The sequence below is a fragment of the Syzygium oleosum genome, unplaced genomic scaffold, assembly GCF_021117445.2.
Source record: "Syzygium oleosum isolate NSW1041296 unplaced genomic scaffold, Sole_v2.1 Sole_v2.33, whole genome shotgun sequence".
NCBI lineage: Eukaryota > Viridiplantae > Streptophyta > Magnoliopsida > Myrtales > Myrtaceae > Syzygium > Syzygium oleosum.
In genome coordinates this window covers 403,938-519,327 of record NW_026607517.1, presented here as the reverse complement: position 1 = coordinate 519,327, position 115,390 = coordinate 403,938, and the positions used below count along the sequence as shown (strand labels likewise).

The following is a 115,390-nucleotide window of genomic DNA, read 5'->3' as shown; positions in this document are numbered from 1 at the left end:
TTTACCCACTGCATCAAACCTTCTCTTGAAGTAACAATACGAATAATATGATGGAAGAACCCCAATTTGATAAAATGTTGGCGATGGCTGGGTATATGACAATTCGTGGAGGGCAAAGCAAGTCATACTCGTATTCCTTAAAATGCAACATTTTTTTTGTCAAAAGTTGGATCAGAGAAGAAATCGGTCACCCGAAAAACCAGGAAATAAAATAAAGTGAGGAGAGGATTTAAGGAGAAGAACATAAATAGTCTCCGAATTTTAGCCCAAAGTGTAATATGGTTCATGAACTTTAGCTCAATGTGCAATGTCGTCCATAAACTTTTAAATTGTTCAATGTGATCCCCAAACTTTTGGTACATATTCAATTTACTTCATTGACTGTTTGAAAATGTTCAATATTTTCCCTGAATTTGAAATAATTGAATGACAAAATTGAATATTTTCATATAGTTCATAGACTAAATTGAACATACACCAAAAGTATAGAGATCACATTGAACAAATTATAAGTCCATGGACCATATTACACGTTAGGGTGAAGTTCAGAGATTATATTGAATAAATTAAAAGTTCATGAATCATATTGAATATTTAATCAAAATTCATGAATCATTGATGTCATTTTCTCGAGAATTTAAGAATATGCACGCGCATGGAAGGCATATTCTCTCGTATGAGTGAGGCAGTAGGAAGAAAGGATCACCCAACAAAATTTTGCAGAGAAGGAAGGTCCACCAAATCTAGCCAGCTAGAGGTCACTAGATTACAAGATCTCTAAACAGATCTTATCTGTCCTAGAAATACATGTTCAGACACGTTCAGATCGAGCAAAGCTATGTGGCATTTATACTTCGTCCTTCATCTTGAAGAGTTGGGTTGATGTTTGCCAACGTTATATATCCTCTTCATCCAAGTCAACCTGTAATTTATCTATTTCTCCAAGGACTAATATATATGCATGTGCTTTGTCATCGCTCAAATTATATCAGGACGCATGTGAATGATTTTTGATAAAAAGCATTTTTTTTTCTCGCCAAATTATTTTTATGCATTAGTATAAATTTTTCTTTCCGGGGCAGTGCCCTCTCGTGCCTTGAGCTGCTAGACAAAATTCACTAATTAGAGAAAACTTCGTCATTTATGTTTTTATTTCTTTTTACATTCTTCCATTATGCACGAGAGATGAAGCAAATTGTTTCATTAAGTAACTTTTTAACATGAGTGTCAACGGTTTCGGTTCAGGTCAGGTGTCAAGGAAGTGTGTTTGTTACAACCCGAACCGCATGCAACTCGAATCAGAAGCACGATTCGAGTCGGTTTGTTAGAATTGGGTTTTCTGGTCTTCTGTCTTTTTTTGCTCCCAAAAACCACATATTGGATTCTCATCAAACCAAACAAAAAAAATAATAAAAATTCTCAAAGCAAGTAAAGTAATCGAAGAAGAATGGAGAGTGTTCTTAGGTAAAGAAAACCATTCTTGAATGGTCTCCGAGAATTTAAAATTTTACAGGCATGAGGCTGGAGTCACAAAGACTAGTAAAGCAAAAAGGCGTACAAAACCCTAGGTGCAGCCGCCACCGGCCACAAGGCATCATCACCGTCGATGACTTAGCCACCACCGTCTCGACCTCCACGCGGCTTGCCCTCACTCATATCGACCCCGAGTACCTCGCCTCCGTTCGGCACCACTGACCATGAGCTTGTGGCTCCTCCATGGCAGGCTCCAACACCATGGGGAAGGTGTCGAGCCTTTAGATCTAAAACTGTCTCGGATGACGAAATCGACCTTATTATCGATCGGAAGGAGAAAATCCTTTCAGAATGTTCGAGTTGGATTCCAACCCGTTCTGGAATCAGCCCCGACATACACTTATTTGGGACTACATGCTACCTCCCCGCGGGGGCAAATTCAAGATCTCCGTTTTGGAGGGAAAATTGAAACAATTATTGGGTGAGAATGCCATGCGAGACTATTTCCATATTGACGGACGATTTCACGGTCCTAGAGGTAACTAATTAGAGGTCTAGAGGCTCGACGCCTCTGCTGAAAGAGTTGGCAAGCTCAACAATTGGGCTGCTAGGAAGAGACGAAGAGAGTTAGAGAGAGAAAGAATGACAGAGCACGACTAGAAAAAGAAGAGCAAAAACCATCAAAAACCTTAAATTATGTCCACTGTAACACATTTATCCTAAATTTTTTTTGTGATACAAAAAATTCCCAAACTTGTACGTGTGTGACATATTTACCTTCGTCAAAATTTTGTTAATGAAATCGTTAAAAATTTACCTATATGGACACCAAAAAGCAAACAACATTGACATAGCGTTCACATGACTTAAATAAAATAATAATGACGTTGTTTTGGCCAAAAATTTATCTAACGAAATCTTGATGGAGGGTAAATGTGTCACATAAGTACAAATTTGTGATTTTTTACGTCACAAAAAAAAAGTTTAGAGCAAATATGTCGTGGTGGGCATAATTTGAGATTTTTTATGTTACAAAAAAAATTCATTGTAAATTTGACACAATGAACATAGCTTAGGGTTTTTTGTGACTTTTTTCCATAAAATGAAAAACTAGAGATCAAGGGACCGTGCAATCAAGGGCGACGGCAGGAGTGACGGTGTCCGAAGGTTGCAAGGCACCGTCCATGACGATGGGTTGTAGTGAACGACGGGCATCCCTTCATTTAGGGCTATAAAAACAACGGAGGTAGTGTTTGAACTATGTTTCAGTTCGGTTCGGTTTCATGACTCAAACCGAACCAAAATTATCAAATACCTAGATTTTAAAGCGTTTATCCGAACTAGAGGAGAACCGGCCCAACCCGAGAAGACCTGAAACTTTCGATTTGGATAGGTTCCAATTTTTTTTTACAGCCCTTCATTTTAATACATGTCATTTAGGCTGCGTATAGCAACCATTCTGTGCCCAAAAAAAGATTCTGGGCAGAAATTATTCTTTTTTATTCTGTGCCCGAAAATAATTTCTAAGCATTTGAAGGCGTTTGGTAACTGCCCAAAATTTCTGTTCTTAGAATAGAAAAAGAACAGAAATGAATTTGGTAACTACATAAAATTTCTTTTTATTAATAATATTTTGAATTTTTTAATATTTCTTTCTTTTTTTCTTTTTTTTTTTCCTTTCTTTCCCCTCCCTTCCTTGGCCATGGCCGGCCGCCGGTGCTGGCGACCGGCCACAGGCCAGGGCCGGCAAGGGTGTCGCGGCCCTCGTCACCTCCCTCGCCGTCGCAACCCAGATCCATTGCCTGGGTGGCAACGGCAAGGCCAGCCAAGGCGAGGTCAAGCACGTGCCTAGCCAAGGCGAGGCCATGCCGTCACTGCCGCGAGCTGCCCTCGCTGGCCACCGATGAGGGCCACGACGCCCTCGCCGGCCGCCGGCAAGGGTCTCGACGCCCTTGCTGGCCCCGGCCTGTGGCCGGTCGCCAGTGGCCAGCGGGTGGCGGGGCCAAAGAACAACAACAAACCAAAAAAAATGAAGAAAATCAAGAAGAGTCAGTTCCGGAAAAATTGTTCCAGAATCAAGAAACTACTTTTTTTTGCTTATTGATTCTGTTCCAAAACTGATTCTGGTCACAATTTTTTGCAAAATTGTGCCCGGGCACAAAAAATTTAACAAACGGATTTCTGTTCTCAAACTAATTCTGGGAATAAAATAATAAAATCAGTTACTATTTGGTAAGTTGCCAAATGCACCCTTAATGCATATTAGAGTATTGACCATTTGAATAAATCTTACTGTGTGATGAAGAATCGCTGTAGGGCCCACCAAGAGATACTGAATAAAGCAAAAGATTTATTTTCTTGATTGAATTAAAAAGCAATTTTCTTACTTGATTTGATATAACAGTCTCAGACTTTGGGGCCAATGGAATGGTAGGTTGTGGTCAATTTTTTCAATAATCAAGACTCGAAAAATAGCTATTCTTGAAAACATTGTCATGTCACGAGGCATGAATTATCATCTCAAGCACGTGCGCGAATGACATAAATAGATAAAACGTGTCGGCTCGAAAAGTGAACGTGACAATTCAAATCATCGTAAAAACGAGAAACCTGCGGCCCACGTGCAACATGTTTCTTGCCTGCCCTCGTTTCACTCCCAAACATGATTTCAGCTTCTGTTATCGTCTATCTGGAACGATAGAACATGTCATGCTATTTCCTCTAAACATGAGGTAAAACCGCTTTTTCCGAAGTTTCATGCGGATCTTGGCATCCCTCAAACGTAAAACGGCAATAGGTTATTGATTTCTTCTAAAGAAAACAAAAATACATGAGAAATTAAGGGAGTGTAGCTTGTGGACACTAGACATGACCACGGGCCGGTTTCGGCCCGGGTCAAACTCGGGACCGGCCCGTTGACCGGGCCTACGGTTCGGCGGTTCCGGGCCCGGTTCCCAAAAAAAAAACTACACATAAGTGGAGAAACTCTTTTTTTCCCCAAATTTGATTACAATGTACATTTTGATTACATTTTATATTGAATAATTCATTATTTCATAATTTGATAATTCATTATTTTTTTATTTCATAATTTATTTTTTTAATTTTTATCTGCGCGGAACCGTCAGTTCCGTTTCATACATGGCCATGAACCGGAACTGCCGGTTCCGACCCGTGGCCATGTCTAGTGGACACTATCACGTTAAAGTAAGGAACTCGGTCTTATAACCCGCCACATTTGTGGACAGGCACGAACAACCTATGTTGGTTGGAAACAACCCCTGGTTTGGTGAGTTTACCAGTGTAACCACCAATCAAGGATCCAAGTTAAGCCCCCTAATTACACTGTTACCTTGCCCTATTAAAAGCACTTAACGTAAAATGATATGATTATATTTTTAAAATAAAATTTTTGAAATAAATGTACCGGAAGTCTTAAAACTTGTTATAAAAGTGCAATTAAATTCTAAAACTTTCAAAAAGTGTAATCAAATTCTAAAACTTATCAAATTAGTGCAATCGAGTCCCTCCATCAACTCCATCCAACTTGACTGGCGGAAAATGCTGACATGGATTTTTTTTTTTCTCTATCCTATGTGGCGATGACGAGATAAGATGACGTCGTTTTAATCCAAATTTGATTTTCAACACAAATTTTATTCATAAAAATTAACAAATAAGCTAAATTAAAAAAAAAAAATAACGTGAGAACCAAATGTACCATCGTTGCCCCACCATCGGCAGGAAGGGCCAACGAGGCGGGGATGGTCGGAGGCCCTTGCCTATGGTCTGGTGGCCAGGGCTCGGTGACCCTCGCCGGCCGTTCCCCCAACGACGGCGAGGGCTGGTTCTCACCTCTTTATTTTTTTTTAATTTAGCTTATTTTTAATTTATTTTAAATAAAATTTGTATTAAAAATCAGATTTGAATCAAAACGACATCATTTTAGCCTTATGTTTCATGTTTTAGCCATGACGTCACCACATAGGAGAGAGAAAAATATTAAAAGAAAGCCGCATCAGTATTTCTGTTAGTCAAGTTTGACGGAATTAACGAAAGGACTCGATTGCACTAATTCGACAATTTTTAGGACTTGATTACGCTTTTCGTAATTGCACTTTCATGACAAGCTTTAAAATTTTCAACACACTTGTTCCTAGAATGTTTTGTTAAAAAGATTTTACGTTGTCTTAGGGGTGATAAACTAATGAAAAACATTCAATATAAAAATGATTAGTTCAATAGATTTCTTGTTGAGGTCATTTAGGATATTAACCAACCCAAAATGACCACCTCATGGAGTATTAGCCAAGAATCGATGGGGGCATGATTCCGAGCATATTCTCGAACCAAAAAGACTAATGATTTTGCTATCCGAAGTTACCGCATGCTTCATATATTCAAACGGGCGAAATTGAAGATGATTCAGACTATTACATCCTAAATTTATGGAGCGTTGAAAGGGACACTGTCTAGGTTCAAGATTTGAATCAACGACGACTTAAACACATGTAAGTCAATCATGTCATTATTATTATTTCTTTTCCTTCAGAAATTAAATGAATATTGGAATACAATTTAATCTTTGGTAGGGTTGTCCTCCTTGTGTGTGTGTATATATATATGAGTAAAAGGAAAGGAGATCTTGTAAAAAGATATTTTGGATCGACTGATTCTTGTAAACTCCTCTTCCACAATTAATGGGCAAATTTATTTGCACCCAGAACTTGCCTTGTTATAGATCTGAAGATGAGCTATACTTATGTCATGTAATTTTTTTTTATATACAATATAAAGGATGTAATAAGAGAGGTAGCAAAGTAGCAAAACGATCACGTCATATTAGAACATCTCCCTAAACGAAATCTATACTAACATATAAAATAAAGAAGACCTCTTTTTTTTAAGAGCTAGATTATTTATTCAAAGAATAAGAAATGCGTAAATAGGCAGCTCTATTTTATATCTTACGTACTTCGATTTTAAAATTTAAATGTTTTATATCTTGTATACAATTTTACAAAAAAAAGTCGAAAAAAGGGAGATTAAATGACATAGTTTAGTGGAATTCACTTGCTATAAGATTGGAGTGCTGAAGGGAGAACAGGTCAAGAGATCAGGAAATTTCCTCCAACGTAGGAAGTTTATGAATCATGAATAATTATTATAATGAATAAGAACTTTTCTCAAAACAAAACAGGCATGGATTAGATAGAAATTGGATAATCTTGTGGATATCATTAAACTAACTAGAAAGGGAGAAGGCATGTCCAGCAAAGGAACAATTAATAAAAGCACCAGAAAAGTAAGGACAAGATAGGAAATTGAGCTGCCTAATCTTATTTAAATATTTTTGGGCCGTCCCACTAATCTATGGATTGACCCCTGGTTTTATATTTTAAAACTTAAAAAAAAACACATGATTAATTGCTTCTTCTTTTTTATTTTTTTCCTCAAAAGAACCACAGTAAAAAATCGGACCTTTCTCTTCTGCAGAGTGAATATTCCCCCGCAACACAGTTCACACCGCTGTACGAGAAACGCCTCCTTTGCCTCTCTCTCTCTCGCTCTCTCTCTCTCTCTCTCTCTCTCTCTCTTTATATACGACGAGCTTCCATGCAAACTCTCTCTCTCTCTCTCTTTTCTGTGAGGCAGTTCTTGCACATCTTGATAGATTGGAGAGCTTATTGGTAGAGACTGAGGGAACCCAGTAAGAACTCGAGAAAGAACGATCTGGGTGGGCCTCATTTTCTTGTTATATACGCGGGAGTGATCCAAGAACTTGCGCGGAGGCCAAATCTTGGTCACCCATTTGCATTAAGGATTCGGCGGCGATATTTTGTACGACGGTGGGCATGAGGTTGAGTGGAGAGATTTCGAGCGAGGACGAGGAAGAGAAGGAGGAACGAGTGGATTCACACGTCTGCCCGAGTTCACTCGACGTCGATGACAAGGTGGTGGTGGGCTACGCTCTGACTTCCAAGAAGAAGAAGAGTTTTCTGCAGCCGAAACTCGAAGGACTTGCGCGGTGGGTATTCTCGCTGTAGGTACACGTGCGTGTATATCACGTGAAAAGTTTTTCGTTTTCGGGTTTCACGGGTGCTTAGATCGCAAGTTCTTGAAACGGGAAGGCCCGAAATCTGTGAAAAGTTGATGGTTCTGGTTACCTGACTTCATATGGGGTTTCCGAGATCGGGGGAAATGTTCCCTGTTTCTTGCTCGTCTCTTGGCATGTCCTGCTACAGTTGAGGGAACTTATTGGGTAGACATAGTTCGCTTTCGCGGATTGATCCAACTGGTTTTTGCTTGACTTATTATCACATCAACATCCTTTTGCTGGTATCTAGACTCTTGGGCTGTTTTTTTGCCAACTGTTTCCGAGGAATATCCTGAATTATATACCTTTGGATGAGTCCAACGCTAAGGGATTTAAAGTCAATATTTGGTTTCGACCAAAAAAGAAATATATTTGGTAAATCCTTCGGCATGCTTTTTCGTGGGAATCTTCCGACTCTGGTTTCGGGCCTCTCTGGGTGTTTATTTACCCATGTGTCCCTGGAGTAACTGTACTCAATCTATTGATTTTTTAGTCAAATCCCTGGCTTCATTGCTGGCTGACCGTCAGTTGCAGTTTCAGTGATCTCACATATGTCCAGTTTAAAGAAATGCCATGTTTGTTTATTAACGTGTCAGTGTCATGCAGTATGTAAAAGACGATTACAGATTATCAGAAGTCTACAGCATGTAATGACTCCCGGTTCCTTCCCGGCCTTGCATCCCATGCTTGGATAGATCAGTTAGTTTAGCTTTCATTGGAAGGACGAAAAAACAAAACATGAAAAAAAATTGAAAGTATCAGCAGTTTTTATAAGATTTGGCTTTGTCTACTGTATAGCATATACTTTTCAAAGTTGTGAAAGTGATTTTTGTTAAGCGCGTTTGAATTGGAAAATGGAAGATGTTATAAATCTAAGAGTCTTTAAAACTGACTGTTTCTATGATGAGAAATGTTCATCCGAAACTATCATGGTGGACCGTGAGATAACAATATGTTTGATGCAGAAACAAGGGGATACTGTTTGTTGCCATCGATATCAGCAGGCCCTTAGCAGACCAAGGTCCATTCGATGTTGTTTTGCACAAGGTTAGTCAATATTTCATGCACAGATCAACTTGCGGACTATCTGAAAAGCTCTGTGCATTTTGTACTGCTGTTAAGCATCTGATTAGCCTGCGTTCCTCCCAGATATCAGGAAAGGAATGGTTCAAGATCATTGAGGTCCGTCCTTCTCAGCACTGTACCATGTGTTTTATCTGCTTTTTATATAAATTGAACAAAATTGTAGAATTCGACCTCTGACAAGTGCCTCTCCAACTGTTCCACGAGATTACTCAAAATTTTATATTATTCCGTTGTAAATTTATGATGGGGTTTAGAACCTAGAAACTCAAACCTTTGAGACAATTTGTAGATTCCTTGCTCATCTCCTAATAACCATTATCAGATGGTTGAAATCTGTTCCTCGAGAACGCAATCTAGTGGGAATTTCTGAGGTCAATGGGCCTAAAAATTCACTTCCTAAGTTTTTGTAGTACTTTCTGTAGAAGCAGCAACTTTTGGTTGAAAAAAATTGTTATACTTGTATTATAAGCCGAAAGCAGAGGCCTGGGGACAAAAGTGCGACCTAAAGAACTTCTAAGTTTTATTATCCACTGACCTTAGCACATGAACTGCTTTCTTTGCTTTTTAGTGAGACCAAATCTCCATCTAGTTTATTTGCGTGTTAGGAAATATCGGGGCTTGCAGAAAGTTCAATGCTTCTTGGCCCCTTCAAAGTAATTTTTTGCATTTGACTTTATTGTCTACTCTCTCAGAATCTAAGGATAAGATCGCGAATGACAGAAGCCCACCTCAATAGAGTTTGAGGCTTTTGTTTCTGCTATACAAGTAGACTCATTTCCAGGAGTCTGTTTCACTGTTAGTTTTGAGAGTCATTTTTTTGGATAATGTGGCGTAATCTTCTGAGGGATGAGAATGGTTTGATCATCGAACAATCAGGGAAGCTCTGTGCTTATTTTAAATTCCATAGCTTAATTAACATCTGGTACAAAAAGGTTTGAACCAGTACAACAAATGGATGGACCTTTAATCTCTTTTCTGAGCTTCTTAGTGCAAGCAAGTTCCTTGATACTTTACTTAGCCTGCCAGAGTTGACATGGTTACCATCTATCCTTTTTGAAGGGCTACCAGAGAAAACATCCAGAAGTAGCTGTAGTTGATCCTCCTGATGCTATTGAACATTTATGTGATCGCCAATCCATGCTCCAGGATGTTGCAGATCTGAACATGCATGACTGCTATGGTAATAATTTATTTTTTAGTTCGTAGTTTGTGGGAAGTGCATTAGGTTAAATAGCAATCTCCAGTTTTGGAACTAGATGGCATAATGTAGAAGATAGTCGTTCAATGATGCTGACTGACTCTTTTTTCTAACTAAAAAAATTAAAAATTCTTGTAGGCACAGTGGGAGTTCCAAAGCAATTGGTCATAAGAGAAGATTCTCAATCCATCCCGTGTGAAGTTGCTGAAGCTGGACTAAGTTTGCCACTAGGTATGTCGTGGCATTATGTTCATTCTGACACCTGATGGGATAGAACTTGCATTTCCTCCAACACCTTATCTCCTCCAAAATTTGCATGACTTCCAGATTAGGGAATTTTGCGTTATAGCATTGACAATGTCTCAAAAGAACTCCCTCTAGATTCCTGGGGGCAATGACTCTAAGCACACAGAGAGTTGCATGTGAGCAAGTGTGGGGTGCAAAGGCGATTTTCATACTTCAATGCACTGTGCACTGTGAATTCGTCAGGATTAGACAATAATGACACTTGCTGAGAGTCAAGTGAGTTCTCTGTAACTGGGGCTTAATTACTAAGTTTTCTTGGTTGTTGCTGTTTCAGTTGCCAAACCACTAGTGGTGGATGGAAGCCCCAAGTCCCATGAATTGTTTCTTGCTTATGATCGGTACTCCCTCGCAGAGCTTGAGCCTCCCCTGGTTTTGCAAGAGTTTGTTAATCATGGTATTACTCTTCATTTTTGTTTTTGAAGTGTCTGCTGCTAGATATCATACACTCTGACAATCACATCACGTAAATTAACTGTGTCACAACTTGTGCTTTGTTTGTTGAAGGTGGTGTGCTCTTTAAGGTATATATTATTGGTGATTTTATAAAGGTTGTTAGGCGTTTCTCTCTACCAAATATCAGCAGGCGGAAGCTTTCTAAAGTTACTGGAGTGTTTCCATTCCCAAGGGTTTCCTCTGCTGCATCTTCAGCAGAAGATGCTGATCTCGACCCCGGTGTTACTGGTAAGAGATATTGAACTGCTTTGTTTTATGTATATCTTGTCGAGTGAAAATTTTCGAGTCAGTTTCTAGGTGATCTTTGGTCGGGGCAGAAAACCATGAGATTCAGAGGTTCAGTTGTCCTTCAATATCCTTTAGTATTTCATCCAGACTTATGCTGTTTATGTCATCTCCATCCACCAGTTCGGATTGGAGACTTCCTATTTAATAACGTCCTCTGAAGCCTTATTAGGTTAGTGAAAATTGGGGAAGGCACAATTTCCTATTAGAGGAAGAAACATGAGAGGCACGAGTGAAAAGTTCCTTTTTCTCGCTCCTGTTTCATTCACTATCATAACTTTGCAAATGTTGTCGACTTCATCTGGAAGCATCTGCAAACACAAGAAATGGCAGGATGAAACTTTTGGAGTTCTGTTTGTTGTGAAACTTCTTATGAAACATTTGTGGCTCATAATGATTCATTCAAAGTTCCTCAAACAATTTCTTACCCTGGTATCTCTCTACGTGGTTTGTCATCTTTCTCGATAAAACATATACTTATGATGAGTGGCATAGCAGTTAAAATAAAAGTTGACCACTAGATTTACTTCCTAAGACCTTTTCATAAGGTTGGCTTTCCGTGCAGAACTCCCTCCCAGACCCTTACTGGAGAAGCTTGCAAAAGAGCTCCGCCACCGGCTGGTAACGTCTTTTACACTTCTTCCTGTCTACTATGCCAACATGGCCATTGGCACCTCTTTTATACCTGGTGTAGCCTTCTTTTTAACTTTATCATTTGTATCTCGTTACAGGGTCTCCAACTGTTCAACATAGATATGATAAGGGAGCAGGTGAATAGAGACATGTATTTTGTCATTGACATCAACTACTTTCCAGGCAAGTATTAGATTGTAGTTTTTGGTGTACGAAAAGCCTGTGAAACTTAAAACATGCATGCTTCCCTCCACCGTCCTGGTTGGTTATGAAACAGCTTTTTAATGCCAATGCAGGATACGGTAAATTGCCCGACTACGAGCACATGTTTACCGATTTTTTACTGAGTGTGAGCAAAAAGCAAGGGGAGAACTGGAACTATGGGAAGCAAGTTTCAATTATACATGCAGTATTAGATGATCCTCGGAATCGGAACAATTAACAAATATCTCTGACTGGTATAGAATGCCGTTTGCCCAGCTGCTAACAAGTGCACAAAGTTAATACCCCTAAAACATCACAGTTCTGATTTTGTTGTTTCCAGGTAATTTTGACCTAATACCTGGTGCCTGCCAATCTACTTGAGATTGCATTCAGGAGGAGTTTAGCGCCTTCTAGCTCTGGAACGGAGCATCAGACTCACTCTGTTGCAGAGGATTGCCCTTCGATGAGATAAGTTTTAAAAGTCATGTACAATAAAATTTGTTAATATGCATAATCCAATCATTCGTAGTATAACGGTCGATGTAACATCTCGACAGTTCTCTTAATTCGTTGCAATAAAAACAAGATCTCTCTTCTTGACGTTTGACATAGTCATCACAATCCGACATTTCAATACTTTATGCAGTTTAAAGAGGGACGCAAAGGGAATACCTGAAAGATCCTCGCATTATAATTTACACCAAAATTTTAAGGCTGACTCATGCACAAGGAACGCGTGACTATCATGAGTGACCTTACCTGAAATTGTCGCGAGAAACTACGAGTAAAGGATAAGTCTACCATAACCTAGAAGCATCCCCCCAGATTCCGTCTTAGAATCTACCACCGTTGAGGTTGCCTTAGAAGTACCAATCACTACCAACATCGTCTAACCGAAGGCCATCAACAGCAACGGTCATTCAACCACATGCTTCGCTCATATTGAAAGGTCGCGAACATGGAGCCATAGAAGGTAGTTAAAAGATCATCTCTGTGCAAGTGCCAGACAGCACATGCTAGCTCGGCATCACTCTCTTGCATAAAACGTCAACAATGATGACACCAACACAGCAAAACTGAAACCCAAAAGTAAAACCCCAACATCCAATGGTCCATACTATTAAGAAAATGCTGACGCAACTAGACTCTGTACTCATCACCAAAGCTAAGCAAGGAAAATTTCCCCATCCGAACTTGTTCTCTGTTCCTCTTAATTGTGAATGATATAGTACGTTTAGATTCCATGTACATATCAACCTGGACTTTTACTGATGGCTTCATTCCATCCCAAATGGGAAAGCTTGGCATCTAGACAATTAGTCTATAATCTAGGATAGCCCGTGTCTATCGACAAATGCCCTCGTCAGCCCAGATAAGTTGTGGCCGTTGCCTTCGTGATCTCCATTGTCCGTTGTCATCACATCAACGCTTTACAAGTTGCTTCTTGACAATAAATATTGCTGGTCCTATGCACAACTACCCAGTCCTCTATTAATTCAGATTGCATCTTTACATCACAAGTTTCTGTACAAAGACTACAATAAACCATACAATACATTATGCTACCTCTGAGGTACCAAGACAAATCCCAGCTATGCACAAGATATATACAACATATGATTATCTTCAGCTCACCAGAAAGGACACCACCTGTAACGAGCAGATTTCAGAAAATTAGACTAAATAACAGCTGTAACAAAAAAAAAACGGAGGACTATTTCACAGCCAAAGATGGATCATATGGTCCCAAAGATGTTATGCCAACTCCTAAAACATACAACCAATCAAGCAGCCCCTCTAAGCCTCTGCTCTGCAATTGGAGTTCATTTTGGACTCTTTTATTGGTGCAAACCAAGAAAATATCAGGGTTCCTATAGATGAGCATTCCTTGAGACCACCCAATCATTGCTTAACAAGTACAGATATGGCAGAACTAAAACATGGGAATAGCCTTGCTCTTAGAACAGTTGAGAAACACAAGACATGGATTTTAGAATGAGATATAACACATGAATATGAAAATATTAAAATTCAGGCCAACAGGATAAGTGTATGATTTTTGTCATCCCTTGATAGAAATCGAGATTAAGATAAGAGGAGGTCATTTGAGATGGTTTGACCATGCTGAACAAAGACCTCCGAATTCCCAGTGAGGAGACTTGAGCAAGGGATGGACACATGGGTTTGAAGGGGAAGGAAAGGACCTAGAATATGTGGAAAAAGTCTTCAAAGAAAGACATGGAGTATTTAGAACTTCCAGCGGATCTAATGAAGCATCAAAGCTCAATGGAGTAATAGAATTCATTCAGCCTATCCCACTTAGTGGAACAAGGCTTGGTTTGTGGTCGACAGATCTAAACAATTCTAAATTCAAACCCCAGGAAAATGAATTTCCTAATTTGTATAACTTCCCAAAATCTTTTGCAGAAGCAATGACCTTGTAAACTCAAAAACAAATTTGAAAACGACAAAATATACAATGCCAAAATACAGTCAACCCAACCACCAAACCTACAATTGGACTAGCTACCCATTTCCCACAGATCATCTTCAATTTGCTGAGGTTTAAATCTATAACTGGAATGCAAGTATAGTTAGAAGATTAGCTTCGTGCAGTGCAGAAGAATCTAAATACACTAGGGAAAATTAGACCAACATCCTCATCCAAGCCAGCCATTTCGGCTCCTAATACTAATCAAGACAAGCCTCGAGACATTTGGAATCAAAAAGCACATGCATGTAAGACAGCTACAGAATCAGCACAAACCAACAAAGTGAAATTACAGCACCATACCCAACATAGTTCTGGCATAAATTTTCATGAGATGTAGCTTGAATAATCAACTTTTGAACTTGAAGTTTAACAGATAAACCATGATCTTCACGAGAATCCCCTGAAAATAAATTGCTGTGATCCATGGAAGGTTGGTTAGAGCTGCTTGATACTGGAGAGCTGGAAAAGTCACGGCCAGTAAGCTTATGACTCATCCGAGCCATGACCATCACAGCACGTTCATTCAGCACCTCATTAGCATCACCAAGTTGATTAACGGCCTATACAAAAACATATCAAAATGTAAGCATCACTTAGATCATGGTAGTTTTCAAGCTCTTCCACTTCTGAATTTGTCTACCTGAAGAAGCTCCCTTTCTCTGGCACCACGCTGTGGCTGAACAAGCTCTCTATTTTGAGAAGATTCTTCAGCATTCACAACCGGCGGGGCATGTGTATTAGCAAACATCGATACTTGGGGAAAAAGACGCCAATTAATAAGTGGATCATGTACAAAAGCCTGAAAACAGATGAAACAGGAATCAATTTCCTTCAATAGTCGTATCATCCATATGATCTTAGAAGAAGTTCTATCATCTATGCATGAGCACAATTAGCAGCACTTTACATCAGTGCAATTGCAAACTTCAAGGCACATGGCTATTTGTTAAAAAGAAAAAAGAAAGGAAGGGCCCAAAAATGCCTAGTACACAAATTATTAATCGTCTGTCCCTCCCACCATGCAAAATATTTAGATACATAGTTCACTACATACAAACAACTATGCCTTAAATGATGCGTTCCATCAATTCATGTCCAAAGTCAAGACGTAACAAAATAAAAGAACCATTCTAAAAGATATACCTCCATCATTGCCATTACACTGTCCCTATTCGTTCGAAGCACTTGCATCACATTTTCGCAAGTTGAACGGAAGTTCCCCTCAATGCCACTGACCTCCATTGCTTTCACAAGCATTCTAGTCAAGCGGAAAGGTACCTGGATCACTTAATATACTTTAATTAAGTGCCCAATTGACTTAATTCATGTGCAGAACCAACATCATCATGCTTTGTTTGTTAGCTTAGAGCGTGACACAAAGAGAACATTCTGGACGGTACCTTTTCTGGAAATTTTTCTCGGTGCATCGAAGCTTCAAAGCAGTCCCCAAAATCAATGTGTAAGATCTTTCCACTGCGACATAAGAGACATACATGATACTTTGAAACTAAAATCCAACCTTCTTCCTTGCTTCACATGATTTACCTGTAACGGTGCAACATAAGGTTGCTTGGATGGCGATCACCTAAGCCAAGAAGGTAGCCCACCTGAAATTAAATCCAAAAATTAGTAAATCTAACACAAAGTTCTGCAAATTCAAGTCCTATCAAGTAAAAAAATGTAACCGCAAATTGTTTTTCCACTGATGTGCTGAATCTGAAGGTTTCACATACGATGCCATTCAAAATCAGTTGTTTTTGGCCAGATATTCAAACCTGTTTATGTACGCCTACTTTTGAGAACCCAATGATTCTTGTCCATTTAATCACATGTTATTATCTTCTTGTTAGACACCAATCATATGATGAGGGCCAGACTATTTGAAATAAGGAAGTTAAATAGAAAAAACAAGGATAAATGGATCAAATATTAATATCACACTCTTTGCACAGTAAGCACATCTAATTTTATAGGGAAAATTGTCAAAAAAGTCCTAAACCTATTGCACTTTTGCCAATTCAGTCCTAAACCTTTTCACTTCTTGCCAATTCAGTCCATTTGGCTGGCCGGCACTGATGTGGCCGCCAGCCGGCACTAACGTGGCAATTTTTAAATATTTTTTCGAATTTTTTAATATTTTTTCTCTTTTTTTTTCTACCTTTTCCCTCTGGCTGGTTCGGCGACCGGCGACCAGCGACCGGCCAGAGGCGCCTCCCTCTGGCGAAGCTCGCCCCCGCCAGCCACCGGCAAGGGCGAGCCTCGCCCAGCCAAGGCGAGGCCGACCTCGCCGTCGCTGGGTATGGCGAGGCCGGCCTCGCCCAGCCATGGCGAGGCCGGCCTCGCAGCGGCAGGCGAGGCTCACCCTCGCCAGTGGCCGGCGGGGACGAGCTTTGCCAAAGGCCGACGAGGTCAACCTCACCAGCCCGCGCCTCTGGCCGGTCGCCGGACCGACCAGAAGAGAAAGGCAGAAAAAAAAAGAGAAAATAAATATTTAAAAATATTTAAAAATTCGAAAAAAAATATTTAAAAATTGCCACGTCAGCGCCGGCCAGCCAAATGGACTGAATTGGCGAGAAGTGAAAAGGTTTAGGACTGAATTGGCAAACTTAAAAGATTTAGGACTGAATTGGCAAAAGTACAATAGGTTTAGGACCTTTTTGACAATTTTCCCAATTTTATATCACAACACATGTCTAAGTGCTTAGTGTGGATATTCTAAAGATAATATTTATATTTTCTTTTGCAACTAATTACAGTTCTTGCAGAATCAGAAGAAAGAGAGGAGACATCTTCCTCTTTTCTTCAAATGAGATGCGAGAAAGCATATACCATGCTCATGACTGCCAAGCTCCGAGTGTAATTAGTCCGCCTCTCCAGCCAAACCTCAGAAGTGCGGCTCTTCAACCAGAGAACCTACCAAAATCCAAAGAGGACATTATAAGCTCATAATCATTGGTTATAGCTTTCAGACCAAATATTCAAACTCTCCCCCTATCCCTTCCTCTTCCCCTAAAAATGGTAACAACAGATTACCCTTGCGAGGTCATTTCCTTCTGTATTCTGCAGGGCGTACTCAAAAACTTCAACTTTGGCTATAAGGGGCAAATGATCATAATCTGGGGCAAAACTTAGCATATGCTTGTGCTCTTGATTGAGAGTGATCTGTTAACAAGAATAAAACATTTCTTGAATGAAGGCAGCTTCCCTTTGACCAAACAAAACTGCTAAATCACAGAAAGTGAATAATAAAAAGTGTTGATTTTACTGACAAGAAGATGATGTAGAAGAGAAGTCGACCGACCTTTCTAGCATCTCTATATTCTCGAATTAGTTGGTGTAAAGTGTCACAATTTGGGACCCATCCAATTAATCCACTATTTGGGGATAATGGAATCACATCATATCTTTGGATTGACCAATCCTTTTCAGCCGTTTTTCTATTATTTTCCAACAAAGTGTTCACCAGACCAAAGAGCTGAGAGGAAGAAACTCGTTAGGATGTATAGATATTCACTTGACAAAGAGAAAGTGGTAACACAAAAAAGTATGAGCAAAAACAATGGGCCTGTTGTGACTCAGCCACCAAATGCCTGATAACGACCACAAAGAGGATAATGTGAAGAAAATCAATATAAACCTGCATGACACGTTCATCCTGACGTAGATCTTCATGTCCCTTCAGCAGAAAAGTATATTCTTCGCCGTCACTCCCATGAATAGTTAACTTTCGAGGTCTTTGCTTGGAAGTTATGACATCCAGCTGAGGAGCAAATGATGCAATTGTCACCACTGGTGCATCTGGAAAACAAACACCCTGTTGGTATCGACTAAAGTAACTTATTTCCCCTTTAACAAGATATTATCAATTAGCTCTCTTCTTCACCTGCACGGTATGTCCCAGGCACTGCAAGCTCCAAGTCGCGACAAGCCAACAACTCAGGAGAGACAGACTGGTGATCCACCAAATAGGGGTCAGAGCATAATGGCAATGATATTGATTGAAAATGTTAACTATAAAGAATCTTCTTCTTGCCTGGAGGTCCAGGGTGGTAAGACTCTGAAGCTGCTTGTCTATTCGCCTGAATACATGATAGTAAAGATCCCATGCCTAGTCAAGATGTAGCACATGTTATTAGTATCATATGGAAATACTAATATTTATAAAACCTTAATTGACCGGAAGAACCCTGAGCGAAAGGAGGCTAGGGAAGTGGTTATATTCAATCAGTTGATCGAGCCCTGGTCTTGGCAAAGAATCCTACCTATCTGGAAGACTGCTTTAGGGGAGGGACATTATGTTCTGCGCAAGCAGGCGCCACACAAATTCACATGACCGCACAAATTTTTTATTACATCCCAAAGAGTTAATGTTACCCAAGTTTTCTTCCTAATAGACTAGTAAAGGCTATGCTCATCAATAACTGAAATGATCTGTTCAAAATTATGAACTGATGGTAAACAAAGCTGCATTCGGAATATCAATTGCCGGGAGACTAGGAGCATAGCTGCAATCTATAATCAGGCTAGTTTGTTGTTGTCATCGTCGTATAATTATGACTTGTTTATTTGCCTTTTACTCTTTTTATGTTATTTTAGGCTCAGTTTGTTTCGCGGAAAATGAATGATTTGAAAAAGATTTTCCTAAAAATGACCACTTGCATTGCTTACAAAAATGAATAAACGAAAAATATCTTCATCATCCACGAAAATGCTTAGACATAATTTGTTGTCGATAATGAAAAAATCTTCCATTGGCTAATTATTTCAAGCAACACGAGATAATTTTTAGGAAAATGTTTCCAAATCATTCACTTTCCGCGAAACAAACGGAGTCTTAGTCAATTTAAGCAACAAAAAGGGTAAAACAAATAAACCGAAGCCATGTGCAGACAGATAGGATAAAAAGAAGCAACATCATCCCTGCACACTTTGCTTTGATGCGTCAGATGACACAAGGCTATCAGCATGAAAGAGAATAGGCATTCAACTCCATAATGTGGAAAGGCAACATGTTTCATCCAAGAAATAAACTCTCCTTTGGTCCTTTTGGTAATCTTTTCATCAAGCAGAACTTTAAAACCGAAAACAACCCAGAGAACAATCAGGCAAGAACTGATGCAAGAAATAACAAGCAGAACTTCATTAGGACAAATTCTCAGGATGTTACATGAAAAGCAAATAATCAGCAATAGCTGTAATTACATACACCAACAAATCCAATGTTAATATTCCTCCAAATCATTGAGTTTATGTAATTAAAGAGATAGCATTATCTGACACAGGAGAATGACCATTTTATGGATGAGGACTCGTACCTGTGTAAGCTCTGCATCTTTTCCAGTTTTCTTATATTTCATGCAACATTCATATGCCTCCATCAACTCCGCATGGTAAGCCTGGATTGTAAAAGGAAGAAACATCTAATTAGACTGCGACAGTCCAAATTAACCGGTAATCCACAAAAGAGTTGAAATGAAGAATACTCAGGTCATCCAGACGCATAAAGATTAGGAGTTCCACATGCACATGCAATCATCATGACCAAATAAATAAAAAAAGGTCTAAACAATATGTATCCATCCGTAGACAACATTCAGATGGCAACCTCAATAAATGCCCTCTCTTTGATGGTTGTATTGCTTTTCCTAGCCCCTTCCTCGAGCAATTCGTGCAATGGCTCCAGTGCCTTTAGCATTGCTTCAATATTATGCTCCCCGAAATAGAGGCGACTAGCCTCTTCCAATGCTTCATGCCACATTTCATGCCAAAGAATTGCAACCCTGATGAGCTCCGTCGACACAAGTTGTGCCTGTCAAAAGGGTTTACCTCAAGATCAGCGCAAGCAACTTGCAAATCAATAATCTACAGGGTTCAAGCACTTTTCACCTGCTTTACAAGTGCACCACTGTGCTGCCGTACTCTCTCAACAACTTCCTGAGCAGCAGCTCTTCGTAAATTGCTTATCGATTTGCACGCCACTAGAAGAGGGCACATGAGGGCCTAGAGAGAAAACTAAAATACTTCAATGGAAAGAAGACCCCACATGGCAGAAAAGGACAACACATAAAGAGATTGAAACAAGTGAGTGTCCAAGCCAAAGTGCATTAAACTGCATACATCACCTCCGACATCATTCTTAGGGGGATATATATGTTTCTTAGGCTCCGTTCGTTTGGCGGAAAATATTCTCCCGGAAAATATTTTCCGGGTTTTCCGGTATTCGGGGGGCGGAAAACGTTTTCCGTGGGAAAATATTTTCCTTCCCCCCCTCACAAAATAGCCTAAGTCTACGGAAAATGACTTCCGCTTCTTCAAAAGCGGAAATCATTTTCCGGAGCTTCTTCTTCTTCTTCTTCTTCACTAAGGTCGCCGGCCGCCACCAGCGCGGCGGCCACCGCTGGCCGCCGCCGCCGTCGCCGCCGCCGTCGCCGCCCGCCGCCGCAGGTCGCAGGTCGCCGCCGCGCGCCGCCGCCGGCCACCGCCGCCAGCCGCCGCCGGTCGCCGCCACCGCCGCCCGGTCGCCGCCCGCCGCCGCCCGGTCGCGCCCCCCCCGCCGGCCGGACGTTGGCCGTCGGTCGCGCCGCCGCGCCGCCGCGCGCGCGCGAAAAATATTTTCCGAAACTTTTTCATATTGATCGCAGAACACCGGAAAATTATGTTCCAAAAAAACATTTTCCAGGAAAATGACTTCCGGGAAAATATTTTCCAAAAGGAGAATATTTTCCGCCAAACGAACGGAGCCTTAGTCATATTAAAAAGAGAAATACAAGGCAACTTAATCCAGCATGTAATAGAGGGATTGGAAAATGGAATTCTAGAAGGTCATTGATCCATTAAGCACAAGCAGAAAAGAGCTAGAGATAGAGTTTACAGCAGGCTTTGGAAGCCTCAATGCAAACCTGTGGATGACGTTGTCCAATACGAATTAAAAGTGTTTGGATAAGCTCCCTAACAGCACGGTTGTTTGAATGAATTCTGGCAATTATTTGTGGCAGCACGACCAGCCATGTGTTGATTTTTACAAGAGTGAGTCCTTTCTGCAGGGCCATTTGAACTTCTACAGTAGCTCCATGGTTGAACCACAGCGTAAGAAGACGAAGTATATCCTGAAGTAAAATGGAATTAGGCAACTGTGGGTAGTGGTATGATGAGAAAACAATTATGTTTTGGTAATCTCTGTGCCAAACAACAAGTATGATCTTCAAAGAGTAAAACCATTCATGAGGCGCTTACGATTGAACAACTTTCTTTTAACTCCATCATATTGAACACAGGAAGCCACACCAGAAGGTACCCAGATACTTTGTTTAGGTGGAGAATCTCACAGGATTGTAGAAGGCATCATCTTGTTACAAACCCCCGCATTACAGGACTCACTTAGACTAACAAATCAACAGTAGATATAATTCCTTCCGTATATTTATTTATTCACCTGCGCACACATGCTCACAAAAGAAAGCAAGGTACTTTGCAGAAAGGCAGCGTGTGTTTGGACATTCTTATAGTTGCTTTCAACAGGATGAGTGCAACCAACAAACATATACAGGAAGTAAAGGATATAACTAGGCAGCCACTTGAGAAATTATTAGCAGGGTTAAAGTCTACCAATTAACACTTCCGGTCATCATTTAATACTTGTCCATGCTGTAGGAAGACTTTTGACAACTGCTATTGCACAATAAAGTAAAGCTATCCCCTCCCCCTTCAAGACAAGAACACACCAATTAACACTTCCGGTCATAATTTTTTACTTGCCCATGCTGTAGGAAGACTTTTGACTACTGCTATTCCACAACAAAGTAAAGCTATCCCCTCCCCCTTCACCACAAGAACACCTCCCACCGTCCCTCCCTCGGAATATTTATCTTCATCCTGACCACAAATGTCACAAATACGGTTTCTCTTGAACAGAGGTAAAGCCATCTTGCATCACATCAGGGCATAAAGACTACTGAAGACAGCATTTGTAGAATACTTTACAAGTGAGATTGACTTTGTTACCTTCAAACTATCATCACCACCTTTTGCGTTAGCCCCACAGGCAATTGAATGAAAATATCCAGTTACTGCTTGTACGACGAATTGGGCGGCGACATTGGGATAACCTCTTAAAGTATAATGCGACATCACGGCAGTATTGAACAATGCCCATTTATGCCATGCTTTTGCCCACTTTGGTTCACATTGAGTGGCGTTTCCAAATGCATTGAGAATTTCTGCACGCAAAGGAGCTCATTACATAATGGCCCAAAAGATCTCGGCAGTATGGACCAACAAACAAGGACTACCTTTTATAGTTTCTTCATCTAAACCAGGAGAAAGCGCCCACTGCCAGGAACCAAGTGTGAGATATACACGTGCGAGCAGTCGAGCACTTGGACCTTTACTGCTTGTTAGACCTATTGGAGAAATCGCCTGAAGATTTGTTGCACTTGACAGCTCTTCAGCCAAATTCTGTAAAATTAAATTTTTGCCCCATTAAAAAACACAGCAAGGAAATCAAAAAGGGCACTTATGTGATACAGTTGCACATGATTCCATAAATAAAGTAAATCATTGGACCTGAAGCCTAAAAAACGCATCTTTCCGCTTAATATCCTCGCCAAGAGACCACTGGTACTTCAAGTATGCCAGCATTACTTGTGGAGGACCACGGTATCCCACATTCTCAGATGTTTCAGGGTCAAACTGCTTGTTTATACCAAACATGTCAGATCATTATAAACTACTTAATATCTGCATGCCTCTTTTCTTTCACTGCTGTTACGATACCCCACTCACCTGCAAGAGCTTAATTAAGGTAGATCTAGCCTGACTAATTCGATTACTTTTTCTACAAAGAGAAGAAAATTTGAGCCACGTTTCAATATCTTCTGTCGGTGGTAGAACAAGGGCTCTAACGGCCAACAGGCCTTGCCAGACCTGTCAATTAAGTATCAGGAAGAAGTGAGAGATGAAAGAATTCACCAGAACAGAAGTAAAATAGTTCATATGTTAAACTCTAAAATAAACAGATAGCCATTTAACTTCTAGCAACAAGAATATAAAGTTTGCTATAATTTGCAAGGTAAACGCAAATAAGTTTAAACAGGTCAATCCCAGAGAGATGGATAATAAGATTAAAATGTCACATTAAAAAAGTCAAATAAGTTAGAGCCTAAAGTCCATCCATTTGTCCAACCAAAAAAAAAAAAGCCCATCCATTCGGAGATATGATCCCATCAGATGTTAATATGAGAAAATACGGGAAACATTTAATCAGTTCAATTTTGACTCTTCTTAGTACCACAACTTTTTCATTTTACCCCCTATAAGGCAAGAGAACTGTTTAAATGGTTATAGATGCATGAGTGGATTATGATAGAATCATAAACCTAGTGACCTATCCCATAGTCTACCTCAACATTTCTTTTCACTCCTTTAATGCGCTCAGTCCACATATTCCGAATAAGGGCTCGCCGTCCTTCAGCGACATGGTTTCCCAAAGGAAGAGTAGAGTAATCAATGACCTGTCAAGATTATTGAATATGTAAGAAAAGCAGTAACTTCCTTGATCACATATACCAACATCAACTGTTGTAGATGATGAGATGAGGTTAAACCTCTTCCAGTTCCAGAAGCTGCTGAACACGGACCATGTTGCTGTAAGCACGATCGTAGCTCTCCAAGACCTAAGCAGGTATCAACAAATAAAAATTTGTTTCAAACTGAAACTACTTTTTTTTTTTTTTTTTTTTATGAACATACAACCAAAAAAAGCTCCTATGGTCTAAATTGAGGAAGATTTTACCAAAGTTAACAAAGAGACTACAGATAATTAGCAAGAAGCAAGATATAAGTTTCATCACCAATGTGTTCAAAAACTCTCTTCCTATTTACCATTTGCAACAGATACCGCTTCCTGGCATAAGGAGAGATTTAGACTCGTGATCACCCAAGGCCACAAAGGAGGTCAAGAAAGAATCCATCAACAAAGTTTACTTACATACTCGATGTTTCATTTATCATCTAACATAAGTGCCATGTGTCCTGACAACCTGAATTTTAAGGAGGTCTACCCAGTGCCATCAAAAAATTGTAAAATGCAAAATGCAGATCCAAATGCTATAGTCAGCAGTTACAACCAAGGAATTACAAATCAGTCCGTAAAGGCCGTTACGTAACAGGAAAGGTGGACCCTGCGACCGTTATAAACCACTGCTATGGTGCTAACAAATATCATACATCGTGCTGTCTTTTGTTATTTTTGTAAATTTCTTGGATGCATTCTTTCAAGGTGTAGGAAACCTTAATGCCTATTAGTGAAATGTTAGTTACTCATTTGATTTCCAGCATAGTCTTAATATCGATAAAAATCACAAAAGAGATTAGTTTTACTTCTATTAACCGGAGTATACAAGAGAAAAAGGGGTGGCCAGTATGATGGAACATAAGCATGAGAAAGAAGTGCAGCAGCAATTGTTTGTACAAACTTCGATTGAGGAGATTTCACTAAAAAAGATTGAGCTCTTAAGACAGGAAACTTACCAAAGCAGCAAGCTCAGTTGCCAAGCACTTTCTGGCCCTCTCAACATATTCACGTGCCTCATCATACTGCAAGGTACAAGAGGAGGTCAATGCTGAATACATCTAAACAATTGAGACATTAGTGCACAGCAAACTACCTTCCCTCTGCGCACAAGTAAAACAGCCCTAAAGAATGTGCCATTGCTACTGCCATCACCACCAGCAGCAGAGTTTCCTAAACCCCGAAACTTAGTTTCATCACCATCATCCAGTCTATTAACATACTCCGCCATCTGATCCCACTCTCCCATGTTCCAAGCAGCACTAGCAGCCTATGAGTAACAGAACAAATTAAAAATACGTAACAAGGAAGAAGAGAAGCAGTGATATAAAGAACATCCTAACCATCGGTGCCATTTCTAGACGGGCGGCTGGCTCGGCTGGGGTCCAATATTCCTTACATAAATTGTTGAGTTCTTCCCATCTAGCTAAAGCCGCAAGACATCGCATCCGGCCTGAAATATCATGTGGATAGAGCTAGGAACGAGGGGCAGGGGCAGAAAAGTTCTGACAAATACACGTTTTAAATATCTATACACATCTAGCAAACAAGAAAACCCAAATCAAGCACCTGCTAAATGGCAATACTCAATTTGTAAAAGATAGGACACATTCAATTCGATCCAAATTGTCAATCGACGAAGTATCATTCTACTCAAAAAAAGGTCACTGCAACATTATACATGTGGCAGTAACTAAAAACTACAGGCAACAGGGTAAACTCCAAGTGAGACTGGATAAAGAAAAGCAACTAATATGAGAAATGGTTAAAGTTATAAATCGACTCGACCAAGCACCAAGCATTTCAACATCTCTTATGAGTATAACATTTGCAAGTGCTACCCACTTTTGTTCCCACACTTCATCAGTGTAAAACCTTTCCTGCCACATCAGTTGTGTAGCCACACTTGTGCAGGGTCAATCATTCTGATTTCAAAGTAGTGAATAAACACAATCTAGACCATCCAAAGACTGGTGTACATCTACACGTCTCATGCAAGCTCTTGAAGTTCATCCCGAAAATATGACTCTATAGTGGGGAGATGGTTCATTTCCAGGACGACCTACGGTAAAATGGACTATGAAAAAATCTCTACAACATGAAAATCAGTCAATTTCATCACTAACCAATTCTTCCAAAGATTACAGGTATAATAAGTTAGACTTGCTACCACAACAACTAAATGTACACACACAATCACTAACCTAATGTAGCATCTAAAACCAGATGTGGACTAGACGCCTGAGATGCCTTGAGAGTATATGCCTTCAGAGCATCATCCCATCGCTGCAGTTTCTCATACCTGAAAAGACAGGCCTATATAAGCATTCACATCAATGGGTCGGGTAAGATCTACTTTTTGTCATATTGACATAGAAAGTATGTACAAAATAAATTGAGTTAGCATTATACATCATGTCATCAATCTATGTGGTGTAATAATACCAACTACAGCTAGCCATCCGAGTGTGTAGTGGGTCAATGTTCAAACTTCAAAATCACAAAGAAAGTGGAGGAAGTTGCAGAAGTCATTGCATATGGAAGGCACACTACGACTATTAATTATACACTGCATTATTTGATGACTTGGGCCTATGATGCTTGTACAATATTTTCTCAAACCTAGGGATTTTGGCATAGAAGCCAGAAGTCGGGTTACCTACTTACTAGCTTTTCACTTATGCGGTTTACTTAGAAAGCATACATAAGAAAATTTACATGGCTATAAATCAAATATTTGTATATATTTTTAATATTCGAGATGTTCAATATCATAATTATTTAAACAAAGCAATTATTAAATTTAAAATAGACGTTACATGCTACGCACCAAAAGCCATGGCTACAGTCAAAAGCTAAAACCATGATTAAAAGCTAGACACACACACACACACACTACAAATGTCAAATCCAATTGAATAGTCAAACTCAACATTACCATGACTCCTTCAGTTGCACCTCCAGATTTTGCTGGGCATAGGTTAGTATTCCAACTGCCGCCTAAGAGTAGGAATCATTTATCATTAGAACAATGATCATGTGATGAAAGTCTGAGAGCAGACATAATCAATTTCAAGAAGTGGTATGTAGATTGTCAACAAGCATAAATAATGAAAAGCGGACCTCATGTTGGTGTAGCTGATTATTTATATGTATTAGAGCTTCAACTACAGCAACCGGGTCAGCATCCATCTTCTTGGAGCGTGCACCTTCAAACTCCATTTCTTTGTAATGCAGTGCCTTTGCAAAAGCACGAAACTGCAACATTACATCGACAAAAAAACGAGTGATTCAATCAAGTAAAACCAGAATTGATGCTGCAACACTAACGGCAAGGTGTCAGAAGCAATCAGAAGATAGAGATTAGGATTTCCGAATCTGCCTACCCATGACATTTAAAAAGTTTCAATCCTCTTCATATAGTATATAGGCCTGTGGCTAATCCTATATACAAAATCCAAGATACCCTCTAAACATGGTCTCGGATATTGCTTAAGTTAACATGAAGAACACTTTCTCAACAGGAATGCATCAACAATACCTTCTCTGCAAGAGCACCAAGGAGTCGGATGTCAATAGGAAGGGGCTTCTCATCATGCTCCATGAACTCAGCCTGCAGATATTGCCTCAAATATTTCAAATTGAATTGAAATACACCAAAAAATAAATAAAAAGAAGAAACTCCACTATCAGCTTTCATTATCAATAAATGTATAAACATTGCTGGATGGAAAATGTAGACAAATTTTCTGAAAGAATACAAGTCAAAGTATAAACCAGATTAAAAGTCAGATTGACTCAAGCACGCAGCTCATAAATTACAGACATACCAAGTTAAGAAGTGTTGCAAGAATTTCAGGAGGAATATTTGGAGCAGAAAATGCCATCTCTAAATTCCGAACCAAGTGCTTCTGACTAGATTCAATCAGCTGTGTCCAACAGCTCACAAAACCAGCTGCGAATAACTCCCTTCCAACAAAGGGCTGAAGATCATTTGGTTAGATCCTCATGCCAAAACAAGAAAGTGTGAGATGAGAAATATTAACCCCACCTGCAACTGTGCCAATCTTGCACATGTTCGCAGAGCTGGAGATGGAGATTGTTTCAAGAGCTCAATGCTAAAGTGCCGCATCCACTCAGCCCAATCTTCTCTAGTACTGCGTTGAGAAGCCTCCCCAGCAGCAAGTAGACGACCAACATTGACCTTTAATAATGATTTTTAAGTTGTTTAAAAAAAACTCTTACCATGTCATTGAAAAATGATAGAAATTGTAAGCATTGTGTGAAGGTGAATTCAAGTTATGCATTCTCCAGAACCACACAAACAGAAGCTAGAATAAGCAAAAGGCAAAAGCGGAATGCAAAAATGAGAACAACGACCAAAAGGCTAAAATTGATTAAAGATGGATGCTCTTCTATCAAAATCTAAGTACCGAATATCAGCAAGCCTAGACAAGTAAACCATAAACATAGATAAAAACATATCATACAAAACAAGAACCAAACCCTGACAGTAGATAAAAGGTTAAACTGCTTCTAAGTTTCTTTAGATACCAAAAACTACATTTGGCAGAAATGATCAAAACCAAATTATAATCATTACTACTAATTGATGCCACAAATACCTGCCAAGGTAAGAGGTTTCTCTAACCAGAAAAGCTACAATACCAACCTATCCTGCGCAGCTTCTACACATCTAGAGTAGCTTAAAAGGATTGCACAGAGAATGCATACTGACATCAACAAGCACTACCCCGACTGATAATTATCCACTTTGAATCAGAACTTGAACAGAGAGACGGAGAAACTGCAATTCGGTATTTAATAAGTAACCTTTCAGAAATCATTATTTTTCTGGTTTTGAAAAAAAAATCAGTATTTCAATTGTGCAATTGCAAAACTTTCAGTCAAAAAAGAATTTCACGAGTATGGCTAGCAAAATTAAATGAAAGGTATACAGGCACGAGTCCATGCATGAGAAAGAGAATATACTATGTAAGGATACTTCTCTATGCATGAAGGAATACAGCTCTCAGCGCAGTTATGCTAAGAGCCTAGGAGTTTTGTATTCATTAAGCACCAAGCTAGTTTGCAACTATATATAGAAATTTAGGATAGGAGAAAGCTCCCGATTAGACAAAAAGGACGTGTCTTTAGGTTTCTTTTAATCTGTGAGTCTAATAAATACCTGATGTTCTAGAGAAATTTTCTTTAGTTAGAACTTATCAAGAAAATAGATGGGGTAGATTCAAACTACAAATCACAAATTTCTCACAAAACCTCACGTGATATTTTGCTATTCCATGACTCATTAACTTCTATAGTGGGTATCGCATGATTTGCCCACTAACAACATTTAATTACGAAAGAACAATTCCAGATGATTTCACAACTTGTAGTGTAACCATATAACAATGTACAATTCGTGGGTAAGAAGCACCTTACCCAATTTTATATTTCCATCTTCCTCAATCTAACACTCCATCTAAAATTACGTGTCCCTCAAACTTAAATAGTCCATGCGTCCCACACAAAAGACGCAAGAGTACTCTTAAAGAAACCATACTTACTTGGCCTGCTTCTTACTGTCGAGGTGAAGCCCCAAAAACACCTTTTAATTAATAGTGAGAGTAAAGAATACCTGACGAACTCTATGCTCTTTTTGCACATCAGACCCATCTTCATATGGATCATTCTCCGCATCATTCAATGGGTCACTGATTACTTCTACAGCAAGCCGTCGACTTAGTTTTTGAGCAGTCGTGCTTCCTGAGATCAGTGGTTCACGTCTATGGACACGACCTTCAATCTCCTCAAATTCCTTATGCTGAAAATAGATTGAGCCACTGTCATATAATAATCAACAAAAAGCAACATGATGAATCTGTAAGGAATTTATTAGTTAGAAAGAGGACCCTCAATCGATGTTTTAAAAGAAGTTTGTGTATCGATGGTATGAAGATGGTGAAATCCTCCCCGAGGGCATAAGCAAGACAACAAAGTGCATCTACAGCATCCTTCCTGAGCTCATCAATTTTTCTGCAAGTTAAACATAAACAGGTAAGAGCATTTTTAAAGAATCAACAAAGATAAAAAAACAAGCATACTTAATTTTCTGTTTTCTTTTTAAAATAAAAGACAGTCAACAGAAAATATTTAACTTTCAACTTGAACCCAAAGAAGTGAAAAATGATAGCCGGGAATACAATAGAAAGATATAATTAAAAGAAAATGTGCTGCATAAACAAATACAACATTCAGGCCATGCAAGAAGACATTGTTCTACTTCTTTTAGTTATAATTCCAAAACTTAGGAACAAACTAACCCATCCAAAACCAGCTTCAAGTGATGGACTAGCGAAGATATATGACCAGTAACCTGATAACAAGAAAGGGTGCATATAAGAGTCAAAACAGATTCACCCAAAACAATAGATTGGTGAAAAATAGAACAAAGAACTAACTATTAGCGAGAATAGAAAGAAAGATGAAGGTTATGTGTGCTCCCAAAACCTGATCATCTATATCTATTTCATAGATTTAAATGCATTAAATTAACAAACATAACAAGTGGCATCCACCAATCCTTCCCCCCTCTTCCAAAAATACTTTCCTTTTCCATTCTCCAACAATTATCTTCAACTCCACTTCCATATATTATAGTCGCCATCGAGTAAAAAGCAACAGAAGAATTTTGATTTTCATTTGCCAGAATGAAGTACACAACACGTGACACAACCACCTTTCCTGACACAGTAGCAATGTCACTATCACAACTTCAGACAGAGATTCAGAGATAGGATAAGAATGCTCTCCTTTTTGGTGTGAAGTGACATTATAAATTTTACCCATTCAACAGTTTGCCATGTCATTTTGGACCAATGAAGAGTTCAAAGTTAGTCAAGTCTGCCTCTAAGAAAAATGACCAGGATTGAAGACTGAAAATGTCACGACACTTACTATGTTTTTAGGTGGAAAGTTCGTATCCACCAGATTCGTTCATACAGTGGAAAATGGCGGCAACTCTCAAGGTCATAAATCTTTACCATATGCAAAGAAAATCCAAATCAAAGGAGCTGAAACCTATTATCTGATCTCTACCTCAAAGAGGATGTATTTTTCAGTCAATATGCTTGAGCGAGAGATTTATATATCACCAACAAAATAACTCTACACATGATTGATTCCCATCAAAATTAAAACCAACAATATACATAACAGATAGTTTCCATTGAAAGTTAATTCCACAATTTTTTTTTTTTTGGTATTGGTTAGTTCCACAATTTTAGTCCTTCAATAAGAGGCGCTCAGCTTTATTTTAAAGTCATATTGTCCTATCCTTGACAGGTGTTGTGGCATTAACAGGATCCCACATATTACCAGCTTAACTCATGAGAAATTGAACTGCCTACCTGAACTCGAGGGATTAATCTGGTTAAAGTTTTAATGGCAGCACGTCGTTTGTCTACTGGAGCATCTTCTTTAAACAATCGAATGAGTGCTGGAAGAAGAAGATGCATGTGCTCATCCAAGGTCCCTGCATTTGTTTAAGAGTAATGAGTTTGTCCCTCTATGGGTGATAATGCTTCCATACATCAAAATAGCGAAAGTATCTTCACTCAAAGATTCAAATAAGTGGATACTTGCCAGTACTAATAACTTAACGCAAGAACAGTCCCACTTCCCCAAAGTTCCAAATGAGAAAGGACTTCAATTTTCTAATCAGATCTATACATTAATACAAATTCCTGTACTATCTCATTAGTTCTACTACCACTGATCTCTTCAAGACCACTTACTCTTCATCATGCAAGTAATCCAATATTCCTCCATCCATCCATCCTTCTCTCAACTTCTTTCTTGAACATGCTTGTTCAATGACAACATGAATATACGAGATAGACTAACTCTATAGAAGATCGGGAAAATAGAACAGATAAAATGGGACAAAAGATTACAGTGCAAACTGCTTTAATCCGACGAGATTCTCATCTGATTCTCTTAATTTTACCCAAACTTAACATCGGAAGAGTATAATAGTACGAACCACCAAAGACTTCAAGGGTATGAAGGATATCGAGAACATATGTGTAGTCGTTGCACCGTTCTGCATCGCTAAGGACTTGAATACAACATGGAAGTATATCAGGAAGATATGTTCTGAATTCATCATTGAGAGCCAAGCACAGCTGTTCAACCAGATGCAGAACCTAAGAATATTTTGGCAGAAAATCAGTCCACACATACGACATGTTGCAAGATTATGTATAAATATGAATATACGTACGTACGTACATATATATACATATATACATAAATATACATATATATAGAGAGAGAGAGAGAGAAGCTCACTGGATGGCCAAGTGGAGGACGATTGGCAGTTGGCAAGCTCAGAGATGACCACAGTTCAGAGATTAACGAAAGCAATTCTTGCCGATATTTGCGAATGTGCTGCATGAGCCACATAATCTTCCCCATAAAAACCTTCATAAGAGCCCAATAAAATGATGCCATTAAAGTTTTCACATAAAAATCACCTGCCGGACGATGGATACGAGAGTTCCAAGCTTCCATGTTATGATGTCCTTCAGTGTATCATCACATATTCGAACTATGTGAAAGAGATCAGGTAAAACCTGCAGTTAAAAACGACACTCAACAAGAAGTGTGAAAAGTATAGCCAAATTCACCTTTCCCCCCTCATCTCCCCTCCCCCTTCTTCCTGATGACTTACCTTTGGCAAGTATGGAACACAACCAAGACCCATCGACTGATCTTGCAAGAAAAGGAGTCGATTAAGTTTCAGAGAGAGAGATTATATACACACAACAATTGGAGATTAACGAAAATTCCAAATAAATCACAAACCTTAAAAATGAACATAAGTGAACCAACCACTTTACGGTGGTGACTAGCGAGGGAGGGATCCCTAAGAATCCGCATCAGAGAATTTATCGCCACCTGGAGTCGTTTATAAAAAGAGATAAACATACATGAACTTTGCATCGTTAACAAAGATCAGTGAAATCTCTAATCCCCATATATAAAGAATTTGATATTTGGCACAACAGAGTGACTTTTCTAAGGTCAATATCCTACCGTAGAATAATAATCCTCTGATGTAGCAAAAGATGGCCAAAGATCCATGGGTACTTCATCCATGGTCTGAATGTGCTGGCCTGAATCAACAGCAGCACGAGCAACTTCTCCATGTGAACCAGGCAACATGAGCTGATTTCGTTTATGCATGTGGGGATCCAAAGCACCCATAATCCCAAGAACCTGATAAAAGCACAGGAGAAATTTCAATCGCATTGATACTTAAACATCCCAGTATACAAGTAGGCATCAATGTACAAGAAGTTTTAACTCATATACCTTAAGAACTTCACGCCTGGTAGACCATGCTAATTCGCCATTCAGCAATTTCAAGAGTAAGCCAAGTAGTGGAGGATACTCATTGTAAGGAGTTATCACATACCTGCAAAGATCAAATATCAAAACATTCTGAAGGTTTACATGCATTACAGTTAATCTCACAAAACACAAACTCATTTTCTTTGAAAGTAGCCATTAATCCCACATATGGAAAGGAATTGAACAAAGACGAGACATACACCATTAAAGTATGATCCCGGTTGACATAAGGAAGTGAACCAAGGACCCCATAGTGGCATGAAATTCTATCATAATAAATTACTCAACTATATCTTCCGTAATGTTCCCAAATGCAAATTGCAAAGTACTTATTGCCATGGTCACCATGGGACGGAACAATCTTTGGATAAATTGACATGGAGCAACTTTTTACAGCTCCATGAACCCACAAATTCAAATATATCAAACTAATCAAGGAGAGCACAACAATAATTTATTTCAATTTCTAGAAAACATTTTCTAGCGTAATCCCATGGGTTATTCAAAATACAGGATTCATAATTTGAATTATACAATTCAAATCAACAGAAATACAGAACGCTTTGACTTCAAGTGCGAAGCAAACTACTCACCAAAATTTAGTCACAATTCTTCAATTTGGTAAAACTTGTGGAAAAGTTCCAATCAAGTGTAACATTTAGACACTAGGATTCTCCCACAACCATGCTAACCATTGAAGATAGACTTGACCATCCTTCTCTTTCATCTTATTTTTCTCTGCTAGAGTTCTATAAAATGAAAATTTTGCAATTCGACAATATTGCATATATAGGATCTGGATTACAAGATCACCTTTATCATCACCCTATTTTATTTAAAGAAAATATGAACAAGTATTCCTATTTCACCAAAAAGTGTTGCTCAAGAAAAAAATAACAATACTTTTGAGATTTCAACTTTATCAGAGCTAAATGGAAATATTAAGATGGAGATTAGGCATATTTCCCCTAAACCAAACAAGAGCCATGGATGGTGTACTGATTCGGCATATGTCGTAATACCAAACATTACCGCATTATTTCACAGTTTCCTGAAAACAATGCTATATTGGGAGATAGGTTTCTCTACAAGCCATTTTAGAACTTTTGATGATTCAAATTCAAAAAATGGACCCATTTTCCCCATAAACAAAGAGAACTTAATTGATACGGCACCAAGGCAATGCTAACACAGACAAGAAATAAAGGCACTCATAATCAACAAACTTTTGCAAAATGTTCAATTAAATCCCTGAATTTATTTCTTTAATCGGGTCCCTAAACTACTAACCTTCATTGTTTTTGGTGGTCCTTCCAAGCAAAATATGAATAAAAATACTAACAAGGACTGCCACGTTAGCATTAACTGGACCAGTCAGCTTGAGTGGCATTTAAAGCCAGGAAAAAAAGGGAAAAAATGAATGTTAATTTACATTATAAAGTTTTTAACAGCCTGGAGTGTCAAAAGAAAACAAAATGCATCCATCATGTCTTTTTTATAAGAAAATGACAAAGAATTTTATGCCATAAGCTGCCAGTGTAGCTTTTTCTTTACACAAGCACTCTTGATATTATGATATGTGTACTCATACGTTAACATGGTAGTGGACACAGTCTTGATCTCAACAAAGCTTGTGTATCAAACAAAGTCACAATGGCAATGATTCTTAAGCAAATCCTTAAAGAAATTGTATAGCATAAGAAACATGCAACATACCCAGTGCTCTGTACAACCTGACCCAGAGTGGACACTGCCACTTCTCTTTTTGTGACTGCAGCTCCATCCAATAGAGCATCCACAATTAAAGGCATTAGATCTGGGATATATTGTCGCATTGCAAAACCACCCTGAACAAACACCATGACCAAGATTTTAATGTTTTGAAGAAAACAGAACATTTGCTAGTGGTGCCAGTGCTACACTACAAATAAAGTTAAAAAGCATAAAAGAGCATGAAAGGTCCCTCATGACACCATAAAATAAAGAACTTAGACAAGACAGGGCTCATAAAATAAGACATCCTTGAGGTTTTCAAATGATAGAGATGCGAATGCATAACCATCAGAGCTTCTTAAAGGTCTAGCAATGGAGATTTCCTACTTAATTGGATCTCCAAGCATATGGGTTCTAGTCCTGAAATTCAATTGTTTGTCCAACAAAAATTGTTGGGACACAACCAACTCTTTCAATACCTCATCCACCTATGAGCCATTCTATAAGGAACCTAATCTGCAAACCACGTAGTTAAAAAGGGATGTCAGCAGACTCAGTCGAAAATGAAAATAATCAAATTGAAAACCTAGGAAATATACCTCTATAATGTATCATTATATTTGCATCCATGAGAAAACAACAATCCTCGTTGTTGAAATCAACATAGACCATGGAAAAGAAATTTCTTTAAAAGAGGGAGAACCAGCGGACGAGACATTGTTGCTAACTAAACCAAAAAAGGAAACCTCAACAGCCTCTAAAAAAAGAATTCATGCACTCAGCACAACAATATTTCCATCTTCAGATCTTGTGAAATAAAAGGAACCCCAAGAACTGGCAGAGTAAAGAAGTGACTGTAGATGGAACCAAGCCAATGACAAGCTTGCATCCGGGCCCAAAACTATCTTAGTTGGTCATAAATGATCCTCGGTCTTACATTCCATTATGAAAAACCTAACAGATGGTCTGGACTTTAAGCAGAATCAAGTTCACCAGGACTTCTCAGGGATTCCAATCCTACTTGATAGCAACTTAAGATCAGTAAAATTTGTTTTATATCGGCCATATATGCCGAATAAATTTGTTTTCTGTTGAAATTGAGAATCATAAATATCAAATTAAGTTCTATATTTAGATGATAAATTAGTTTTGACATTGAAAGTTGATATTCATAGATATTCTTAACTTAAAATTCTATGCTTATCTTTTTAAGAGTATATTAGAATTTCCACACAGTATCAGAACAGTTAAAATAATATTTAACTCACCACTCTAGCAAGATCCCCCACAGTTACAAGAACTCCGCTTACAATGCCTATATTAGCATTGCCCATGGAGCTGTCCACAAGCCTTGCGACAAGTGCCTGGAATTTGGAATTCACTCAATAAATACAGGAAATAAACACTTGAATATGGCTACAATCATCATATTATCAGTAAAACCTTGTGAATTGGAGCCACATATGGGAGTATAAGTCGTTCGCAATTTCGTATTAAGCAACCGAGTAACTTCGCGCTTTCTTCTCTGCATTTGCTATCTGCACTGCTGACAGAGAAGGGGCATCTTAGCAAATAGCTTGGCTTAAAAGCACCCAAATTCTATTTCTAGCATCAGTGAAAGAAGACTTGTCAAGAAAAGTGTAGTTCAAACAACCAACAGATTAACAGTTATATTTATTTGTTAAACCACCCGCCAGTATTTAAAGACAAACTTAAAAGAACATTTCACACAACCTTTGCTCTAGATATGTCAGCAACTGTATGAGATGGCGACGAAGAGCTGGAAGGACATAGGCAGGGTTCTTCTCAGATAACCTCCCAGCTACTGAGATAGCATATTCCCGAACATCAAAATCCTTCCAAAAGGTGTGCAATACATCAGCAAAAGGTAATGAATACCCAACATTGGACAAAATATGCAAAAAAGGACTTAGTTACAAAATATAATCTAAGAGTAATGACACAGGAATCTGCAAAAAGAAAATGCAGATTTTTGCTATACAAGATTGAGACTGTGATAAGATCTACATCGTTAGTCTGTAGTTTCATTAACTGGCAAGAGCAGCATTAATTTGAGACATACAAACAGGCACCAGTAACTAACAGAGAGGAAACAAAAGAAGTCACCATACAGCCATATCTCGAAGACACCTGTCATTCCCACTCTGCATCAAGGTGCATTGATTTTACTTTTAATAAACTCAGATAACTTTGCCACTGCAAAGGTCATAGACAACTTCCACTAGGAAAAAAAAAACAATGTAACTGTACTATTTCCAGCTAATCTATGCTACAACATTCCGGGACATTGGCCTGTCAATATTATAGATAAAAGGGTTGGCATTATGGGAAAGATTATTTGATTATAGCGGACAAAACTATTGAATTCAATTAGGTAATAGGATCCGACCAAAAAAAATTACAAAAAAGGTGTAGACTTAATTAACATCATGATAAATGTAAGGCTTCTTCCAATTTTCATCCTCCCTCATGTAAATTTCTAATGATTTTGGAAAAGTGCAAAATTCTATGATGGTTCGCTTCTCAAAGAACTGCTTCTCAAAACTAAAACACCCAAACAGCTCCAGAAGGGGCAAATCACAAACAGCAAACAGTTCACTATACAGAAGTTCATGATCTCTTGAGGCTTATCTATTTTCTTCGTCCATATACCCTTAACAATTGGGACCTTGTCAAACAAATAAATCAGTCCATTTTCTCTATTGGTCCTTTACCAAATCTTTTCAGGTTCTCGAAATAAATATAGAGGCTTGAGGATAGGGCAGTAATCATGATCAAAGTTACTAACCTAGTTAGTTAACCACAAAAAGCATCTGGGCTTTGGAGGTGTTAGCACACGTGCACCTGTGTTTGCATGACTGTGAATGTCTGCTTGTGTGCATGCAGGCATACATTACTATTTTCAAATTCACAACATCCTTCGGAAAGAAGAAATAAATGAAGGAATTAGAGAGAGAGTACCTCATCATTTAAAGCAGCAAAAACTGCACTGAGACTATCTGCCTGTGCTAAATACTCATCAAATCCTCTATTCACATGCAAGGAGTAGAAGATGGACCGCCTAACAGTTACATCAGCATCCGCAACAGCAGCGATGAGGAGTTTCTCAACAAGCTGTAACAAGGATCAGTCATTGTAGTGGGTCAATGCAAAACAGATTCCATGATTAGCCACCTTAATACTTAGTTTCATGGAAGAGTCCCAAGATAAGAGGAAGGGAAAATTCGAGCAAAAGACCACAAATGATTCCGCTTACTACTTTTTGGTCAGTGTAAAGGTGGAGGAACAAGAGAGTTTTTGAGGGTCTGGAAGATGATTTTGCAAATATAAAGGACTCATGGCTCTTTTGCATCAACTTTGTTTGATTGACAGACTAGATTAGTAGAGGTTCATATGTTAGATATGTTGAACACCTTGACTTGTAATTGATTTCTGCAAAGGGTTTGACACTCCCTCAGTGCCACTCAACAAAATTTTGTTTTTTACAGAGGAAAAACGGGTAGAAGTATGATCTCCGGTGCAATACTAATCACATAATATCATAAATATCTAGGGTAATTTCTGGAAACCACAATTATAAAGCATGATGATGTGTGCACAAAAGATATGCTTTCCCCTGGTCCCAAAACAATGCAAATACCCTATTATACCCCATAGGCTACATTTGGGAACTAAATAGGATACTTTTTATCCTATCCATGCTTTTGGTTTTGTCATCGAACGGGTTATAAACTGGATACATCCTGTTAAAAAACTAAGCCGACCTAAAGGAGGAATAACCGAGTAGTATTACCCCTTTCTAGTAAAAAATATACTAAGCTTCGAAGAGAGAGGCGAGGAGAAAGAGCAGCGGCAGCCCGTAGCCATGGTGAAAGGCGACCATACTGCTGCAGTCATCCACACACTGATCCAAGATCAGCAATGATAACACAACACCACCTTAGAAAATGGACAACAACACCAAATGGGCTACCTCAAGAAGACTTAAAACACTGAATAGGTTCACATTGCTACAATGTATTTTTTTTTTTCACCCATAATGTACAGAAGCTACATGCACGTCATTTACACATAAACTGACAAAAGGAAATCGACCACAACACAATTACAAGAAATCACCTCCTCAATCAGTCGCCTTCGCTTTCCTCCAGTTCGATTTGATCTAGTCGAACCAAATTGTGTGGATGTCACATCAGAGAAAGAACTTGCAACCAATCTGCAACAGCATAGTGCTGCATCTTTTCGTGTTGCTCCATCTTCGTCGTCCAAGTACCCAACAACCGATTCTTTGACAAATTCAAGAAGCTCATGACCCTAAAGATAATAGTGTCAGCATCAAGCCATATTAGATGTAATATGTACGCTTCAAATGTGACAGTCACCGTTTAGCACCTTAAAATTGAAACGGGCAAGAGTCTGCAGAGCAAGTTGCACAAGAGCTGAACCACTGAACTCAGAGAGCTGCTGTGCAGTATTCATCATGTTCCCTCGAACCATGGGTACAGCCGGCCTTGCCTGAGGAGGATGGGACTTGGAAAGAACATTTGAAATGCAGCTGAGCAACCGAACTTGTATTGTAGGTAGCATAGAAGGAATACTGAAATCAAAAACAGAAAGTAAATTCTTCATGTTTAATCACCACAATAACCCGGGACAAGAGATATACCACCGTATTGTACCTAGATGTTATTTTCTCAAGAGCCTCTACAAGTGTTGGAGAAAGACCAGCTGAAAACATAACATCCAATAGTCCACGAACGTGAGATTCCATCTTCGGCCCCATGGCTTTGGCAATGTTTCCAACGCATGCCAGAGCCTCAAGTGAAGGCCTACCTCTTCGTGGAGCAATCTATGAATCAGAAAACACCAGACATTAAGATGTTTTCACCAACATTTATAGACCACTCCCTCACTATGGACAAGTTGGTCAGAACCAACAAAAATGGAATAACTATGCTAAAATATCTTTTTTAGCTGAAGAATAACTATGCTAACATAACAATCCTTCCACCAACATGGCAGTACATTGTTGCAGACATATTGGCTTTCAGCCTCCAACCAGTATTCATCCTTCCACTTTGCTAGACAGGAAGCACGTATCTCTTAATTATGCAGGTCTACCCTGCATGATCAAAGTCTCTTTTTTTTCTTGTGAAAGCAAAGAAGAAAGAAATTTTACAAAAGAAAAGCATATAAAAAATTACAGACAAACAGAGTCTACAGAGTCTAACAACCTACCCAAATTGGAAAGTGGTTTTTCATAATCCGAATACTTAAAAATATAACCACAATCAAGCTCTCTTTACTTCAAAAAAAGTTGCTGCAGCCAGAATGTCTGAATTATAAGCAACAATTGAAATTAAGAGGCAATACATACTGCTTCACGTATGTGAGACATAATTGTCGGCAAATAATCGATCAGCTCCCCATCTAGAGCACCTGCCATCTCGCCAAGGGCTATAAACCCACTGGCTCGTTCAGCCGGATTCTGTAAAACTGCAAGTATATGCTTCATGCATATCTGTAGGAAAAGTGATTTTGAAACCTTATAAGGAGCTAGCGAACAGCCCGCATAGACAAAACAAACAAGACGAGATGCTAGCAAACCGTTAAATAGTGTGTAACAAATCGATCGCGAAGGAAATGTGCAATCCGCGGTAACAATGATGTTATGCTGCGTCGAACAAGCCGATCCTTGTGCTCTAAATATCTAAGAACAATTTCAGCAACTTCTCTATACCTCGACATCATGAATTCACCTGTATTCCTGCATTAGGAAGGAACAAGTAACTTTTACCACAAGAAAAAAACTTTTTACACCGCAAGTGACATTTCCATGCATTATAAACTCGGTTGGGGCTTTTCCACTTGGCCACAAACTTCTTCCTTTGTTGATTGCACTATTTTCACAAACTAGCATACCCCATAGGGAGCAATGCTGTTCCTCTGAAATTATGTTCTATTTGTAAGAACACCAGATATGTATCACGTTCCCAGAATGGGCACGGATTTCTAAATTTTTAAACATCTAGAGTACGTGTCACAGAAGTGCTTTCAAGTTTTCTAAGAAAAGGCAATCCAGCCGTAAATCATCCCACTTGCAGTACATTTATAAGATATAAAACTTCAAACCAACCAAGTCAATTATAAAATCAATTTGCCTTAAAGATTACAACTAATTACAGCAGAGGGGACCATCATTACCAACCTCAACAGTTCCCCAACAGCAAGTAATGACCCATGTATGCTATGAACAGGAGCATTTCTACCCAAGCCATCTTGTGTGGCCTCAAACATGCGATAGTACCTGTCAAAGTATAAAAAGTCAGAAAGTTATATCAAAGTTCAACACTATGGAGGACAAAAAAAATTTAGCATAAAAATATAAGAGCACGCAGCATTTGATTTTTTCAAGCTAAGGATACCGATGATCCTCTAATATGGATCAATCACTATTATATGGACGGCATAAGAAAACAGTATCTCTATTGAATTGCCACAATGATTGTTTCATTAGCCAAGATGGAGCATCAGGCTTCTTTACATCTGAATTAGTGATTTGATGGGGTCAATACCCCATTAAAGTCTCAAATCTAGATGTTCAAAAATCATTGGGAGTTTACTCTGCTGGAACAGGGAACTCGTTGAATAGGTAGCCAGATGATAGGCAAGATAACTAAATTCAGTTAAAGTTCGCAGATCTTCCGTTAATCTGCCTCACAAAGCTAACTATGTTTAGAATGAGGTGCAATTTGATAGGAAAGAAAAGCAGCCACTGACCTTGACGGTATAAAATAGATTGAACCTATTCGTTATATTAAAGTGAACTATATACTAACAACAGTAATATCATAGATGTCTGATACAGTTAACTTCCTAAACATAGAGTAAAAAAACCCAAAAAGTATGGCAGATTTGCACACTTATGATGTGACAACAGCAATGCTCCCTTGATTTCAAAAACAAAACTCCTTAAGTACTCCATGATAACTGAAGTACCACATATAATGACAACAACAAATGCATTTGCCCACTCTATCATGAACAAAATGAAATTCATATGAATGAACTGACCATTGCACACGCCAACGTGTTTCTCTCTTCTCAATAACACGAAGGCAGGCACGTAATGCCTCCACAGCCTGTTCTCGTATTCTCTCATCTGGATCCCTCAATGCAACCCAGATAGCATCAACAAATTCAGGAACATGGACATTGAAAACAGTTGAAGCATTCTCAGCCATTTCCTACACCAGACCAGAGAGTATACATCCTTAAAATTTGAAAACAGTCAGATATCAAGCCCAGCAGTTGATATGGTCCAGAAGATGGGCAGAAAACCCATCAAACAAGTAGATGAAATTCGACAAATCTGGAAGATGTAACTGAGCAACCTCCACTTGAAAAACAACTAGTTAGCATGACCGTAAATAAAGAAGCACTTACCTTCAAGATCAGAACAGCTGCAAGAAGACGATGCTCCACTCTGTCTCCACGTAGCCAATCCAGAGCAATTTTTAACTACAAGAATAAAAGCTCCATGTTACATACAATGCCAAAAGGCATACAACTAACAGATAGAAAAGCGACGCACCTGGCGCTCCATCTCGTCAGCAATCATCGCTCCGCCGGCCCTCGCTAGATGGCCCAAAACACTACTAGCAAGGACCAAAATTCTCTTATCACGTTTTACTTCGAATACCATTCGCATGTAATTTGAGAATCTCGAAACCTTGGAAGCATTCTCACCAAGAGCAACATCTATAAGCTCATCAATGACTCTCAAAGCACCCAAGTTCTCATCAGGATCATTGCTTTCTAGAAGAGCTGATATACGCTCATACAACTGATCCATAAACCGGGCAAAAGCTTCCCCACTTAGCTCTCGAGCTTCTTCCTCCACATACTTTCTTAAAGCCGATGCTGCTCCCTCCTATTGCGGTTTTCAAGTAATCAAAGTGCGTTAAAGGAGGAGGGATAACATGGGAAGTGATTACAGGAGCAACATAGTATCAAGAAATTACATATGGATATTTCTAGATTATTCCCCATCAATCGGGACAAAAAGTAGCAATTGGCTTGCAACATATCAAATCTCTCGTAAGAATGATCTCAGCCCTTTTGGTACAAGATATGGAATAAGTTCATACTTTCCCCCACCTTGAGGTGACGAACAGCTGTTTAAGCTTTTGCTATACCTTTAAAAATGTTCATGATGGAATTCCATCCTTGCTTAAGAAATGCTGCCATCACAACCTACATCATTGCCACTACCTCCTTCATACATCTTCCCTCATGGCCACCGCCTCTGCCAACACCACATCACCACGGCCAACTGTTCCACCGCCGAATCCATCTCATTCGACATCACAACCACCACTTCCATTCAGGGAGAGGGTAACATTATTAACTATATATAATCTTTTTGTTATAGGAGAACTTCGAATGATCTTTCAATGATTCCAACTTCTTATATTTCAAATCCGGAATGTTCAAGTGGTATTGATTATTTCACTTTTTCTTAAGACTTTCTAACCATCGGTAAGTTATCTGCTCTTATTGTCAATTTAACGTAAATTTTAGTTGCTGATATTTTCTTAAGGTCTCGCAACAATTACTCTATCATTCCTCTCACATAACATATATTATGCAGCGACTTTTGGTTTCATTTTTCGAAGCAATCCATGGAGAACACTTTTCCAAGGGTAGGTCATTTCCAATCAAGGTAGATTTGGTGGCATCCTCGGATGAAACTGCTAAAAGGAAGTTGAAACAAAAAATGTATTCTGGTCAATCCAAGCTGAATTTCTATTTGATCATTTTAGTTTTGGGTCAAGACCAAGAAATTTTATTAAACTAGTTTGCTAACCCAACCATGTTAACGAGGAGCGTGTTTTACAGAGCAGAAGGGGCAGGGCTCAGCCCTACCACATGGTCCACATGTCCAAACCCACATATGACATCGGACCACCTTCATCGCTCGTTCTGTTACATATGATAGAGTACTTGTTTAGCTATCAACTACTGTGCACTCTTCAATGAGGACATTTTCGCTCACGAGTGTAAAGACGTGAATGAGATCAGGTCACACATCCCACTTCCACCAAAGAGGGGACTCGACGTATAAAGCTATATTCTGCCCTATTTCCTGTGGTTCTCCTAACAATAAACAGAACGGTGTCCTACCCTGTCCGGCGTTTCATCCATCCTCCACCCAGAATTCAGAAAGAAAGTAGAGAACACGCACTAAACTCAAAAACTCAGCTTCACCGTCTTCTCCAGAAGAATTGGAATTGGACCCACAACACAGAATGCTCCAAAATCCAATCTTACCCCCTCCCATCTCTCAAACTCCACCCGGGCAACACTCAAAACAGAAACCCGACTAATACTTTAAAGAGAGAGACGGAAAAAAAAAAAAAAAAAACCCGGTACGGTACCTTGGGGTTACCGGAGGTGCAGAGGTCGGCGACAATCCGATTGAAGGCGTCGAAGCTGCCGCCACCCGCAGCCGATCCGGGGACGAGGAAGCGGAGCGCCTGCGCCGCAGCTGCCATCGGCCCGATTCCCACCACCCCCAACAACAGCAACAGCGACCCAAACCCTAAACCCTAGCAATCTCCCGGGTCACCTCGCTCGAGACATGGACGAGAGGGGACATGGGTACGAGAAAAGAGAAGGGTTTGCAGAGATTTCGCCAATGGAAAAGCGCACGGGACACCGCCCCGCCCCGCCACGCCACGCCGACGCGAGTGCAGGCTTCTTTTTGGCTTTGGTTTTGATGATGCTCGCTTGCTGCTGCGTTTGAACTGTGAAGAGTTCGTTTTTCTCGCCTGTAGTTTTGGACATCATCATCATCGTCAGTGTCCGAGGCTTTCTTTCTTAATTAAATCGGCCACTCTCTTCATTTTTCGGGGCCCAACACGTTTGTGTGTTTTTTGGGGGGCTTTTTTGTTCTGAGGTCTCTCCGAACGGCTCCTAATTTTCAATTTTCCGGCTTCTTTATAAATCTCGCGATCCTCGTATTTTTCATCATTTGTGACGGGCAACACCCGAAACCTTTCGAAATATTCAAATATTGACATTTAAAAGAATTGACAGCTTTTTTTTTATAAGTTATTGGCGTTTATGTTGATATTTTTTTCATCGTTAAGTTTTAAAGAGAATGCAATAAATAGGCGTGGCAAGTAGTTTTGATGGGTAAGTCATGAGTGGATAGCAAATAATTTGATTTTTTTTTTCGGCTAATGAAAATTAAGATTCATTTTTTTTTTCCATTCCTAGTAGAAAGTAACATCGTCTAGTTAAAATTACGAACGATTGGTCATAGATATAAACACAACTCATTACTAATTTAGGTAAAAAGATCTAGGGTGATATCCATAATCACATATGTACCAATTAGAATACCGATCGGAGGATCTTCTTCTAAAATATGGCCCTGAACACATCGCCACTCTTTCTTTTGAATTTTTCTCAAGATCGTGTGAATTTTTTTATGGATAATAGCAATAGATCGGGAAGATACAATCTTTCCATCTACATAAAAGTAAGTCATTGGTTTATTGCCCAAGTCGGAAATAATATTACTCATTTTATCTTAATTTCATTATCGTTCAAGGATTTAGCTCTTAAATTGAAAGTACTGATTTTTTTTAATCAAAAACTCCTCTCAATACTTCCTCAAATTTGCAAATGCCAAGTATTTGAAATTTGGGTGGACAGGCTTGTCGTCAAACTCGTCACACCCTCCCTAGCATGTCGTTCAATGATAACATTCAAAGTGGGTACTTACAAATTTGGCGCCTTGATTAAATCATTGAGATCCTCAACTTCACCTGTAAAATGTCAAAAACACACGAGCCTCGTATATTTGAGAGATACGTATTGATTCATATGCAAAGCTCAATGAAGCAATTCCTACTGCCTGTTTTACGTTCGGCACTAATCTTTTTTCATTTTTCTGATTTCTTTTGGATTTTCTAGGTATATAATTCCTGCAAAATCATATTTTTATCCAAATATTGTATTATTTATAACCACCTCAACTCAAAAACCATATATTACGAAAATCATTAATTGATTTTTTTTTATTTTTTGGGAAAACTGTCAAAAAAGTCCTGAATCTTTTGTATAGAGGCTAATTCAATCTTAAATCTTTCAATGGTGCCAAATTAGTCTTACACTTTTTGGCGATTTGCCAATTTAGTCGTAATTCTTTTGATGATTTTTTAATTCAGCCATAAACCTTTTGACTATTTATCAATGTAGTCTTTTCGACTAAATATCCAAATAATAGGTTTATAACTAAATTGGCAAATCATCAAAAGGGTCAGGATTACATCGGCCCGATTGAAATATGTATGATTAAAATGGCTGTCACACAGGATTTATTACATTATGGACAATTATCCCTTTGTTTTCCAAATTTCATGTACAAACGATAAATTCTTCACATGATTTTATTATTTTCAAAAGTCACGTTTTGGTTCAGCTTTGAGAATAGGCTTTTAGCCTTAAAAGCCCCTTAGGGAAATGTTGAACCATTTGGTTCAGCTTTCCGGACTCCATTGGCCAAATGCTGAAACCATTTTTTCCCTTCCCAAACTACCCTCACTTATTCTTTAATATTTCGATTTTGCCCTATTGTTACTGGTTATCTTCTTCACGAAAGTGTGACCGACAAGGGCGGCCGACGACACTTGATCTGGATAGTGAAGGGCTGGTGAGGTCGCCCAACCCAAGCAATGGCCGCCTAAGGTCACAGCGCCTGGGGTCGTGCAACCCCAGGCGGGCGTTGCCTAGGGTCGCGCGACCTTAGACCTATTCGCCTGAGGTTGGGCAACCCCCGGCGATGGCCGCTTGGGTTGCGCGACCCTTGCTGGTGGTCATTCGACCTGGAGCGATGGCCGCCGATGCCAGATCTGACTCGCCGGCGGTCGTAGCCCTTCGCCGGCTTCGACATAAGGTAAATTTTTTTTTTTTAATAAAAAAGGGTTCCAAAGCCCTTTGCAAAAAAAAAATAATCAAACAATACTTGAGCCAAAGTAGCTTCATAAAGAATTTTTTATCGAATGCCATTTGTATTTTTTTAATAAACTTTAACCTAAAGGTATTTATATTTGTCCGAGATTCGTTCGTAAAGTTGAACCAACCGGGTCCAAAGTATTACACGCGCTTGAATTCAAGCAAAAATACAGGAGGCGGACCCAACCTTCTCGTGTCTGCGCTGCGAGCGATAAAAGAGGAGTCTTCCGTGGGAAGACAACGGATAGAGAGAGAGCTTCAAAGTCCTTCTCCTCTCTCTTCTTCTTCTTCTTCTTCTTCAAGCTCGGAGGCAATCCAAGCAACCATGTCGCTTCTTCGCGCCATCCCTCTCGTGTCCCTCCGACTAAGACCCTCCCGCGCTCTCGTCCCCGGCGTCCTCCGGCTCAATCTCCGGCCGCCGTCGCCGCGGAAGAACGTCGGCGTCCTCCCCGTTCCTGTCGCCGCCAATTGCTGCTGCTGTTCTACTTCCTTTTCGACTTCGTCGGAAGCCTCGGCCGCCGGTTCTCAAGCCCCAGTGGCTCCCAAGGACGGCGGGCTCGTCTGGGTGTCGAGGACCGGGCTCTGCGGCGGGCTGTCGTCCGATGACGTGGGCAGGAGGGTCCGGATTTGCGGGTGGGTCGCGCTTCATCGGGTCCATGGTGGTCTCACGTTTCTCAATCTCAGAGACCACTCCGGCATTGTGCAGGTCGAAGTTCAAGCTCTGCGCTTTCGCTTTGTTCGTGTTCTTGTTATTATGCTACCGCGCTGTTCCTGTGCTAGAAGACGCTGCTATTCGTTATTGATCGAAAAGATTGGATTTTGAGGGGAAAGTGATGGTTTTACTCCCCTTCTTTACTTGACGGAATTGAGCTTTGAGGTCATGATTAGGGGTATAGCTATCATCCAAGTTTTCCAGTTTCGCTGGCGTTGCTTTGTTTGTGTTGGTTTGCATCACGGGGGAATTTAATAGTCGAGCAAAAATTCTTATAAAGAGTTTTCATGTGTATTGGCATGTGGATAGCCATTTGCAGATATTGTCATGCTTATAGATATTTCCCAAGTGAACTCGGTTGAAGCAAAAGGAGGTCTGATTTTATTTCTAGTGGATGTAGATGTTTTCTTTCAGAATACTCTCTGAAGGCATATGAACTATATTAAGGGTACTACGAGACTCTATTGACTATAATGTGCAAACTTAAGTTGCGTTTGTCACGTTTTTTTGCTCTAATGAACTTTTTCAACCAAAGTTGCTTAATTTCCAAGTTCATGCTTTTTAATTCTACACATAGGTCACAACCCTGCCCAATGAGTTCCCGGAGGCCCATGCTGCCATAAATCAATCGAGGCTTGAATATGTGGTTTCCGTTGAAGGAATCGTGCGGTGTCGGCCAGCTGAGTCAATCAACAAGAAAATAAAAACTGGGATGATAGAGGTACATACGCAACTTTTGTGCACCATACTTGCCCTTACTCCCTTTGTGGCTCAAAACAAGAAGCATGTCTTCTAAGCATTAGCGGGCATGGTAATATGCTCCTCCACCTGGCCTTTTGCCCCTAGGGTGGGTCATATTTCTAGCTCCCTGTGATTGGCCAGTGTCCACAGAAATCAACCTGCCTCGCGCTTTTGGAACTGTCCTAATTCCTTAGTGGTATTACCGCATTCTATACAATCTTGTTCCTGGATTTCAGGTTGCTGCTGAGCATGTCCAAATATTGAATACTGTTAGGTCTAAGTTGCCTTTTTTGGTCACTACCGGAGATGACGGAAAAGATGCAGTGAAGGAGGAGATTCGTCTAAGGTATCTGCGATGTGATTTTTATGTGACTAGTGAATACTCTTCTAGCATATGTTTTGGGGGTTTTACTTAGAAGGGATTCTGATAAATGCCCTTAGATACCGATATCTCGATTTGCGCCGTCAACAAATGTACTCCAATATCACACTGCGACATAGAGTGGTCAAACTCATTAGGCAGTACCTGGAGGATATGCATGGTTTTGTGGAGGTACTGTTTTGTGATGGATGAGCAACTTTGAATGTCCATGGTTGAATATGTATATTTTTGCTTGTTTATTTCGTCATTTGTTTTTTTGATCTTGAGTTCTCAACATTCTCATGGATATAAGGTAGATTGAGACTCCAATTCTTTCAAGATCAACTCCGGAAGGTGCTCGAGATTATTTGGTGCCATCAAGAGTTCAGGTAATTCATTTCTTTGTACATTTTGCTTGGCTTGTCTATATTTGAAGCTTTTAGAAGGATGATTTTCGACAAGGTGTTTACCCTTCAACAGCAGCCTTGTTGAACAATGAAGCTTCGCAAGAAGTTTGTATTATAACTTGAGGATAGTGTGGCATAAAAAGGATTTTGATCTTGCAGATAAAATGCCATGTGAGGTGATGAGGTGTTTGAATTGGAAAATGGACTGGTATAAACGGGGTAGCGAATGTAGTGGTTGAGCCCCAGGAAGTCCTCGGTAGACTAATGAATCTACCAAATGGAGACAGCCTTGAATTGGCTAACCATCTGCTAGAGTAGGTAACTTTAACTGATTGGTTAGTTGTATAAACTACTAAGATATTTTTCTAAGGAAAATGTGTAGAAACTTTTCTATTCTGTTGTACATTAACTAAACGAATTACCTTGATGGAGATTGTAAATCATTCAGTATGGATTTAGATTAAAATCTCAAGCAAGAAAGCCACAGTGAGACTCGTTTGATACACCAGTGAATCATCTTCTTACATGATTGGCATGAGCTTGCAGTGTAAATTACCGAAGCCAATCAAATGTGTTCCTGAAATTATTGTTGGGAAGGCATGGAGTTCTCTGATACTTTATCCTTCTCTTTCTGAAATGCATGCAGCACTGCTCTTGCGCTTACATAATGAACAATCAATTTGGAGTTCTACATTATTTCTTATTTATTGTTGGCATCAGATGTGTGAAGCCTGAGAGTAAGCCCTTTTGGACGAACAAATCACATGAGAAGTATACAAGGATAATGCGAGTGAATATTGTCTATTTGTCTGGTACATGGTTGTACTCCAATTAATGTGAGAGGAGAATAAGAAGTTCCATATTTATCTATTCTCTGCTTTTTACAATTGGGGACCTCTGATTTGCATATTTTCTATTTAGAATATTATCTTCTAGCAAGGAAGGACAGTAGTTCTTGAGTAATTATTTAGTAAACATGCTTTTTATTGAGTTGTTAATCTGATTGTTTAGTTGTTTATTTTGAAGCCAGGAACATTTTATGCTTTGCCCCAGAGTCCACAGCTGTTTAAGCAAATGTTGATGGTCTCCGGTTTTGATAGATATTATCAAATAGCAAGGTAAAGTGGTGTCTTTGCATACATTCATCTAAGTTCTCACCATTAGCCATAACTTGGACATGCTATGACTCAAACTGAGCAATATCAATTTTACCTTGCGGCTCAAAGACGAAACTTTTGGACTCTTTATACTTTAATGGCAAGACTGCATCTAGATTGATTGTGTTTCTGGCAATAGAGGTTCGTGCTAGTTTGTGAGCTTTCTCTTGAGGGATGCATGGGTTGAACCTGTCCCACCAAAATGAGAAAATATAGCTTTAGCTGGCCTAGCGCTTGCTCTTATATGTTTAGTATCATACTATTGTTGGAGTTATAAGAACGTAGGAGATGAAGTGAATGGGTCAATGACAAAACAAGTTTATGTGGGTCTAGGAGATAGACTGGTTCTTCTTTTTTTAGCTAATTGCTGGAACCAATGCCGATTTAATTACGATGACTACACTTTTGGCGGAAAAATGCTGATGATGATTTAGCTCTTTCATCTTGCAGATGTTTCAGAGATGAAGATCTAAGGGCTGATAGACAACCTGAATTTACACAACTTGATCTCGAAATGGCTTTCATGCCTTGGGAAGATATGCTGAAGCTCAATGAGGATTTAATTAGAAAGGTAGCTATGTCCCAGATAGAGTGGTTAATACAACTTTTTGGTTGGATCAGTCGGTTGGAAAGTATACTTTGCACATGCAATTCATTAGAGTTACTTGGGTTTGCATTAACCATTTGGCATGGTTCCCATAGGGGAAAACGCTTGTGGGGAGCAGGAATGGTGAAAGGTGAATGGGGAGCACACTTAGACAAAAAGAAAAAAGGGTGGACTATGAGCGCGGTCTCCCAGTAGCTTTTTTTAGGCAGAAATTATGAACTTGGGGGGCAAGCACTTCGAAACATTTGAATAAACTTAAGCATCTGACTATGGTCCCATGTGGGGTAATGTAGTGTAGTGCAGCAGTCACAGGACCGGCCTCTCATTAACATGGGTCAGTTTGACTCCTCACCAGTACACTTCTTGCAATCTCACCGGTCATTGGGGAGTGGGTGATTCGCCTTTCTGGGAGATTATCCCAATTGCCAATGAATTAAGCAGAAAAAGGATGAAGCATCTGTGACAATGAAATAATACACTTTCTCCTATGGATGAAATGTTCTTTCTAATTGATGCCATAGTCTGCTATTTTGATTCCGAGCACCTCGTAAACCTGTAATTGTTTAGGAAGTCTCAGTCCATCTTTATAATAAACCTGTGTTAAGGCCGGCAGCAACTGCGCTCATTTTTATTGTTGCCAGTTTACTATGAATATGTTTAACTTGGTCAGGATGACAAAGAAAGATCTTTCGTCAAACTTTGTTCTCCAAGCATTTTTCTGGATGGAACCTGAAATTTGTTGTGTCCTGCTATATAGATATTTCTATTCTGTGTGTATAGCACAGTTAAATTCACCTATGGTTGAACAGCAATTTTACTAAATTAACGTCTTTCATCTGCATAAGCCACTACGTGCTCATGAGTAACCTGATTTACAGGTATTCCTGGAGATAAAAGGCATTGAGCTACCTGACCCTTTTCCAAATTAACGTCTTTCATCTGCATAAGCCACTACGTGCTCATGAGTAACCTGATTTACAGGTATTCCTGGAGATAAAAGGCATTGAGCTACCTGACCCTTTTCCAAGGCTCACTTACGCCGAAGCAATGAGCAGATATGGTTCAGACAGACCAGATACTCGATATGAGCTAGAATTGAAAGATGTAATCCACGATTTACCTTTTCTTTGAGCATAACTGCCGAATTTATACTGCAAAGCATAGTTAAAGAGGATGCTCCTACTTCCACTCATATGATAAGACAGTTCCTTTTTTAAAAGATGAAATAATGTTCCAATGTCCGTCTTGTTTTGAGTCTATTCTAGGACCAGCTTCATATGACCTTTCTCTGTGCCATGCTCCTCTCCCTTTTTTTCTTCTTATTTTAACTCATCTGATGGTATTTTGCTTGATGTTTTCTGGTTCATTTGTGGATGATTTGATAGTATGTAAAATGCAATCCCTGTGATAGGGATAAAGATAAATCAAAATATGGGGATAAAGATAAGTAAAGATAGTGGAAATCTTTTTTCATATCTTTCCTCTGATGTGTTGGAGGACCATTTCGTTGTTTGCACTTCTCCATCCATTTGAATTGTGAATGTGTATGAACGAAAACATTTTCAATGATGGATGGCTTTATTTATATTTCTGAATGCATGTGCAAGCAGAAGCCACATTTCGTGCCTTTTTATGTGAGATTTTTTGCCTTAATAAGACATTGAACAAATACTAAGGCTCCGTTCGTTTGGCGGAAAATATTCTTCCGGAAAATATTTTCCGGGTTTTCCGGTGTTCGGGGGGAGGAAAACGTTTTCCGTGGAAAAATATTTTCCATCCCCCCTTCACAAAATAGCCTAAGTCTATGGAAAATGACTTCCACTTCTTCAAAAGCGGAAATCATTTTCCGGAGCTTCTTCTTCTTCTTCTTCACTAAGGTCGCCAGCCACCACCGCCTCCGGTCGCCGGCCGCCGCCGCCGATCGCCGGCCGCCGCCGCCGGTCGCCGGCCGCCGCCGCCGGTCACCGGCCCGCCGCCGCCCGCCGCCCCGCCCGCCGCCCGCCCGCCGCCGCCGCCGCCCGCCGCCGCCGCCCGCCGCCGCCCGCGCCGCCCGCCGCCGCCCCGCCGCCGCCCCGCCCGCCGCGCCGCCGCCGCCGCCGCCGCCGCCGCCGCCGCGCCCGCCCGCCGCCGCCGGCCGCCGCCGCGCCGCCGCCCGCCGCCGCCCGCCGCCGCCGCGCCGCCCGCCGCGCCCGCCCGCCGCCGCCGCCGCGCCGCCGCCCCGCCGCCGCCGCCGCCGCCGCCGCCGCCGGCCGCCCCGCCGTCGCCGGCCACCGCCGCCGCCGCCACCGCCGGCGAAAAATATTTTCCGAAACTTTTTCATATTGGTCGCCGAACACCGGAAAATTATGTTCCGGGAAAATATTTTCCAGGAAAATGACTTCCGGGAAAATATTTTCCAAAAGGAGAATATTTTCCGCCAAACGAACGGAGCCTAAATGAACCCTACATGGATCTTGCTTTTGAGTTTTGTGCCATGATCTTTGTTTTGAGTTGGCGCTGCTTATATTACAAGGATGTGGTTTTGACACATCAGGAAATAGCAAATTTACGGGTAATCAGGAAATATCATACTGGACGCATAGATGGGTTCTCATAACATATTGGAAGCAAATTTAGTAACTCTATCATGGTTATCAACAGGTGTCTGATATATTTGTGGAGGCATCCTTTAAGGTTTTCTCTGACGCCTTGAGAAGTGGTGGGATTGTTAAAGCATTAAGTGTTCCTTCAGGTGCAAACGCTTACTCCAACACAGCTCTCAAAAAAGGTGGACTTTACAGCGAAGCAATTAGATCTGGGGCAAAGGGCCTGCCTTTCCTGAAAGTCTTGGAAAATGGTAGAATTAGACTAGTGTTGCCTTCAGTCTTTTCATTATAGCTGACCTCATTTGACTATTTACTCGTTTGAAATCTTTCAGGGGAAATTGAGGGCATTCCTGCATTGGTATCAAGTTTGGGCCCTCAAAAAACGGATTTGCTATTGAAAAGATGTGCTGCAGCCTCTGGTGACCTAATTTTGTTTGCAGTTGGAGATCCTGGTTCTGTCAATAGATCTCTGGACCGACTTAGGTTATTTATTGCACAGGAATTAGGCTTGGTTGATCATGTAAGGTTTTAAATTGTCTTTTTCTGATTTAACCTAATGACATGACTTATCTTTGTAGTCTGCCTGATAAATTCTTCTTCCTCAATCTGTAGTCCAGGCATTCAATTTTGTGGGTGACTGACTTTCCAATGTTTGAGTGGAACGATTCAGAGCAGAGACTTGAGGTATGGCTGCTGTCTTCATTTTTCACCTGCAATTGAAGTCAGATGAGGACAAATTTCTATGCAGATGGCTTCTGTAGTCGGTTTCCTGCATGTGGTGTGCATAGTCATTTTCTTTGTCGCTCCATTTTTTTTTTCTTTTTGTTCCTATGTTATCTGCTGAGTAACTTAACAACTAGGACTTCTGCTAGATTCTGACTATGGATGGGTTTTGCTAATTTTCACAGTTGACGTAATTGCATATGGTTTACGCACTTGGGCTTTGTTTGGGAAGTGGTGAGGTGGGGTGAGGGAAAATTTGAGAGGGGAGAGAATTCTTTGGAAGTTCGAAATTTCTCTTCGCAAAGATGCATAGTCTTACCCATTTTCCTCCCTCATCTCTCATTTTCCCTACCTTCTCTTCTTCCCAAACAAAGCATTAAGGAATGGGCTCAACGAGTCATCTTCTGTGTCCTTGAGATGTGGTCGTTAGAAAATGGAGCGAGATATTACAAGATATTCATAAATTTTACTTCTATGCAGATGTGAGGATATTTTTATTGGTGAAAGATGTAAGGAGTTGATTGCAGTATGGCAATTATTTCAGATATATTTAAGGGAAATGGTAGTTTTATAACGTGAAGTGAAGAAATCTTTGCCACTTTAATTTAGATGTGATAAGCACCTGGTTTCTTTTTCTTACATCGATGTATGCGCATTGGCATAATCTGGTTTTGGATGGCGAGCAGCAAATACATCTATCTTGAAATTATTCATATAAATCCTTATGTTCAAAATTCAGATATATTTACATTTATGTTGGTCAGACATGAGTGCTTGAGCGTGAACATGATCAGAATTTGTTTTACCAATGTCATATTACCTCGTTCATTATATTTATCCCTGCTTTGACCATGGTATGATGCACTTTCTTGTCCTTTCCGACCATTTTGGTCCTCTTGACTTCTACTAGGTAGGCAGCCTTCCTTTTCTTTTCCTAGTGGACATCAATGGTGAGAAATAACAATATTCTCATTAAATTGGATCCGAGTTTCCTCACAATGGCGTATTTCTCATTACTCATGAGTGAAACCGTAATTTTAAATAAACTGGTAACTCTTAGCTGTTGGTTTATGTTCTATCCTGTCTTCATTATCTTGTTCTTTTGCAGGCCTTGCATCATCCTTTTACTGCCCCAAACCCTAAAGACATGGAAAATCTTTCTTCTGCTCGTGCCTTGGCTTATGACATGGTGTACAATGGAGTAGAGGCACGCCTTTCTCTTTCAGCAGCTTCTGTTGGTAAATTGTGTTAATCTTATGATGTAGAGAATCTAAAATTGCCTTGGCCATCCATCTGTTCCTTTAGATTGGTGGCGGGAGCCTGCGAATTTACAAGCGCGAAGTTCAACAAAAGGTTCTGGAAATTGTTGGAATCTCTCCAGAAGAGGTGAGGACAGATATCTTCAATATCTAACTACTGTTATAAACAGGGTTGCGAAAATTTCTCAGCTCAATCTCACAAAATATCTGCTGATAAGTTCAACCTTTGCCTTGATGTTTTCAGTCACAATGAAAATGGACCTACATAATGTCTATTGTCATCAGAATTTCGGCTAATTTCAGGCTTCTGTGTGATTATGAGCTGCATACTGGTAGATAGGAAGGTCATCTGATTACTAATGTGCTATAATAAAATGTGAGATGTTGCTCCAAACCATATATTCCACTAGTGATGCCTGGATTTCCCCTTTGTTCTTTCTTTCCTATTTTATCTTTGATTTTTGCCCCCAGCTTCAAGTTTGTTTATTTGGACATCAGAAACCTTCATTTGACGTCTGTAGGGGGTCAAATGCAGGTGCTGCCCAAACGATGTCAGATGTCCTTTAGGCTCATTAGTCTTTTTTCTGATCAACAGGCTGAAGCAAAGTTTGGGTACCTTCTGGAGGCTTTGGATGCAGGTGCTCCTCCCCATGGTGAGGAATTTCTTTGCCTCGTGAGATTTCCTTTGTGTGTGCATCTCTACATATAATCTTCTGATTTGATATGCAGTTGTAAGCTTCTTAGAGTATTGGAAATATTCATGCAGTGACGGACCATACTGTAATTACCGTTGCAATATAGATAAAAATGATCTTTGTGGGGAATTAAGGGGAAAAATCGGATTCCATACCAAGAATTACTGCTTGTCCTTTCATGCAGATTCCTTGTTTCCATGCTGATTGCATTGCATGTGTCTTGATTTGTATGCATACTGTATGTAATTGTTTTTTGATCCTCAATGTTTTTGGTGCAGGTGGAATTGCGTATGGCCTCGACAGACTGGTGATGTTGTTGGCCAGCGCTAATTCGATAAGGGATGTCATAGCTTTTCCAAAAACGACTACTGCTCAGTGTGCCCTTACTCGTGCACCCTCGGAGGTTGATCCTCAGCAGCTAAAAGATCTATCCTTGTAGGCCCAGTAACTTATTAGATGAGTGTGGAGCTAGCTCTTCTCTTTATAGCTATCATTTTTTAAGATGGGATCTCTTTTTTATCGTTTAATCTCATCAATATCTCGAGAACATTTTAGCGGGATAAGAATAAAAGGATTAATTACATTAGTGGCTGGAGTGTACTTCCTCGATAGTTTGTCTCCATAAATGTATCTATTGGAATATCAAAAGTTTTTTGTTGATCAGCAAAGCAGCTTTTCTTTTTGTTCTTTTTATAGTCCGATTCCTTTTGGTCAGTCCAGGGCTTGAAAGAGCTACACCTAATGAGCCTATTGTCAATGTTTCGTCAATCATGCCTGGGAATCAGGACAGAACACTGTTTAAGTATCGTTTATCCAATATTTTGATGGTTGATGAATTGCAATCCGGATTGTCTCTATGGCTGCATCCCTTAAAAAGGAAGTAGTTGATATGAATAATTGGTTCTGTCGACTCTTCATGCGTCGGTCGACAACTCTGTCTAGTGAACTCTGGAAATATCGTGACTTGTCCTTTTGACACGTAGAAGGCTATTGTATTGCTAGCAGTGAACTTTATGTCACGTTGATCCGATCACTTTCACAACAAGAGGATTTTTACGCCTTCAATGAATTTATGAAGCAACGTTTTAGCAGGTGATCTTTCTGAATCACACACCATCATTTCTTATGAGCGCCCGAGGGTGCCCAAATACATATATGTACGCACTCATTCAGAGGGGATTAAAAGCCCAAGTTAATTACTTGAACCTATAGGTTTGGCAGGGCAGGGTCTTCGTTATGGCCAGCTCATGCATTCATCAGCTCGTGCTGAATGTTGAACAGATAACAGTCTTACTGCGCCAGGTTATGCTTGTTTGGCGGTGGGAACCTGGTCAGTAGCCGCGTCCCTTTCTTTCTTGTTGGGTGTTGCTCTGTGTTGGACATTGACACTACAAAACTATGGCTCAGCCGTCAGATTTTGCGCTGCAATAGTATACTCAGTATGAACTGGAAAGTGAGGAGATGAGAACACTAGGTGTATTTTTTGCTTCTTTCATTCAACCCACTTTTGGCGAGCACCTGAACTCCTCTGTTCTCCGATCTTTCCTTTTATGGGATCCGCGGATTAATTGTGCTGAAATATTAATCGACAACATACAAATAATATAACTTATAATGCATTTGGATTCCAATATGGAATCTCCTTATTCCGTAAATCACTCTAATTTTTTTTTTTGGTTGGATGTAAATTACTCTAATTGAAGTAACATTAGAATTACTCCGCAAATAACAAATTTTCCGAGTTTTCAGTACCCATTAGAATGTAACAAGTCATTGAGATAATTGAAGAAAAACGTAGAAGCAAGTAAATTTAGCGGAAGTAATTTGCCAAATTTAAAGATGTCTACGCCAAGTGGACCTTCCTTAATATTCCTTCACTATCATTCTATAATCTTGCTTCCCTTATTTCTCTCTATCTCTCTCTAAATGGAGCACTCTGCTGCTGCTGCTGCTGCTACCCTGCAAAATCTGAGTCCTTGGGCTCTAAAAACGCTTCACGCAGACTTCCTTGTCACGACAAGGATAATCTTCATGCTTCTTACTAAATAAGTAAACTGAATGCCCGATCATATGAACTGTGGCTGGCTAGTTGATTATACTAAGCCAATACTTCCCAGGGGGTCTTTCTCTTTCTTATCAAAAGTTGCAGGACCTAATGTTTGATAAAAACCATCACCAACTTATACCGTCCAACTTACTCATATCTGCGTGATTTGCTTTCTTTGAATTCATATACTGAACAACTTACGACTGACTTTGCTCAAATAACTCATCTGCCTAAGATTCTGGAAGTTTGCAACACTTCCCAAGTTCCCATGCTAACCATGCAAAAGGTTACGTCTTAATCTGAAGGTTAGCGATTGACATCTGTTGACATATTGGACTTAATGATGCATGTAACTGGTAATGATGCCGGGATGCCTTATTATGCTCACATGATATGGTAAAAACAAAAATGCAGTCGACTTCATTTTCTATTATCGATCTTCAATAGACATATTCGGCTTATATGTCTCCCCATGATACATGTATCTGCCAATTCATGGATTTGTTTCCAAAATCTACAATATCAGTTATTAAATCCTGTTAATCTGTCAAAAAATGGCATGCATTTTAAACTATATATATGAAAATATGTCGGTTCAAACACATCCAAATGACGACTGTTGATGCTAATGGAAATAATGCTGCAATAACGCCAATTGCTTGCACACTCGATATAGGAAAAGTGAAGTGGCCGACTTCATTTTTGTTGTATCTGTCTTCAATATAATTATGTTGCTTATTTTGTTTCCACTTGATACATGAATCTACCCAATGATGGATTTGTTTCCAAAGACTATAATACGTCAGTTATTAATGCCATCGGCGACGCTTGAACCTCATCCAAAATCACATGTGATTTCCATAGTCGGAATAGTATAGATATTTTTCTGGTTGATAAATAACTGATGAGATAACACAATAGAAATCTGGAGGATAATGGCAGTTTTATCGTGGACCTACTTGCTTAAGGTGCTGCATCTTACAACCTAGCCGATTTTGGACTTCTTAGGATTCACAAATTTGCACAGAATGAGGAATGTCATTGTTTCTGTATGGACAAAAAAAGCGAATCATATGGGGAGGATATATTTCTTTTCATATCTCGAACTGTATATACTGGTCCTTGTCCAGTCAAAACTGCCACAGATATCGGAGAGCCCTCTCAGTAATGAAGGCAGTGCACACAATGCACCAGGAAGCAGGATATGCACTGTATTTAAAAGTACTTTCGGAACTTTAAATTTTCTCGTGATGTCATAATTACGATAAGCACAAATATCGTTAGTCTAGCATTTATATGGCAACGATAAGGGAAAATTGAATTGTCCAACTAAGAATTTTGAGTATCCTAATCCTTCCGTTTTCCTGATATACAGAGAGTGCACCTAAGGATGAGATGTGGCTAGCATTTCATTTGTCTGTACACACTCATCGTTGGCATGTATGAGGTATTATACATACCAATAATCACTAATTTACATGCCATATACACGAGGCTGAGGGAGATTCTGGACTGTCTTTACTAGGTAAGAGATTAATTACTTGAAAGAGAGGAAATTTTTTGACAACCGAAGACATCTATCCTGGCCAGAACAGAAGCTCCTATAAAACCCCCTATTCCAAGCCCTTCACAAGTCACATCTCCATTCTCTTTTCTGGTCTCTCTCAAAAAGTTTCTTTGCCTTTTTCTGTGCTTTAGCCATGGCAAGAATGACTAGGGGTCGCCAAAGGATTCAAATGGCCAAGATGGACAACGAGAGCAACCTTCAAGTTACCTTCTCGAAGCGTCGATCTGGCCTTTTCAAGAAGGCAAGCGAGCTCAGCACTCTCTGTGGTGCAGATGTTGCGCTGATTGTCTTCTCACCAGGCGAGAAGGCCTTCTCCTTTGGTCACCCTAACGTCGACACTGTGCTTGATCGCTTCCTCAATGGCAATGAACTGCCCCAGCAGACCCCAGGCACGGCGCAGCTCATCGAGGCTCATCGCAACGCCACTATTTGCGAGCTCAACATGCAGCTGACCGACGTGCTTGGCCAACTTGAAATGGAGAAGAAGCGTGGCGAGGAGCTCAAGAAGTCGCTGAGGGCTAACCAGGAAAAGCATTGGTGGGAGAAACCAATCGATGAGCTGAGCGTGCCCCAGCTTGAGCAGTTGAGGGTCTCGCTTTTTGAGCTCCGGAAGAATGTTGGCAAGGAGACGGAGCAGATGGTGATCCAGGCAACCAACGGTCAGCCGTTCTTTGGAGCGAGCTCAAGCCATGGACCGGCTATTCCTTTCCAAGCGCAGAATGGAATCAGTGCCCCGGTGATGCCGCCCAACCCTCTTCCATACAACTTTGGATATGGATCCGGATATTTTTAGGCTCTCTACAGGCTCTATGGATATATGATTATATGCTTATTTTGTTATGTAATATGAAGTTATTTATGTTTCTGAACTTTTATCTGCGCATGTGATTGTATGCGTGAAGTCATTTCGCGTATGCATCCAAAAACAAGAAGTTAAAGGGGTCTGTTTAAGGATTTTAAGTGGTAATATTTTCTATGTTATATTCATATTTGATCAGTGTGAACGTTGTGCTTAACCTTTGCTCTTGTTGCTTGATTATGTTATAGTTTCAGATCGATCGATCGTCACCTGCTGCAATTAGACATCTGAGCAGGCCAATTGACCTTCGCATAAACTGATTGTTTTTGGAGGTTTGTCCTCATTGAACTTGAGGCATGTTGCTTTGGTTAATTGAATCTAGGGACAAGATCTACCAATCTTTAAACGACAGAAGATTAGATCTTCAGATGGAGGCGACGGTTTCAACAATAGACAGGTGTCAGATCGATCGCCGCAATCTAGCAAATCTTTGTTCATATAAGTTCCGATTAGTAATTACCATACAAGAAGGATACGCTTTTCGGCATTTCACATCTGAGACGCGTGAAGCTGGCACGTGACTGTCACTCTCCTCAAGCCGTTTCTGATATTCGAAAGAAAGTTATATATATCGAATACAGTTCCATTTTTCCTTCCATCTCGGCAAATTAAAGGCGATAAAAACTAGTAGGAAGCCAAACCAAGGACCAGGATGTATGTAAACTATGAATATGGTTGAATGTGCATGGTAGGAAGGAATGAAGAACCTTGCGTTCAGAAATAGAAGTAACCTATTAAAGTTTCAGGATAAGGCCAATTCCTGGTGGGGCGAAAGAGTATTTGTTTCTGTCTGTTTGATTTGTATTAAATCATAATTAAATAATTCAAAACAGTTTAGCAGATAAATCTTTCCTTCCAGCTATCAATATGTTCATTACTCAGGAAGATGCAGAATACGCCTCACATGATCTCCCTTGACGTATATGCTTGAACATTATCATTCATATGCTGCTAATGATGACAGGCTTCGCTAAAATAAGCCTTTTGAAGCCTGCTTTTGCAGAAGTAATTGAAACATGGAGCACTCACGGGTCGGATCGCATGTCCATACTTTGTAGCATCATATGAAGTCTGGCGAAAGCGATGACCAGTACAATTCATTCTTCAGTTTTCGATGTTCTCCTCTTTTTTTCTGAATTAGAAATGAGAATTCTAAGATTTTTCCACTGAAAAACTAGGGTCTTTTCATTACCCACCTACCAGTTTCTCTGATCGTCATAGTATATGAATAGTGAATACCTTGTTCCAATGACAACTTTGCTACGTAGAGTTATTGTTACCGTTGTTCATTTACCGATTGAAAGATGATTTTCCAAATGAAACGAGTCGCAATTGCAGCAGATTCGATTATGCAGCTTTTCTGAAAACAAGAACGTTTAGTCTTTATCAGGCTATCAAGCTGATTCGACAAATCATTCGCATGTGCGGTTCTTTTCTTGACCATCAGATCAATCAGACTTTGAGCTTTAACACCAATTCCTCACTTGATATCCTAGAGCTATTCGAAAACCTCGAACCCCGACCGGAGAATACACACGTCGCCCCCTACACTAACATGTTCGACACATCGGCTCTTTCACCATCGGATCATTCGGAGAAAAAAAAACAGACTCTAGTGATTAGCTTTGATGACAAAGCGTCGCCTCTGGTTTGCGCTTTGAAAAGCGAAGTTGGAGGAGAGATTACATTAATGAGAGTATAATCCAAGGTAGAAGACAACCGAGGGTGCTGCAACGTGCGTGTAGAGTTCTGTCCTAGCGCCTGCAAAATTCTTACAGGATACGTAAATGCTCCTGTCATTTACTCTTTTTTGACTCCATCTTTGTTTGTTGCTGATCTTTGGCAGAACTGGGATAGAGATTAAAGGTGATCTTTATGCACTCGCATCTGTAAGTGAATTCCAGAAAACAACAAAAGTAATTTATGAGCTAATTATTGTTCCAGTTTAGAAACTGAAGGCAGATACATGATGCACTCCCATGTTACCAAAAGAGAAGACAGTTGAGTTCAAGTGAATATGAAGGTTCTCTTGAGAAATATAGAGTTATTCGTATGTCCATTGTTTTCTTTCGAGTCGAGTGAAGTAGAGTCGATGTATTGGCAGGCTCGAGCTCGACGCAGCTCACAAACTCAATGCCTCAAAATCGACTCGAGCACGATCAAGTATTATCAATATATCCTGCTTGAGATCAATTTGACTAAACTTGATTATGCATATGGGGTACAGTATGTATTTTAATGATCTTTGCTTTCCAATTTAAGAAGCATTAAAAATCTTTAACAAAAAAAATGTGGGCCTGTCCATCAGGGAAAAATTGTCCAAAAAGTCATAAACTTATAGTACGACGGCCAATTTTGGACTAAACCTTTCAATTGTGTCAATTTAGTTCTAGACTTTTTGACGGTTTGTCAATCGAATCATAAACCTTTTAATTTTGCCAATTTAGTCATAAACCTTAGAACGATTTGCCAATTTTTGACTAGAAATCACGGACGTGGCGGTCTAGTTAGCATCGACTATCCTATATGGCACAATCAACGCTAACGTGGACAATTTTTTTTAATTTTTTCTTCTTTTTCTCTTTTCCTTTTTTTCGTTTTACCCTCTGCCGGTCATCGCCACACCTCATTGATATATGGTAGGGGTCGCTGGCCACTGATGCGGGCTTCGACACCCTTGCCAGACTTGGGCAAGGATCACTCGTGCTTGGGCTAGCGAGGGCAGCCCTTGTTAGGGCAAGGGTCCCCCTCCTAGAATTTGGTGAGGGGGCCACCCTCGCCGGCCATCGACTAGGCCCGGTGATGGCCGATGGAGGGAAAAAGGGATAAAATAATAAAAAATTATCGACGTTAGCATCGGCCATACCATGTAGGATTGGTGGCACTGATTAGACCGCTACATCAACAATTTTCCGGCCATGGTCAGAAGGACTAAATTGATAAAATCGTTAAAAAATTAAGGACTAAATTGACAAATCGTCAAAAGATTTAAGATAGATTTGCACAATTGAAATGTTTAGAACTGAATTAGCCACCGTCTAATTGGTTTAGAGCTTTTTGGACAATTTTCCCGTCAATCTGAGCATTAGCGAGCTCTAGCTCGATTGGACGAGCTCCTCGAGTGGTTCGAACTCGAGCTCACCTAGGAATTAGCCGATTCGATCTTTGATATTCCTCAAGCATAGCCCGATTCGCTTAAACCTCCATGGTTCTACTCGTGTTAAAGCTCAAGGAATCTTGATAAACTTGGGAGTCAGAAACTTTGAGACGCAATGCAATTGCCCAACGGTTGTCTTCAACGGCTGCATGAGCATAGTTACATTCATGCAAGTTGTACGGGGCAAATTGTCCACTCAGTTATAAACCTATTGTACGGATGCCAGTTTATTTCTAAACATTCCAATTTCGCCAATTTAGTCCTAAACCTTTCGCGCGAAATTACGATGTGGTCCATCCTGTCAATTTTCGCCGGAAATCGCCGATGTGACGGTCCAATCAATGACGGCGAAAATTGATCGGAATGACCACATTGAAATTTTATGCAAACGTTTAGGACCAAAATTGACAAAATTATAAAGTTTACGACTGAATTGACATGTATACAACAGGTTGAGGACTGATTGGGTAATCCTCCCGGTCGTATATGATCATCACGTTGCTCTCACACGGGAATATATAGTCTTAATATGGACGACCTGATTTGCCACAAAATTATTTCGAGGTTAGAACATGGTTTTACAAGCTAATTCATTATGTACCCTCCCATCCTCATTCAAATTTCAAATAGAAAGAAGGATAATAGTCATGGACCACCGAAAGAAAGCGTCGTCGTCGGGCCCATATAGCTCAGCTGGCAAGCAATTCGAAATTCGAGTTGCAAACATTCATCTTTTTGACTAATTATTGCCTTAATTAAAAAACAAAACTTGTGATAACCCACAATTAACGAATAGCCCCCTGCCAAATCAAGTCTTATTTTTGAAAAAGTCTTGCTAATATTCTGTCAATTGAAAAGAAAAGATCAAACATCCTAAGATAAGTGTCCACGCAAAGAAGAATGAGTTGGAATCCTCGTTCAAAAGCGACCCTTTTCCATAGTGTCCGAATACATTGCAATCGGTCCATTTGAGGAGGTAAACCTTAAGCATTACTTCAGTCACTAACATTCCAACATTCTAATGTTGATTAAGCAATTAGATTAAGGGTCAAGTAATGGCAAAGTGGAACTTCCGGGCCTAGAGAGACGCATCGATAAAGATAAGAAAAAAAAAATGGCAAACTTTAGAAATCGGTAGTGCAATTAACAAAGGCTAATAAGATTGTGTAATCGGATGCCCCAATTCCACCGTCATTCTCTTTTGTTTTAAATAACGCCCTCGTTACACCTAAACTTTTAAAGAATTTGGTTTTCATTCCCGAAGACTTCTGTCGTGGCACTGAACAACCGAAAAATACGATGTTCGCGAAAATTGCAACGTAAATGTAATCTCGGTCGATTAGACGATAGCTCTTACTATTGAGCCATCCTCAGTTTGAACCGAAGGCCTTATGGTGCGAATTCTCTGATCTTGATCAGCTGTAATGCACGTAAGAGGGTTGAGGATCGAGAGAACAAGAACAATGAACATGGTCACGATATTACAAATTTATATATATGTATAAGAATTGGATAATGTGGGAGGTAACTAGAAATAGATACCGAGGGAGTAATCAAAGCCGGTCGAGGAAGAAGAATCCAAAGGAGAGAAACAGCTAAGGAGAAATTTGCCTGCCTGCCTGTCCCTGCGATTGCTGAGGTGGCAGATTGATTGGCTGGCGTGGGGGCCCACGCCACGCAATCAACGGGGGAGATTCGAGAGATGATGACGCGAAGGACATGACGGCTCGTTAGGGGGGGAAGAGGAAAATGTAACGGCCGGGGCCCGCGCTCCGATGTGGGGCCCACGGCTCCGTCCATCTCAGCCGTCGAAACGATAAATGAACAAAAGCTGTAAAAATAAAATAAGATAAAATAAAATAAAAGGAAAAAAAAGAAGCCAAAAAAGAGAGAAAAGAAGAAGAGGGAGGAGGAGGAGGACAAAAGGACACGATGATGAGAGAGTTGCTGGCCAATAGTTGTAGCCCACCGACTGGGGGGACGAGCCCGTTTCCGTACGTGTTTTGGGGGGTGCAGTAAAAGACAAAAGAGCCCGGGGAAATATATTAATTATTATCATTTCTTTCCCTAATTAATTATTATTTTTTTAATTGTTAATTTTATGTGGAACAAAATATTTTTTATTTTAAATTAGGGATGTGCTGGCAATCTGGGAATCCGAATGTACGTACACCAGCAAAGATCTTCAGCCGCACGCATGCCCCAGCCGCGCCCCTCTGGAACTCCCCCCCCCCCCCCCCCCCGGGTGCTCCAGGATCCCCTGCGCCCGTTCCCACGCCGGGCGCCTGTGAGCTCTCCCTTCGCGCCCGCACGATCCCACCCCCCCCCCCCGCGCCGTTGCCTTGGCTCGGATCTACCGACGTTGAGCCCGCGGGGGCTCGTAGATAGAATGGGACCCACGTGAGATCGCGTGATTAACGATTGTGATTGAGCCGGAGCGTTTTCCCGAGCAAAGAAATTCCCCATTTGTGAAAACTTTCCTTCGGCGGCAAAATAGAGGAGAAAAATTATTTATTGTTCAAAGCAGATCGAAAATCAATGAAATTATTGACGGAGGAAAGGAAATAAATTACCTGTCGAGAATTAGCGGGAGACACTTGTTCGGATCAGAGCCCGTGGATCAGATGCAATCGGAGCCATTACCTCATAGGTGACCCATTTGTTCAATCTCTATGATTGACTCGGTACATGATGGGACGAGGCTTGATACGATCAAAGCCATCTGTTAATTACTCAAAAAGAGCGACACGAGGTTCTTATGTTTTCCCCCTTTTTCTAGGCAAAAAGAAGTAATGTCTATTTAAAATATTAAACCGGACATTCGTCTCACGGTTTAAATTTTTAGAACAATTGATAATAATACCATAAAATTTTACCTATTATCAAAATAGGAGGTTTTGAGTTTAAATATTATCAAGCAAAAAGATCGGACGAAACGTGAGGGAGAATGTTAAAATTATTTCTCATTTCTTCGAGAGGATTCGCCTAACACGAAACTCACAAGATCACGTAAAATCACGTTTTCGATTTGAGGCTTGGTTATTGGGACGTGACAAGTACAGATGTCAAAACAAAGAAGCGATGACCAGACCACCACTGGGATAAATCAAAAGCCTAGAAAGAAAACGACATCTAAAAAGCTTTGAACTTCAAATTCAGCCACGACAACTCTTAGTGCTATTTGACCCAAAAAAAAAGGAACTCCTAGTGCTCGACAGCCATGGTTCCGCTAATCCATCAAAAAGGGAGCACCGTTCATCGGCCACACGTGTGTTTACCACCTTGTTTTATTGTGGAGATAATGAGGGCCCTTTGAATTTCTTCGATTCACGCAATGTCGTCCCTAAACTTATTTGGTTCGATATTTTTCTTAAATTGCATATTCATTTGTTCATGATGGTCGTTTTCTTAGATTATTTAATGCAAATGCTAGCATAGGCGTCGCTACTGGCGAGGCTATGCTGTTGCTCACTTCGACCATCCAAGTCGAAAGAGATCATAGCCCATTTGATGAATGTAGTAGCTTATAGAAACGATTTTTTTTTTTGTTTTCTGTTCTCTCTTTAAAATTCTTCTTTGCAAGGTTTCTTCTTTTAAGTTTTAATTGTTTTGACGATCATATAGATGCCAACGCGGCACTTAACGGTTGCGCCACCGTTTCCTTTTATATTTTAATATAAGGTTCAACTTGAACAGTTACATGCGTAGCTCAAGAACATGATTGAATAAGGAAAAATCAGGAACGACATTGCACAAATTGAAAAAGCATAGGGACCTTCCTTACCGTTATCCCTATATTAAACGATGAAGTGATCAAGGAAACCGACGAACGATAGTCTTGCTCTTTTTCACAAATTCCAATTTTGACGAAATACTTTTTAAAACATGTTGACTAGTCAAATGCATCTAGATCAACAAACCAATTTCCATGAATTTTACACATAGGACTATGCTCGTTTCATCATATTGTGAAATTAAGCTACCAAAGAAATTAATTAGATTTCTTTTTATATCAAGAAATAGGATTAGTGTACTAAGACTAGAGTTTATTTAGTCGAGACCTTTGTTGTTTCCGTCTTTTAGAGTACCTAAAAATACCACCAGCATCTCCAGTCACATCGCTATCTATTAGTTATACCTACACTACACAATTTGATTGGTGGGGGTGGGAACATCAGCTTATTGGAGTTGGTATTTAGATTTCAGGTCCCAGTCATAAATCATATTCGTTGCTACCGCTTTTCTCCATTTTTCTGTCCAAATAATATTCCTCAAGGAAAAAGAATAAAATTACGGACACCCAATTAAAGTAGGCCTAGAAGGACAAAATATTTCATTTTGTTGGAATTTCGCCCCGGGACTGGAAAAATGACCATTTTGCCCCTAGGCTATGTTTGGGTCCGAATTTTTGAGAAATTATTTGGGATATTTAAGAGTGCTTATCAGCTGCATTATTGGACCAAAAGACCATTTTGCCCCTCAATTATTGAATGGTTTTTTGTTTTTGTTTTCTGTTCTCTCTTTCAAATTCTTCTTTGCAAGGTTTTTTCTTTTAATGCTCTGTTCGTTTCGCGAAAAATATTTTTCAAGAAAATATTTTCTGGGTTTTTCGGTGTTCGGGGGCGAAAAATAAACTAACCCGGAAATCATTTTGCCCTCGATGAGTGAAAACATGAAGAAATTATTTGTAGATTAATTGAAAATGACCAATTTAGGAGCCCATTGGAAAATTACGGAAAACTAGTTGTACATGATTTTCTTAATTGGGATTGATTTCGGCCTCGTGTCTAAATTATGTGGAGTGCGATTAGCCAATGATTGGTTTGAAATTAATTATTGAATTGTGAATCGCACGTTGAGCCACCATTGTGGTGTGATATTGAGTGATGAATTTCATTGGTGCTCATGCATTGCATCCATAACATGGACACGATTATGCCGAAGACATGTGTGGAATTGTGCGGAAAATATTTTCCAAAACTTTTTTAGATAATAACGTTGTGAGATCACCTGACCTTTGGGTCATGACTTCGGTCGATACCGTCCTCATGCACTGCCACGAAAATGCATTTTCTGCGCATGCCTTTGAAAAGACGAAACTATTTTCCGGGTGAATGTCACAATAAATAATAAGCGATTTTCTACCAAACAATGACGTGAGTCTAAGTTTTAATTGTTTTGACAATCATATTATTGATGCCAATGCGGCCACACGTGTGCTTACCACCTTGTTTTATTGTGGAGATAATGAGGGTCCTTTGAATTTCTTCGATTCACGCAATGTCGTCCCTAAACCTATTTGGTTTGATATTTTTTTCTTAAATTGCATATTCATTTGTTCATGATGGTCGTTTTCTTAGATTATTTAATGCAAATGCTAGCATATGTTTTTGTTGTTTGACAGTCTGGTCAAAAGGAAGAGAGGAGATTTCAGTTAAAACCTTGACAGTAACCAAGCTCTAATTCCCAATCCCAAGCCCAAACCAATTGATATATTTTTTATATTCATCCCACTGACCCTAAATTTGAGAGAATTTGCTGTGTATGAGGATGTAGGGAGAGAGAGAGAGAGAGAGAGAGAGAGGGGTCCAGGCCTCCAGGGGGAGAGCAGTGGGGTTGACCCTGCTGTATCAGTGCTCACATCTGAAATGCCCCAGCTAGATTCCAGCCTGTTCATGTCCCACCTCTGCACACCAAACACAAAATCTCTCCCCTCTTTCCAAATTCATCGCCCTTCTTATCCTCTCTCTCTCTCTCCCTTCCTCTCCCCCACCTCAAAGCCGCTGCAGCAACACACAACACACACCTTCTTCACAATATACTCAATACATTCTGTGGAGGGTTCCTCTGCTCTGCTCTGCTTTGCTTTGCTTCCACTCCAAGGAAGAGAGCTTTGGGGCGATCCAAGAAATGGATCCCTGCCCTTTCCTCCGTGTCCTCGTCGGCAACCTCTCCCTCAAGCTCCCCCGGCCCTCCTCCTCCGCCGCCGCCCCCTCCGCCTCCGCCGTCCACCCTTCTTCTTCTTCTTCTTCCTCGTTCTTCTGCAAGATCAAGCTCTCCAACCTGCCCCCCCAGCACGCCACCCTGCCCCTGGTCTCGTCCCCCGAAGACGACTCCCCCGGCGGCCACCCTTCTCAGCCCCTCGCCGCCTCCTTCAGCCTCCCCAAGCCCCTCCTCGAGAAGCTCGCCCTCCAGAACCCGACCTTGAGGGTCGAGGTCTACAGGGGCCGTTTGGGGAGCGGCTGCGGGTTGGTGGGCGGCGGCTCGAAGCTGATCGGGAAGGTGTGCGTGCCGCTGGACTTGAGGCGGGCAGAGCCGCGGGCGGTGTCGGTGCACAACGGGTGGGTGGACATCGGCAGGAAGAGCGGGGAGAAGCTGCACGTGAGCGTGAGGGCGGAGCCTGATCCGAGGTTCGTGTTCGAGTACGAGAAGGAGCCGGAGTGCAGCCCCCAGGTGTTTCAGGTCCAGGGGAGCGTGAAGCAGCCGGTCTTCACCTGCAACTTCAGTTGCCGGAACAACAACGTCGGCGACCGGAACTTGCGATCCAGGTAATTGGTCTCGCTTCAATTCCAATGCTTTTCGTTTTCAGAACAGAGTTAGAAAGTTAACAGAAGAGAAGATCACTAAAAACCAGGAATCAGTTTCGATTTGAACTGGTGCCTTTTCCACTTTTGCCTTGTTGGGTTTGAATGCAAAAAAGACGATTTTGCGAAAAAGATTGAAGATTTCGAGCCTCTGTCACGGTGTGTTTTGGTTCTAAAACTGGAAATGTCAAGTGGGTAGGACCCGAATGAGAAAAAGCGAATCATTTGATCACAAGAGTTTGATTCTGGAATTGATTGGTGCTTCTTCAAATTTGGTTTTGGAGTCTAACTGTGTTGCTGTCCTGCTGTGATACAGATCGTCCTTGTCCGAAACAAGCACATCGCGAAGCTGGATACCGTCTCTGGTCGGCAACGACAAGGACCCGCATTCTAAAGAGAGAAAGGGATGGTCCATCACCATCCACGACCTCTCTGGCTCTCCGGTGGCGGCGGCATCGATGGTGACGCCCTTCGTCCCGTCCCCTGGGTCCGACCGGGTCAGCCGGTCCAATCCGGGCGCGTGGCTCATCCTCCGCCCGGGCCACGGCACCTGGAGCCCATGGGGTCGCCTCGAGGCCTGGCTCGAGCATGGCAGCTCCGAAATGCTCTCCTATCGATTCGAGCTCCTCCCCGACACCACCGCCTCGACCACGGCCACCGTGGCCGATTCCTCGATCAGCATTAAGACCGGCGGCAAATTCACCATAGACTTGACCACCAGCGTGTCGCCCATGAGCAGCCCGAGCAGCAGCATGGACTTTGGGTCTGGGTCGTGGTCCGGGTCGGGATCCGGGTCGGACTTCGTGGGATTGGGGCTGTGGCCATCGGTGCCCGGTGGGTTCGTGATGTCCTCGACCATGCAAGGGGTGGACAGGGCGAGCAAGCCGCAGGTGGAGGTGGGGGTTCAGCACGTGACGTGCACCGAGGACGCGGCGGCTTTCGTGGCATTGGCGGCGGCTGTCGACCTGAGCATGGATGCCTGCAAACTGTTCTCCCAGAAGCTGAGGACAGAGTTGAGGCAGCAAAGTCAGGAGTGCGCCATTTGATGCGATTACTCGTCGAAATTACTCAGTCGAGATCTCGGGCCATGGCATTTCTGCAATTAAGTCTCACGTGGACCTCTCACGATCTGGCGATCGTTGTGAGAGCGGATGATCCGTGTCGCAGTCATTGGATTTTTCTTTTTAATTTTCTTGACCATGATTCTTTTGATGAGCGTTTTTCTTGGCTCGGTTGGGCGATTAGGAAGTGTACAGAGGAGGGTGAGCGGGCGATGATTAACTTCTTTTGTTTTGTTTTTTGTTATCTTTTGGTGTACATGTTGTGGGTTGTGATCACTATTGAATTTGAATGCTTTAATGTTTCATTGGTTGGATTGACGTACTGTTGTTGTTGTCGAGTTTAGCTATGCTGTCCTTGGCAATTTGGCAGTTGTACATAGGGATGGAGGAGGATGTCCTAAGAATCCAATGTTAGGCACTGCTGGAATTGTCTGACTATTAGAATCGCATGATGATTGATGGCGGATAAGACAAGGCCAGAACCAGAATCCTAACCCCTCTCCTGAAATCTAGCTCCCCTTTTTTTTTTTTTTTTTTTTTTCACTCTAATAAACTATGAAGTTAATTCAGACCAAAAAGAAAAAAAACCATAGAGTTAATGGCCCAAATTTTTTTTTATCGGTCCTTATTTCATGTCTTGATCAAGTTAATGACACTATTCTCTCTCTCTTTCCTCAAGCCAAAGATAAAAATTTAGACATATCTCTTTCTCTATATAATCATACGATAGTCTTCATTCACGAGCATGCGCTACTCTTCATTCATTTGCGCCGTTATAAAACTTTACAAACAAAATGAATAACTTATAATTAGATGGGATACAATCCTTGATATTGTTTTCTTTCTTTTCACCACTTTGTAATTTCTTTTTTCTGAGAAACAAACGGTAAATGACATTTTCCTAATATTTTTAAATAACTATAGATATTTTGAGTATTACATTGATGAGGGCTGATGGAAGCTCAAAAAATGAGAGAAAAGATATCTTTTCCCACTTCCCATGCTTTGCTTTTATATAAGTCCATGAAAAGTAGGTCATAAGAAAGACAAAAATAGGGGATAAGTGCATTGAAAGTCCCAATATTTGTCACAAAATTGCAATTGGATCTAAGACTTTCAAAAAGTGTAATCAAGTCTTAAAACTTGTTACGAAAGTGCAATCGAGTCCTAAACATTTCAAAAAATGTAATTAATGGAAGGACTTAATTGGACCAATTTGATAAATATTAAAACTCGATTGCACTTTTTGAAAATTTTAGGACTCGATTGTATTTTCGTAACAAGTTTTAGGACCTCCAATGTACTTATCCATAAAAAAAAAAACAGTATTGCCAAAGGAAAGAAAAGGCTGTGTCGCATTGAGAATACCTTATGGTCTCCAGAGTTTTGTTTGTGTTTTGAAATGATCCTTTGCTTAGTTATTGCCAAAATTCCAAACTTGTTAATATCACCAAAGTCAATTTTCTTTTTTCCAATTGAAGGTGTGACGACCCATACCTTAGGCGGCGGGCACAAGATGAGGGATGGCAGGGGAGGCTGCGCCTCTACCATGGAGGTGCGTGGGGCGAGGCTGAGCGTATGTCTCTTGTCCCACATCGTTAATGGGGAAGTCCTGGGTTAATTGATAAGGCTTAGGGTTTTTCACTTTGTGTAACGTGTTTTAAAGCCGTAAAGGCCAGTAGGCCTAAAACCGACAATATTACAAGGTGGTAGCAACCCAAGACTCCCCCTCTCGGCGATGTGGGACAAAAGACATGCGCCTCGCCTCGCCCCGCGCACCTCCATGGTAGAGGCGCAGCCTCCCTTGCCATCCCTCATCCTGCGACCACCGCTTATCTAATGCGACAGATATAAGGAAACTGTGGAACACCTAAATTACAATGAAGCGATGATGAATTCGCGACTAGACTACAGCCGATGTTGATGTTCTAGCACCGACAAGTCGGTGATACGGTGAAAAGATGTCTCCAAGTACAACTTTTTCATTGCCAAAATCATGGGCAGTAACTTTTCACATGAAAGTAGCGATTGTAATAATATGTTTTTCCTCCATTTTCGGTTGGGGAAAATTCCCTTTCGTAATGATTTGTAGGCTATAAGTTACGGTCATCAGCCACGTCGGGCTGTGAATCGCTATCAACGGCCCTTTTCATTGTCTGTCGCGCTCTTTAGTTGTTAACACGACTCATATATTTTTCCACCTATAACCCAATACCTCTCACTCACTCTCCACAACCTATGTTAGGCAACCAAATTTGCTCACCAGCATCCATTGTCGCATCGGTCGCCGCCACCACATCGGTCGCCGCCTACCTCCACGGCCGTGGAGGCCACGCAAGCTCGCGGCTCCAACTCCCTCCCTTGACCGACAAAGTCCCTTGGGATGCCATTTCCTTCACTCCAGATTTGTTCACTCTACCCTAGATCTTGGCAAGGCCTCGGCGAGATTCAGCAATTGCCATCAAGATTATGAGGTTTTGTTGGACCGTTGCCAAGTGTTCGAAAAGTTTTAATTATTTAAATGGAAGTGTGATTTAGTACTTATATTCTGACAAAGATAATACGGAATCCTTCGGGGATGGCCAAATTTGGAGGGGACTTCCAAACATGGTCGTCGACGACGACAAGGCAGAACTTGCCATGCTGTGTCGAGCTCTTTCACGACCAACCAAAAACATGGTCGCGTGAGGGTGATGGTGATGGTGATGGCTCGATGAGGTGAGAGAGACAAGAGAGAGAGATAGATGGAGAGAGCACAAGTCCAGTCTAAAAATTAAATAGTAAAAAAAAATCCCGTGTGCCACGTGTCGAGTATCCCTGAGTGCGGCACACGGCGGGCTTACAGATCATGGCAGATGATCCATGTCTCCTACATTGGATGACGTTTGTAACTCGTAACCTATCAATTAAAGACATTGTCGAGGAGATTTTTTTCAAATCGGGATGGAGGAGAATATAGGCCCGGTCTTTTTATATTTCCAAGAACAAAGGAATGAAATTCGGGTCCGTTCGTTTGGCATAAAATATTCTCTCGAAAATATTTTCCTGTTTCTGTTCGGGGCGGAAAACGTTTTCTGTGGGAAAATATTTTCCTTCCCCTCACAAAATAGCCTAAATTTCGGAAAAACGACTTCCGCTTCTTCAAAAGCGGAAATCATTTTTCTGAGCTTCTTCTTCTTCTTCTTCACTAAGATCGCGGCCGCCGCCGCCGCTGTCGCCGGCGAAAAATATTTTCCGAAATTTTTCATATTGGTCGCCGAACACCGGAAAATTATGTTCCGAGAAAATATTTTTCGGAAAATAACTTCCTGAAAATATTTTCCGCCAAACGAACTGACCAATTTCAAGTTTTTTTCTCATTGTCCTAATATTGGGCCGAAGCGGTACACTGGCCCGGCCCAAACCCGAATTTTTCTTTTCTGTGGTCGACTTTGCCGTTCTTCCTCCTCCTTCTCTCTCAGGCTCAGGAAGCACCACCGAGCGCGCAGCACAACCAGGTAGCATCATCTCTGCCTTTCGCTAGATCTTTTCAAGTTAGTTTCTTCAAATTCTGATTCTAGTCCTCTCTCTAGTTTTCTAGGCGTAAAGGGTTCAGATGACTTTGATCAAGTGTGGGTATTTAACATGGTTTGGTGCTTTTTCGGGAGTTTCGGTCTGGTAATTTGTTCACGGGTCTTAGGATGGTGTACGTTTTGATTGCCAAGTTGCTGCCTTTTTTGGCAAATAGGAAAGGGGTTTCGGGTCTTTGACGTGGAAAAAATTGAGTCTTGAGGGGTTGAAGGAGGATTAAGGACTATATATGCTTGGGGTGAAAGGAGGAGTGGATGAGAAGACAGAGGAATTTTGAGGGCTTTGTGTGACTAATGGCATCATGATATCCATTGTTGAGCAAGCAGTGAGCTCTCTTTGCTTGCACCTTTTCTTCCATAGTGAGGAGGGTATGAAGCTGGAAAAGTGCTGCTCCTTCGAAGCTCACAATGGTCTGTCTAAGAACCCCAATTCAATGTAGTAAGCTATGGAAGAGTTGCTGGATGGATTAAATTTGGAGTCGGGATTGTTCTTGATTTGGGCGAGTCTTATCTGGGTCGATTGTTAGTCTGTCCTTAGTTCAACATGATTTAACATCATATACAACTAGGGCAGAACATGTTTAATTCTTGCTGCAAATTGTTTATAATGATCTTGTCAGTTATAAGAATATCAAGTGCTACATTCTCCATCTGATTATGATTAAATTCTGTTCTTCATTCAGTGACAACTTCAATCCTTCAACTTCGCTTTTGCTGTAGTACTTCGGCTTAGCAATAGGGATGGAGACCACGAGCCAAGAACTTCTGAAACTAGAGAAAAAGGGTTTCTCTGCCTCATCTATAGGTAGTGATTTATTTTACCTCTAATTTTGATGTTTGGATCGTAAGAGTGGCTCTGTTCGCGTGGGTCAAAATATGTGCGTCGATTATTGCCATTGTGTGATTTTATTTTACGTGCTTTAACATGCAGAGTCCACACTGTCTATCTGTAAAAATAAGGATTCACGCTCTCAAAGAAAGCGGCAGCACCTCAGTGGAAAGCCATTAACAAGTTCAGTTCCTACGAGCCAAGGTTGTGAATTCGTCATCTAATCATTTCGATCAGCATAATATCTTTTGACAACTATAAGCTGGTTTATGTTCATCTCATAATTCATGAAAATGGCTGTTTAGACGAATTAATTTCCTGAAAACTATGAAACAATGGGCTAGGAGGCTTTTTGTATGGTGGGTAAACTTCCAAGATATCAGGGTTGATTGGATATGGTTGTGTGGTGTGTACCACCCCTTAGCATGGTTTCAATAACTTATTCTTTTGTTTCCAAAAAGAGTCAATTCCTTTGTCTGTTTGGCTTTGCTGCAGTTCTTGGAAAAGTGAAAGATTTTCTGGGAGTTTTATCTGAAGCTAATAACAAACTGCAGGTCGATGCAAAGGTTTGGAAAATCATCTTGCTCCTCCTGTGACATTGTCTTTCTCGCATTGATACGACTTGTTATGACCTATCACGCACAACTCTTGGTTTATTATGTAGGACAATCCTGAAAGCTATGACATTGAAGTTCTCGACGGGAACGAATCAGAAATAATAGAAATGGTACTTTTTGCTGCTCTTTTGTCTACCCTGGTATAGCTTTTGGGTGATGGAACCATCAGCTGATGCTTTTGCACTTATAAAACAGGACTTGATGCTGGGGATCGCTGATCTTCACACCCCTGAAGCAGTAGCAGCTGCAGAATCTGCAGCCGCGAGTTGTTATCCTCCGATTCCATTAGCTTCTAGCACTGGCGAAACAGATTCAGAAGATACCACCGACGATGACGACAACAAAAATGACAATGAGAATAGTGATGACGATCACGGTATTTGCCAAGCGGGAGTTCCCACAAAGCACCCGAGGTCCGAGTCTGGTGAAGACGATCCGTGTGGAGGGATCGGAAACAAACAGTTGAAAAAGAAACCGAAAAAGCGTACCAAGATTATCGAGTTATGATGATTTGTGTTTCGTTTTGCTGACTTCCTACATAGTAACGAGAGAAATGCACAGGTAGGAAGTTCTTGACAGGATGCGTCGTCTAGCGACAACAGACTTACAATATGAATGTTTCAAATAGGGATTTATTCCGGTAATCGTATGAAAGATACGAGTTTATTTAGAACTTCAATAGACCGTTCAATACGGCCGCTCGCCCTCGTAGTTGCCGGGAGGATCATAGTTGCATATCACGAACAACCACCCGTTATTGCACTTCACTCTAGCGCATCCTAGATGAACAGAGTTGCGCCACACGACTTGAGTGTAGTGCAAGCACTCGCCTCCTACGCAGGAGTTTGAGTCGTAGTCATAGTTGCCCTTCTCTCCCACCCACATCTTCACCGAGTCTCTGCCGCTCAGGATGCCATAGCCCTCGGCCAGGTTCTCGCCGAAGGGCCCTCCGGAGTGCTCGAGGTTGCAGTCTCCGATCCGCTCGTTCGCGTACTTCTGAGCGTAAGCCGCGACCGTACTGTTCCAAGCGATTGGGCCGACCCCCACTTCAGCACGAGCGGCGTTGTGCTCGTCGACGAAGTCTTGGTGGGAGTTCTGTGCCGCTGCGAATCCGGCAAGGGAACAAATCAGGCCAATGAGGAGTATGGATATGGCTAGTGAAGGTATGAGCAATTTCATGTTTGAAGCTTCAAGCGGGGCAATCGAAAACGGATCTTGGTGCAATGGAATGTATGGATGATAACTTGTAATGTTATAAGGAGTATTTATAGGAGTAATACCGGTGGAATCAAAGGCAATTATGTATTTATTGAAAGCGACGTTACACATTTTTGGTTTATTTAGGAAGTTTAGCATTGTAATAGCGAAATCAAGGTTCACGGGCCTGTCCTGATGAGCTGCATCCATCCCCTTGATTTACTGTTTTCCTTAACCAAGGAAAATTACCAAAAAAGTCCTAAACCTTTTATAATTGTGCCAATTCGTCTTAAACCTTTTATAATTATGCCAATTGGTCCATCCGCCACTTTTGGCCGTGGCCGTGGATGCCGACGTGGTGACGTGGCATTATTTTAATATTTTTTCCTTTTTTTTTGTTCTTTCTTCCCCGCCGGGGCTCGCCGACGAGGTGACCTCGCGGCCATGGGCGACGGCGAGGCCTCGCCGGATGCGGCGAGGCCTCGCCTTCGGCCATGGCGAGGTCGAGCTCGCCGCCATGGGGGATGGCGAGGCCTCGCCCGGATCCGCGAGACCTCGCCGTCGTTAGGCCTCGCCCAGGCGAGCTCGATCTCGCCATGGCGCGGCGAGGTCTCGCCCGGATGGCGAGGCCTCGCCGTCGCAGGTGAGGCCTCGGCCTCGCCCATGGCCGGCGAGGTAACCTCGCCGGCGAGCCTCCCCTTGGCCAGACCGGCCAGGGGGAAGAAGGAAAAAAAAAAAAAAAGGAAAAAAATATTAAAATAATGCCACGTCAGCTGGCCGGCGTCCACGTCAGCGCCGGCAGGCCAAAAGTGGTCGGATGGACTGAATTGGCACAATTGTAAAAGGTTTAAGACTGAAATGGCAAAAAAAAAAAGGTTGAGGACTGAATTGGTACAATTGTAAAAGGTTTAGGACTTTTTTGATAATTTTCCCCCTAAACCAAGAACAAATAACCAAAACTAAAACCCGCATTAAAAAATAAAAATCACCGGCGATCCGGCGGGGTTGTTGTCGATTTGTGCCGGACGACGCTCCTGCCGATATCAGATCATGTAATTTACTTATGCTCGGTAATTTCGACATGTAAAATTAGAAAATCGAAAGCTCGAAAGTTTGGCCTCTCTTCCTAAGATGGCAATCGAGAAGTATACACAACCCAGTAATTGTTGCAATCTTGGTGCAATAGTGAAGTCATGTGACACCCATCGTTATCATGAAGAAGAAAAACGCCATGCATGAATTTTTTACGACTTACAAAAATACAACTTTCGGAGCATACCCTAAAAAGGAAGAAGAAAAAAGAAGAAGAAAATGATAGAATTTTAAATTGGGAAGTGAAAGTTTCTTTCATTAACCACGTGTATAAACCGTCCAAAAACTCCGACGTTGCCACGATTGCGATTCGCGAACCGACATCGTCACGGATCAGATTATGCACAACACTTTTCGTGAATTGCTCCCTTATAATTCCACAATTATCTCTCGTTATTGAACGGTGATAATTAGGATCTATTCACGCCACAAAATTAATAGAAATAGAAAGGAATGTAGGCCACATATAGAATTTCACATGAAATGTTCACATGAAAAATGCTATGCTTGTGCATTTGGTCATTAAAAGAATTGGAAATTTTTTTTCTCATAACTTGTATTTTACATGAAAAGAAATTTGCATTGGCCAAAATTCCCATGTTACATTCTCCATATAGAATGGTCCTTGGATATTTTTCCTTTTCGTTTTCATCATAATAAATTAGATTATATCGAATGCTCTGTGGATCTCGTGGGATTTGTGAAACTAAAGAATTAGACTCATTCGTTGTTGCCTCCATCGCACACTTTGAAAAGGGGGCCGATGTTTCTCGACGAGCCCATCTCATGTCCATGCCGGCGATTGCCCGTGCCCGGTCAATATGGCCGTGGACGAAACCACAAAGACGCTGATTTCGTGTATTCCGGCCGAAAAAGTGTAAGCACTCGTTGCGTCTATGTAAGAAATGGACAATTAAAAGATTCAATCTGTTTACGAATTGTTTTAATCATTAAATAAGGAGAAGAAACTATTGATGAAAATATAATGTACAAAGAAATTGCACTTATGGAAAAGAATTTTTTCTGAGATTTAAAATCATTTAAAGAAAATTATTGTAGATTATAAACTACCATAATGTTATAAGTGTGAGAGATAAAATGAGTTTATGCATTTATCACGTGTAATTACAATTACTTGACCAGAAAAAAAAAGACGATTGAAATTCCTTAAAAGTAAGAGACTCTCTTTATTTTATATAATACGACATATAAATAAGAATTTTTGAAAGGCAAATAATATTTCCACACCCAAAACATCTTATTCCACAACCATTTTAAACACTAAATTTTGGTTGAACTAATCTACCCTTAACTACTCATGCACAATCTAAAGTTTAAATTCTTCCAAATTAGAAAGACAAATATGACCAAAGAAGTTTGAACTTTTTCTCTTTCTTTCTTTCATGGCAGAAGAGCTAACTCGACTAACGTTTTGCTTTATCACTGAGAGATTACTATTGTACGCTTCATTTATTTCGCAAAAAATAAATAATTTGAAAAATATTTTACTAAAAATGATTGTTTGTATCGCTTGAAATAATTGGCCAATGAAAAATATTTTCATTATTTACAACAATTTATGTTTTTTTCGTGGACGATGAAAATATTTTTCGTTAATTCGTTTTTGTAAGCATTATAAGCAATAATTATTAGGAAAATATTTTTCAAATCGTTCATTTTCTGCGAAACAAATGAAGTCTTAAAGTGTAGTTTATTTAATCAAGTGACTATTTGACCAAAGAAAATCAAGTGAATAAATTGCACCTAATAAAGACATTCACTTAAGTTTAAGAGACAATAAAGTTAATTGTAAAAAGTACCATAAGTTTAACATTGATTTATCAATGTTGTAACTTTGAGATCACAGAAAAATTATTTTCTGTTAAGTATGAATGATATTCTTTTACATTTCATGTGGCTTTGCTCTTTTCCGGCATAATATTAAAACCTTTTTGAAAAGCACGACTTTAATGTGTATTTGAAAAGTACTATAGTGTCCATTCCTTTTAAAAAAAAAAGGTACTTATCATCCCAACATCAATATAAATAAAAGTTGTGATTTCGAGATCACAAAAAATTAATTTTTGTTCTATACGAGGCATATTCTTTTATATCTTATGTAGCTTTTTTCCTTTCTTTTAAATTCCATTATAACCTTTTAGAAATGGATAATGACGCAAATGGTCCATAAACTTTGGCTCAATATTCAATGTAGTCCATGAATTTTTAATTTATTTAATGTGATCATTAGACTTTTTGTACATGTTCAATGTAATCCCTAAACTATATGAAAATATTCAATGTTGTCCTTTCATTAATTTAAGTTCGGGGAAAACATTGACCATTTTCATATAATCTGGGGACTAAATCAAATATGTACAAAAAGTTAATAGATTATATTAAACAAATTAAAAGTTCAGAGACGATATTGCATATTGGACAAAGTTCGGGAATTTTTTGCGTCATTTTCCCTTTTAGGAAACTATAACGTTTTTTGATTTTAGTATAAATTTTATGGGCCTAATTCCCTAAAAAATCCCAAACTTTAGGTCAAGTCCCAAACTTTAAGTCCAATCCCAAATCTGTCCCAAATTTTATTTTGTATAAAAAAAATCACCAAAATTCAATTTATTTTAAAAAATATACCCCCGTCATTCAGTCCTAACTTGACGTGGCACTTCCACGTCGATAAAGTAATTGGGCTTCTTTTTAGACATAAAAGTTCGGGGCGAATTTGGACTGAACCTAAAAATAGGGTTTTTTTTTTAAATTAATTTTTTTTTCTGGGATGGATTTGTTATCATCCCTAACTTTCATATCCTAGAACGGTTTTATTTTGGAGAATTTCAACAATTTTTATTGGGTTGGATTTGTTATCGAAATGAAAATGCGACATCGACCTGTATCTATAGCCTCGTTACTTTGCTGATGTGAATTTATTATCGACGTAGAAGTGCCACGTCAAGTTGGGATTGGTTCACAGGGGTATATTTTTGAAAATAAATTGAAATTTGCTGATTTTTTTTTACACAAAACAAATTTCGGGAAAGATTTGGGACTGAACTTAAAATTTGGGATTTTTTCTAAGATGAAAAAAAATTCATGGCAGATTTGGGACTGGACCTAAAGTTTGGGGTTTTTTCTTAGACAAAAAAAAGTTCGGGGCAAATTTGGGACTTGACCTAAGGTTGGGGTTTTTTTTAGGGAGTTCACCCAAATTTTATGCATTTGAAATTCATGTATATTAAATAAGGCAAAAGGACACTACAAGTGCCATAAGTTGTGTACGGAGATTACTTTGGTGCCATAACTTTTTTTCGGATCACTTTGGTGCCAAGTCGGAGGAAAATAGATCACTTAAGTGCCAACTCCGGTAAGTTTGGCCGGAAATCCGACGTGGCATTTTTTTATTAATTTCTGACGCCGACGTGGCTCGCCGGAAGATGAGTCAACGTGTATAGTCAGCATTTTTTATTTTAAATAATTTTTTCTTTTTTTTTCCTCTTCTTTCCTTTTTCCTTTCTTTTCTTTTTTTTCTTTTCTTCCCTCGCTGGCCAGTTGCCGGCCGGGCCGGTCACCGGGGAAGCCCGGGAAGGGCTGGGCGAGGGGCGACCTCGTCTGTCGCTGGCAAGGGTCGCCTCACCCAGATCTGGCGAGGCCGCCCCTCGATGGCCATGGGCGAGGGATGGCCTCGCCAGCCGCCGGCGAGGGTCGCCTCGCCCAGATCTGGCGAGGCCGCCCTTCGCCCATGGCCGGGCGAGGGGCGGCCTCGCCTGTTGCCGGCGAGGGTCGCCTCGCCCAGATCTGGGCGAGGCCGCCCCTCGCCGGCCATGGGCAAGGCCGCCCTTGCCCAGCCCTTCCCGGGCTTCGCCGGTGGTCGGCCCGGCCATCGGCAACTGGCCGGCGAGGGAAGTAAAGAAAAAAAAGAAAAGAAAGGAAAAAGGAAAGAAGAGGAAAAAAAAAGGAAAAAAATTATTTAAAATAAAAAATGCTAACTGTACACGATGACTAATCCTCCAGCGAGCCACGTCGGCGTCAGAAATTAATAAAAAATGCCACGTCGAATTTCCGGCTAAACTTACCGGAGTTGGCACTTAAGTGATCTCTTTTCCTCCGACTTGGCACCAAAGTGATCCGAAAAAAAGTTATGGCACCAAAGTGATCTCCGTACACAACTGATGACACTTGTAGTGTCCTTTTGCCTATTAAATAACTTATACTGCTTCAATATATTTCGCAACCAGAGGGTTCTTCTTGCTGTTCGCAAAACGAGCGCCCCTGCACAAGCAAATCACTCGCCATCGCTCCTCCGTCGCATCGCTTCGCATTCGCTTCTCTCTCTACCGAACGTGGCGAACTCGTAACCCTGCAACGGATATCGACGATTGCCCTCGAATTATAACGTAAGTTTCCGACTGCACCGGTGCATCAACTCATCTTCCTCTCCCATTTTTCAATTGCCCGAGGAAAAACCGCTTCAGGTATCGAGTTTTCTGAGGTTTTTCCTCGTATGTGTTCGTAATGGACATTGGCCGACGAGGAACGATGTCGACCCATCACTCGGACACACGAAATATTTGTCATGGTCGTGTGTTCAGAATCCGGGCCACGTCCGCCACCCCACGTTGGATGGAGAGCTCTACGTGCATATACTGGTTCTGAACGACGAAGATCGATTGCATCACCTCGTTTATAATGGTGATGCGTTTTGTCCCTGATGTACTCTTGGCCTCTCCAAGAGATTGTTCGCGTGAGGCACGAGTGCTTATCAAATTTTTTTTTGTCCTTTTTGGCCGTTGTCTTGGAAGCAATTGAGTCTGTGGGAAACTTAGGGTGCGCATGAATACCATTCTGTGCCCGGGCGCTATTTCTGAACAGAAATGATTTTTTTTGATTCTGTACCCGGAAACAATTTCTGAGTATTTAAAGGCGTTTGATAAATGTCCAAAATTTCTATTACTAGAGTAGAAAAGAACAGAAATGCGTTTGGTAACTACACAAAATTTCTGTTCCCAAATAATATTTTAATAATATTTTGAATTGTTTAATTTTTTTTTTCTACTTTCTTCTTTGGCCATGGCCGGTCGCCGGTCGCCGGCGACCGGCCACACCCCCCGAGCCGGCGAGGGCATCACGGACCTCGCCGGCGGCGGCGGAGGCGAGGTCGCCCTCGCCGGCGGGGCGAGGCGGACCCTCGCCGCACAGGCGAGGCCGACCTCGCCGTCATGACGGACGGCGAGGCTCGGCCTCGCTCGATCTGGGCGAGGCCGCCTCGCCCAGGCGGCGAGGGTCCAGCCCTCGCCCTCGCCGGCGAGGGCCGTGACGCCCTCGCCGGCCCTGCAGAGGCCGTCAGGCCGCGAGACCGGCGACGCGGCCGGCTCAACAGGAAGAACAACACACAAAATAAGAAATGAAAAAAAAAAAAAAAAAAAAAACGATTCTCAAAATTGTCTAAAAACAAGAAGCAACTTTTTTACTTCTTGTTTCTCTTCCAAAACTATTTCTCGGCACAAATTTTTGCAAAAATGTGCCGAGGAAGAAAAAGTTTACCAAACGCATTTCTGTTCCCAAACTATTTCTGGGAACAAAAGAACAGAAATTTTCACTATTTGGCACGTTACCAAACGGGCCCTTAACATTAATTTTTTTATTTTTTTTCTTGATTGTGGTGATTGATTTCATCACCTGGTTAAGAATTCAAGCCCAAATGACAAATATCAAACACAGTAGAAAGCGAAGACCCCGAGGTTCTCGCGTCAGACTACATCGTGCAGGGAATCTTTTCAAACTTCATTAACGTGCGATTCGTGCTGACTGTCGCGTCAGTTTTTTATTAATTATTCATAAGTAACTGCTGAAATCAGGTTTTCTTGCATCATTCAAAGCTATTGGCAGATACCCACTTGCATGTTTGCCATTTTTTTAGTAGCTTAATTGCTAAAGGACAAGAAGCTAAATATCTGGTTTGAGATAATTGTGAGTGGACGAGATTCTCCGTTGTTTCCCCGGTTATACAAGGCTACTTTCTTTGGCGGCTCTCTCTCATAACAGATACATTCACTCTTTTTTGCTCCGTTTTGCAGCCTGAAACTGTATCTTCTTCCTGTACCAAATGGCTCCATCACTGAATTCAACTACTGAAGCCAATGCCAACAGGTAATCTATGTAAACTGCCTGTCACCTTGGCTCTGATCGACTAGCGTTTGCAGTGATCTTTAGTCACTGTTATTCTTAAAGTTCCTTCTGTTTCGGCAAATATCCTTTCTAGTTCCACAGCATTTGCTTGAATAGGCTTTTCTATATTATCACATATGTGCATTTTTTGGCTAATTTCTCTTGTTGGAATCACAGCAATAATGATGAGAAGTATCCTGATGTCAACTGGGAAGAAATGGGATTTTCTTTGACTCCAACTGACTATATGTATGTGATGAAATGCTCTATTGGCGAGAACTTTTCTCAGGGAAGTCTAATTCCTTATGGTAATATCGAGCTAAGCCCTTCTTCCGGTATTCTCAATTACGGACAGGTGAGCAGCATCAATAAGTTGTCTTACTTTAATTGTCGAAAGGGCAGTCCTATTAACGAGTTCTCTTGGAGCACTTGTTAACCATACTTAGTGAGAAATGGTACCGTTTCCAAAATAACAACAGTCTGTCGCATGTAGGGAGTGTTTGAAGGCTTGAAGGCATACAGGAAGGAAGATGGCCGAATTTTGCTTTTCCGACCTGAACAGAATGCTTTGCGGATGAAGGCAGGTGCAGAGAGAATGTGCATGCCTTCACCTTCTACTGAGCAGTTTGTTGCTGCAGTGAAGCAAACTGTCCTGGCCAATGAACGCTGGGTAATTTAGTTCTTTCGAAGCACTAGCATGCCTTGGTCCTATGTCGAGTTTTCTTTCAATGTGTGTAATGCCTTCAAATTGCGAGTTTTCTCAATTGGTGTGACGTGCCTTTGTATTTTCTGGTTGAACATTCAAACAGGTGCCTCCTTTTGGGAAGGGATCTATGTATGTAAGGCCTTTGCTCATGGGAAGTGGCGCTACTCTGGGATTAGGGCCAGCGCCGGAATACACATTCTTAGTCTATGTTTCGCCTGTTGGAAGCTATCATAAGGTATAAGATTGCTCTCACCGAACCACCATTTGTTCTCACTTAGGTTAAAAAAGAGAAAACAATGACAAAATGACATTCACTTGAACGACCTTCACAAGACTCTTTAATTTTCAGTTGCTTGATGCATACCTCGGTTCATTTGCATGATTGTGATCCTAGACATTGGAGTCGATAAGCGTAGTATGCGTTTCCTTGTGAAATGAATATCTAATGTGCTAACCAACTCGAAGCTGGTTTTGCTTATGAGGCGATGAAGTGACTCTTAGTACTGACAAAGTTTGGCTTCTTCATCACACTAGGGCCAGAGGTCCCTGAACCTGGTGGTTGAGGAGAAGCATCATCGAGCTTCTTCTGGTGGAACGGGAGGCATCAAGACTGTGGCCAACTATTCACCGGTAATTACCAAAATTGTCAAATTGTTATTAGACACTTCCATGTGTTCATGCATGTTGAAGTCTTTTAGTTAGTATTTCTCTGACAAGTGTCTTAACCAGAGGCATTTAATATTTATGGATTCCAAATACTGATCTTATATTTTGGATCTCCCGGGGTGTTTCCAATAACCCATTTTACTCGCTTATTCTCGTAGGTTTTGAACGCACTGTCTAGAGCAAAGGCGCAAGGTTTTTCTGAGGTTGTATTCCTGGATGCTGCAACTGGAAAGTATATTGATGAGGCTTCTGCATGTAACCTTTTTTCGGTGAAGGTCAGTTTCAAGTGGTCTATTCTAGCACAATTTGTAACATTATGCTTCTTTTGTCCTACAAGATTCATAAGGTTTGGAAGGAATTGAATGTATAGTTGAACAGAATCTGATCAGTTGGCTAGTATCTTTTGCTTGAAAAACTGAAGAGGCGCTGTTCCTAGATTTGTGTGATTTCAAGGAAGACGACGCTGCTGTGGCACTGACAAGGAACTTCGCCTTCTGCTGTTGTCTTGTCGTACATGAAAGAATTTTGGAGAACACCAACTAGCTGCAAATATATATGGGAATCGTTGCTTTTGATAATGAGATATTCATTAATATTGGATTAGTATACTTACAGTTGCTTGTTATTGCAGGGAAATACCATATCAACTCCTCCAACACATGGAATAATCCTTCCTGGTATCACAAGAAAAAGCATAATTGAAATTGCTCGTACGCTTGGTTACCAGGTGATTATGTTCACACTATGTTTTTTATTGATTGGATTTTGCAATCAAAATGTTTTGCTTTGCAAATTGATTATTTGAATAGGAGCACAAACAAGTCAAGAGAGAACTCCCTGAAACGAAATCATCCATGTCAGGATGTCTTGCTTGCTCCGTCTCGATAAGATTTTGAGCCCTTTATGATTATTAGTTAAATTGAATTGTCTGTCGAATTCATGATGCCATATGGGAGGATAGTTGGGCTAATATGCGGAATTATGTTTCCTTTCTTCCGATAACTTGACAGGTCGAGGAACGTCATGTCACGATCGATGAATTGCTGGATGCCGATGAAGCTTTCTGCACAGGAACCGCCGTGGTTGTCACATCCATTGGCAGTGTAACTCATCAGGGTAGAAGGTAACTCAGCTGGCATCTTCATCTGCCGACATATCCCTTTTACTGATTTACCATTTCTCTCTAGCATAAGAAAGAGTCTGCTGCCGTGCCATTTACGGATGGACTACGCCTCAGTGAATCGAAATTAGTGCAATCGTATCTGCGCCGTTCATTGGTATGGCTCCTTGACACCGCTATACTTAATCTCATGATGCAGGGTCGAGTATAAAACACAAGCAGATACAGCTTGTCAGAAGCTGCGTGAAACCTTGACGGGGATTCAAATGGGTATGCTTGAAGATACCATGGGTTGGATGGTGGAGGTCAATTGAGCTGTTGTTTGTCAGATTTATGTTGTAGAAAGACTTCCAACCTTTTGACTCTGTGGATGCTTTTGGTATTGGCATTATGTTTTCTAGCATTTCATGAGATTTTCGGTTGTTGCATGACGCTGGTCAAACATCTCAGAGAAACGAAAGCGTGAGAATTTGAAATATACCGAAACCCTTTCTTAGGATCGCCGAGACAAGCAAAACCAAAGTAGTTCGGATATCTTATAGAGGGTGAAATAGTTTGATTCTCACGGTATTGATTATAACTATTACGATAACAAATGGTATGTCGATATTGTAAGAGTCTTTAATTGGTTAATTAATAATTTTTCATGACACAGGTTTATTTTTTATGGAACAAGCCATACTTATTTTATATATATTAAAATTATTTAAAACAAATATGCCTTCCGAAGTAATTTGCTAGAAAAGTAATTAAATCTTATTTCCAAGAGAAATATGTGACTATATTATGACAGATTCTTAACGTGAAGATCTAGCTATGGTGCATTGAACACTCTGTAAACATGTAATTAACTATAACAAAATGTTGTGACTTTGCCACTACAAAAAGTTAATTTTTGTTAAATACGAGTCGTTTTCCTTTATATTTTATGTAACTTTATTCCTTTCGTTCGAAATCCATTATCTTGTACAGAATTGAAACCTTTTCCAAAAGCATAGCATATTTCAGATTTTATTTTACTTTTTCTGCTTTTGAAACTCACTCATTTTAGATAACTTATACTGCTTCAGTTCATTTTGCAACCAGAGGTCTGCTTGCTTTTCATTGAACGAGCATGTTAGTTTGCGATAGAAAGAGAAAGGGTGAGGTAATGTAAGGTTAGAGGGCGACTAAGTGCGAATGGTAACCATTCTGCTCCAAAAATCAAATTCTTGCCAAAAATTGATTTCTGGAATTCTTGCCAGAAATTAATTTCTGGAGGAGAAATCTGTTTGGTAAAGCATGACTAATTCTGCTCCAGAAATTGATTTCTGGAACAGAAATCTGTTTTGATTTGTTAATTTTTTTTGCACCTAAAAAAATTTAAATTTTACTCAAAGTGGGTGGTCACAGGTATTATAAGCCATTCTGTAAAGTTTTGAAATTTTTGATTTTTAAAATTTTTTTTGGGCACCTAAAAAAATTTAAATTTCACTCAAAGTGGGTGACCACAGGTATTCTAAGCCATTTTGTGAAGTTTTGAATTTTTTTATTATTTTTTATTTTTTTGGGCACCTGAAAAAATTTAAATTTCACTCAAAGTGGGTGGCCACAGGTATTCTAAGCCATTCTGTGAAGTTTTGAAATTTTTTATTATTTTTTGGGCACCTCAAAAAATTTAAATTTCACTCAAAGTGGGTGGCTACAGGTATTCTAAGCCATTCTGTGAAGTTTTGAAAATTTTTATTTTATTATTATTTTTCTTTTTTTTTGGTACCTCAAAAAATTTAAATTTCACTCAAAGTAGGTGGCCACGGGTATTTTAAGCTATTCTGTGAAGTTTTGAAATTTTTTTATTTTTAAAAAAAAAATTCACCAAATTTCATATTTTCCCGAAATCTGACTTTTTTTATTTTCTGGAAATTTTTATGATTTTTTCTAGAATTTTTCGATTTTTATGCATTTTCTGAAAAAAAAAATTATGAGAAAATAGGGAGAATGCATTCCGGAATCAAGAAGCTACAAAAAGTAGCTTCTCTTTTTCTTGCCAAAAACTCATTCCGGAATCAAAAATGCATTCCGGAATCAAGAATGCATTCTGGAATCAAGTATTTTTAACAAACGCATTTTTATTCCAGAATGCAAAAATTGCTCCAAAATGCATTCTGGAAATTTTTTAACAAACGCCATTCTGTTCCGGAATGCATTCCGGAATAGAATTTTTATTCCGGAATGCATTCCGGAATAGAATTTTTATTTCGGAATGCATTCCATGCGCACCCTAATTTTGGAGCAAAGCGAGGCCAATATGGATCCATGGATTTTGTATTACAAGGGCTTCAAGTACAAGGGATGCTTCTTTGTTAGTTTTCTGCTGCACACTCAATTGGAGAGGGCTAGGCTATGTATAGCCTTACTCGTCTTTCATTAATTAGTCTCTTCCTTATCAAATTGTTTCTTAAGTTCACTGCCCTGTGTGTGCACTTACACATTAGAATTCAAAATCTCAATAGAGTTGGTCTCCTCTTATAGTAACTATTATTACCTGTTAAGAACGACAAATAGAAGCATTGCTCATTAGTTTAAAACATGAACTCTTTTTTCGCCTTAAACAGGATATGCTCCACAATCGAACAGAGGATCAACCCAATCAGGTCCAAAAAGCTCAGAGCCTCCAACGTCCATGTCTGACCGATTTTCGAAACATGCAGATCGACATGAAAGAGGCAATCGACGAATCAATATTTAGGATAGCGGTCAGTGCATGAATTCAATAGCCAATCGATCCGTTCCTGAGTTCTGTTTTTGTGGTTACCCTCGACAAAATCGTTCGACTTCATATATCGTGAATCATGTCCTGAACACTGCCGGTTGATGCAAGCATCCCCACAAATGTTAGTGAATGGATTTGTCGGGCAGGCGTTGTGAGAACCATCGTGACACTGTTCTGTTCCTCCAGGTTGAGACTGAGCCGTCGTTCTCACAAGTTGCTCAAATGAGTGCAGCACTGTCTCCGTCAACAATCACTCGCTTTCATCCTCGATGGTGAGGACTACTGCGGCGGCCTCAGATGGCTCTGGATCGTCGCCTTCATCTTGCTAGAATTGTGTTTTAAAATAATGCAGTTAATGGCGAATAGTTGGTCGATGTGTAGCCTGGAAAAAAAAGGCTGATATAAATAAATGTTAGGAATATAAGGAGTATTACAAATCTAGGTCATCAATTGTAGCACAAAGAGAGGTTTATTTGCAGATGTACAAGGCACCGAAAGGCTTCGTTTCTGAAAAACAAGCTGAGTTCATTTTTATCCCGCGTTTCTGAAAAACAGGCTGAGTTCATTTTTATCCCGCATGCTTGCTCACTGCACCAACTCCAGTTCTTCCATCTGCACAATGTGCTCTTCCCCTTTACTTCCTGCTGAGCTCAATTCATTCGCTCAAGCACCAGCGAAGATCCTTGATGCGAACAAGCTATGCCAAACGGTATAACGTCTTACTTGCAAAACATTTGGTTTCTTTTTAACTTGTGATTTGTCTATGAATCTTGCCGGGTCTAAACGTGATTTAAAGGGTAAACAATACGATTATAGTATTCCTGGCCTGGGGAGCTGTAAAGCTTAGCTCAGTTGCCAGAGGGTATACTGAACAAAGAGGTGCTGACTTCAACCATGATATGTATGTGGTCCTGCTGCTCCCAGCTATTCTGCCTTGGCGGGTCTATATGTCCACTCGACGTTGAAAATGTTCTCTTTGACGGTCCTGAGCGAGATGTATCCAGACCTCCTGGGTTTGTGGATTCTCTGTTTCCAAAATCCTAACCACTTCCAGAATCCCATAAAGCTTTCTAATTGTTTAAAATAAGCACGGAAAAGAGACGCCTCGCACTTGGTATTCTTGCTTGCTTATACTACTCAAGTCTTATCAGCATATCCTCCCATGGGATAACCATATATTTCTGCTCCAAATTAGCCTTTGAATATATACATCGCAACAATTATTACAATGGCATGTTGTTTCGTTCAATGTGAACGAATGAATGAAAGAGGAATCATGGGAAACTTTTGAACTTGACATTCCAGTACTTGGAATGTTAGGTTGAAGAACAACTGGTGAAAAAGAAAACAAGCGTTAGATGCCGAGACCAGACTTGATCTTTTGGTACATACATGCTAAAGCAAAATATCAAAGAAAAAGATAAAAAGTAGATAGATGCTTCCAGGGGAAAAAAGTTCTCTCTCCTGTAACACCAAGAACAATCTCGAGCTCTCGAATTTCCACATATTCTGGGGAAGCTCTGGTTTGGAGGCACATTTTGCAGGGCAGCTCTCCAAAGTTTGTGAGGGCATAGCACCGAGAGCTTGTTCGAGTTAACTAGCAAAGAGATGAGGCCAGGAGGACCCGGAGGACCACCAGGGTGGGGCCCTCCTCGGCCGGGGCCGCCAGGATTTCTCGGTGGCTTTTGCGATGTCATAGGCTCTTGGTATGTGAATGTTATTTTCCCTTTGTGAGGTTGTGCAATGCGTGTGTATTGTTAGTAAGATGATTATTTTAGCAGTTCTTAATAAATAAATTGTGGAGTAAATTAAACGGATTAATTTTATTACTCAAGAAAACCAATCAGATTTCAACAAAGTGATTGTATGTAAAGAAGACGGAATCGTTATCCATTTGAAATATGCAACGTCTCAGACGTTATTGGTCCATCGACATGCCAACGACACAGGGGAGCGTGCTCCATAGTGTACATTCCTAGGAATCTTTATGCCCCTTAGATTCCACATAAATCATCAAATATTTGGAGGCTTGATTAGGGGAATCATATGTTAGAATATGTCTTACTGATTTATGCCATATCTGCTTATCTGCTCTGTTTTCATATTTCTCTGCTTCAGGGAAGCTAAGGAACCTTACTTAATGTCGTTATTGAGTCACTGCTAATGGAACCAAAGTGAACTGAGTTTTATTCTTCGTTCTGTGATGCTTCAAACAGTTTCAGCTTGTTGTGCTGTTGCTGGTTGATACGAGACTGTTTCGGCGGGCCTCTAGGCCCACCAGGCCCCCCGGGACCGCCCGGCCCATCTGGACCGCCTCACCCTTGAGCTGTCATGCGATGCTGGCTCGACCACACGGGATCACTCGAACTGGCTTCTCTCATGCCTGGTTTTTGTATTCTGTGTGTAGTGCAATAACCAGACTCTATTTCTCTGTAGGAAAGGAGCGACTTATATGAATTGCCCATCTCATGTCCGAATTCAGTTCTCAGTTTCAACGACACATTCATATAAATTGTCTATGGGAATCCTTTGTTTTCGATGATCGGTTGTTCTAGACCATGTATTTGAAGTTTATATAAGTTATGGAAGTCTTCATCAAATACTCTGTTTTCTATCGATTTCTCAGAGTTCAGTTGAGATTGCAATGCAACTAGTAGAAAAGAGCCAAAGTCTCTAGCAAGGTCATGAAATAGATGAAGACGTACTCTTGGCCTCCCCACAGGAGAGATTGTTCACGTCAGACGAATACTGATTCAAGTTTCTGTCCTATTTGGCCATTGTCCTAGAACTTGGAAGCAATCGAGTTTGTGGGAAAGTTAACTTCTATGTTTATTTTTTTCTTGATTGTGGTTTGATTTCATCACCTGGTTAAGAGTTCAAGCCCAAATAGCAATACCAAACACGGTAGAAAGCGAAGTCCAAGAGGTTCTCGTGTCAGACAACTTTGTGCATGGAATCTTTTCAAACTTCATTGACGTGCAAATCGTGCCGACTCCCATCAGTTATTTATTTATTCATTTTCATAAGAAACTGCCAAAATGAGGTCTTTGCATCGTTCGAAGCTATTGGCTGATACCCACGTGCATGTTTACCATTTCAAGTGGTCTATTCTAGCTTCGATTTGCAAAATCATGGTTCTTTTGTCATACAAGATTCATAAGGTTTGGAAGAAGTTGAATGTTTAGTTGAACAGAATCTGATCTGTTGGCTAGTATGTTTTGCTTGAAAACTGAAGTAGGTGCTGTTCCTAGATTTGTGTGATTTCAAGGAAGGCGACGTTGCTGTGGCACTGACGAGGAACTACGCCTTTTGCGATTGACTTGTCACATAAAGAATTTTGGAGAGCACCAAACATCTACAAATTTATATATGGGTATCATTGTTTTTGATAGTGAGATATTCATTGCTGTTCGATTAGTATACTTACAGTTACTTGTTATTGCAGGGAAATACCATATCAACTCCCCCAAAACATGGAATAATCCATGCAGGTATCACAAGAAAAAAGCATTATTGAAATTGCTCGTGCGCTTGGTTACCGGGTGATTATGTTCACATTATGTTTTTTATTGATTGGATTTTGCAATCAAAATGTTTCGCATTTTACGCCAACTGGGAAAGCCGTCCCTTTTTTCCTTTTGGATGATTCCTGTGGGTATGATGAAGCTCTCAAGTTACTGTCTGTCTAGGGAGGAAGATTGGGGCTATATTTGGACTATTAATGAGTATTACTGCAGATCGATCAATTGAATAGGAGCACAAACAAGTCGAGAGAACTCCCTGAAACGACATCATCCATGCCTCGGTGTCTTACTTGCCCTGTCTCAATAAGATTTTGAGCCCTTCATGATTATTACTTAAACCCAATCTGTCGAATTCATGATGGTATACGGTGGGACAGTTGAGCCCTTCCGTAAACTTGACAGGTTGAGGAATGCCCTGTCACGATCGATGAATTGCTGGATACCGACGAAGCTTTCTGTATGGGAACCGCCGGGGTTGTCACATGGATGGGCAGTGTAACTCACCAGGGTAGAAGGTACTCAGCTGGCAACTTCATCTGCTGACGCTTATTTCCACATCTCCCCCTTCTCTCTAGCATAAGAAAGAGCCTGCTGCCGTGCCATTTACGGATGGATTACGCCTCAATGAATCGAAACTAGTGCAATCGGATCTGCGCCGTTCATCGGTATGGCTCCTTGACACTGCTACTTAATCTCATGATGCAGGTTCGAGTATAAAACACAAGCAGATACAGCTTGTCAGAAGCTGCGTGAAACCTTGACGGGGATTCAAATGGGTATGCTTGAAGATACCATGGGTTAGGTGGTCGAGGTCAACTGAGTTGTTGTTTACCTTGGTGTCACTGTAACCTTTTTGACTTGTGGATGTTCCTGGCATTGGCAACATGTCTTCTCAGATTCCTTGAGATTTTCGGTCGTTGCATGACGTTGGTCGAACATCTTAGAGAAATAATGAAGCACGGGAAATAGAGATAATACCGAAACCGTCTCCTTCATCAAGGATCATCGAGAGAAGCAAAACCAAATCAGTTCGAATGTTTATAAAGGATCGCACTAACTAGTAACTACCGTCTCCAAGGAGACATGCCAAGGATACATAACATTTTTGAGAGAGAAGGATACATAAACATAACATAGTTCGATTCTTACAATATTGGTTACACCCGTGACAAGCGGTGTGTCGATATTGTGAGGCTTGTTGATTGGTTACCTAAACAATTTCTCATGACATACTTTTTAACGAAGCCCTTTTATAAATCGAAGATCCCTGAAAAACTTCTTTCATGGAATGTATTAGAATACATAAATATCAAATCATGCATTTATCTAATAGTTTAAGCTTTTAGAATAGTTGGCAGTGATCTTACAAAATCTCACATAGTTTTAGAGCAAGAGGTTGGCAATGGTCTCATAAAATCTCACAAAATGATAGGATTAAAATGGGCGACTCCGATTCTAATTCTGGACAAACACTAAACCTTAACCAAATGAACATGCATGATGAGATTTGTAATTCTAACTTCACTTGTCCATAAACGTGTAAATGCCTCGAGGGGATTTTTTTTTTATTTCATATTGTTAGAAAGTCTAACCTAAAGACTTAATCTTATAGATAGAGGAAGGCCGCATATACATAAAGAGAGCATATAAACCCTATAGTCAAGCGATGTGATATTTCTTTCTCTCTCTATATATATTAGTTTTACTTATTGTGTGTTTGTTCCGTGAAAAATGAATGATTTAGAAAATATTATCCTAAAAATAATGGCTTCTATCTCTTACAAAAATAAAAGAATGAAAAATATTTTCATTGTCCTCGAAAATATTGAGACATGAATAGTTGTTGGTGATGAAAATATTTTCTACTGACTAATTATTATAAGCGATACAAAAATTATTTTTTTAAAAAAATAAATTTTAAATTATTGATTTTTCGCAAAATAAATAAAATTTTAGCGGAAAAGGTTCATCATTGAATCATAATTTCGACTATTAAAATATCTAATCAAATTCGACCAAAAACATAATGTCACATCAACGGGGGGGTTGCGATGTGATCACTAATAATTGGCCCGTGCATTCGAGACCACCGCACGTCACGCGTTCGATCTGGCTTCTTGTCCATTATTGATCCAAGCCTGAAGATTTCAACGTTATCTTAACCACTACGCTAGTGTGCATCTATTCAACACAACAATTTTTATTTTATCCTCTTATTTTATTCTCATTCTCTTCTCCTTCTCCCTCATTTATTTAACATTATAATTATTATTTTACACTATCTGGAGGTTTCATCGGTGCGGTTTTTCAACCGCACGACGATGATTGTTCCACTATATCACATTGCAATCGACACGAGTCATGTTAGGCTGCATAAACTATATTATTTCGTGCATATTACATAACAGCCTACATGAGTCATATTAGGTTATATGTATTATTTTATACGATATGAAGGTTTCATCGATGCGGTTTTCAACCGCATGACGATGATTGTTCCACTGTATCACATCACAGTCTATGCGAGTCATATTAGCCTGCATAAATTATATTATATCATGTATGAATCATAGGACTTGATGTGCTCTCAACCTTATAAAGACCCGTGTTAGAGCATAGAACACGTCTTTTCCCAGAGTCTTTCTCTCTCCGGCGAATAATCTGTGGCAAAGGTCTTCATCACGTGGCGTCATTGAAATGCAAATAATCATAGCATCACCACTGCCATCCACAATTATGTATTGACAGTGTAAATGTTATCGCACTAATCTTTTGGCATTTCCAGTCCTAGCAATAAAAGCCAAATATTCATTTATCATCATTGGTAAATCCACATACTCTTATTCATAAAACAATAATCTGATACATAGCATCATTAAAGTCATTCAAAATCCTCTTGAAATCACTCAACCATGTTTTCATTCATGAAATATAATTATGAACCATAGAATGATTAGTAACATTTTCTAATGGTATCATGAATATAACAGACTTTTTATTACATCATATCAATAACAATAGCATTATAAATGCACAAGCGTGCATCAATTAGCATTATTCTCACCTTAAATCAACGCGATATCACCCATGATACAAAATCAAATAAAATCATTCACACGTAGTCTTGCCTCTTATTAGCTTATCCTTTATGCGAATTCATAAATCATTTACATAAACTAGATCTTAGAATATCAATTTGACTATAACTTAAAGTAACTCATATAATTTTAATTTCCAAGACCATGCCTTGATTAGATTAACCTTAATCATCAAAATTAGAACTAATTTCCCAAATTCCATATTTTCAAAATTATATAATTGCCCTAATAAAGTTTCTCATCAAGAACATTTACCCCTCATTTCCAATCTTCACTTAATCAAGCCATATTAATTAAAAATTAAATACCTGAGGCTATTAAGTTGTTATCCAAGGCATATGAATATTTTAAGGGTTAAAACTTGTGGTGAAAGGTGAAGAAGATGTGTTCAAGTAAAAGGGCGACAAATGACTTGCTTTGGATGATTAAATGAAGATATTCTAAGTCTATTTATCCGCAAAAAAAGTGTAAATGCCAAGGAGTTTTTTTTTACTCATTAAGAAAGGGAAAGTTCTTCATTGCACATAATATTGGTTTTTTTTTTTTTTTTGGTATTGACATAATATTGGTTTTACTTCGATGGAAGAGGGTCATCAATTTGAAACTCAATCATAATGCTAGAAATGCCAAAGTCCTACAAATCCGTGAGCTAAAATCATAAATTGCTTACGCGTCAGTCATTTTATATTATTCAAATCAGACGGAATTAACGAAAAGACTTGATTGTATCAATTTGACAAGTTTCAAGATTCGATTGCACTTTTTTCGAAAGCTTAGGGACTCCAATTGCTCTTTCTCGACAAGTTACCGAATCTCTAAAGCGCACTCATCCTATGTTTTTTTAATCACCGACCTCGTATCGAGATGCCCCAAAAGGCATCCCAGGATTCGCAAGCAAAGATATCGTTGTTTAGTTAAATGCGATGCATTTGATTAACAAATAAATTAACTAACATGACAGGCGACGCTGTCCTTTTTTAATTTATATAGAATAGTAAAAACATTATTTTTAGAAAAAAGAAAAAAAAAAACTGAATTCGGTTCGGTTTGAGGGAGGACCGTAGGTTCTGGTATGAATTTCTACCGACCAGCATCGACCTTCCCCAGTCGGTCCTGTTTCTCTCTCCTCTCTCTCTCTCTCTCTCTCCTCCGCCAGCTCTCGTCGTCATCTCCTCCCTCCGTCCCGCTCGCTCGCTCGCTCGCCGGAGCACCGCCGTAGAAGGAGAAGAAGGAGAAGGGCGGTGGTATAACGCGGAACCTCTTGAATATAAGTCGGAACGAATCCCCGGGCCGTGGAGGCGATCGAGCAGCTTCGCTTCTTGCCCCTTCTCTGACGCCGAACAGACCGGAGGTGGGTGGGTTTTTTCGTTCTTGGGGGAAAACGTCGAGCTGCGAGTCGTTGCGTGAACCGGGGAATCGGGAGAGGAGAGGGGGGGAGAGAGGGAGGGATTGTGCTTGAATGGCCGAGCATTACAGTTGCTGCGAGACCAACTTCTTCATCCACATACTGATCGTGGCGTTGCTGGTGGTGTTCGCCGGGTTGATGTCCGGCCTCACGCTGGGGCTCATGTCCATGAGCCTCGTCGATCTCGAGGTCCTTGCCAAGTCCGGCACGCCCAAGGATAAAAGCCACGCAGGTGTGTTGTCGCTCGATCGATATAGGGTTTCCCTCTTTGGGTTGATGTCGTAATCTCGATCGAACCGCCTTTTTAAGATTGCTGCCCGTGGACACCTCTTGAGAACTTTTAAATAATTGATGTCTGTGGAACTCGGGGCTTTATTATAGGAATGCAGCAAGTTGTAGGATTCTGATTGTGAAATTTTGGTCCACGGCCCTCACCAGGACAGTGCCTTTACTTGTAGATGTCCAGTCAACTGCGACGCCTGTTAGCGGCTTTGCTATCCTTGAATGAAATCTTATGCTTTCGTCCTTCAACTATCTATGGTGAATCGTGATGTCGGGTTAACGAGATCTGTAGCAAAATGTCTTTTTTGTGTTGTAATATGCGAAAAAAGAGAGCATGTAATAGCTCTGGGTAGGGGCAGGGGACTTCTACTGCTCTTTCCCCGTTCAACCCAGAGCGTACCGTGAAAACATGTAACGTCACTTGGTTAAGGCGAATAAGTGTAGTCTGGTGAATACGCGACAACATGGTGGTGCTGGTATCATTTGGCAGCGTGGGCTTGTAGTTATGTCGGGTGCTGCTGATGCTTTTGCTCCCAATCAAGCTGGCTCTTGCTTTGTTGTAGGCAGCTCGAAATCAGTTATTTGTTTCCCTTGATGCATCTATGAAGTATTCTGTAATGTAGGGAACTCATTAAGGGAGGATTTGGTCCTTTTTCTTGGCCATGGTGATGGGTAGATATAACCCCTAAGAATTTTATCCAGAAACAAAGGAAAGGAATGTCGGTACTAGAGTTCAACTCTCTAAGCTGAAGGATTGTAGGCCCTTTCCTCTAGCATTCGCGAGAATTCACGTGGGTGAAAATGAGCATGTACTGGATCTTAGCATGAGAGCTTTTCCACTGCAAATTTGATGTATGCTTCTGGATACGATATCTTGACACATAAAAATGAGATTATTGCTTCTGCAAAACACTTAAGTCATCTTTAGATATGAACTTGCAGTTGGCGAGTACCAACGCAAACATTGTGATGCATGGTGGGCCTTGGCACAACTGGATGGCTAAAAGATGCAAGTTTGTAATCACGATTACGAGCTAATTGAGAGCTAATTTGGGTTCCTTACTTGGATCGCGATCTGTTGTGATCACTGACAATAAGTAGAAAATGAATGTGGCAATGGACAAATTTGATTTGGAAGGGCTGATGATCAAGATATGCAAGGGTCCACATGCTTGCCTCCAGTGCGGTTGGTTTGAAAATGGTAGAAAGCACTTAGCAAAAAGTACAAAGGAAAATGGTTGGGATTTTGAGAATCATGTAAACCATTTGTAGGTGGTAAGACTTTGTAAAGAATGAAATGCATTGACGATAACAAGTTGTGGGCGGTCACTTTTGGTTTTTGGGAGTGGCAGTATTGGCATACTTGCTATCCAGTTTTTGATGATCAGTAGTTGGAAAGACTGTTCTCAACTAGCTATATTGCGATTACTTTTCAATTAATTCCTCATCGTCTATTCCCATTCTATTATCATTTGTTGGGTTACAACGTTGTTGATTCCATATACATTTTTCTAATTCCACTTATGCTTTGTTATAGCCAAGATACTGCCAGTTGTAAGAAATCAACATCTTCTTCTTTGCACATTACTGATATGCAATGCTGCTGCAATGGAGGTAAGTTCCAATAACTTGTGTATATATATATAAACACTATGATTCTGTGGATGCTTACGTCTCATGTGCCTTTTCTTCTTCATCTTCAGGCCCTTCCTATTTTTCTTGACAGCTTAGTTTCAGCTGGGGTTGCTATCCTGATCTCAGTGACCTTGATCCTTCTGTTTGGAGAGGTTGGGAATCACTTCTCACGTGATTAGAGTAACATCCATTCTTTATAATAGGGAAAGAATATTTGGTGGACAATGGGGTTAGATTTAGGTTTGGGGGGAAATATCATGTAAAATTCTTCTGTCACAAAAAATATTTCGGTACTGCAACTTTGGGGGTTAGTCTACTGCTTTAGATGACGTCTTCCCCTCTACCACTTATAATGCATGCATGAAGTCTGCATCTCAGATTTTCGTTGGCATTAGAGTTTTAAGTTGATATTTATCTGTTGGTTGCACTACTGGTTGCTTCCATTTGCTTCGTGAAACAGATAATTCCGCAGTCTGTTTGTTCTCGATATGGTTTGGCAATTGGTGCGGCCGTGGCTCCAGCTGTGCGTGTTCTTGTTTGGATCTGCTTTCCCATTGCATATCCAATCAGCAAGGTGGTGCTTGTAGGGTTTAGGAAAGTTGCTTTATTATCTACTTTGGCTTACTTGCTCAGCATCCTTTTTGTTTCTTCTTTGCTTCCAGTTATTAGACTTTCTACTTGGTCATGGACATGTAGCTCTCTTCCGCAGAGCTGAGCTTAAAACCCTTGTCGACATGCATGGAAATGAGGTGAATATCAGTGTTTCCTTCTTGAGTTACTTTGTTATTTGGATGTGAGCAAATCAAGCTAGTTTTTTTGTTGGATGATGGTGCTTATAACCTATGCTATGCCTTACCTTCCACATACAGGCTGGAAAGGGGGGAGAATTGACGCATGATGAAACAACTATTATTGCTGGAGCACTTGAACTTTCTGAAAAGAAAGCTTGTGATGCCATGACTCCTATATGCGATACATTTGCCATTGACATCAATGCCAAGCTTGATCGGTTGCGTTGCTGTTTTCAATGCATTAGATTATTTTAGCACTCTTTCTGTGGCTTTGAATCTTGGGACTTACTTGTCATGACACAGGGATTTGATGAACATGGTTTTGGAGAAAGGGCACAGCAGAGTGCCGGTTTTCTATGAGCAGACTACCAACATAATTGGATTGATTCTGGTATCTACAAGAAACTTTTATTTTCATGTTTTTTTCTTTTTATAAGAATAAGTTAAATGATAATGATTTATTTGCCTCCTGCTTTTCAGATTTGCTGCAATTATAAAATGATTCACGCCTTTGTTATATTTGAGAGATGCTTGATGATGTGACAAGTATTATTCAGCGTTTTAATAGACTATAAATACCTTGACTCTGGAGGATAATTGCAATCGAAAAATGTCATGCGGTTCTCATTTTATTTAACACACAACTTTAAGAAAGATGTAATATGCCTGTCATTTAGGTGAAGAATTTGCTGACCATTCACCCAGAAGAAGAAGTACCAGTGAAAAATGTTACCATTCGGAAAATTCCAAGGTCCATTTCTATGGATTGATCATTTGCAATTTACTAGCAGAGAGGTTCATGAGTATGGCTGTCATGTTAATACTAGCTTGTCTTTTTATGCTATGACCAAAGGGTTCCAGAAACATTGCCTCTATACGACATATTAAATGAGTTTCAGAAAGGTCACAGCCACATGGCTGTTGTTGTGAGACAGCATAACGAGACGACAGAGCAGTCTACTGACAAGAGCCCTGTCGATAGTAAGTTCCAATTTACAGCGCCCACTTGAGAATGTTCCCGTTGTTAGTCTTCTGTCAACTTAACTGGAATTTGCAACTCTCTCTTTAAATAGGTACTGTGAAAGATGTCAAGGTGGACATCGACAGTAAAAAGACTCCGCAAGAGAAGAAATTGATCAGCAAGAGATCTCTGCAAAAATGGAAGAGCTTCCCCAACTCAAATAGCTCATTTAAGGGAAATTCAAGGAGCAAGAAGTGGACAAATTACATGTATGCAGATATCCTGCAAATAGATGGAAGTCCTCTTCCACAGCTCGCCGAAGAAGAAGAAGCGGTGGGCATAATAACCATGGAAGATGTCATAGAAGAACTGCTACAGGTCTCATATATTCTTCATCGTTGCTTGCATTCTAAACAATATATCCATGAGTTACCTTGTTTCTGACATATTCCTTTGTGGCATCCTTCAGGAGGAGATCTTTGATGAGACAGATCACCATTATGAAGATTCATGACATCGGATCCCATGCCGAGTATCCTAAACAATTTTCTAGCAGTGTTTAGTACTTCATATCATTTCAATGTTTGTGGTATTACATGTACTGGTGTAGCTCTACCAAAGGGACTAAGAAAAGCTACGAATAGTTGAATCTGTATCATTTCGAAGGAATAGAGGATTATGGACTTGAAATACTATTTCGTGGGATTGTATATCAAATTGTAGGGAAGTGTGCAAGGCAATTGGTATATCTTGCACATTATGTTTAGTTTTTGCTTTTATTGAAGTTGTATCGCAAGGAAAGTAAACCATTGTTGCGCCATGAGCAGCTCCTGTTTTGTCGTCCTTTTGCATCGTTTGTTTGTTAGCTTTCTCGCAATGGAAGTAGTTCAACTATGTCGGGTATCTCCTCTCTAAGCTTCTTCTTTAGTGTTTGAACTCCCCATATCTCATTCTGCTATTAGAACTGTTTTGCCATGGAAGATACTTTTGCTTGAAGACATATTGTGAAAAGGAAAAATGACACAAATAGTATATGAATTTTGGCTCAACATACGATATCGTCCCTTAACTTTTAACTAATGTGCATCATAGTCATTGAATTTTTTATTTATTCAAAGTGGTTACTAAACTTTTGGTATATATTCAAGTTAGTCCCTAGTGTATATTAAAATGTTAAATGTAGTTTTTTCATTAATTTAAGTTAACATAATTTACTGATTTGGTTTCTAATTCGGTACGTTTGAACGGAGAACACAAAAAGCGTTACACATGGATTATCCATGTGTGATATTAAATAATACTTTTTAATTTGTTTAATTTGAAAAATGACTAATCATGTTATTTGATGATGCGAATTATTATATCCTGATTTGAGTTGAAAATCTCACGTGGATAATTTATGTTATGTTTTTGTTCACCGTTTAAACGTACTGGAATGAAAATCAAATCAGTAAATTTCGTTAACTTGAATTAATGAAAAGACATCATTGGATATTTTCATATAGTCTAGGGATTAAATTGAACATGTACAAAGAATTCAGGAACCGCATTGGATAAATTAAAAGTCAAAAATGATATTGCATATTAAGCTAAAGTTGAGGAACGACATTGCGAATTGAGCTAAAGTTCATGGACCATTTGTGTAATTATCCCTCACAAAAATAATTTGTAAATACTTGTAAAATCTTCTTGCGAAGAATTACTACCAATGAAAACGGAGTTTTTGGGATCTTTTTGCCCAGCAAGTCGATTCCTTGCAGACCTTTTGAAGATAGGGAAGTGCAAAGCTATTTTGGACTGGCTTCTCCACAATATGTCATCTCCTTTTTAGGATATGCAATGAGGAAATCTTGAAACTTGGTTATCCGCAACAGGAAAGATGCCCAGGTGCTTCCGTGGTCCATGATGAGAAGCCTTCGTACTTTTAGGAATTTTTCAAATAAGGCCCGAAGCAATGCATTTTTCAAAAAAAGAATGCGAGCATATTTTATTTTCAAATAAGGACCTGAAATAGTTATCAGTCTCAAATAAGGGCATGTATCCACCGGCCGACTAAATTTTCGCCGGCAACATGTGCATCTTACATGTCACTTTTCACATCATGACTAGTCCAATATATTAGTTTTTCTTTTCTTTGCGCCATCATTCAAGCTTGCGCCACCTCCGATCTTCTTCGGCATCTTGCAGCCAAATCTTCAAGCTCCCCGACTGCTTGAAGGGCTTCTTTGATTTCGAGAAGACGACGACAAGCTGCAAGCAGAGAACGGTGGTGACAATGCTTCAGTCGAGTTAGTTTCGTCATTCAGGCTTTGAACTTCCCCTGAACCTGGATCTACAGAGAGTCACCACCGGAGAGTCACAACCAGATCCAGACCCGACTCAATCTACTCAGTTTCTTTAGGAGGACTCGAACTGTAAATCCAGCCCGTGCTTCAACGGCAGTGGCTCACCAGGGACGATTCCCACGAGTCTCACCAACTCCACCTAGCTGTTCCGGCTCAATTTGAGCTTCAAATTCCATGTCCGGGCCAATCCTGAGTGTCGTCACTTGGTCTGCTTTGATTGCCACTCTTGCTTCAACCACAACATCGCTCCAAACACTCTCTCGGAGCCACAATCAGATAGGAACCGGAGGAGTCGGCAAAAAAGATTGGCAAAAAAGAGAAGAACGAGGAAGAAAATGAACAGAAGAAAGGAAGAAAAGGAAAAAACAAAAGAAAAAAAGAAACATAATGTCCTGGATGAACATGCCCCTGCCATGGCTTGGAAATTGGCATGCGAGATGCACATGGTCGTCAGCCAACACGATTTGAGACGAGGTTCACTTTAAGTCTATCTTTTGAGATAGCTACGTTACTTTACTTCAGGTTTTTATTTGAATTCCCTACTTTTTATGCCTCATTAGTCACTATGAAGCAATGGCGATTCTGGAAAAGAAAGGAACCAATGATGAAGCGTGAAAGAGATAAACCGGGAGGGGGAAGTGGATTTCAGCAAAAATCTCTCGATGCCTTGATTAGCTTTTACTTTTAGTGAGCTTGTCAAACATGACTCACTCTCTTTACCCTATAGATGAAAGTGATGCTCGAGGGCAACAGGAATACAGTATAAGTCACTCAGCTTAACAAGATTTCGAAGGTAGGTCGAAAGAGATCATCTAAAAAGAACTTGAAAAGAGATGATCAAAAGAGATCAGCTGAAAAGAACTTGAAGGACGGCAAACAAGTGCACTTCATACCATCTCGGTGCACTGTTGCAAAGTGTTCCAACGGATACTCTCATTACTGTAATTTAATCCATCCCAAACCAAAAATAGTACCCGAAATCCCAAGAATTTCCCAAGTGCCATTGAAGAAATCACATCAGCTACTACATCTCTGAACTACTTTCTATGTTTGTTCCTCTCTTTCTTTTTTTTCCTAGACTTACCTTCAGATCTGTGCTTACTGGAGTGTTTTCTGCTCGAGCTAAGGTGGACCTTCTTCGCCTTCTTATGCCTGTCTTTATGACCATCCTCTTTGGGTGATCCAGAAGCCATAAGTGAATATGGTTTCTCTGGCCCATACGTTACACGTGCTTCCCTAAGCTCAGGACTTGGAGACAACTCCTTGGAACCTGGGCACGATGAAAGGTAGGGACCTGTTTCATCCATCCTCGACCCTATGGCACCTCTGCCGCGCTTGACCCTGCATCCGTAATGGTATATGTTTTAGGAATCAATGCCTGCTTCATCTACTCTCCAAACAAAACAAGCACACACTTTACAACAAAATCAAGACATGCATGTGTCCTCAAAAGGGGAAGAGAGGAAAAATAGAGGCTGTGACCTTGAGTGTAGAAACTCTTCAATATCTTCATCACCCAAACCTTCATCTCCTCTTTTATGGCGTCTATCATGTGCACTTCTACTTTGAGCACATGAAGGTTCAGCACTGTAATCATCTATATCATGACTATTGCTGGTGCTCCTCGAAGAAGTGGCATCCTTATGGTGCCTCCTACTGCTGCTCTCGCACCTATTGCTGCTCTCGTCTCTTGATCTTCCTTTGATCCGATTATCAAGCTCCACCTCCTTCTGACGCAGTCGCCACATTTCGTTCACTTCCACAGCTTTATTGGCTGAACATGGAGACAGCAAGCAAAAAGTTATAAACTGATTCGAAAACTGGAGCTAACTGTTACAGATGAGAGACGGCAGAAAATTCATAAAGCAAAGAGCTTGCGATGCATCCAGGCAAAGCACACTCAGATTTAAGTCAAAAAGTAGGAATGGAACCACGCAAGAAATCACATCAACAAGACATCATTAGCCATGCCTGAAAAAATTCCATTGACCACTTGCTGGATATAATGAGAGATGCAACATTCTTACAGAAAACAAGAGACCATAATATTGAAACACATAGATGGCAGAGAGCATGCGACTATGCAATGATACGCAAGTGTATAAAGCGCCTCAATCAAACAAATGAAAAATTCTTCAAGAGTGTCATTCTTGGTCCACCAACCACAATGATAAAAACAATACACGTGCTCCAGAAGTGTCCACTTTTGACGTTTCTTAAGTGACCCAATCACATGCCTTGAAAAAAATTTGCAACTCTAAATACACAAATATAGGCCTAACCTTGTTGCACCCCGAGAACAGTTGCGGTGAGAAACCTCGAATTGGGCCGAGCCCTAACAGAGGGCTTGCAAAGATAGGCAAGTGCACCTTCTTTCTCAGCTTGTCGACGTAACTCCGCTGCTTCTTTCATAAGGATTGCGGCTATTCTGTTTTCCGTATCCAAATCCATCAGACCCTAAAGAGCACAGTGCAACAAGCATATGAGCAACACTTGCGGCGCATCTCATTCTCATACAGTTAAAGAGTTATTCTTCCTAAGCAAAACTTCCATCACAAAAGCAATATAGTCCTTTCAGGATGCAATCACAGGCATCGCAAAATCGCTTCATTTCCCTCAACTTCCCTCACCTTCCCTATTTGACAATCATGTCACTCAAGTTTCTCAAGTCAGATTTACCCTTTACCGTTATAAAATTCAACACTCTTAATATGACATAATCAGACTGCACACATCAAAAGTTAAGATTTTTTTTTTTCTCATCCACAAACTTCCCAGCATCCAAAAGAACCGATTAATCGAATTCGACGAACCATGATCACCTCCCCGGAAACACAAAACACAAAACAACCTCCAGTCAGACCAACACGACCGAAAGTGAAGAAGAAAGCTACAAAATTTCAACCTCTCTTACACTGCTCGCAATTACCCACGATTGAACAGTAAAGCAATCTAATCCAACGGGGAGAAATCAATCGAAACTCACCGAATTCGATCAATCGATCAAGGGGTTTAACCCGCCGAGGCCGATCAATTGGAGGATTGAAACGGTTCCCCCTCGCGCAGGAAAACCCTAATAGCAATTTCTCAACAGTACTCGCGGGAATATGCCGCCGCGCGAGGGCTTGAAGATCGCGTGCTTCGAAGAGGGTGGGAGGGGGCGGAGCAAGATCGAGCCTTTACGCGATGAATGTGGACGTCGCCTGTAGCTTCGCAAGAAGGCTGTTTAGGGGCCTCAATTCGGTTCGGGTCCAATGGGATCCGGACATCAAAAGTATATATCTTTTTGTGTGACCCGACCCAAATCCTGATCCGAATCAACCAAGATCGGGTCGGGTAGTCGGATTATTCATAAAAATTAGTAGAAAATTGTCCAAAAAGTTGTAAGTACTTTTGCCAATTCAGTCCTAAATCTTTCAATTTCGTCAATTACGTCATCAACCTTTTCATATTTTGCTGTTGAAGTCCATTCGACCAATTTTGGCGGAAATCACTGACGTGGACGTTGATCGTTCTACATGGCGCAAGCGGCGATTACGTGAACAGTTTTTAATAATATATTTATATTTTTTTCCAGCCCCTTAGTTATTTCCAAGTCTATGTACAAGGGGGAGTACTCAAATATTAAAATACGGTATCAGAGTCAGATTTTGCTCGGTTTATTTCTTGTATGCACCATCCCGTTCATCAAATTCTACGTGCCATTTGTAATCCGGCTTGCATGTGTTGGATTATCTAACATCGTTTGATTATATGATTTATGTGCTCTTTATGTATTTACGTAATTTCTCTCTACCTATAAGCTTTTGGAATAGATGTTGATGGACAAAATTTTATATCTTATTAAAGTATGTGGTCATGAGTTCAAATATTTATAGGCATTAGATGGGACGGTGTTGATTGTATTTCTTAACACTATTGCTGTATATGCATGTTTTATTTTTTATGAGAGCAGAAATAGTTGAATTTGTTTGAACGCGGAACTGGAATTTTAAATGACAACTGATCATCCCAAGACTCAAAGGTGCAAATGTTTGCCCTATAATTGAGCTTTAACCCTTCCGAAACCCTTTGGAATCTTGAATGTGCCGAAGCTCATCTTGATGAAATGAAATGATTTTGTTTTGCCCAAAAAAAAAAATTATTTGCAGGCGAGAGATTATCACGAAGAAAAAAATATTGGGCGATGGGTTCTTGGGTCGAACCCCCAGCCGAATTGAGCTACAAACATGGTTTACATCTACATCACAAAGTTATACCACCAGCTTCTGCAACACTTTTGTCTGGAAAGAAATCCATCGACTGAAAAGTGCAAAAAAAAATAAAATTAACGTTTTAATAATTCATGAGGTTTATTAGGATCGGCACGTTTTTGATTGACTTAATCCGTCTCGATAAGATCCGATTATATTAAAGTCCATCCCAAATTCAACCGTGTTTTAAAAGTGCAAAATTTAGCTCCGTCAGGTTGCATATGCGAAACCCATTTCAAACACATCAATAACTCGATTCCTGATATAAAAAATATATATATAGACGCTTAATAAATAAAATCCCCAATCAAGCAAACCTTAACTGATATCGACTGCTTTTACGGAATCAATTTGAGATCTCTCGTTAATCAAAGACCTTGTAGAGGTTTGGAATTGATTTGACATGTGAGCGGAACCCGATCTCGAAAATTGGCTGGACAGCTCATTAAATACCGACCCATGCGTTAGCACATGAGTATCTTAATTCGATGATGTTCGAGTTATGAAGAAAGCCAAAGCAAGTTCAAATATAAAAAGAACCAAAGTCAGGTTGAACTTGCAAGCAATCTCCTCAAATGACAAATTAGTTGGTACAAGAAATCAGATTTTTAGTTGACGTTTGGCGCACCCGGACAGCCCAGAAGTTCCTGTGCGATGTGAACCGGCTGAAGTGAAAGTTCTTACCAGACAAAGGCTCAAGTGTATCAAGGCCTTCACTTTCCAACAGGAACATTTCCCGTGTCAAGAATATAGTCTTTTCCTTGTTTTTCTCTTCTGTTCAGCTAGAAGACGATGATGTCTTTTGCAAATAGAATTCCGACGTTACCGATGATGGATTGGTGCGGGCATTTCGTATGCTCCTGATGTTCCTGATGAGCAGATCAAAGGAGCTAAATTGCGAACCCGGTGTCTAGTTGAGTCTTTCATGCCATGTTTATCTGAATAAAACAGGTGCGGAATTGCGTCAGCTACTAGGACATTTCGGATTCTAGTCTTTCATGGCATTTCGGATGGGTGGTTGTGATATTGAAGTACCGTTCCGGGGGTTGAGGGACATTAATGTGCTCAACTACTAGGAAAAAGTGCAGTTGTCGCTTTATTGCTATTATGAGAAATCTATGAAAAGAAGAATGTTATCATCCGTTTATCTATAAGGTGGAGTGAAATGGTGATTCCAAAATGTAAAAGGCGACGAACAGAACTGAGCAAGGAGTATTTATTAACATTTGATTGGATCAGCTAGAGAACAAACAAAAGTTCAATGTTCCTGGGAAAATCTTGTACTGAATGAGTCTACATATTGTAACGGAATCTAAAGTTGTACTGCACAATTCTCTTCCGAGTGTAGTATAACTAGCAGCCCTCTCCATCTACTATGAGAGAGCAATGTAATTGGATGAAGGAACTCGACCGCATATTCGTGTGCTTATCAAGCTTGCTTCATTCCGTCAGTTAACAGGAGGAGCCCTGTGGTAAGCCGGCACGGTTGCGGGGAAGAACATCTGCCTTACTCCTTCATCCCTTATTATGGGAAAGATGATACCTGATGCACCCTGAAATAGGAAATGCTGATTAGAAATTGTTGCCTTCCAATCTAATGCTAAGCCACGTCAAGGGTTCGAGAATATGGTCCTGAAGTCGAAAGCAAGTACTCACCTTAATCAGTCTGGCCCCAAGCCACATGCGTTTCAGCGAAGGGAACGGAAGACATAGCCGGCCAACACCATATACGGCTACAGCGAAGAAATGGCATACCAAGTGCATGGGACGGGGGTTTAGACCTGAGAGCAGAGAGACTGGCCCACTTGAGCATAGACCGCCGAGGCTCAGATAGTCAAAGCACGCTTCGCGCATTTCCTTTCTTGCCGGGTCCGGGGATGCACAGAAAACCTTGTACAGAGCACCGGCTAGTGTGTTGATGGTTGATGCCACAGGCTGTGAAGAAAAGGACGAGTCCGGTTAGCATGCAGTTTGAGAAGTGACACCACTAATTTCTACGCTTCTTTACTTTTGGATCAAGTGGATAACATTTCTCACCTTCCTCAGTGTGTAGAACGACTCAAGATATTTGCATAGAGCAGATGCATCATTCAGATCCTGAAGTGGGCGAAGGAGGTTTCTTAGCACAACGATATCAGACAGAGCCACGGTCATTCCTCCTCCTGTCAATGGATGGCGCATGTTAAATGCGTCTCCCATCAGAAGAGCTCCAGGGGTGGGTTGAGGATTAGCGGGCATGCTTCTATTTGGCATCGACTTTATGTTCCCCTTGTCAATTGCAGCTATGAAGGCTTTGTACAATTCAGGGGGAACCTGAAACACGAGATTCTTTGATGAGCCCAAAATTTGTAGACTAGAGAGCAGGATTAACAGAAATGGAGGAGCAGCTGAGATAACTTCTGGTGCCTAACTAGTCAAATTATGTTACTATGAAAAACACTATTGCCAAGCAGTTTGGATATATACCTGTGGAGCAACCTTTGTCTTCAAATATTTGGCCATTTCACCACTGGCTACAGAGGGCAATTTCTGGCCTGGGACATCGACCAGACAACGGATCTCAGTGCTGCCGATCGGATAAAATAAGATAGGTGAAGGGTCTGCCAGTATGACATGGCCATGGTTTGGGAATGGAAGATCACAATTCTCCACGACTAACCCCACGAAATGAGAGGGGACATCAACCTGTAGACACAGGGAACATATTAATTTCGACTCAAGCACGATCGACCAAGATTTGAGGAACGCACAAAATGTTGGTGACAACTTCAGAAAATATATCAATCTGCTCGATTGACCCTTCATATTCACCTTCGGGGTGCAGAGGTTACGGCGTAGGTTTGAAAAGCAACCATCACATACAACGGTGAGGGGAGCATATGCTTTCAACTCTTCCCCAGCCTTGGTCTTGTATTGCACTCCCTTGACAGTTCCGTTTTCCTCAATTAGAGATGTGACTGTTCCTTGTTCTAGACTTACACTGAGACAGATGAAGGGTAAAGAAAAGGTAAGATGATGACCTTAGAATGAAGTCTTATATCCGACACAAGCATAATATGATCGGATAAACAAAGTGCGCGATTAAGTTGATGTAGAGACGATCCAGTTTTGCAATCTCAAGTTCAAAAACGAGATCACCAAACAAGAATTATCTCAAAAACTTCTGAGTGGATAATTTATTGGTCTCAGAAGTATCATGCCATCTTTAGCTAGATGAACATCAGAGCAGATAAGCAAACAGAAAACGCAAGACTTTTACGAATAGCAGATCGGAGAAGGAAAGTACTTTGGGAGAGTTGCGGCCTTTTCCCTCATCCTTTGAATGAAACGGCCGTTATGGAAACCTCTACCGGCGACATCTGAATGAAATTTCTCCAATGGATAAGACAACTGTGTGTGTTTCCCATCCTTGAAGAGAGCATATCCAACAATTCTTTGGGCATCAATTGTTTGAACGCAATCTGCTCTCGCCAAATGAATTGTATTCAATAAGAATCCACACCAGATGCGTGATCATGAACATTCAGCATACTTAAAACAGATTAAGGGCCATGTTTTAAATTGTGAAAACACAATTTCAGAAGGTATAACGCTCTATTTGCAACACCCTGCTTACCTGCAAGGTCCAATTCCATCAATTTCAGGTAACCCCCTGGCTGAAGAAGCTCGCCGACAATTCTATCTTGCTCTGTCAGGTCTCTCTCAATGACGCGCACGCGACGTCCCTCCTGTGGAGAAGCAACAGGACACGGATATTGCTTCAGATCATTCCAAATGCCAAATGAAAATGCTTTCGTGCCATTAAAAGTGCCCAAATAAAAAGCCTCTTCTCATTCAATTTCGTTCCTGCTATTATCATTCAGATGTTACAATATCATTAACAGAAAGACCATGAAAAGGCAACTCCAGAAGGGAAGTCAAAAGTAATTTGCTTTGCTACGTTAGGTAGCCGAACCGAACAGGGGAACAAAAGTTGGAAACTCAATAAACAAGTTTTCCAAGTCACGCATGCACGTGAAGCCAACACGACGAACACGCAGTTTCACGCACAACCCAGAGAGCAATCTACAGGTTCTCATACAGAAAACAAAAACAGTTCCTCAATCCTTCGCAACCGACGGCATACGCAAATATCCGGCGAGATGCAACCGCAATTCCAAGAGATATCACTCCACTCCGGAGACACAGAGAGAGAGAAAGAGAAAGGGATCGCTGTAAACGTTACCTTCCCGAGCGTGTAAGCGAGGGCGGCGCCGGCGACTCCTGCGCCGACAATGAGGATATCGGTGCTCCCGTCGGCCTCGGGCCTGAAACCTCCATCAACAGAGCTCTTCACGTAACCGTCGCCTCGACCCTTCTTGGACAGCCTCCTCTTCTCCTTCCCGAACCTCTTGTACAGCAGAACCATCCCCAGGAACAGAGCCAGGGCGCCACTGATCAAGTACTGACCGTCCATCGCCCACCCTTTCCAGAGACTGCTCCCGAGCTCTCAACACCAGCAGCCCAACAACCTCCGCGACCCAGTAACAGAGAGATGGCGGCGAGCTTCGGCGCTCGCTCGCTCCTGCGGTGGCTAGGCTTGTGTTAACAGATGTTGGAAGTGTCCAAGCTCAAACTGTGTTTGCGTGCGGTGAAGCATTCAAGCGAAGTTGGCGCTCTTTTATAGCCAGAGGAAGGAAGGAGGAGGCTTTCCCACACCTGCTTTCTTTTCGTTCTTGCGAACGTAAACGTGGACGCGCCTGCCGTCGCCATTTCGACCGTATTTCCCCATTTTTTTTCTACCATTTTTTTTTAATTTAATGGTACTGTCGTTTTTTGGAAAATTGTCGTTGAGTGTATTTCCGCCAACACAAATTGCTGCGGTATCTTTATTTTATTTTATTTTTATTTTTCAAATGAGAGCTCAAGTAGCTGGATTTGTTTGAAGTTTGAACGTAGAAATGGGATTTCATATGACCACAATCCTCCTCGCATAATTGATTCGTAGGCATGACATCTTTTACATCCACAATCACAACGTTGTACCGGCACGTTTCGCAACTTTTGTTCGGGACGAAATTTCACGATAATTTCGAAATCTATCTCTATTAGGGTATGACCACCCGAAATCCACTTCAGACCCGCTAATAACTCGGCTTGTTGATGCAGTACGGGCGATAAAGCTTACTGAACATTTGAAAGAGATGAATTCGATGTTCTTACGTTCTACTAAACAAAATCCCGAGTCAAGCAAATCCTAATTGATATTGGTTGGCATTTCGAAATGGGTTTTCGGGTCTCTTGTTAATTAAAGACCCCATAGAGGTTCGGACTTGATTTGACGAGTAAGGAAAAGAAACCCGACCCGCCTTCATCCCATACCCAGGAAACGGTGGTCGTGCCGTGTCGAAATTAATCTCCATCAAGAAGAAAGGCAAATCAAAAACTTTGTCACATAAGTAGCTTGGCAATAAAGGCTTCCCAAAATGGAGTTTGTTACATAGTTATTGGACGGCAAGCGAAGGTTGTAAATGACAACATTAATTGGAAACCCCCCTGGCGTCACGTACTGTACATGTCCCGGCAGTCCAATTTATGAGCCTCCATGCTCGTTATCGGTCAATTTCACGCTTTCCCATATTCATTTTTCTCTTCATTTTTTTTTTTCAAATTTTCCTTCCTTTTTGGCTCTCAGAAGTCACGATTAATTCCTCAATTTCCTCAATTTTCATTTAAAGGGAACATACAATTTTGCCAAGAGATATAACATAGAGCTACAAAAAAAAGGACCGTCAAATTGGATGGTTTGACAAAGTAAAAAAGGAATAGTATGACGGCAACGCCGACAGCAACATGCGGGTCGGTCAAAGTGAGAGTTAGGTGAGGTGAGGAGTATTTTAATGAAACATTCAGAGAGTCAAACCAAGTTAAAAGGTGCCGTCAAGTAAGAGGGTTATTACCAAAAACCGTGGGACGACAAACAGCGGATTCACAACCAATCCCACTAAGCAACAAAATACGAGAATTCGTTCTTTAATGCGTTTCTTGGCCCGAAAATAAGGCGTCTCCCCACCGAAACCAAACAAGTGTTACCACCAAATCGTGGCATGATAGCGTAAGTAAATGCAAATTTGCAAAAATTTGTGAACTCCAGACATCATGAGGGAGATGGGGAGATAGGGAGAGGTGGCTGGTCAAGTCATTTTAGTCGGATCAGAATATTGTCGACGTCGTATATTTATTTCAGATTAGTTTTTGGGACTATTGATATCGTGACTTTTGTGGGTATTTTATTTTGTTAATTATTTTTCTGCTCGTTGAAGGCGGGTGTGCGAGCTTTGGGACGTGTTGCCGTCACAGCTTTTTTTTGGGTTAAATAATGATTTGTTTGACGAGATGGAGTCGTCGCGGGGCGCAGCATGGGGTGGTGGGGATGAGGACGAGGGATCGCCCCGAATATCAACCATGGCGTGCGGCTAATTAATGATCAACAGCCAGCTTTTCTACTCAAGGAACATGATCGTTCAAACGTACAAACCGCACGTGAAAGATTTGCGTGGTGCAACGCGTATTCGTCTTCTCCGCTCGATATAACGACGATATAATTCATCTTGTTTGCGCATTCTCTTGTGGTTTTGTCTCTACAGGTAGATATAGCCCGGTGTACTTTGGGTAATTACTCAATAACCGCATGCGCCTATCTTGTCGGGAAAATTATCAAAGAAGTTCCACACTTATTACACACATGACGATTTAGTCATAAATTTTTAATTGGTCCGGGCTAGGGCCGCGATGCCCTCACTTTGGCCGATGAGGGCCACGATGCCCTCGCCTAGGACCCTTAGCACCCCCCAAAAAAAGTAAAGAGAAAAAAACCAAACAAATTATAAAAGTA

General features: G+C 40.5%; 11 protein-coding genes and 1 long non-coding RNA gene across 22 annotated transcripts; 8 read left to right on the top strand and 4 right to left on the bottom strand.

Moving 5' to 3' along the window:
* The first annotated feature begins 7,096 nt into the window (after positions 1 to 7,096).
* On the top strand, positions 7,097 to 12,350 carry LOC115690376 (inositol-tetrakisphosphate 1-kinase 4). Its single transcript, XM_030616704.2, has 11 exons — positions 7,097 to 7,501; positions 8,536 to 8,617; positions 8,720 to 8,752; positions 9,716 to 9,836; positions 9,993 to 10,085; positions 10,435 to 10,554; positions 10,665 to 10,841; positions 11,464 to 11,519; positions 11,630 to 11,714; positions 11,828 to 11,989; positions 12,076 to 12,350. The coding sequence occupies exons 1-10, from the start codon at positions 7,329 to 7,331 to the stop codon at positions 11,971 to 11,973; spliced, it is 1,086 nt and encodes a 361-aa protein (XP_030472564.1). The 5' UTR covers positions 7,097 to 7,328; the 3' UTR covers positions 11,974 to 11,989; positions 12,076 to 12,350.
* A 359-nt stretch (positions 12,351 to 12,709) lies between these two features.
* On the bottom strand, positions 12,710 to 44,777 carry LOC115690359 (serine/threonine-protein kinase TOR). Of its 3 annotated transcripts, none has more exons than XM_056304943.1 (57): positions 44,392 to 44,777; positions 42,546 to 42,884; positions 42,398 to 42,472; positions 42,026 to 42,198; positions 41,160 to 41,258; positions 40,559 to 40,718; positions 40,329 to 40,472; positions 39,631 to 39,800; positions 39,344 to 39,548; positions 39,071 to 39,265; positions 37,913 to 38,065; positions 36,665 to 36,786; positions 36,374 to 36,476; positions 36,199 to 36,294; positions 34,934 to 35,064; positions 33,179 to 33,281; positions 32,900 to 33,082; positions 32,669 to 32,761; positions 32,535 to 32,570; positions 32,338 to 32,436; positions 32,153 to 32,251; positions 31,845 to 32,007; positions 31,210 to 31,334; positions 30,124 to 30,176; positions 29,713 to 29,836; positions 29,439 to 29,624; positions 27,849 to 28,001; positions 27,628 to 27,780; positions 27,339 to 27,410; positions 26,921 to 27,055; positions 26,736 to 26,797; positions 26,002 to 26,099; positions 25,141 to 25,250; positions 24,894 to 25,067; positions 24,757 to 24,822; positions 23,832 to 23,900; positions 23,628 to 23,738; positions 23,011 to 23,151; positions 22,792 to 22,917; positions 22,518 to 22,683; positions 22,231 to 22,445; positions 21,129 to 21,335; positions 20,116 to 20,229; positions 19,835 to 20,038; positions 19,545 to 19,625; positions 18,263 to 18,337; positions 18,113 to 18,179; positions 17,867 to 18,027; positions 17,531 to 17,704; positions 17,263 to 17,391; positions 17,059 to 17,142; positions 15,775 to 15,836; positions 15,630 to 15,702; positions 15,373 to 15,507; positions 14,870 to 15,028; positions 14,530 to 14,789; positions 12,710 to 13,385 (listed from the first exon to the last, which is right to left on the bottom strand). In XM_056304943.1, exons 1-57 carry the CDS (start codon positions 44,506 to 44,508, stop codon positions 13,367 to 13,369), a joined length of 7,401 nt encoding a protein of 2,466 aa, XP_056160918.1. In that variant the 5' UTR covers positions 44,509 to 44,777; the 3' UTR covers positions 12,710 to 13,366. The 3 variants fall into 3 exon arrangements, with proteins under 3 accessions (XP_056160918.1, XP_056160919.1, XP_056160920.1); XM_056304944.1 differs by having other exon boundaries at positions 36,374 to 36,473; XM_056304945.1 differs by lacking the exon at positions 44,392 to 44,777 and having other exon boundaries at positions 42,546 to 42,606; positions 42,701 to 42,823.
* Positions 44,778 to 47,233: 2,456 nt separating this feature from the next.
* On the top strand, positions 47,234 to 56,913 carry LOC115690348 (aspartate--tRNA ligase, chloroplastic/mitochondrial). Of its 3 annotated transcripts, XM_030616680.2 has the most exons (15): positions 47,236 to 47,684; positions 48,268 to 48,411; positions 48,668 to 48,777; positions 48,873 to 48,984; positions 49,110 to 49,181; positions 50,226 to 50,317; positions 50,807 to 50,927; positions 51,945 to 52,067; positions 53,604 to 53,799; positions 53,881 to 54,068; positions 54,161 to 54,232; positions 55,380 to 55,478; positions 55,577 to 55,657; positions 56,126 to 56,183; positions 56,504 to 56,913. In XM_030616680.2, exons 1-15 carry the CDS (start codon positions 47,304 to 47,306, stop codon positions 56,662 to 56,664), a joined length of 2,010 nt encoding a protein of 669 aa, XP_030472540.1. In that variant the 5' UTR covers positions 47,236 to 47,303; the 3' UTR covers positions 56,665 to 56,913. The 3 variants fall into 3 exon arrangements, with proteins under 3 accessions (XP_056160875.1, XP_030472542.1, XP_030472540.1); XM_030616682.2 differs by lacking the exons at positions 56,126 to 56,183; positions 56,504 to 56,913 and adding an exon at positions 55,834 to 56,071 and having other exon boundaries at positions 47,235 to 47,684; XM_056304900.1 differs by lacking the exons at positions 55,380 to 55,478; positions 55,577 to 55,657; positions 56,126 to 56,183; positions 56,504 to 56,913 and adding an exon at positions 55,182 to 55,373 and having other exon boundaries at positions 47,234 to 47,684.
* Positions 56,914 to 59,772: 2,859 nt separating this feature from the next.
* On the top strand, positions 59,773 to 60,780 carry LOC115690360 (agamous-like MADS-box protein AGL62). Its single transcript, XM_030616692.2, has one exon. It carries the CDS (start codon positions 59,973 to 59,975, stop codon positions 60,630 to 60,632), a length of 660 nt encoding a protein of 219 aa, XP_030472552.1. The 5' UTR covers positions 59,773 to 59,972; the 3' UTR covers positions 60,633 to 60,780.
* Positions 60,781 to 69,603: 8,823 nt separating this feature from the next.
* LOC115690372 (uncharacterized) lies at positions 69,604 to 71,818 on the top strand. The gene is made up of 2 exons (XM_030616701.2): positions 69,604 to 70,403; positions 70,756 to 71,818. The coding sequence occupies exons 1-2, from the start codon at positions 69,766 to 69,768 to the stop codon at positions 71,483 to 71,485; spliced, it is 1,368 nt and encodes a 455-aa protein (XP_030472561.2). The 5' UTR covers positions 69,604 to 69,765; the 3' UTR covers positions 71,486 to 71,818.
* Positions 71,819 to 74,963: 3,145 nt separating this feature from the next.
* Positions 74,964 to 77,188, top strand: LOC115690328 (uncharacterized). 3 transcript variants are annotated; one of them, XM_056304716.1, is made up of 6 exons: positions 74,964 to 74,995; positions 75,750 to 75,874; positions 76,001 to 76,102; positions 76,394 to 76,464; positions 76,563 to 76,625; positions 76,711 to 77,188. In XM_056304716.1, the coding sequence occupies exons 2-6, from the start codon at positions 75,811 to 75,813 to the stop codon at positions 77,020 to 77,022; spliced, it is 612 nt and encodes a 203-aa protein (XP_056160691.1). In that variant the 5' UTR covers positions 74,964 to 74,995; positions 75,750 to 75,810; the 3' UTR covers positions 77,023 to 77,188. The 3 variants fall into 3 exon arrangements, with proteins under 3 accessions (XP_056160691.1, XP_056160690.1, XP_056160692.1); XM_056304715.1 differs by lacking the exon at positions 74,964 to 74,995 and adding an exon at positions 75,094 to 75,115 and having other exon boundaries at positions 75,753 to 75,874; XM_056304717.1 differs by lacking the exon at positions 74,964 to 74,995 and adding an exon at positions 75,097 to 75,115 and having other exon boundaries at positions 75,790 to 75,874.
* On the bottom strand, positions 77,132 to 77,922 carry LOC130135512 (pathogenesis-related protein 1-like). Its single transcript, XM_056304986.1, has one exon. The coding sequence runs from the start codon at positions 77,920 to 77,922 to the stop codon at positions 77,203 to 77,205; it is 720 nt and encodes a 239-aa protein (XP_056160961.1). The 3' UTR covers positions 77,132 to 77,202.
* A 5,104-nt stretch (positions 77,923 to 83,026) lies between these two features.
* On the top strand, positions 83,027 to 87,883 carry LOC115690327 (branched-chain-amino-acid aminotransferase 2, chloroplastic-like). 3 transcript variants are annotated; one of them, XM_056304720.1, is made up of 11 exons: positions 83,027 to 83,207; positions 83,286 to 83,502; positions 84,888 to 84,960; positions 85,156 to 85,333; positions 85,472 to 85,648; positions 85,788 to 85,919; positions 86,219 to 86,314; positions 86,509 to 86,625; positions 86,982 to 87,077; positions 87,361 to 87,473; positions 87,670 to 87,883. In XM_056304720.1, exons 3-11 carry the CDS (start codon positions 84,917 to 84,919, stop codon positions 87,782 to 87,784), a joined length of 1,068 nt encoding a protein of 355 aa, XP_056160695.1. In that variant the 5' UTR covers positions 83,027 to 83,207; positions 83,286 to 83,502; positions 84,888 to 84,916; the 3' UTR covers positions 87,785 to 87,883. The 3 variants fall into 3 exon arrangements, with proteins under 3 accessions (XP_056160695.1, XP_056160694.1, XP_056160696.1); XM_056304719.1 differs by lacking the exon at positions 83,286 to 83,502 and having other exon boundaries at positions 83,028 to 83,207; XM_056304721.1 differs by lacking the exons at positions 83,027 to 83,207; positions 83,286 to 83,502 and having other exon boundaries at positions 84,888 to 84,969.
* Positions 87,884 to 90,954: 3,071 nt separating this feature from the next.
* On the top strand, positions 90,955 to 92,822 carry LOC115690330 (uncharacterized). Its single transcript, XR_004006831.2, has 2 exons — positions 90,955 to 91,928; positions 92,439 to 92,822. It is a non-coding gene; the product is annotated as an uncharacterized LOC115690330 (long non-coding RNA).
* Positions 92,823 to 97,926: 5,104 nt separating this feature from the next.
* Positions 97,927 to 102,738, top strand: LOC115690326 (DUF21 domain-containing protein At2g14520). Of its 3 annotated transcripts, none has more exons than XM_030616650.2 (11): positions 97,941 to 98,481; positions 100,069 to 100,145; positions 100,235 to 100,318; positions 100,627 to 100,740; positions 100,829 to 100,915; positions 101,036 to 101,175; positions 101,261 to 101,348; positions 101,635 to 101,708; positions 101,811 to 101,938; positions 102,031 to 102,296; positions 102,388 to 102,738. In XM_030616650.2, exons 1-11 carry the CDS (start codon positions 98,304 to 98,306, stop codon positions 102,430 to 102,432), a joined length of 1,281 nt encoding a protein of 426 aa, XP_030472510.2. In that variant the 5' UTR covers positions 97,941 to 98,303; the 3' UTR covers positions 102,433 to 102,738. The 3 variants fall into 3 exon arrangements, 2 of the variants coding, with proteins under 2 accessions (XP_030472510.2, XP_056160787.1); XM_056304812.1 differs by lacking the exon at positions 97,941 to 98,481 and adding an exon at positions 99,260 to 99,326; XR_008814835.1 differs by lacking the exon at positions 102,388 to 102,738 and having other exon boundaries at positions 97,927 to 98,481; positions 101,819 to 101,938; positions 102,031 to 102,139.
* Positions 102,739 to 105,097: 2,359 nt separating this feature from the next.
* LOC115690331 (uncharacterized) lies at positions 105,098 to 107,476 on the bottom strand. Its single transcript, XM_030616656.2, has 4 exons — positions 107,250 to 107,476; positions 106,546 to 106,720; positions 105,746 to 106,037; positions 105,098 to 105,604 (listed from the first exon to the last, which is right to left on the bottom strand). Exons 2-4 carry the CDS (start codon positions 106,712 to 106,714, stop codon positions 105,301 to 105,303), a joined length of 765 nt encoding a protein of 254 aa, XP_030472516.1. The 5' UTR covers positions 106,715 to 106,720; positions 107,250 to 107,476; the 3' UTR covers positions 105,098 to 105,300.
* A 2,242-nt stretch (positions 107,477 to 109,718) lies between these two features.
* On the bottom strand, positions 109,719 to 113,159 carry LOC115690374 (squalene monooxygenase SE2-like). Its single transcript, XM_030616702.2, has 8 exons — positions 112,742 to 113,159; positions 112,133 to 112,244; positions 111,803 to 111,977; positions 111,328 to 111,496; positions 110,983 to 111,201; positions 110,554 to 110,829; positions 110,173 to 110,451; positions 109,719 to 110,069 (listed from the first exon to the last, which is right to left on the bottom strand). The coding sequence occupies exons 1-8, from the start codon at positions 112,970 to 112,972 to the stop codon at positions 109,965 to 109,967; spliced, it is 1,566 nt and encodes a 521-aa protein (XP_030472562.1). The 5' UTR covers positions 112,973 to 113,159; the 3' UTR covers positions 109,719 to 109,964.
* Between the last annotated feature and the right edge of the window lie 2,231 nt (positions 113,160 to 115,390).

What these genes read in the sequence shown, in the direction of transcription:
- LOC115690376 (XM_030616704.2), top strand. Translation starts at nt 7,329, where the DNA reads ATGAGGTTGAGTGGAGAGATTTCGAGCGAGGACGAGGAAGAGAAGGAG. An exon ending in GAACATGCATGACTGCTATG is followed by an intron (nt 9,837 to 9,992) that starts GTAATAATTTAT and finishes AAATTCTTGTAG; the next exon opens with GCACAGTGGGAGTTCCAAAG. An exon ending in AAGAGCTCCGCCACCGGCTG is followed by an intron (nt 11,520 to 11,629) that starts GTAACGTCTTTT and finishes ATCTCGTTACAG; the next exon opens with GGTCTCCAACTGTTCAACAT.
- LOC115690359 (XM_056304943.1), bottom strand. Translation starts at nt 44,508, where the DNA reads ATGGCAGCTGCGGCGCAGGCGCTCCGCTTCCTCGTCCCCGGATCGGCT. An exon ending in GTGGTGCACTTGTAAAGCAG is followed by an intron (nt 20,039 to 20,115) that starts GTGAAAAGTGCT and finishes CCCTTTTGACAG; the next exon opens with GCACAACTTGTGTCGACGGA. An exon ending in CTTATGTTGCACCGTTACAG is followed by an intron (nt 15,703 to 15,774) that starts GTAAATCATGTG and finishes CTTATGTCGCAG; the next exon opens with TGGAAAGATCTTACACATTG.
- LOC115690348 (XM_030616680.2), top strand. Translation starts at nt 47,304, where the DNA reads ATGTCGCTTCTTCGCGCCATCCCTCTCGTGTCCCTCCGACTAAGACCC. An exon ending in TGGTGCCATCAAGAGTTCAG is followed by an intron (nt 49,182 to 50,225) that starts GTAATTCATTTC and finishes TTTATTTTGAAG; the next exon opens with CCAGGAACATTTTATGCTTT. An exon ending in AGATATTATCAAATAGCAAG is followed by an intron (nt 50,318 to 50,806) that starts GTAAAGTGGTGT and finishes TTCATCTTGCAG; the next exon opens with ATGTTTCAGAGATGAAGATC.
- LOC115690360 (XM_030616692.2), top strand. Translation starts at nt 59,973, where the DNA reads ATGGCAAGAATGACTAGGGGTCGCCAAAGGATTCAAATGGCCAAGATG.
- LOC115690372 (XM_030616701.2), top strand. Translation starts at nt 69,766, where the DNA reads ATGGATCCCTGCCCTTTCCTCCGTGTCCTCGTCGGCAACCTCTCCCTC. An exon ending in GACCGGAACTTGCGATCCAG is followed by an intron (nt 70,404 to 70,755) that starts GTAATTGGTCTC and finishes GCTGTGATACAG; the next exon opens with ATCGTCCTTGTCCGAAACAA.
- LOC115690328 (XM_056304716.1), top strand. Translation starts at nt 75,811, where the DNA reads ATGGAGACCACGAGCCAAGAACTTCTGAAACTAGAGAAAAAGGGTTTC. An exon ending in TTCAGTTCCTACGAGCCAAG is followed by an intron (nt 76,103 to 76,393) that starts GTTGTGAATTCG and finishes GCTTTGCTGCAG; the next exon opens with TTCTTGGAAAAGTGAAAGAT. An exon ending in AATCAGAAATAATAGAAATG is followed by an intron (nt 76,626 to 76,710) that starts GTACTTTTTGCT and finishes CTTATAAAACAG; the next exon opens with GACTTGATGCTGGGGATCGC.
- LOC130135512 (XM_056304986.1), bottom strand. Translation starts at nt 77,922, where the DNA reads ATGGATGCAGCTCATCAGGACAGGCCCGTGAACCTTGATTTCGCTATT.
- LOC115690327 (XM_056304720.1), top strand. Translation starts at nt 84,917, where the DNA reads ATGGCTCCATCACTGAATTCAACTACTGAAGCCAATGCCAACAG. An exon ending in GTAACCTTTTTTCGGTGAAG is followed by an intron (nt 86,626 to 86,981) that starts GTCAGTTTCAAG and finishes TTGTTATTGCAG; the next exon opens with GGAAATACCATATCAACTCC. An exon ending in GTAACTCATCAGGGTAGAAG is followed by an intron (nt 87,474 to 87,669) that starts GTAACTCAGCTG and finishes CTCATGATGCAG; the next exon opens with GGTCGAGTATAAAACACAAG.
- LOC115690326 (XM_030616650.2), top strand. Translation starts at nt 98,304, where the DNA reads ATGGCCGAGCATTACAGTTGCTGCGAGACCAACTTCTTCATCCACATA. An exon ending in TTGCATATCCAATCAGCAAG is followed by an intron (nt 100,741 to 100,828) that starts GTGGTGCTTGTA and finishes CTTTGCTTCCAG; the next exon opens with TTATTAGACTTTCTACTTGG. An exon ending in ACCATTCGGAAAATTCCAAG is followed by an intron (nt 101,709 to 101,810) that starts GTCCATTTCTAT and finishes CTATGACCAAAG; the next exon opens with GGTTCCAGAAACATTGCCTC.
- LOC115690331 (XM_030616656.2), bottom strand. Translation starts at nt 106,714, where the DNA reads ATGGATTTGGATACGGAAAACAGAATAGCCGCAATCCTTATGAAAGAA. An exon ending in TGTTCTCGGGGTGCAACAAG is followed by an intron (nt 106,038 to 106,545) that starts GTTAGGCCTATA and finishes CTCCATGTTCAG; the next exon opens with CCAATAAAGCTGTGGAAGTG. An exon ending in GAAGAGTTTCTACACTCAAG is followed by an intron (nt 105,605 to 105,745) that starts GTCACAGCCTCT and finishes TTACGGATGCAG; the next exon opens with GGTCAAGCGCGGCAGAGGTG.
- LOC115690374 (XM_030616702.2), bottom strand. Translation starts at nt 112,972, where the DNA reads ATGGACGGTCAGTACTTGATCAGTGGCGCCCTGGCTCTGTTCCTGGGG. An exon ending in GATGGAATTGGACCTTGCAG is followed by an intron (nt 111,978 to 112,132) that starts GTAAGCAGGGTG and finishes TGGCGAGAGCAG; the next exon opens with ATTGCGTTCAAACAATTGAT. An exon ending in TTGGGGCCAGACTGATTAAG is followed by an intron (nt 110,070 to 110,172) that starts GTGAGTACTTGC and finishes TTCCTATTTCAG; the next exon opens with GGTGCATCAGGTATCATCTT.